The sequence below is a fragment of the Macaca fascicularis genome, chromosome 15 (genome assembly GCF_037993035.2).
Source record: "Macaca fascicularis isolate 582-1 chromosome 15, T2T-MFA8v1.1".
NCBI classification, from domain to species: Eukaryota; Metazoa; Chordata; class Mammalia; order Primates; family Cercopithecidae; genus Macaca; species Macaca fascicularis.
The window spans coordinates 82,553,585-82,697,763 of record NC_088389.1 but is presented as its reverse complement, the minus strand read 5'-3'; the positions used below and the strand labels follow the sequence as shown (position 1 = coordinate 82,697,763).

Sequence of the window (144,179 nt, the reverse complement as noted above, 5' to 3'; positions counted from 1 at the left end):
AGAAGCAGGCCTGGGTAAACATTAGAGGGTTTTTTCCCAAAAGGACTTGACATGCTGTTGTGTGCCTTTCCTTGACTTCACATCAATTGGAGTAAATTTCCTTTTGGAAAGCAAGTGAAAGTCTTGAGGGGCCCAGGTGGGGAAAAGGCGTGAGTGACCTCCGAAAACTACCTGGGAAAGCAGAGCTGGAGGGAACCTGAGATCCTGCATTTAGTTAGTACCCCTTTGCGTAGATGAGGAGGGGTTCCAGCTGACACTACATCCTGACAAACGAGCTGAATATCAAGTTAAAGTTTTTTTAAAATATCGACTTAGCTTGGTGTTGTTCAGGTAACACTAGAAGAGAAATAATTTGACCTTCTGTGAAACTCCTGAAATACCCACATTTTGGAGAAAATGATACATGAAAGGAAAAGAGGAAAAGTCGGAGAAAGGGTCAGAAAAAAAGCAAGAGGAAGAAGGAAAGGATGCGGGATGAGAGACAGAGGAGAAGGTGACAAGGAAAAGGGAGAAACTCCCATACCATACTCTTGAGTCCTCACATTGCCTGCCTCCCAAATATTACAGGGCTTTGTCCTGGCCACTGGGAAGTGGTCCCATAAACCAAGAACTGTGTGAAAGCCATCAGCCCACAGGCAAAAAATAGCTGGTGTTTTAGACCCCCTCCACATATGCTTGGCATCTCTGAGCGATACCTGATTATTTTCTCTCAGGAGGCAAAAATGCTAGGCACCCAGTTATTATGAAGGGAGAGGGAGTGGAAGTGGGATTGTAAGGAGGTGGAGAGCACGGTAGATGGAGCGTGGAAATGGGCAGAGGGCAAAGACCATGGCCACGTGGGTGGGCTGGGAGGTAGCTTGGACACTCTTATGCTCTCAGGCAAGTTCCTCGGCATCTGCAGAGGGTCCTTTCTCATGGAGTACTCATGTTAGAGGAGAAAGCAGCTGTCTTGCTCCAGAAAAACCCTGTATTTACAACAGCCGGCACCAACTGAGATTTATAAGCCTGCCCCTTAGGAGGGAAGCCCCGAGAACACAGACCAACCTTGAACTGGCGTTGGCTCTTCACACCTTATCAGCTCTTCATCAATCACAATGACATTTTTTATGGTTGTCTTCCCAGGCCAGGGTCAGGGATAGGGCAGTTGGGCTTCTCTTGTTTTCCTTTCTTCTGAGAATGTCAGGTGACCTTGCTTTGCTCTTTCCCCCCAGGCCTCCTGAAGGGCTTTTTCTGCTCATCCTGAGCTGGGCTGCTGCTGCTCAATGCCCAGTCCTGGCTAGGAGGTTGGCAACCCTCATGGGGGCTCATTGTGGCTGAGTCTCATTTGAGTTCAGCCGACCACCGTTTCCATCAGCCATGCTTTCTCCACTGAGGGCACCATCAGTGCCACTCTGGGTGGCCCCATGCCAGAGTCTGCCAGGATGAAGCAGACCTCATGGTCCAGAAAGTGACTTAAATGCAACAGGTTCGTCACCTGACATCATACTTTTTCTGTGGCATTATGACCTTCAATTTTCCTGGGGCTGAATATCCTCATCATGGATAATAATGACAATAATGAGAATAAAATAATAATAATAATAACAACAAGTGCTAATATGTATTGTGTTCTTATTATGGAAGAGATTGTTACCGCCGAAGCACTTTTCCTGAATTAATTCATCTAAATCTCTCAAGAACCCTCTCATGCAGGTGCTATTATCATCCCCATTTCACAGTTGAAGAAACTGAGGTCCAGGTTGTTTCAATGACTCACCTAAAGCCACTCAGTGGGTCAGTAGTAAGTACTGCTGGATTTTGGATCCAGGCACTGTGACTTTTGTTTAGGGTCTTAAAACAGTTTGCAAAGATTTTCACAAATGCTATTTCACCAACTTCTCCACTTAGCTCTGGAAAGAAAGCAGGATAAGAATTATTATTCCCGTTTGACAAACAAGAAAACTGAACTGCAGAGCTTAAGTGATATCCAAGCGTAGCTGGCCAGGGCAGAGTGGAGTCTGGAACCCCAGTTTCTTCTTTGGTAATTCCAGACCTCTCAGGGCTGAGCCTCTGCAAAATGAAATGCTCAGCCTGGTGATTTCTAAGCTTCCTTCAAGCCATCTCCTCTGATCATAAATGCTGACTTCATTTTTCTTTAACAGCTTTAGAATGTAGGAAGGAATTTCTTCTCATGGAGGCTGTTGTTGTATTTAGAAAAACCTTGCTAATACTTCTTTAACAAAAACATTCGGTTGGATATTTTGTTCTTCAACAGAACTCTTTAACAGAAGCCTAATATTTACTCAGGATTGCCCTATCTAAAGAATATTAATTAGGAAATGATTAAAGGATATTGAATCGTCTTCCGTTCATTGCCTCAAATATGAGGAATGCGTATTTATGGAAACGCTTATTTTGTCATCTTTGAATCTACTCTGTTAGTTTGCATACTGTGTTTAATTTTGTCAGGTTTCTCCAAAATCCAGTTGCTAATAGGACCTAAATCTATAAAATATTGACTCCAGCTTTGCCATGCAGCAACATTATTCCGTTAATAATGCAGTTCTGTTAAACATCATGGATACCGAAAGTGGAATAACGTCTCAGTTCGAGTGGCTGTGTTTCCTCTCAGGCGAGATACTAGAGAGGGGTTTTCTGACTTGATGTTAGCCAGTTTCTACTACCGTGGGGATGCTCGTGAAAGAAAAAATTGACCGAATTAAAATTGGCCTGTGGGCTTTATTTTTTATTTCCTGTAGCTAAAAGTGTATAAATTGAACTGCGCTAAATAAAACACAATAATTTGTTCTCGAAATTAGCAAACACACGTTCCACCCATAAAACTGTTGCTCTGTGATGTGAGACTGGATTTCATTTCAGTGGTCTTGATTTATTGTTTGGTTTGTTTTATTTTGAGGGGGTGGGGCTGAGACCTCTGCAGGACAAATCTATTAAAATGGTTGACCAGAGCAGATTTGTGAAGGTTTATTAATCTTTAAAAAGTCTGAGTCAGTGAATTGAAAGTTTTTAAATGTTAGAAATGATTTTTAAAGGCCTTCAAGATGAATATATGTAGCTTAAACCAAAAGATTTGTGTGAGCTCAGAGAGATCTTCCTCTATGTATTTCGCTCTTCTCTTGAAGGTCATTCTCTATGGACTTGCATTTTGTGCTTAAGGGACAGATTTTGTGTCATGCGAGTTGAGAACATAGTGAACTAGGATACCTTAGCTGGCCTGACAAGGGTCTGGATGCTGCTCAAGTAACCTCCCCTACAGCTTCCCACCAGCCCCCCTGCTCACTACATCCATGTGCATCCTCTGAAATGAGTGGGCATAGATGGGAAAGGTGAGAGGCATGTTAGTTGAAATTGGGAGCCAGGGGGTGATTTGGAGAGAGGAGATGGGTTTCCGTCGACTCCCCTGGGCTAGTTTTAACTTTCTCTAGGAAAGCAGACTAAAGGCAAAAGCCATCAGAACAGCTCAAAAGAGGCTTAGTGAGTATCGAGGTGTAGATATCTTTATGAAGTGGTGATTTCATTTCTTTTGGGTATATTCCTTTGTGTTGCTAAATCATGTGGTAGCCTTATTCACAATAGCCAAGATATGGAAGAAATCGAAGTGTCCATCAATGGACGAATTAATAAACAAATTGAGATATGTATATGTATATATATATAATTTAAGGCTAAATTATATACCTATATATAGAGATATATAATCTCTTTATACACATTATATATACATATTTTATATATATATATATATTCATATTCCATAAGGAAGAAGATCCTGCCATTTGGAACAACACAACATAAATGAACCTAGACCACATTATGCTCAATGAAATAAGTCAATCACAGAAAGAAAAATACTGTATGACTCACTTATATGTAGAATCTCAAAATAACAACAACTTAGAGAGTAGAAAGGTGGTTATCAGGAGTAAGAGAAATGGGGAGATGGAGGTCAAAATACCAAGTTGCAGTTATGTAGGATAAATGAATCTAAAGACCTAATATACAGCATGAGGACGATAGTTAGTAATATTGTACACTGGAAATTTGCTGAAAGTAGATTTTAGATAGTCTTACCACACACAAAAAAGTTAACTATGTGAGATGATGGGTATGTTAATTTGCTTGATTAGTAATCATTTCATTATGTTTATGCATATCAAAGCATCACGTTATATATCTTAAATATACACAGTAAATAATGTGCTAAGGAAAAATAGACTTGGGAAGTTGCTGGACGCAAGCATAAGTGCTTTGGGGCTCAGGATTCTTAGTTCTAGTGGCACCTAGTCTAAGGAAAAGAAAAAAAGAACTTACTGGTTCATGTGAGTGACAGGAATTACCTGGTTTTAGCTCTCAGGTTGTCCCAGGGACCCAAATGATGTCACCCTTCCCTTTCTCTTGGCTCTGTTCCCTACTAGTTGGCTTCATAACCAGACTCCATGCAGTGGCAAGATGGCTGACAACAGTTCAAGTCCAGCAGAAAGAATTCTAGCCTCTCTCCCAGCCTACCCAACAAAAATGCCTTTGCATCTTGTTGCTTCTGATGGGGCCACCTGACCGTCTCAAATCAATTGCAAGGTCCAGGGGAATGAACGCTCTGATTGGTCAGGCCTGAGTCATAGGCCCAACCATGGAGCCAGGCCCACTTCTGGCACTGGCAGAAGAGGATAGATGGTTACCCAGAGGAAAAGAAGGTGTTTGAAAAACAGGTGGCAGAAACAACAGAAAGCTGGGTGCTCTCTGCAGGGTAACAGAGAGACAGTAGAAGAGAATGAACAGGGCCAGCTCCACAGGTGGCTGCTGCTGTCACAGTTTGGGACATGAAAGGCATCCCTTTGGGAACTCCCAGAAATAGCTGAGAAACACTCTGAGGGGGCTAGTTTCTGGCAATTAAATGGACTTGGACCATTACGATTTGGGTGTAAAAACAATGTGTTGATTTTCCTTCCAAAGCAAGGCCTAGGGCATTTGATTCTACTTGGAAATCTAGTAAGACAGATGTCACTTAACAAAGTTGTATGAACATATGTCACCAAATCCCTAAAATACTCTGTTTAAACCCTTCTTATGGTTTGTTTTTGCAGTTTTTAAATGTCTCATTCTGGTAAAAATTCATTTATAGACTGATTCTGAGGACCTGGAGACAAAGAAGTCTTTATCTAAGGCAGTTATTAAGTTGAAATTTTCTGAGGCAACCTCAGCAGCTAAGAGATGTGATTGCATTTGTCTCCTAAAATGCATTCAGTCTCTTCAGTATCTGTGACTGTGCCATTTATTCTTCATTCCTCATGTTGTAGGTTTTAGTTTTCTCTCTTTATTTCTTATGCTTGCCAGGGATTGGTTAATTTTGTCTTTTCAAAGAACACACTTTGGTTTTACTAGTCACTTACACTTTGCTATTTATATTTTTCGAAAATTAGCCATAGCAATTTCTAAAATTGCTATTTCATTTTTATATAATTTATCTTCCACCTTTGTTTTAGTTGATTTTTTGCTGTCATTTTTCTATTTCCTTAAGTTACATGTTTAGTTTGCTTGTTTCCTTACATACTAAAACTATACATTTTATTTTGAATACAGCATTAGCCACTACTCATAAATTTGTATCATGTCATTTTTCTGCTAATTTTCTATGTAATTTATTATTTGATTTGATTTCTGCTTTGATTCAGGAATTGTTTAAAATTTTCCTTTGAATTACCAGATGAGTAAGTTTTGTTTGGTTACCTTTTTGTTGTGGTTATGGCTGGTTTCTAGCTTTATTTCATTATACTGAGAGAATATGACCCTTATGGACTCAACATTTTACATTTGTACAGTTTTCTTTTTGGTCAAGCACACTATCAGTTTTTTACATATATGTATATAACATAAGAAGAAAAATGAATCTTTGTAACATACATATGTGCATGTGTGTGTGTATATATACTCGCACATGTGAAATATTAGAATTTATTATTTTACTCCTTTATATCTTTTTTTGTTGCCAAAATTCACCTGTTGGAATCTCAGAGAACTGAAGTTCCCCACTATGATTATGGTTTTACCTAATTGTTTGTATATGGTTAAAATGTTTTTTATATATGACTTATTGCTACTATATTTTGCTCACTTCAACAACTCAAAATATTCCTTATTACCTAATTTCATGCTTTGGCCTCAAGTACTACTTAATCTGACATTAATATTGGTATTCTTCCTTTTGTTTGGTTTGTGTTTGGATGATATAACGGTAGCTATCATTTATTTTTAAACATTTTCATTTTGTTTTAGGTATCTATAATCTTCTAAACAGTGCCCGATTAAATTTTGTTTTTTGTTGGTTGGTTTCTTTTTCTAACCTAATCTGTGAGTCTTTGTCTATTAATCAGAAAAATAAAGCCATTCACATTAATTGTGATATCTGATATGTTTGTTCTGATGCCTTCCATGTTATATTTTCTTTAATTCTAATTTTTTCTTCTTCTTCCCTGATTTGAATATTTTTAAAATCCTCTTTTCTTCCTTTAATATGAAATTCTGCTATGTTTCTTATTTTGTTGATAAAGTTATATCTATAAAAGTCATTTTTAAACATATGTCTCTGCCACAATTAAGTAACAACTGTATGCCTGCCCCCCTCTCCTAAAAAGCACAGGGCCTTCAGCAGGGTTTTTGCCTTCTCACTCTTAATTCCTATACCTACCTCTACCCCCACTCCCAATTTTGAGTATTGTTTAATTAATATGAGATTTTAATTCAGACAATTATTAAACTTTTATTATAATACATCTCTTTTCAAACATTCTTTTTTATCATTCACATTATCATTTATACTTGCATTATTATGAGGCTATGCATGGCATTACCATATACAGAGTAAATGTGCAGGTTCTGAAATCAGTTTATCTGACTTTAGATCTTGGTTGAATGAGCTTGGACGAGTTACCAAAGGAAAAGTAATAGCAAAATGTGATATTTGCCTCTAATGTGGGGAAAGTAATAGTAAATAATAGATATAATGTACTTAGAAAAATGTTGACAGATGGTAGGTAGTCAAAATCTGTAAGGTAGTATCATCATCATTGCATTTAGATCGAATTGTAAACGTCATTGCATTGTTGCATTTGGTCTCCTCTAATTCTTACACTCCATTATCTGCTACCTTGAGATTTGCATTCTGATTTTATTTTTATGTGACTTTCACATTTTATTAAGTAATTCCTTTATAAGAGGTACAAGAGTCTTTGTTGTGTGGAAATGTCTTTCTTTGGCCATCCCAGTATCTTGGCCAGGTAGATAATTTTGAAATTATAATCCTTTTCTTACATATAAGAAAACCAATGCCTGTCTCATTCTGTTCTGTGTTAAGTAAATCATTCTCCCTCTATTGTCTGATTTCAGAAACTTTATCATCCAGTTATAGCTAGCTTTGTTTCTTTTGTCTTATTAAGTCTGCCTGGCACTAAGCAAGCATTTTTTTTATCTGAAAATGCAAGTCATTTTTTATGTAAGAGGAATTGTCTTCTAAAATGCATTTGATTGTTCTCTTCAAACTATTCCTTCCTTTCCTTGTAGACTGCTATTTTCACATTATAGATGTCCTGGATCCATCTTCCACATCTCTTATCTTTTTATTCATTATTACCATTTCTTTATATTCTCTGTCTTGTGAGATAATTTGTCCATTTAATCTTCCAAGTCACTAGTTGAGTATTCATCATGGTCCAGTTTATTGTTCAATTTTCCTATTCTAGTTTAATGTTTAGAAATTATATTTTTATTCTAGAAAGATTTATGTTCTTGGGTTGTTCCATTGCAACCTCATCTTTTATCATTTTAAGAGTTTTCATTTTAGTTTTATATTGTATTTTGTTTTATATCCTCTTTCTATCATTAAATCAGCCGCAACAGCAGCCATGTACCCTGGTTTTAGCTTGGTTTCCTTTTCTGGAGTCTACTGATTTTACTTGCAATCTTTCTATTAGTGTGAGTTGTTTGGGGATCTGTGTAGATAGGGCTACCAGTGTCTACTGGGCATGTATACATAGTGGAAGATTGACAAGTGAACAAAGGAAAAGGAGGACTATGTTTTCCACCAGTTAGTTACCAACAGATTAGCAAATTGAGTCCTGTTGTCTGGGACATGGGGAGCCCTCAAAGATCTTATTTTTCTCCATGACTGACAGGGAAGCACTGTCTTCAAGTCTATGGAAGGGAAGCTGTTCATTCCAAGATTGTTGTTCTTGAAGGCAGCCAGAACCAATGAGATGAACAGTTGTTTCCCAGGGTTGCATCCAGCAAACAGATGGGGCAGTTTCTGTGCCTGTGCCGCAGAATCCATTGACTCAGTTGGGGATCCCCCTTAGGCAGCCAGGGGAGAAGTGATCTCACCTGGTGAGCCCTTCAAAGCCAGACCACATCCTTCAGCTCTCCTCCCCACCAACCCTTAGTGTCAAAAACATGGCTCAGAAAAGCTACCCTTCATTGGCCCCTCATAGCACTTCTTCTTAAGAACCCAAAGTGTCAATTGCATGTAGATTCCCTCGAGGCTCCAACAATAGACCTCGCTCAATCTACAGGTTTTCTTCTGTGATCGTATTTGAATTGTAAGGCTTCCTATGACACCATTTAGTGCTAGACATTTCTGTTGGGAAATAAATAGTTTTCTTTCTTCTTTAAAGAAAAAACAGAATATTGTTCCTTTCATATTTGGAGAGAGAGAGAGAGAAAGAGAGAGAAAGAGAAAGAGAGAGAAAGAGAAAGAAACTGTATAGATTTCATGCGACAGTTAAACAATTTTTTTCTTCTTTGGTGCCTGAAGACAGAGGGCTCAGAGGAAGCAGGAAAGGTGAAATTTCCTAACTCTATGTTTTCCAAACTGCATGTGGCAGACATTGTTAAGTAGCCCCCACTTATCTGCTGTGATGCTTTCCATGGTTTCAGTTACCCACAGTCAACTGCCTCCGAAAATGGATGAGTACAATACAGTAAGATATTTTGAGAGAGAGAGAGAGACCGCATTCATATAACTTTTATTACCGTATATTGTTATAATTATTCTATTAGTTGCTATTAATCTTTTACTTTAATTTGTGAATTAAACTTTATCATAGGAATGCATGTGTAGGAAAAAACATAGTATATATGGCATTCTGTACTACCGGTGATTTCAGGCAACCATTGAGAGTCTTGGAACTTGTCAGCTACGGATAAAGGGAGGCCTTACATTTGTCTATCCAATAGATATTTCCTGCCTCCTTATTCCCAGTTAGCCAGTTAAATGAATCAGGATTAGTCTAAACCAGTCATGGGAATTCTATTCCACTTTGCCAGAACTTACATTCCAGCCTCCCTTGTAGCTAGAGAGAATCATAGCAAGTGTCACCCAAAGAGATTTATATGTATATATTTTGGAGGGCCTGTCCCTTACCTTTCATTCTTCTTGGAATGATAGTATGAAAAGGAATGCCTGGAGCTATGGTAACCATTTTGTGATCATGAAAAAACAAAACAAGACCATCATAGAGAGCCAACACATTGAAGATGGTGTATTAACTTAGGCTCGGAAGAGTCAGGTCACTGACGACAGAGTTGAACCACTTAAACATGTTAAGTCATAATGTAGGTACCAATGGCTTAACCCACTATGGTTGGGTATTCTGTTACCTGCAGCTGAAACCCTTTCTAATTGACACACCGATGTTTGGGTTGGTATACTGCAGTTATGCAAAGGTCAAAGATGAACATTATTTTGTTTTTAAAACAAATACCAATGTATTATAAAAAGAATTCAAAACCCACATGAATTTTTAAAATAAAACAGGAAGCATCAAAGTGAATTTCTATTTGCCAGGAAGTTCTTTGGCTTATGCCTATGGATGGTCACTCTCCTGTGCCCTTAGGAATTTGGAGGGCAAGAGTTTCAGAAAGACACTAGAGAGGCAGACCAATGTTTTTTGTTTAATAAAGATCAATAGTCATGCAGATTATTGCTGCCACTACTGCTGCTGTTATTGCTGCTGCTGTTGCTGTGATATCATTATTTTTCCACCAGTAATGGAAGAAGAACACATTGCTGACGACTGTAAGACATTGATGCCAAATATCCCAGCCTGGGAAATACCTGATTTCACCATAAAGATTCAGGGAGAATTACAAATACATTTTTCAATTGAATTAAAGTTAAATGAGGCTGTGATTCATAACAGTTAGGGGTTTGTGTTATTTATTATATTTTGAGTTGCCTCTGAGGTGAGCTGCTCTTTAAGTACTTTTTCTTTCCAAAAGGGAAAATGGGCAAAATAATAATGAATGCTACCTATTAGGTACATATCATGTGCCATTCACTGTGCTGAGCCCTTCATAGGCATCATCTCATGAAGTCCTTCCAAGAATTCTAGAACAAGCTGTCATAGTCATTGTTTTACAAATAGGCAACTCAGGGCTTAGAAGCATTGTATAACTAGTGGGAGAAATTTGTATCTGCCAAGCCCATATTCTTAATATAACACTATGCTATCTTCCATAAAGTAATTTAATGCCACTTCAAGGCCATGAAACTTACAGTTTAACATAGTGGTCTGGATCTTTTAACCAAGGTATCTATTTAATAGTGACATATTTTGAACTTCAGATTTAGTTTTTTATTACTTTACACATCTTTGAAATTGAATTGGCAGAATTACACCAACTGATTATCAACAGAATATGGCATGATTTGTTTCTTCATTATCAACCAGGGCAGTGTTTATCAATAGTCACATGTATACTTTCATTGTATTAAGTTTTTGAAAAATCAAATTCAGCACAGTACAGATAGTCCTTGAGCCATTGACTAAGTGAGAAAAAAAATCAAGGGGATAGTGAGCACATCACAGATAATTTGGACATAGAACAGTAGTTTTCTTAGTTTTCTTCATAAGACAGTGCTCAATAGTCTCTGACTATTTTTCTATATTGACAAAAAATAATTCCAATTTTCACACTGTCATGGTACAAATAGAAGTGTGACTTACATCTCACAATTTGCATAGCTGATTTCCTGTCCTTTTGACCATTCCATCATCTGTATGACAGTTACAAAATTGTTTTTCTTTGGGACATCATTGGTATATGCTTATGCTTCAAGGAGTTTCCAAATTAAGCCATGGGTTTATTACATGACACACAAGGAATCTGATCCCAAGTAGCATGATAACCAGACTCTGCAACTCAATAAATCAGGCTTCACTGATACTCAGAGCTGCAACTCCAGCCTCAGGAAGCACTTGGCTTTACTCTGGGTACCAAGCTACTCAGATAACCAGTTGTGAATAATAAATAGACTCAGCCTTCCTGAGGCCTGGAGTTAAGCAGTTCGGAATCCTATTCTCCTGATATAGAACAGCCCTGCTATATACTTAGTGTGAACACTGTAGAGATGGGGTTTCACTATGTCGGCCAGGCTGGTCTCCAACTCCTGCCCTCAGGTGACCCACCCGCCTCAGCCTCCCAAAGTGTTGGGATTACAGACGTGAGCCACTGCACCCAGCCATTTAATGGTCTTTACTTGTAAATATGGGGATAATGAAGGAAACCTGGATGACTCTCAGATGAGACCAGTCACCTGCTTTAGTCACACTTCTCACCTTGATTATGCTGGTATAGCACTAAGACTACCTGGCATGCCAATGTTCCCCTTCTTGGAGAAACTTCCCTCCCTACAGCTTCTACTTAAAAGTCTTAGGGCTGTCATCTTTGATACCATATGACTTGGACCAGGTATGGATGACTGGACCAGGGATGGGCAGTGCTCTAAGGAAGCCAAGCCAAAGACACAAGGCATGGCCTGACCCCCCAAAAGATGAGCTGAATCAACCAAGATCTTCATTTGAGCTGAGAGAATGCAATGAGGTATCATCGATGGGAGGTGAAGTAGAAAGGACATCCTGGGGTAGAATCAGGCTGGACAAGATCCTGGGGAAACAAATTCTGAGACGAGGAAGTAGATATTACAGGGACACAGGAGCTATGAGGCAGGGAAAATATGTGGTGCAAAAACGTGGTGACAGGGTGAATGTAGGCCACTGAAGGATGGAAGAGAAAGAGATGTACAGGGAGAAGCAGAGTGTGAGAGACAAGAAAGAAGAAACAAACAGATGGAGAGACAAGAGAGAACTAGTCTCTAAAACTGATGAAACTGTCTCTAATGCTAACAGTTTTCCCATTCCTGCCCATGACTGGATATTCACAATAAACCCTCCTTGTTTTGCTGGATGTTTTGCCCTGTCAGGCCATTTTCAGAGGCAGAGAGTTTGAGAGGCTTTCTCTAAAATGTGTCTTAGAAGTCTGGAAATTGAAGTTGGCTCCACTCGGTATGACCTTGACTATGACCTAAGCAGTGTTATTACTAAGAACTAACCCTTAAGAAGGGGCACGCCTAGTAACTAATTCAGATAAGCAAAGTTTGCTTGGTTGGGAATCCTCTGGACTGCCTGTGGCCTAATTCTATGAACAAAACCACAGAGAAGAGCCACTGCTTATGGCTGAGGGAGGGGTCCATTTACTTAAATAGGGTCCAACATGCTGGTAGCTTGATGCTTTGACAAGTGGGAAAGGACAAGTGGAATCATCTAAATGGCTCTGGCTATTTATCTATATATTGTAAGTGCTGTATTTCCTGGAAAGAAGCTGGGAGTTAAGAAAATAGTTTTAACCTGTTCTCTCAACTTCCTGGCTGCCGTGATACTCAGACCACATTTCAATATTCCTGGGTTTTGTCTGCCAAAGTAGAAGTGTGTGGAGGTAGAGGTGAGGAGGGGAGGAAGGAGGAGGATGTAGTGAAGATGAAATCATAAAACCGGAAGGAATTCAAAGGGTCAGACACTATAGGCCCCATCTGCAAGCGAGACTGTTCTAAATGGGGGGAGGTGCACCTCCTGTTTCAAATTGGCAACAAGGGCATTCTATGTATTTAGGCCATTTTGCTCACGCTGCCAAAAGCCTCCTTTGTCAAGGAGAGTAGACCTGATATCTGATCTATCTGAAGGAGTACCAGGTAGTTGCCCTTTTTTCCAATCTCTCTTCCATTGCTGCCTTAAAATTTTGTAAGTTAAAAGTCATCTGTTTGGGCTACCTATCTCCAGGCATTCTCTTTCTATCTTTATATAAACTTATCAAATAACATTTCTCTAGGGCAGTAGGGAATTACTGAGTGATTTTGAGATTACTGGGCGTCTATGTGGACTGTGGAAAAAAACAAAGCAAAACTATGATATGATATGGTGTGATATGATATATGAAATGATATGACACCATCAATCTGTGGTTTTTAAAATTCTTCATGTATTTATCTCATTTTTTCCCCACAACACAAAAGACAGATACTTTTATTATTCCCGTCTCTCAGATGAGAGAAACCAAGGCTTTGAGAGATTGCATGACTTTTCCAAGCTCTAGACTGAAGGGGCAGAGTCTAGGTGTGACTCGGGTCCTTGGGTTGGGTGGTTTTTTTCCTGCTCTAGGTGGGTTCTCCAGGGAACTGAAGATATTCACAAACTGTTTCAGGTTGGCTTTTTAGCCAGTGACCAGCAGCCAGCAGAATGCAGGGGTAGCAGCATGCAGTGGGCCCTCCTTTCGCCATGAGCAGACCAAGCCCTCTCCAGGAGGGGAGCCTCCGGGAGGTCATGGCACCCCCGAGGAGTAGCAGCCTGGCCAGCCCTTGGGAGAGATGACAAGAGTTGTCTCTTTACCTAGCACATAAAGTTTTGCAATAAATTACCAATCCTATTCTCTGCCTTCTCTTTCCACTCAAAGGCATGTCACTTTCAGACAGAAATCTAACTCAAAATTTACTGTCATCATCTATATTAGTTATCTATTGGTGCATAATAGCTTACCCCAACATTTAGCAGCTTAAAACAATAAACATTAATTATCTTAGTTTCTGTGGGTCAGACATTTCAGAGTAGCATAGCTTAGGAGTTCCAGCTCCAGGTCTCTCCACGGCTGCAGCCTCTCCACAGCTCTCCAAGCCATGAATGGGGCTGGAGGACCCACTTCTGAAATGGCTCACCCAATGGCTATTGGCAAGAGATTTCAGCTCCTTGTTGGCTGTTGGCAGGAAGCCTCACTTCCTTGCCACGTGGACCTGCCCCTGGGCCTGCTTGAGTGTCTTCATGACATGGCAGCGAGCTTTCCCCAGAGTGAGTAATCCAAGGTAAAGGAGGAAGTCCTGGTGCCATTTATGTTTGAATCCTGGGAGACCCACACTGCCCCTCTGGCACACTCCATTCCTTAGAACAAGTCACTAAGTACAGCTCACATTTCAGAGAGGGAATTAGGGCATACCTATTGAAGGAAATAATATCAAAGTATTTGTGGATGTTTATTATTTCTATTTTATTTTATTTTCCATTTTTTGAAACAGGGTGTCACTCTGTCACCCAGGCTAGAGTACAGTGGTGTGATCATGGCCCACTGAAAACTCAAACTTCTGCATCAGCTTCCCAAGTAGCTAGGACTACAGGTGAGCAGCACCATGCCTGGCTAACTTTTTAAGTTTTTTGTAAAGACCAGGTTTTGCAAAGATCAGCCTGACCATGTTGCTCAGGCTGATCTTGAACTCCTGGCCTCAAGCAATCCTCCCACCTCGGCCTCCCGAAATGCTGGGATTACAAGTGTGAGCCATCATGCTGGGCCTATTTGTGGATATTTAAAAACCACCATGCAGGCCCACAGGAGCACTCAGAAATGTCAACAACATTCAAGAAATGTGTGACTCTCACAATTGTCAGTTAATAAAACCAGAAGGATGAAGGTTTATCTTAGTTATGCACCTCATTAGACTAGATTATAGGATTGTTTTGATGGAGCTCTGAGAAACATTCCGAGAAGCACACAGTTCTAAATATAGCAGGCAGATGATTACAGTCCATTGCACACAGTGCACTAACCACCATGGCCAGGATGTATTGATAGTTTACTGTGTGCCCACCATTGCCAGAGAAGTTCTACTTGCATTAACTCAACCTTCACAACGACACTATGAGATAGGTACTGACATTATCCCCATTTTACTTACAGGGACAGCTCATAATTGGTAGAGCTGGGATTTAAAAAAAGGCGTGAACAGAGTGCTGGCGGAGTCCAGCGGGGAGGAGCCTCTTCCTGCCTGGGTGGGGGTGAGAGTCTGAAAGCCATTCTGAAAGAGAAGATATTTGAGATGGACTATAAAGAATGAGTAGAAGTTTTTTGAGCAGTCAAGCTAGAAGAGAACACAGTTTGGGCAGGGAATTATGACTACTGAGGTTAGGTTGTGTAGAGCTGCTGGGATTTTCTTATGTTTCTTATGAACCCCTTATGTTCAGGTAGATGCAGACAGATTTTCTGTAATGTTTGCATCTGAGTCTTACACAAGTCGTGCCCACAGTCTGATCTTGGTCCCTCCCCAAATAGAATTTCCCACACCAATAGGCCTTTGAGGAGACAGTGGTGGGTGTGGGAGAAAGAGGAAAATGTCTTCATGTTGCCTGTGTCTAGTTAGACTGGGCAGACTGGGAATGAAGTGAGTCTCTTGATTTCATTTCCCACATGGTCTGGTTTGTTTTCTTTGATGCCTGCCACAAACGGTAACCACCACTAGCTAGTTTTCCCACTGGTGTGTCTGGCTGGTCATGCTCAAGCTGGGTAAGTTCCATCCACTTTACTGGGGGTAACTGAGAAGCCTTAAAGCACACATGTTAATGACAGAAACCATACATCTACAGGAAAAGTCACATCATGGCCATAGCAAGCTCCTACTTAGCATGGCTGGGTAAGTAAAGTTGTAGTGGTTAATTGACTATTTCATTTAACTAAGGGTTACCCATACCTTACTGATTTTCAAATAGTTAGAATCCAGTTAGGCACCACTTTGGTCTGAAATAACTCTGTGCCTGATTCAATATTTCTATCAAGACTCACTATCAAGAAGGCACTGCAGATTTTGTGGGTTCTTAAAGTCCGTGTTGTAAAGATAGGTTAGGTATATGAGGTTGAGAGGGAAAAACAGGGCAAAGAATGTTTTCCTGTGGAAACCACCAAGTTTGCTCTGGGGGCTGAGTGTGGATGTCAACTTAGGAAGTCATGGGTCTTCCAGGTTATTCCTGGAATGAGAAGACCTTCAAAGAGCAACACGGGGCCATTCCAGAGGACAGATGCCACCACAGGCAGTGTCTTGGGTCTTCTCTGACCCAGAGCTAGAAAGGCATCTATGAAAAAAATTCCCTTCTAATCAAAACCAGCTGCTGAGTAGGGTCTATGTGCAGTTTTTAGGGGCATTGCTTCCTATGGGAGCACTGAAGTATCACTTAATGCTAAACCTTACTGGAAATGTAACAAGATGAGAAAAGTTGTATTCATCAAAAGTACATATGTAGATGGAATATTTCAATTAAATATTCTTTGCAGAAGGTTGGGGTTTCACAATACTTGCATGTCTTTTCATCTTCAAAGGAAATCAGGTCTCGTTTGCTGCAGAACTTTTGTTTATTTGAGTGGGATATGCAAATTTGAGGCAGAGCAGAATTGTTAGAAGAGCAAAGGAGAGGCCCATCACTTTTATCAGCTGTCCTTTTTCTCTTTCCCTTACTCCTCCACAAAAATGTTGAACAGATATTTAAAGAAAATATGGAGGCATGCTCCATTATTAGGCTTCCTACTAAGACCATCATGTCAGGGTCCGGCTTTGTTCCTAATGCATTGATTGTTTAAAGCTCACTGGCCAACTTATCTTGTGACCCTAATCACCATGTTCACTGTTAATCATACTTTCATGGCAAAACGGGAAGGATAAAAAAGAAATAAGGAAGGGAATCTAAAACATCAAGTATTCTACTTTTTGACAATTCTAACTTTTAAAAGGGGTAAAAATCAATGGAGAAGGTTCAAATGAATGTTTAAATGAGGTTTAGCACATGGAGGCCAGTTGGGGGGTGTAGGGGGCAAGGGGACGGAGAGCATTAGGACAAATAGCTAATATATGCGAGGCTTAAAACCTAGATGACACGTTGATAGGTGCAGCAAACCACCATGGCACACGTATACCTATGCAACAAACCTACACGTTTTACACTTGTATCCCAGAACTTAAAGTAAAATAAAAATGAGGTTTAAAAGTTGCCTATATCTGACTTTTAAAATCATGTACACTTAAAGGGATTTTCAAGAGGCTTTGCAGATGAGGAGGCATTGCAGATTTTCAAACTGACTGCAGGTCATGATGCTTTTTTTTTTTTTTTTTTTTTTTTTTTTTTGAGACGGAGTCTTGCTCTGTCGCCCAGGCTGGAGTGCAGTGACCGGATCTCAGCTCACTGCAAGCTCCGCCTTCCGGGTTCATGCCATTCTCCTGCCTCAGCCTCCCAAGTAGCTGGGACTACAGGCACCTGCCACCTCGCCTGGCTAGTTTTTTGTATTTTTTAGTAGAGACGGGGTTTCACTGTGTTAGCCAGGATGGTCTTGATCTCCTGACCTCGTGATCTGCCCGTCTCGGCCTCCCAAAGTGCTGGGATTACAGGCGTGAGCCACCGCGCCCGGCTTGTCATGGTGCTATTATAACGTGTAATAAAGCTAATCAATGAGGTACAGGAAAGGGTCCCTAAGATGGAAAAAGTATCAAGGATGTGTCTGTCTGGTCATCACGTCTTTTCCTTTTTCTTTCCTTTTTTTTTTTTTTTTTTTTTTTTGGAGATAGGGTCTCACTCTGTCACCCAGGCTGTAGTGCAGTGGTGCGATACTAGCTCACTGCAGCCTTGACCTCCCGGGCTCAGGTGATCCTCTTATCTCAGTCTCCTGGTAGCTGTGACTATAGGTATGCACCACCACACCTGACTGATTTTTGTATTTCTTTCTTTTTTTTTTTTTTTTAGAGACAGGGTTTCGCCGTGTTGCCCAGCCTGGTTTCCAGCACATGGGCTCAAGTGATCCACCATCTCGGCCTCCCAGAGTGCTGGGATTCCAGGTGTGAGCCACTGTGTATGGCCCTGGTCATCATTTCTTTGTGTTCTTTTCTTCCTTTTACCTAATGAGAGATAGGGGAAAAGGCCCCCAGGATTACTCAGGAAATAGCACAACCAGCCTGGGTTATGTACTTTTATTTGACAAAGATTTATATAGTGGTTATTATGTGTCAGATACTGTTCCAGCAGATTCTGAATATTAACCCATTTTATGACCATCACAACCCCATTAGGCAGGTACTGTTGTTATTTCCATTTTATAGATGAGGCAACCAAGGCACACCACCAGTCCATGACAGCACTGGGGTGCACACAGACAATCTGGCTCAGAATCCATGCTGTTAGCCAGTAAACCTGCCTGACCTCAGAGCTTTGTTCTTTAAATTTTTCCAGAAATCTTTACTGAAATCCCCTGTGATCTGCCTAAACTAATGAACGTACAGAGATGTGGTGCCAGTGGGAGCACACAGACTTTGCTATCTGGGAAGGGGTCCCTGGAAGGGCCTTCAGGATGGAACAATAGAGCAACAGGATGACTCCCAGAGGAAATTTCCCAAGTTTCACACAACTTGGGAGTAGAGGGAGGAAGGCGGGGAGGGTGAGTCTGTGGCTGGAAGATGCAGTCCATATGGGATTACATGAAGACATCTGTATATATGTGTTTGGAAGTCTGTGTACATGTGGTTCTGGTTGGGTGTCCCTGCGTGTGAAAGTGTTCATGCATTTCTGTTCTAATACCCACCATACGCGCACGTGTGTGTGTGTATGTTTGCGCGCGTGTATGTGTATGTGTATGTATATACATCCTCAGGCTTGTTAATATACACGAAAGGTGCAAGAATAGACTCCTTGTAAAGTGACTTGGTTTCTGTCTTCTTAGTGAATTCAAATTCACATCCAACAATTCTAAAATCAACAATTTTTATTTTTCCTGAAAGGGCCATTAATTGCTTAGAAGTCCATAGGATGAGCAATACATTTGGCATTTTTCTCTTATCTTTACTGAAGCTGAGGCCCAGTTGGAGATGAACACAGAGTTCCCTGGTATGCAGGCTCCCTAAGCCAGAGCCCATTCCTGTGGGCAGTCAGGACCTGTCCCTGGGGCTCGTAGGCATTAGCCACCCAGCTATCAAATAGAGATATGTAAAGACCCTCCAGGTTCTATTTCTCCAAACCTTTAAATCTTAAGATCCCATCCAAGACCAGCCCTTCTGACCCCAGCAACACTGTTTATTCAAGGGCTTTTCAGGGAGCCACTGCCTACGCTGACAGGGACAAGGAGGCAGAGCATATTGCTGTCTGTTGCTGCTGCTGCTGCAGTTTTAGCACAAACTGTGAGCACGTCTGTGGGCATTTGTCTGTCAGCAGAGAGGTCAGTCCAGACTTCTCTCACGGGAAGGTGATGGCTGAAGTGCTATTCCTAAGGAAGCAAAGAATAAGGGGTGGAGAGAGGAGTCCCCGGAATTGCATGGCTTGGGGCTTGGTCCAGACTGCGTGGCGAGGAGGGAAAGCAGGCCCAGCAGAGGGCGCCACCGCGCTGGCTCTCATCTCCCTCGCAATGCAGGCAACGGGGCGGTGTTCAGGAAGGCCAAGGAAGGATCGATTCAATACTGTACCCCCACCCCACCCGCCTCTGCCTCCCTCCTTCTCCTATCTCTTCTCTCCTCCCTGCCCCCTCCCTCCCTTCCCACCCCTCTCTCAGTCTTTCTTTCTTTCCATCTCTAGCCCCCTCATCCCCCTCCCCAACTTGAGCAGCTCACCCCAGGGAACCTCAAGTCTAGTAACTGAGTGTTAATTATGTCTGAGTGGATTCTGGAGAAAAAGAAAACCATATACTGTATCAGCAGAGAAATGGTTTCACTATGAGGAAACTAATGATGCTTTTATCAGGAACAATATAAAGATTGCTTTTTTACTAGTGTGTGTCCCATAGGGTTCAGGGCTATGAGATATTTCTGTATCTGGCTTTAGGTTCCTCTGAGCTTTTACATAATCAAATCAATAGAGCCATGATTCACCCTCTGGCAACAACTGCTCCTTGCAAGTTTGCTGTTGCTTCTTTAGTGGCGAAAGAGAAAATAAATAAATATATGGAAAGGAACTTATTATGAATCTGTAAACATTGATTTGTTTCGTCTTCAGTCTTCCTTTTTAATTGCTCTGCATACACATGTACACACACTGTGAGTGTCTAAGTTCACAGCCGGTCAGAGAATGAGGTGACTGACGATTGCCCAGGTATTTGCCATTGTCTGATGGGAAGATACGGGTTCTGTTGAGCAGAATCAGAGGTGGAGATGTGCTGCTTGCCTGTCCTCCCGTGTCCTTTTCAGACATTTTATTCATCTTCTTTCCCATCCCTGTGAATTCCCTACATTCCAGGCATGATTTTGGTTCTTCCCTTTTTTTTTGAGTTGTATTGTTTTTATCAGAAATTTCTCTCCCCTCCGCCTGGCAGAAATGATCACCCTTGGACCTACATCTGTCCCCAGCAGCATCAGTGAGGCCGCAGACTTCTCACCCTCCTCAGCCCCCATTCTAAGAACAGCTGGTTAGGACCTCAATGAGAATACAAGATGGGAGTGGGCAGGAGCAGAGAGAGCAGATCTCACCATTTACTCTGGAGACACATCTTTCCTTCTCATTTCTCCTATCCCCAAACCTCCGAGTTCATAGAAAGACAGCGCCAGTAATAACTCCTGAATTCTTTCAGGACACATGCAGTTTGCCACTCCTTTCCCTCCTTTCTTTAAGTAAATAAGCAAAGGCATCTTTCAGGCTAAAACACGGGGGAGGATTTAGTGTTGTGCTACTGTGTCATCTACTTTTCACAGGCAAATTTGGATGACCAGGGCCTCAAAATACAGGTGTTTCAGTGTCACTTGCTGCTTTGCATTGACGAAGTCAACTGATAAAATAGGTATGTTCAGCTGGGCTTGGAGAAATAAAAACAGGGCCTCACTGGCAATCCAGCTGGTCACAGGGACAGGCAATGGTTGTTTTGAATTTTCTACTCCAGTCCTCAACTTACAGGCCTTCTTCATAGATATGCTTCATTTTTCCCATCCTTCAGAAGAAGAAAAACATTAGAAGAAATAACAGAGACGAGGAAGGAAAGAAAAGCCACTTATGTAATCAGGTGTGCTGGGCCCTGGGGATGACAGTATCACAAAAATAAAATGGCTCCCTAATGATGACAGTCTTATTACCAAAGCCATGTTCCTGTGACCATGCTGCCAGGCTCCTCTGAGAGGACAGCAATGACAGAATTCTGTAAGGACCTGCCTTCTTTGGGTAAATATTTGTCCCTAAAGAACATCATCTTTCAGGACCCTCAATCCTCCTATATTCTGGGAGTTCTAGGCATTTGGACAGATGGGATCTAGCTTGGGTTTCAGGAAAGAAAGGGACTTTCACACAGCACTGGGGATTGTGATACCAGCAACACAGTGTATTAGCATACAGACAATTGCAATGGTGGCCATTTATTGAACATCTACCTTGTACCAAAGACTGTGCCAGGAGCTTTGTGCGGATTATTGCATAAGTTAACTTTAACCCTTAAGACAGTACAGCAAAGAAAGGCTTATTATTCCCATAATTGGGAATTGAGACTCAAAAAGATTACATAATTTGCTCAAGGCCACAGACCTGATACAAGATTGAGCAGGGGTTCCAACTAAGTCTCTTTGAGCCTCAAATCTCTGGTCTTCCTGCCATGCCAGCATCATAGAAAGTGTTGAAAACATGCCAAGTTAACCTTCAATGGATCCTGGACAACTTTATTTAAAAATTATGTAATTATGTACTTTAAAAAAATTCAAAATCTTATGGTTACCACATTAAATCAGGAATATTATTCTTAGAAAAAGGCTATTCTTTGGCTTACAAAAAAGGGAATCACTGTAAATCAATTAAGTAAATATATTGAGATGACAGGGAGGATAGATACAGTCAAAATCATGAAGGAGATGAACAGATGACTGGAGGTTGGGGGATGCCACAGCTGGCTGTGCTGCCTTGAAGGGCAGTGAGAATGTTGTTAGTAGCTGCTTACAATGTTGTGTAGAGAAGGAGTCTGAGGCCCCACATGTTGTCTGTTAGTGACGTCTGCCATGGCGCACGGGCAGCCCTGGGGGTTGCTGGGGGTAACAGCAACTTGTGAGGTCTCCTTGCTCTCTTGAATCAAGCCCAACATGCTCCTTTTTCAGAGGAGGAGGAAGCCCAGAGAAATTAACTGAACTCTTCAAATGTCTCAAGGCAATGATTCTATAACCAGTTGCCTCTTTATAACAGGCCCAATCATTTACTCGTGGTTCCCAGTCAATATATTTTGTCTTTTGGGGAGTGGGGATCACGGTTTTGAATAATTTCAACCAGTTTAGATTCTTTCCAGCAGAAAGGCAGACCTGGTTGAGAATCCTGCCTTATTCCACGTGTGCTACAGGAAGTAACCATATCCCTTTTAACCTCTGAAGTTTCTTCCTGTGTGTAGTGAAGAACATCATCATCACAGTGCTGCTGTGAGGGTTGAATGAAATAAACTACATACAGCACCAATTACGAAATGCAAAGTAGAAGTTCGATAAATGGTACCTAATGTTCTCTCTTTCCCTTGTCTACAAAATGGATACTTGTTAAAAACCTACCAGGTGCCTCAACCTTTAACCAGTAGGGTTTTCACTACCATGAAAGCAAGGGGCAATTCCATTTTCCAAGCATGCTCGGGAGGCTCTGCTGACTCTCCCAGGCCTTCATGGTCATCATCATTGGGCATGCAGCCCGCCACCCTCCCAGCACAGACACACAGATCCCGACCACATACTCTCAACCAGAAATATCCAAAAATACACTAAGAAAAATCTAATAATACTTACTTGAGGTTTTTAAACTCCTTGGGGGTAGGTAGATACAAGGCAGTAAACCAGCATAGGGAAAGAAAAATAGCAAAAAAAAAAAAAAAAAAAAAAAAAAAAAACCCTAATAAATCCCATAGGAAGGAAATTGAACCCCCCCACCCACCCCAAAATGGATCTAAATTGTGTGGTTGCTGGAGCTGCTTTCCTGAAAAGAGGGCCAGAAACTGAGAGCATGGAGCGCTTAGACCGGAATTGTTTTCTAAATAGATTTTTTTAGGGTATATTTTTCACATATATTACCCTTTCTCAAAACGGCCTGGCCAAAAGTAGTAAAAATGCTGTACTATTAAACTTAAATTAGGGGCCTGTGTCGGCTGAGGGACCCAGCTGGGTTTCTTCTGGCAGCTGGAGAAAGAAGGGGGCAGGAAAGTGCCACTGCACCCTGTTACCCTCAGGTGCCCATTTGGTGCCGACTGGGGGATGCTTGATTGGACTTGGCCCCCAGCTAAGAACAGTGAGGGTAGAAGTGGGGGGAAAAGTAAGAGAAAGTTTAGAAAATAATGCAGGGACATAGGTATATTGAGAAGAAAAAAAAAAGAAAAATCACGTCTGCATATTTTCTGAACCAGCAAGAGAGGCTATAATTACAGCTTCATTTTGTGTTTCTTGTTAAAAAGAGGCAGGGCTTCTTAGGACTTGGCAGAGGTGCCTAGAGGTAGGGTAAGAAGAGGGTGGAGAATGGCCCAAGTTTTATTCAAAACAGTAGGTTTTAGCTAAAGCCAAGTTGGGCAAAAGACATGTTCACAAGTCATCACCAGTTGTGGCCAAAGAAAGGTCACTTTCCATCTTGTGATTTTCCACGGTCCTTGGGGACCAAATTGAAAGCTTTAGGGCTTTGCCTTTGTCCTCATGAAAGCAAACTCAGCTTGAAGTACAAGTCCCTGGTGGCACACTGGGTCACATTGCCACAATGAAAGTCCAGCACACCCTGACTTGTTGGAGGCTACCTGAGGAAAGGTCTGTAGTGAGAGCTGAGTGAGTTTATTGATCTCATTTGAAAATGGGCATTTCAGCTTCTCTCCAAGGAACCAGCCCAGATGTGTCAGCAAAGAGTTCGTTTGGACACATCGACCCAAGCTGAAAAATGTACGAAAACACTTCATGTCTACTGATTCTGGTACTGCTAGCTATACTGTCTGATGATCCATCCAAGAAGAAAGGGAGGGACTGGGAACAGTGACTGCCTCTCTCTCAAGTCCTGTGTCTGCACCAGAGCAACCTCACAGGCCTATGGACAGGCATGGAAGCTGTCAAGGACCCACTAAGCCTTGGCACAAAGATTGTTGCAATTGGGAAGAACCTTTAGCTTACAGATGTTTTGCAGCAATGGATGGAACAAAAAAAAAAAATGTCTGTTAGTGCCACCAGGCCTTGCAGTTGGAATCTGAGTTTGGGCTGCTAGAACATGACCAAAGGAAACAAATGTTTGACCAGACATCTGAGAACATCTGTTGTGTTTTGCTTGTGTGGATGCAGACTGCTGGGCTGAGGTGTCTGCTTTTGGCTGAGATGCAACATAGAGGCCCATTGCAGACATGCGCCATGCCAAATACAGGCAAAGCCAACCTAGAGGATTGCACTGGTTTCTGTTTAAATCCCTCAGTAAGATGGGTTTCCCCCTGTTCTATTCCAAATCTAAACTTACGGTGGTTGAAGAGACGGGACAAAAAAACGGATGTGTGGTTTGAACTCTCTGGACTTTGAGCTCTTTGTGTCTCTCCTTTTCCTAACTTGGATACCAAAGAGCCTCAACTCACCACTGCTTGGACCACCCCACAATAGCCCCACTTCTTTTCTGACCAGGACAAGAAAGGGGCTCCTGAGGGAAAGGGTTTCTAATAGACCCATCCTGGGAAACCCTGGAGGCGGTAAAATAAAAGGAAAGAAAGAAAGAAAACCAATTCTGTTCTGGTGATGTTTACGTGGGCTTTTTAAGAATGTCCAGGCTCCTGTCCAGTGGTGGCTGCCGTTTCTCGGTGGCAGAGATAATGCCTGGTTTATTCTTAGTAAAGTGTTTAGGACGCTGAGCCTGAGGGGCTCTGGAATGAAAAAACAACAAAATAAACAAACCGGAGGCCTGCTCTGCCTGGCTCCCAGAGACATGCCAAGCTGGGCAAAGGAAGGAGATTGAGGTGGGACTGAGACATTGTTGCATTGTGAATGCCCCGTTTCCCCACCTCCTGCCCCCCAAATCATGATTGTTTTATGTGGTTATTTTTCCCTTTGGTGAGGAAAATGGGATGTGGTGTCAATTACTGGGAAAAATATACAAAGTCCTAATGGCTAATCTATTCTTCTAAGTATGTGGAAGGCTACTACACCTAAGAGACTTGATCTAATTGTATAATAAAACTCAAATCATTTCCAGCCAGATTGGACATGCCAGGGCCGCCGCTGCCGCCGCTGCCCTGGGCAGAAGAGAGGTGAGCTGACCCTGGAAATTGCTCGTGGGTAAAATCAGCGGAGGATCTGAAGGCAGTCGGGAATATGGCTGCAGGGAGCAATGAGGGACCATAAAGATGTTGTACCGTAAATAGTATCTTCTTGTTTTATGTGTCTCGGTGGTGGCAGTTGTTTTCTCCGCTAGAATGTCTATGTCAAGAGGCTAACCTTGGAGAGAAATCCACAATCCTGCTCCATGATGTTCTCTCCCTTCTTCCCCCTTCCCTGGACTCGTCGTTTATAGGTTGTCGTTTAAAAAACTCACAGCGCCAAGCATTTTCACATAATTTGTCTAGTTTAATTTCATCCTCCCAATGACCCTCCCAGGAAAATCCAATTATCATTTTACAGATGAAAAATCGAAGAGAGGCTAAGTTGTCCAAAGTTGAATGGCTAAAAAATGATGGTGCCAGGACTCAAACCCAAGCTTTCTAACTCATGTTGGCCTTTTCTGCTCTTCCACAGCTGTCCCAGTTTGGGGCCAGCAGGCCCTCTTTGCAAAGCCCTGTTAAGTGATTTTGGTGTCAGGGCATGGTGGAGACCTGAGGCTTGGGAGGAAGGTGTGCGCAGTGTGGAGGTGGTGGAAACACATTTTCTAAAATTAGCTTTCTCCTTTCAACTCTTTCTGATCTGATCTAAAAACATGAAAAGGCTTGCAACCACCCCCTTGCATGTAAATCCATTGACAGCGTCTTAGGCCACCACAAAAGGCAAAGCCTCTGTTTATTTAAGCATTGGGATTTACAAAAGAAAAAAAAAGAACAATACATCTGGGAGTAGAAGTCTTTGGGTTATAAATGAGCTCTCGCCCCACCAAAGAAAAAAATAATAATTATAATAAAAATAATGGCACCGTATTCTCTGATAAACCAGTGCCAGAAAAGCTCTTGGGGATCAAGTTTTGTCAGTCCCCAGCTTTTACCAATTTAAATTCTTGGCAGAGTATTAAAAAAAAAAAAAAAAGTATAAGGTATTTGAAACTCCAGTCCCTCAGGTACTAAATCTAGCGTTTCCTGGCAATAGATGAATGTTGCTGGAGTGAAAACCTAGCATCACAGGACCATATCTCCATGGCTGTTCATATTTATACTTAACAGACAAATATGTCATTCTTTCCGGATCCCTTTATGGGGCCAATTTTTTTTTCTCACGTGTTACCCACCCACTTCTGATAAAAAAGCCCAGGACACAGACTTTGAGTAAGGAGGATGCTCTGTGGTATCAAAAACCATGCTTCCCCCCAGCTGCTTAATTCCCTAAGCCACAGGTATAATAAAGTAGGAACAGGATTCTAGACACTCAAACCTCAGTGGAGATTGTGAGCGGGCGCAGGATCGATGTAGCCTGGTGACATTCACTCCTTGGTCCCTTCACATGTTCTTGTTCTTCATAGGGTGGTTGTGATCCACAGAGAGAGTTGGAGCTAAGATGATCTTGCCAGAACTTGGATTGGCAGAGGCTGTGTGACTCTTTCTGGGCAGTTAGCAAAAGGACCACTTTTCAGTGTTAAGGTCTACACTCGTTCATAAACTATGGATCATTTTCTCTATTCGGGGGTCCTGCAGTTCCACTTCATCATAAAGTGTTCTCTAGTTGCCTTTCAGAATCAGAATATCTTTTCTATTCCACTCCTTTTTTTTTTTTTTTTTTTTTTTTTTTTTTGAGATGGAGTCTGGCTCTGTCGCCCAGGCTGGAGTACAATGGCACAATCTCGCCTCACTGCAACCTCCACCTCCCGGGTTCAAGCGATTCTCCTGCCTCAGCCTCCTGAGTAGCTGCGACTGCAGGCGCCTACCACTATGCCCGGGTAATTTTTGTATCTTTAGTAGAGACAGGGTTTCACTGTCTTAGCCAGGATGGTCTCAATCTCCTGACCTCGTGATCCACCTGCCTCGGCCTCCCAAAGTGCTGGGATTACAGGCATGAGCCACCGCGCCTGGTCTATTCTCCTAATTAAGTTTCTTCTCTTTCCTCTCCTCTAACCCCTGCTAATGGCATTAAGTGTAGCCTGGAAATATCTCAGATTATTCACCTCCCTGAGTCTACAGACCGCATTTCAACCTTTATCACATAAGAAGGGAAGAGGACACACATTAATTGAACACCTACTAGCCCTTGGGCTCTGTGCTTACTCCTTACCCACCTTTAAACTTGCATGGAGAAAGGAATGGAATTAACATCTTCAGTACTTTGAGGCCCTGAGAAACACTGATAAAATATTGCAATGTGACATGTCCATTTCTTTGTCCATTCTAGAGTTTCGTATTTTTGTAAGTGGAAAATGCATCCTTTAACTTTCAGAAAAACGAGTTTTCAGTTAAAGTGTTAAGGTATCTCAACCCTCTGTGTTTCATAAAATATTTATACCATAACCTGAGGGACACAGAGATGTCTCAGCAGGAATGGAAAATAACTGGGGTGAGGATTTTCAATAAGAAGTTGCCACGGGAACTTTCCACATATTCTGTGAGTACCACTTAAGCTTTAGCCCACACGGCAGCCTTTCCTTAGCTCAGGCTGATGAGATGCTACTCAGCTGTCTAAGGCAACCTGAGAACCACAGCATCTTCTGGTAACAGCAACAAGGTCGACTTTTCTTTTCGTTCTCCTGCTCCCAAAATAAGGCAGCTGCCCAAGGCAGCCTCTTGCTCTCTGCCCTTTCTTTCTGTTCCCTTTATAGAGTTGCTCATCTATTCTCTCAATTTCAGCCATGCCCCATGCTGACCCCTCCTTAGGGTCTCAGTCCTATGTGCTTAGCTGCTTGTGGGACATTTAAACATGCTTGCCTCACTTCAAACTCAATATGCCCCGAAACAAACCCTTTTCCTCCCAGAGTTTCAAATTTGAGCCAGTTGTCCCAATTTTCTGAGTACACACATCTGAAATACCAAAACTATTCTCACTCTCCTGTCTTTCGTAATATTAACAATGGTTGCCATGTATTAATAATCATAGCTAATTTTAGATTCTTCCATATGCCATTGTCATTTTACAGATGAGGAACAAGCTCATAGATGGGAAGGGACTGGCCCAAGGTCACCTCACTGCCTGTGATGCTACAAGAGGTGGGTCTCAATTCTGATCTGGGTCTGTCCCTCCTGAGAGCCTGCACTCACAACCTCTCCACACTTTGTGGCAATCAGGCAGAGCCCCATGAGTTCTTCCCAAGAAATATCTCTTGAAGCCATAAACATTGGTCTATTCCCAGTTCAGCTTGTCCCTCACCGCCTTTCTCCTGAACTGATTTCCCCGGCACCATGATTTCCCTGGCTTCAACCTTTTTCCACCAGAAACAACATCAACAGCTCATCTTGTTAAGGTGTGCCGTGTTTACCATATTGAGCAAGAAGCAACCTCCAGTGGTTCCCAGGAGAGCAGCCTTGCCCAAACTGTTTCTGGAGTATTCCACATACATCCCCTCATTGAAGGAGTGAGAATCTGCTCTGTGCCAGGAAGTCAATGAGACAAATGAATGGAGTTTCATGGTAATAAAAAAGTAGACGTTGAATTAAAAACTGCACAGGTGATGAATGTTTCGAAGAAAAATACAGAATGCTTTTGGGGGCCCCTGAAAGGTGAGCCAATCTCACCTAGCTGGCTGGTCAGGGAGGTTTGCTGTTTGTGGGTGTATACCGGGTTGAGGAAAGCTAAAGCCATGTCTTTGTTCTAGGTCTTCTCAGAGCGTGACAATGTGCTAGAATGTAGTATGACTTTTTTGAGGTGATGACTTTGTACACAGCATCTTCCAAGTGTCCTTCATGTTGCTGCCCTCTTTTGTGAAGCATCTTAGAGGGTGGGTGTTCCATAGCATACTAGTTTAAGAAAGACTGCCCTAGAGGATAAAGTCCAAGTTTGTTATCCTGGCCTTGGTGTTCCAAACACAATGACTAACTTGACTTGAATATCGTTGCCCTGCCCTGCCCATCCACCTCACCTCCTGTTAGTGCATCCCCTTCCACAGTAGTGTAGCCATTTGCTATTAACGTGGCTCTATGCTGCTCATCAGACACACAGGCCCCACTCCCACAGAGAATACTGCCTTTTCCCCCAACCCTTGTCAAGTCGTTCTCCACTCTCCAAGGTCCAACTGGAAATTCCTACTACCACCAAGAAAACACTGTTTCCCTTTCACTTTATTAGTTCATGTGTCTCTTGCATTTTTCAGTCCTCTAACCCTTAGCTATATGATTCAATTAGATTAGGTAGCTACTGGAATCTAAAGACCTTGTTTCTAGTCTCTGCTGTGAATCCACTCTGTGCAACCCTATGCTCTTGGCCTTTCTAAGTTTCAGCTTTCTCATCAGTGAAAAAGAAGTACTGTTCCCTCAGAAGCCGAATTAGTTTTTCCTCTAACGAGTGTCTTTTTGTTGTTGTTGTTTAAAACAAAACAAAAACAAAACAAACAAACAAGAATGTGGAGAGAACACATCTTTGCAGAAACGCTGTCTCTTGGTCTTTGAGCTAGTCCATCCAGGCTCTGTGCAGAATTCTCCATGAGTTCTTTGTGAGTCCAGGCAGCACGTTTTGGTTGTTTCCCTCAACTCTGCTTCTCTGTTCCCAATACTTCTATCAAAGGAATGAATCAAAGAAGAGCAGTAATGAGTCTAGTAAAGCAGATGATTGGCGGCTAGGAGCTGTGTGATTGGCCTGCCAGTTGGGGACTGGGTGCCGTGGGAGGGCTCATGTGAATCCACGTGTGAGATTCAGCTGCGTATTGATCAAGTCCATTTGCACGGGAACCTCATCATCAGCTCCTGCTTAAGCCCTCGCTTCCCCGGTAATTGACTCTCGCATATTGATTAAGATGTTGATGTGTCCCAGGATTTCTCGGTGGTGATGCAGGCGCGCCTCCCGGCAGGCCAGGCTGGCAAAGCTCTTGCTGCACGGCTGTCACCAGGCACTCCTTAATGGATAAAGCTGTCATCTGAGAGCTGGAATGTCTTGCAGGCACAAAGACGAAATTAACTGTTCAATAATGTATGGGGCACGGAAAAAACTTTACCCAACAACTCGAATTGATTGCTGTAAGTGTTTTGACTGCACTTGCCTGCTTTGCATAAAGTCAGCGACTTTGGCAAGCCTGATGTTCACGTACATCCATTTCTCGGTTTCTTTCAGAATAAGAGTTGCGAGACTTCAGCGGCTGCCAGGAATGGGCTGTCTGGAGGGAAGGGGGAAAAGGGGTTGGGGAGTAGATGGCACCACTGACACCTCTCCCTTGAGAGCCTTCAGCAATTTCTGGGCTTTAAAACAATGTGTTACTGGCAGTTTATTGGAATCTTGCTGGAATGGATCAGCTTGGGCGAGTTGGGTGAATCACCGGGTATGGAATTCCTGGAGCTCTGTGTCCTCACTTTGCCCCTGGCTTGCCTCCTCCCCTTCCCTGTTAGGCTGGGACCTCTTGCAGAGAGAGGCTGTCAGTCAGACCTATGGGAGGAGGTCTGCTCTTGGTCACACATTTAACACCAGTTTGATAAACAATTTTCATGCATTTAAGTTGGACCCTGCTTATTATTTGGGAGTTGGTTAAACACGTGCTGTCTGACGATCCCACAGGTACTAGAAACCACTGTATGTGTCTCCTCCACTTCTCCCTCTCTCACCTGGAAAAGGAGGAAAATACCAAGGTAGCAAAGCTATACTCTACATGTTTTCTGCCAAGCTCAGCCCTTTAAAAACATAACAAGATCCTTTGAACATAGCTCTGTTTTATCACAGGATCTTTATTGAAGTTTTAATCAACACAAGCAGCTGACAAAATAGGAGACTGTAGATTCGGCTGTACATTATGTATCTTCCTTGTGAGTCTGAAAAAAAAATCATCACATTAAAAGAAGAGAAAATAAACAGCCTCGTTTAAAAAACAAACGAATCCCACCAAACCAAGGAAATCCTTTCACACCCGAAGGAAGGCCTGCCGTGTGGCGTGCCGACTGCAGCTCCAGAGTTTGGAGCCTCATGGAGATCATTACCATAAGACAAATAACCATCTCATTTTTGTCACCCACTATGAGTGAACTCAAAACCTCAGGCCCACATCCAGAGATTCCTTCTCCACAGGCCCAGCCAGCTACGCAGGGAAGGAGGGTACCAGCCCCTATATCCAAATCCGTATCCTTTTCTCGGTCCAGCCACTGTGCCATGGCTCTGGATGGTGATGCAACATTCTGGCTGGCAGAGTCCCCTCCTCACCACTGCCTCCATCTCCTTTATTTGCTTCCTTTCTTCCCAAAGGAAGGGTCTCCACTTAGTGTGTGAGGGATCACTGGACGAGAGGGAGGAGTGCTTTCCTCTTTCTATCCCAATCTCAGTTCCCTTTTTGAAGCCCTTCTGCTGTCTTGCACTCCAAGAAAGGTGTCTCCCAGGCCGACACAGTGATGTTATTTCCACAAGTGGTGTATGGAAACTATTGAAGAGATGGATCCTGGGGGCTACAGCCCAACTGATGAGACTCTTGCTTTTCTGGTCAAAGTGATGTCTCTTTTCACTGAGAAAAGAAGCTAAGTCTACGTCAAAGAGGCCTCAGGGGCGGGTGGTGCTGTGGAGTGTTGTCATGGAGAACCAGGCTCTTTAGTTGTTTAGATCTGGATTTGAATCTCAGCTCCGCCTCTCACAAAGCATGGGCCTGGCACGTGGTAAGTTTCTCGAAATATGCATTGACAGAAGGAATGCATAGGGAGGAGGAGGATGGGCAGGATGTGGTCCAGACGGGGCACCCGAGCAAGGAGAACATACAAAGTGTGAGAAAGATGAGCTGGATGTGGTCCCTCAGAAAGATTTCTTGAAATAACAGATGAATACCTATTGGCACAGAAGCATTGAAAGGTCCGAGCTAGGACTAAGCACATTGGGGATGACAGGATTGGCCTGAGCATCTTTGGGGAGTCTGGAGGGTTGTGTGGTGCCACGGGCACTGTTGGAGAGCCTCAAAGGCCAGGTGGGGCCTGGGAATGAGCATCTGATTCTGGAATAGGACAGTGGCAGGATCTGTCCTTTGGGAATGATTACTTGGCCATAGTGGAATGACGGTGAGTGGGCCAGCAGGAGCCTAGACACAGGCATTGTCCAGGATGGCCATCTTGTGTTGGATATCAAGGACCAGAGCTAAGACTGTCAGCATCAGATAAGGAAATGACATAGTCTTGGCAGGTCTTGGGGGAGATGGCTGCCCAGTCATCCTGATCCTATGAATACTGTGGTGACATTCATATCAGAGTTTCCATCTGAGAGTAAGATTTTCCAGGGAGCTTCCCTGGAAGTTCTGTTTCTGTGCATCTTATCAATTTGCAACCACATCCAGGGAACTGGGCCAGTAGGCCAAGACTTCTTCCTGTCATCCTTCCCCTCCCTTGCTTTCCTCAGATACTTGTTCCCTGTGTGCTCTGGCAGATGGTGGAGATACAATGATGAGACACATCAGGTTCCTCATTCCCAGATGTTCTCAGCCCAAAGGAGGTAGACAAACCAATACGCAGGCATGGCCAAAGTGCAGAGGAGGCCAAGAGAACAGGATGACTAACTCAAATGGGAAGCATAGTTCACAGAGACTCCTAACTCCCTATTGATCAAGAGTACAGAGGAACTTGGCCTCTCCAAAAAAGTAAGAGAGGTTCCAAACCTTACTCATTGCAGTGGGATGAAAGATTGGGAGAAAATGGAAGAAATACACAGGAGAGTATGATTGGCTCTTATCTGAGTCCATTTGTGCTGCTACAACAAAATACCTCAGACTAGGTCATTTTCAAATAATAGCAATGTGTCTCTTATAGCTCTAGAGGCAGGGAAGTCCAAGATCAAGGTGCCAGCAGGTTTGGTGTCTGGCAAGGCCTTGCCTCTGCTTCAGAGATGGCCCCTTGTGCTGAGTCCTCACATGGCAGAAGGGAGAGCAGAGGTGGGTGGGGTGAACTTATTTCCTCAAGCCCTTTTTATAAGGGTACTAATTCCATTCATGAGGGCTAATCACCTCCAAAAGGCCCCACCTCTTAATGCTATTGGATTGGGAATTAATTTTCAACATGCCTTTTGCAGGAACACAAACAGTCAAACTACAGATCTGTCCAGGTATGTGATTTGGTAGAAAACCCAGGCAAGCCCAGCCACAGCAGCTCATTTGAGCACTCGGGCCTGCAAGAGGCCACTTCGGAGTCAACACACAGGTACAGGATCCTCAGAAAAACTTTGCAATTATTCTGGCCACCTTTAACTTCTAGATTTCCCTGGGATACAGAGAGTACTTGCCCTTCAGCCTTAGGGAAGATAAGTAAATTAGGTCAGAACTGCATTTTGTCCTCATGGGTAAATGGGGGGAATTGTCGCAGAGCTTAGGTAACCAACAGCCAACTCCCCCATTCTGTCTCAAGGCAATTACAGTAAGTGATCTGAAGTGGTGAGAATGGAAATGATTTATTCTGAGAACCTTGTCAGTACTGCTGTTAAATCATTTGTATTTCATTATGGACCATGAGCGGGCTAGACTACATTCCTTTGCTTCAGGCCCCCGTGCCATTTCCACAACTGGTTATTTCAGGTGACAATTAACAGGAAATGATGCTAACAGCCCCAGGGTGGTCACTTTTCTGGGGGACTCTGTGTATTAAGTTTCAATTACTTAGAGTCTCCCATCTAAGTCTCCAAAAGGAAATGAACTGCCTTTATAGTTGTCACAGAAAATCAGTTACTTCTTCTTTTTTTTTTTTTTTTTTTTTTTTTAATCTTTCCCAGTCTCTGTTTTGTCAGTCAAGTTTCGGAAAGTTAAACTAAGAGTTAAACCCAAGGTTCTCTGGGGTCTCATCTGTAAGAAACTCATCTATTTCTTCTACAATCCAAACACCAAAGACAAAAAATGAAAAGCATACGAAGCAAATCATAATGTGGAATAAAATAGTGTTTGTCTTTTTCCCTTCGGTATTTTAATCCCATGTTATGGAGAATGCTCTCAGCAGGGAACCCAGCATTTCCTGCCCCGATGGTCTCCATGTTCTTTCCTTCTTTTCTGAGGACTTCTGCTTCAGGACCACGGAATAGGATGTGTTGGTTTCCAGTGCAGTGTAGCAAACGGAGGTCCTGCCCAGACAGGCAGGATGTGCAGCATTTTCTGCTGACCGCAGCCGTCGCAGCTGCTGTGGTGCCTTTCTGCTAAGACAGCGAGCAGTGTCTGTTTGAAGTCTGGTCTTTGGGAAGGAGACCCAAGAGAACTTGAGCTGGGCTTGTCTGGATATCAAAGTCCAAATTAAAAATTTATTCTAGTGTTTGAAAAATTCCTGGCCAAAACCTTCATATGGATTTAAAAAATACAAACTCACTGCTTTCTTCAGTGTCTCCGATTGAGGACGAGAGGATTTATTTCTATAAAGAAAAAATGAAAGTGAGTCCGAACAGTTCCATAAAAGGACTCAGGTCAGACGGCCTCTTAGCTAAATATGTAAGAAAAGTAATCTGTTAAACTACTTTGGGCAACTGGGAAGCGCTTGTATTAGTTATCATTTGTGAATCTTCGTTTTCCCCCTTTCCTATTGCATGTCGGATCACCTGGCTCTTTCTGCTGGATGTAAAGGGTGAAGAATGAGAGAGTTCCTATTCCACACCCCATACTCCTACCCCATTAGACAGAAAAGTAGAGGAGAAAGCTCTGTTTAAAAGTCGTGATATTGGGAAGGAAAAAAAAGATTGCCAAGCAGATAATGTAATAGTAATTATGAAATTATCGATAAAAAGAACATAAAAATCATTAGGCCAAAACAGAAAAAAATTAAACAAGGAAAGGGTGAACATTTAAGCAATAAAATTAAACCAAGGCCATTAACAAAATATACAGAAGAAGTAGAACTACCTGACATGGGACATTATTAGTGTAATGTGATTTTGGTGGTGGTTGTTATTACTGTTTTTGTTTGTTTGTTTGAGATGGAGTCTCTCTCTGTCACCCAGGCTGGAGTGCAATGGCGCGATCTCTGCTCACTTGCAACCTCTGCCTCCTGAACTCAAGTGATTCTCTTGCCTCAGCCTCCTGAGTAGCTGGGATTATAGGTACCCACCACCACACCCAGCTAATTTTTTTTGTATTTTTAGTAGAGACGGGGTTTCACCATGTTGGCCAGGCTAGTTTCAAACTCCTGACCTCAAATGATCCACCCGCCTTGGCCTCCCAAAGTGTTGGGATTACAGGCGTGAGCCACCACGCCCAGCCGTGAGCCAACACACCCAGCCATGAAATGTTGAAACAGAAGTTGAGAATGAGAAATTCGCTCCAAGGGCAGAACAACTCGATGAAGGATCAGGATGAATATATCAAGTTTAGATTGAAAGCAAAGTGCTGAATAAAAGAAAGTGACAGAACCATGTCAACAGACAGAAGCAATGGCAACTATGAAGGCAGACAGCCCCAGAACTACAAAGACACAAAACAGCCTGCAAAAATGAATGCTAAGCCTCAAATGAATTCATACAGATCCTCTGGTAAAGGGTTTTTGCTATTGTGGTTGTTTTGGTAAACTTCATAATTTGAAGTATATCTAAGATACCTAGCATTAGTGTATAGTTTGATTAATTTTTCAGAGTGAACACACCTACGTGACCACCATTTGGACCTGGCCATGGAATAATGCCATTTCTGTAAGGCTACCATCTTGACTCCCACTTTCCAAGAGTGACCCCTCTTTGGACAGCCATCAGTATAGATTAGTCTGTCATTGAAGGTCCATAGAGTCATACAATATCTTTTATTTCTTCCTTCACTCAACATTATAATTTTTATCCATACTGTTGCACATAGTGGTAGTTTGTGCATTCTCAGTGCTATATAGTATTCCATTGTATATATGCCATAATGAACACCTTTCTCCTGTTGATAGACATTTGTGTTGCTTCTAGGCTCTGGCTAGTAGAAATAGCACTGCTATGAATATTCTTGTGTGTGACTTTTGATGCCGTTATATGTACATCTCTTTGTGTATATATCTAGGAGAATGGTTGTCAGAGACTATGCATATGTTAGCTTCAGTAGATACCACAAAAACAATTTTTCAAAGCATGGCATCAGGTTCCATGCCTGCTAATGGCATGTAAGAATTCCCATCACTTCAGATTCTCACCAGTATTCAGCATTGTCAATTTATCTTAAATTTATATTCTGATAAGAAAGTGGCTTAATATTGAATTGTGATTCTAAGTTTGCATACTTTCATAAGTTTGTTACCAATTTAGACATCTTCTTTTGTAAAAGGACTGTTCAATAATTTTTTGTCCATTTTTAATACATTATATGCCATCTTGTTGTTATATAAGAAATATTTAAATATTCCGGATATATTTTTGGAAATACCTTCTCCCACTCTATGACTGGCCCTTTGATTCTCTTAAATGTATGTCTGTGTTTTCTTTACTTTTCTTTTTTTCATGAGAAGTTGTTAATTTTAACGAGACCAATTCATCAATCTTTAGTTTTATAGTTAGCAAATTTTATGCATTGTTTTGATTTATCTACACCAAGCTCATGAAGATATTCTCATATGTTATATTTTAGAAGCTTTATTGTTCAACCTTTTACACTTAGGCCTACGTTCCATCTGTAAGGGACTTTTGTGTGTGGTGTGAGATGGGGGTCAAATAATTTTTTTTCTTTTGGAAATCCAATTCACCCAGCCATTTATTTTCATACACTACATTGCAGTGGTGCCTGTGTTGTACATCAGGTAATTTCTATGCAGCTCTGTTTCTGGACTCTCAACTCTGTTCCATGGATCCATTTGTCTCTATTTACACCAATATCATATTGCCTTAATTATTGTGGCTTTATAAGTTTTGATATCTGGTAGTACAAGTCCTTCAGGTTTCTTCTTTTTCAATTTTGTCTTGACTATTTTTGACACTTTGTATTTCTAGGTAAATTTTGGAATTACCTTACCAATTTTAGGAAGGAAGGGAGAGAGGGAGGGAGGGTGGATGGGAGCGAAGAAGGAAGGAGAGAGAAAGAAAACCTGCTGGAATTTTGACTAGTATTGCATGGAAGCATAGGCCAATTTGCAGAGCATTAACATTTTTACAACTGTGGGTCTCCCAATCCAATTTACATGTTAAATCTCCTCATTTATTTAAGTCTTTAAAAACTATTCTCTGTAATGTTCTGCGTTTGCTATGCATTGGTCAAGTGCATATTTTGCTAAGTTTATTCCTAACAAGGTGCTTAATTTTTTAAATACTATTATAAATGGCATCGAATTTAAAGTATTATTTTCTAATATTTGTTGCAAGTATACCAAAACATAGCTGATTTTTGTATGTTGACTTTATATTAATTAGTTTAGCTAAATTTGCTGACTCATCCTAATAATTCACCTGTAGATTCTATGCATATAATCATGTCCACAGATAATATCAGGTTTGTGTCTTTTCTAATCCTTAAATTTTGAAATTTCTTTTTCTTGTCTAAACTATGCTGGCTAGAACCTCCAGTACACTGTTAGACAGAAGCGGTAAGAGCAAACATCCTTGTCTTGTTCCTGGTCTCCAGTAGGAGTGTTCCTATTTCATTATTAAGTATAGACTTTTATAGATGAAAGGGTTCCCTTCTAATCCTAATTTGATGCCAGTTATATTTTCAGTGATAAACAAATTCTGAGTTTTACCAAATGCTTTTTATTCATCTTTTGAGGTATTCATATGGTTTTTCTTCTTTATTCTGTTTCTGTGGTGAATTATATTGATTTTTAAGTGTTAAACCAACCTTGCATTTTTAAAAGAAACTATTTTGTCATGCTATCTGATACTTTAAAAATATCTCTAGATTTGGTTTGCCACTATTTTGCTCAACAGTTTTATATCTATATTACAATGAAGGATTGGCCTATAATTTTCTTCTCCTGGAATGTCCTTGACAAGTTTCAGTATCAAAGTAATGCTGGCCTCATAAAATGAGTAGCAAAGTATTTCTTCCTTTTTCCAATCCCTGGAAGAATTTGTGTAACACTCATATTTTTTCTCATATGTTTGAAATAACTCCTCACTCAAATGTCTAGGCCTCATTTCTTTGTAGGAATTTTAAATTATATATTCAATTTCTCTAGCAAATATGTGAATATTCAAATTATCCATTTTTTTCTTCTACCAATTTTTGCATTTTTCTAGGAATTTGTCCATTTCACCTGCATGTTCAGAGACATTGACATAAAATTCTTCATAATATCATCTTAATATTTTGTTTAATGTTTGTAGGGTGTGTGTTAGTAGTTTATGCTTTTGTTTTATCTAGGTTAGTCTCTCCAGGGATCTATTTATTAGGCTTTCCCTGAAAATATGGACAAATACATAGAAATTCATTATTCAATAAAAAGTTAAGAGAATGCCAACTGAAAGATATATAGTGTGTTGGTAGTTAAAAGCAAGATTTATAATTGATTGGGAAGCTCACAGGGACTTAAAGTGGGAAATAATTAAGATAAACCTTGAAGGAAAGTAGAATGTTGACAGTATTAATAGAAAAGGCGTTGTTGGCATAAGAGAAATTTGGATAATGTGTAGCAGAAAATTGGGAAAAGATGGGACGGTCTGGACAATCAAGAGATTTGAGTCATAGACAATGAGAAGACACTGAATTAATATTTTCAGTATTTTCATATGTTGACTATTTGGAAAATATGAGGAATGATGTTGAGGAAAGACACTAAGTTTTCCAGCCTAGTGACTGGGAGAAGAAAAAGAAGGCAAGAGGAAGAGCATTTCAGGGTTAGAAATGTAGACTTTGTAGGTCCTAGTCAAAAGTTGCAGGCTGGAGCCAAGACAGTGGAGGAGCTGTCAAGACAAGGAACAGCACAAGGATGTGATCAAGCTGTGTCCAGAACCATGAGCTTTCTCTCTTTACAGCATAAGAGGAGGAAGGAGTCAGTGAGCACAGACCAGAGAATGGAGCCTGGAGCCACACAAGCCAAGAAAACGGGCTTTCTAGTAGGGCAGAGTTGATTCTATCAGACTCTACAGCTCAGCCGAGGGATGAGGACCCAGAAAGCCACTGGACTCAGCATATGGGAAGTCACTGTGGGCCTTTGTGGTATATAGGGAGATAGTAAATGTCTGGCGTCAATGGGAAGAGAGAGAAGAGAGGGCTTCATTCTAAGGGGCATGCTTTTCCAAGCTGTGCAACCCACTATGTCTTCCATTCACAATTATTTGTTGGTTGCCTCCCTATTCCAGGCACAATGCTAGGTATTCGTTATATAGTAGTGAGTAAAATAGACATGATCCCTCTCCTATTGAGCTCATATCTAATGAGGAGCTAAACATCAAATAAATATAAAGAAATGATTAAAAATCATGATTAGTGCTTGGGGAGAAGGAAGAGGGAATTATGAGAGAGAATAAAAGAAGGAGGCCAATTTAGATTGCAGCGGGGATTGGGGAAGGCCTGACCATGGATTACACGTAGAAGCATGAAAGAGTTCTGACAGCATTGAAATAACAAGATGGGCTGTTCGAGTGCCTCCTTCAGGGGCCAAGTAAATTCTGGGGTTCTAGAACTTGCCGGGCATCATGACCCCACAACTTCATCTAATTCCCAAACCTCCCTCCCCATCACATGCCTGTCTTCCGGAGACAGAGAAATCAGTCAGAAAGCAGAAACCACCACAAATCAAAGGAGAAAATGTGTAGCTCAAGGCAAAATCTTCTTCCAAAGAACACAAAGAAGATGAATCTACCATTGTTGAGTTATAACGCTGGGAGATTATGAAGGCTAATATGATTAATTGTAATTATCATTTATAATGTATACTCATAATGATATTGCTTCTAGAACATCTTCATTATCTTTCACTTTTGAAATGCTTGGGCTTCCCAACAGATTTCAGAAGGGGCTTTTATTGGGCCCAGATCATCAATCCAAACCTTTTAAGGTAAGGGTGTTGCTACCTCAGAAGCCAAAGACACATTTCCTATCCTGGAAAGCACTAAGTAGTCATTAGCTTCTTCAATCTGTTTACCAGCCCGCCTGTCACTGGGGTTCGACAGGCCTCAAAATTAATACTCTGCTCTATTTGTCCATCACAGGGCTGTCCCACAGACTGCGGTTCTCAAGTGGCCTCAGGCAAGCCTTATTTCGTGCCAGAGCTGAGTTCCTGGGGAAAAACATGTCTAAATTGAATTTGGTTTATTCAGTTCCATTTGAAATGAAGCCTTGTTTAAAAGAAAGCCATACTCGATTTTTTTCCAAGCAAATCTCTTCACCATCTGACCTAATTGGTCTCAGAGACCCTAATTTGGAGAGTTTTCATGCCCTTCATTTATCATTGTGGCAATGTCAAAATCAGGATGGTTTCTTTCAACCACCTATGCTGCCTTTGTAAGAGCAAGGATGCTCCAAGCAACACTGGTCTCCCCAGGCGTCATCGAGGCCCCTCTCTCCATAATCTCTGGCCACCCTCTGTCTGTCTCAGTTTCCTCTGACTACACTGTAGGGCTCCCCAGGCCTCCTCAGTCTTGTCTCACTTGGACACCTGCTCAGTGGGAACCCACGTCCTTGACCATCTCGGCTGGCCCATGCACCTTGGCCTGTTTATATTCAGACCCTTTGGAATCCACAGGGACAACTCACCAGTGACCAGGGGCAGAGCAGCTGTATCAACTCAGCTTGGGGAAGCTCAAGTATCCAGTGATCTTGGCTGTGTGGAGTTTGAAATTAAGCCCAATGTATTACTCACAGCAAAACCAGGGGCCAGCCAAGTTAAATAGAGCACTCCCCGAAACATTCACGGACTGATTAGAGAAGGAAGCTCTGATTTGAAGAGAGGCTATTTTGTGTCTCCTTTTATTTTTTTAAACAACACACTTTCTATGAGTGAGATGGGAAAAGTAGAAACCTCAAAGAATGATATTTATTAATTTTAAAAGTTCAGGTCTGTGACCATATGCCATGTCCCTTTAACTTCATAATAATGGCCACACTTTTATTGAGGTCTTCCTTTGTCCAGAAACTGTGGTAAGCACTTTGTAAGCATGTTCTCATTTAATCTTTAGGAAAACTCTGTGATGTAGGTACCATTCTTATTCCCCTTTGCAGATGGGCAAGCCGAGGTCCAGAGAGAGTAAGCACACACACGTTTTAAGTGGTAGAGCTAAAATTTGAACCCTGGCAGTCTGCCTTCCTATTCTTGCCCACTCTTAAACAAATGCAAGTACCCAGGAGCTTTCATGAAGAGAACCCCTCAAGAGAAAGCTGTGACATCACCCCATGGGTTCATAAGTGGGCGAAAGTTTTTTTTTTTTTTTTTGAAAGATCTCTGAAGGCCAGGAATTCAATAAGGCAGAACACACCCCACTGAACCTAGCAGGGCTTGAGTTTGCAGATTATTTTCCAACCAGAAGGAGTTCACTGACTTGGAGGAAGAAAGGAGATCATTTAATGGACTTACAGAAAATATTTTTGTTTTCACCTTTTTTCTCTCGCAGAACACTTCAAATCTTCCAGGCCATGGTTCATTCCCTCTGTTGGCCTTTCTACCTGGGATTGTTATGAGAGGCCTGAAGCTAAGTCCCCATGTCCCCCACTGGCCAGGCCTGCCCTCTGGTTTGGTCAGGGCACCCACACTGCCTTTGCAGCTTCATATCCACATAGACATGTTTATTGGAGCGCTGAGAATCTCACTTCTCAAAAAGCCCCGGGAATTAGATTGTTTTCCACACTGAAAGTTTTCGTTTGAAAAATAACCCTCTTTGTTTAACTAATGAAAAGGAGGGGCTGCTGCTCGCTTCTCAGGCTGGGTAAGAATTCCATGGGCAGTAATTCTGTTTCTCAGTGGAAAATGTTTCGGTTTCTTAATGTTGTTTTGCAGACTGGTCCCTGCCCGGCCCTTGCTCCCAGGACCACACATACACACATGTGCACATTCACCCATGCACAGTGCAGCATTTTCCACCCTTCCCTGTTGGGGATGGTTGCATCCTCTTTCCAACACCTGCAGAACAAAAACTAGGTGGGTCAGTGGCTGTCACCCAGCCAGAGGCACCCCTGCATGTACGGGAACAAAACGCTTTCCCTGGCCACACTTTCAACCCCAGAGGCTGGGTGGGCCACAGAGGAAGGAAATTGGACTCCAAACTTCTCTTGTTTCTGTGCATCTCCATGTCAAGCAATTCTCTCACACCGTGGAGGGGGTGTTCTGTAACATTCCCTCCTCATTAGGTTCGTATGAAATGGCGATAAACACAGTGCTGTCATCATTGGACTTACAGTGTGGCCAGCATGGTGCTGAGTAGTCTGGACTGCACAAAACAAATCAAAACATGGCCCCAGGAGACAACTTAGTGATGGTAGAAAAAGCATGGATGCTTGCATTTAGACAGACCTGCACTGTCACTTAAACAGCTCAGCCCACGTGCAAGCAACTGCTGAACTACTCCGAGCCTTTGCATCCACAGCTACGGACAAGAGAAGTTATATAACTCACAGGCAGGTGCCGTGCCCTGGGTGGTGGTTCTCACATAGTAGATGTTCAAGGAACATCTCTCTTCTTCCCTCTCCTTTGTTCTCTGAAAACTAGCCGTCTCCCCTCTAGCTGGGGGCCAAGCCCCATTCCTGCAAAACAAGTTACAAACAATTGAGTGCAGCCACAGCAGAGCTGAGTCCAGAGCAGGGTGTCCTCACCAAGGTCCACTACAGAGTTAATGTGTACTGTCAAGGGGGTGCTGTGTGCTGTAGGGCTGGGGGATCCAACACCAGTGGGACCTGTTAGGTCTGTTATCCCGAAATTTGAAGTATTCCTTCTCTCTACAGTCTTTTTGTGAGACAGATATATCTGCCCTGAGTATGTGGCTTAAACACAGTTCTGCTTAAAGCAGGCAAAAGGACTGGGCAAAATAACCGCCACGTGAAAATAGACATTTAGGAGATCCACATGCATTAAATGTAAAGAGAAGATTAGCTGTTAGCATGGGGCAAATGAATAGCTTTAAAAGTAGACAGGGATAGTATGAAACAAGTCTGTCAGTCAGACTGCTTTTAGTTTTAAGCGATGAAAACCTTCTTCTATATTACCTCTAGCAAATAAATAAATGAGTAATTTATTGGTTCATATAACCAAGACATTCTGGGTTAGAGCTTCAGCTGGGGCTGAACACACAAAGTCATATGATGCTGGTAGGGCTGGCTGCTTTGCTGGCTCTCTTTCTCTCTCCATATTTTCATTTTGTCTAATAGCCTAATTCTCTCCTCTTTTGAATTAGCATCCTATTCTCGACTTAGTAACTCCAACAGAGAAATTCTGTCTCTTGGCATAGGTACATCAAAACCAGGGAGGATTCTAATGGACCCAACCCTGCACATATTACTGGCTAGAGGATAAGGCACTATACTTTCTCTGCTACAGAAAGTGCAGATCTAGACAGATCTGTTTAAGTGACACCCTCTCTAAGTGACAGTGCAGGTCAAAGTCTCCACTCAACCCAACGTTTTAGCGTCTACTCCGTTCCAGCTATGATCTAGCCACTGGGAACACAGCAGTGGACAGGGGAGGCGATGCCCGGCTCCCAGGCAGCTTACGGTCTTGTGAAACGCCAACACTTTAGTTGAATCCTGTTACTTCCTACTACTCTGCATCAAGAACCCAACAGAAGTACAGAGTCCTCTCAGTTCACAAAAAAAGCCAATTTCTTTATAAAATTAACAAAGTCACCAAATACAGTTCTATAAACTGAAAGTTTCCACATGTAAAGCAAGCATACATATTGTCTCACATTCCAGCCAGCAGGGCAGCCTCAGTGTGGAACCTGCCTGTTGAATGACACCTCCAGAAGGTATGCAGCAGGCAGTACTGCCAACCAGAAACAGCTGTGGCTTTCAGAAGACATCACTGCTTTGGAGCTTCTTGCAGAAAACTTTCACATTCATCTCACACACAAGGAATGCAAACTACTTCCATCACGTATATATGTATATTCCTGTGTGTGTGTGTGTATATATATATATATATATATATGTTCCCTGATCAAAAGAAAGTGGGATACTCCGTAATACTCTGTAATCAATGATATGAAATGGAATTACACCCTCAGTACACTATAACGGGCATTGTGGATTTAGGTTAGGGGAGGAAAGGCCTCCCAAAATTGCTGTATTTGGAGGGACCAGTAGACTTGTTTTTTGATGACTTGGATGTGTGATGGTATGGGAGGGCAGTCTCATCAAATATAATTTACTCAGTATTTATTGAGTGCCTACTATGTACCAATCCTCTGGTTATATAAAAACAGATAATACAGCATTTCTGCTTCATGGATAGAGTGGCTAAGTTGGTGACCTGCACATAAACCAAGCACACTACAAGTGGGTAAGTGTTCTAAGCATATGTGCACAGCAAATTACACTATGACATGTCTAAGGCATGCAGTAATCTCTTAGTGCCTATGGTGGGGATTAATGGTTTTCTCCTCATCTCTGAATGGCTGGCTGGAACCCCAGCATGGAGCCTTGGCTGGAAACTAGAGGATTCTGGACAAAGACGAGGACAGGCTTTAATGTCAGACCTTGGAACCATCTGAGGCCACTGCCTGTTAAGCACGCTTAACCTCTGTGGACCCAAGGTGGTGTGTGACAAGCATCCCCAGGGCTTTGCTGGGCAATGATTACTTTTTATTATGTTTCTTACTGTCAGGTGCTCTGAAATCCACATGGACTGCTTTTATGATTTCAGGTTATCCCAAAAGAGAAACTCAAGAATCAGTGATGAGCACAGCGGGGAGTGAGCCGGCTGCCTATCTCAAAAGGGCACATCACCATAATCACAGATATACCGTGAGCATATGCAGAAAGAATGTACCAAGGGAGTGTGTGTCAGGAGCAGCCAAGAGGATACATACACCAGGTGCCCCTCCCAGCATCCCTCTCCCCGACCAAAGCGGTGCCTTTAAAATATGTGATAGGTGCCAACATCATCTCTCTGGCCCTGCAGAACAGCCCTCCCCCAACAGCCACCTTTGCTGCTCTTCCTCTAAATCCACCTGGGTCTCCCCTGGGCTGGCTGTTGCCTTCATATTTCATGCGGAATGTGCAGCTTCCCAGGAGCCGGAGGCATGCCCTGCATTCTGATGCATCGGCTGGCTCTGACACCAGCCAGCTCCAGAGCATGCCTAATGAGGAGGCTGACACTGAGGCAGAAGAGCCAGGCCAGGCTGCGGACGGCCCGCTGCAAACATGGAGTGGGGTGACAGGAAGGCACCAAGGGTGAACCTGGGGGAAAGATGGCGGTTGCCTTTTTAAGACACTACTCTAGCATCAGATACCACAAACATGGGCCAATTTAAACCACACCAGGAATGAATCACAGCCTCGAATAAAGAGCAATTTGGATCAAGGAACATCCTTGGGGAAAGCATAAAATTAAAAGAGGAAGGAGAAGCGGCAAAGACTAAGAGAAGGCAGAAGCTTTGAAATCACTCATATTTCAGTAGGCAGAGTGGTTGCCCATTTTAGTTTTTCTTCCAGTGTAGAGCGCCTTCAAGTTTCCTTAGAGACCACTTCATTATCTAAAAGATCCTGCTGAACAGAAGTTTTTCCTTTCCTTAAAGCCTCATCTACCTTAATTTCATGCATTATTCCTCGTTTTGACTGGCTCTATCAGGATAAATTGACCCTTGCTTCCATGGTATTTCTGGCATTTATCCTTGGGGTACAGCGAGTACCTACAGTCACCATCCCAAAGCTTCGAGGATGCAATGGTAACAGGCTCATCAGCCATCTACCTAACACTTTGCCCAAGCCTGGTCCCGTTTCATCATTCCAGCAACTGGATGAGTTAGGTGCAGATGAGAAAACCAAGAATGACACAAGTTTATCCAAGGCCATACATCAGACCAAAGGTCTCAAACATGGGCCTGCCTTCAGTACTTTCAAATGAGCTGGATACCCACTAAAAAAAAAAAATCAAAATCTACCATTCCACTTGGTTCTATGTGGAATGATGTGGCAAATCATGATTTCTAATTATTTAATGTAGATAAAATGTAAGCAAATGAAACTTCACATTGACATAGGAAAGATTGTTATTTACATCATGGACTCTTAACAAAGAAATTTCCTTTAAAGCTTTTATTTTGTCATTTGTGTTTCTCTCTCTCTTTCTCTCTCTTTCTGTGTGTGTGTGTGTGTGTATGTGTGTGTGTGTGTGTGTGTAATAAGCCTTTGGTTTTGACTCTGAAGACGCTAATTTCACAATGAAATTCATAGTTCTTTATTGAATACTTAATGAAATTTGTAGTTCTTTATTGAATGCTTACCATATGTCTCACAGTTTTCATTAATTGTCTCATGTCATCCTCCTGACACTGTGAACCAGGTGATATTGTCCCACTTTGCAGATGAGGAAACTATTGTTCAGACAGGTTACACAGATGGACCAAGAACACAAAGCTCTTAAGTGACAGGACAGGAACCTGCCTGGATTAAAGCTACAGATACTGCTCATAGTAAACCACCCTGTTTTGCAGCCATGTGGTATCAAATGTATTTAATATCATTCAATGCCCTGTGTTTCCCAGCATCATTGTTCTTCTTGTACTTCCTGCCCACTGGGTTCTTGAAATATTTTCCCTGTTAATTCTTGCCCTTTTCCAGAGGAATTGAGTATCAGGATATCAAAGAGATATCTGCATTCCAGTGTCCACGACAGCATTATTCACAACAGCCAAGACATGGAAGCAACCTGAATGTTCATCAACAACTGAATAAAGAAAATGTGGTGTATACATATCACGAAATACTACTCAGCCTTAAAAAGAAGGAAATCCTGCCTTTTTTTTTTTTTTTTTTTTTTGAGATGGAGTCTTGCTCTGTCACCCAGGCTGGAGTGCAGTGATGTGATCTTGGCTCACCCCTCCGCCTCCTGGGTTCAAGCAATTCTCCTGTCTCAGCCTCCTGAGTAGCTGGGACTACAGATGCCCACCCCACCTGGCTAATTTTTGTATTTTTAGTAGAGACGAGGTTTCACCATGTTGGCCAGGCTGGTCTCAAACTCCTGACCTCATGATCTGCCTGCTGTGGCCTCCCAAAGTGCTGAGATTACAGGCATGAGCCACTGCACCTGGCCCCTGCCCTTTTTGATAGCATAGATGAACCTGGAGTCCGCTGTGCTAAGTCAAAAAAAGCCCAACACGGAAGGACAAATACTACATGGTCTCACTTATGTTAGGAATCTAAAATGGTCAAACTCAAGCAGAAAGTAGAATGGTGGTTGCCAGGGTAAGAGGGAGGGAAAAAATGAGGAGAAGTTGGACAAAGGGCATGAAGTTATGTGACACACATAAGTCCTGGAGAGCTACTACACAGTGTGGTCCCTAGAGTTAACAGTATTGTGCTGTATACCTAAAATTTTGCTAAGAGAGTAGATCTTAGGATAAGTGTAAAAGAAAACTTGCACTTTTTGGTCGGGTGCAGTGGCTCACGCCTGTAATCCCAACACTTTGGGAGGCCAAGGTGGGCGGATTACCCAAGGTCAGGAGTTTGAGACCAGCCTAGCCAATGTGGTGAAACCCCATCTCTACTAAAAATACAAAAATTATCCAGGTGTGGTGGTGCACGCCTGTAATCCCAGTTTACTCGGGAGGCTGAGGCAGGACAATTGCTTGAGCCCAGGAGGCAGAGATTGTGCCACTGCACTCCAGCCTGGCCAACAGAGTGAAACTCTATCTCAAAAAACAAAACAAAACAAAAATTTGCACCTTTTCTTGTGTAGAATTACATTTTACTGGTTCTTTTTTAATGCTTGTTTAGATTCTGTCCTTTCTAAAAACAGAACAATTCCTAATTTAAAATCTTCAGGTAATTTTTTGTTTCCAAATACTTTTGGAGTTAGAAGCATAGAATTTTATAATTGAAGGAAATCTTGGAGATTATCCATCCCCGGCTTGCGGGAATTTTCCCTATAATAGCTCCAGAAACTGGTCATCTCATCATCTCCACTTACACATCCTCAATACTACAAAGCACACTACACCAAAAGGCAGCTCAGCCCACACTCAGACCATCTGAACTGTTAGAATGCTCTTCCTTTGTGCTTTCTTCAACATACAAATCTGGGGATATAAGGAGGGGGGGATTCAAACCCTAACAGTCTCTTGTCTGCAAATCAATGCTTTAGACACACGAAGAAGTCAGTTGTGTGATCCCTGAAGCTTCTCTTTTTCTGGTTTAACAGCCTCCAACTTTTCGCCAGACTCCTCTGTCCTGGGAGTCTCTTCTGAACGCACTCTTCTCTTTGTCAGCGCCTGAAAGGGTGGCACCCTGCCAGCTGGGCTCAGAGGACCCTACTTCCCCATGTCCGCTCTGGTCGAGTTCACACACTCCGCTGCCTATGTGTGCAGAGCTAGATGTATATTGATCACAGGCTCTGCTAATTCTCTCAGGTCCTGATCACATGGATGATTCTTAAACCTGGACTCCCACATCCAGTACTATGCTATTTGATTCTCCTTCTAGAACATCAACAAAACAACCCTGGCCAAAGAGAGATCCTTTTAGTACTTTGCTGAAAACCTCTTTTCTGCGTTTGGGGCTGTGCCACGTATTTGAGGGTCTTTCCATTTCTCACTGTTGCAAACCCTATTCTAGTCTTCACATGAAATCCAACAAAGAAAGGAAGATATGTGAAGCAGTTTAAAGCCACCATATTTGCTAATTCTGAAACTCCTGAAACTGAAGTATGCAAAGAGCTGGAGTTTGTTTGGCAAACTCAGTTTTTCAGAAACATGCCATGTTAATTTCTCATTGTCCTGTTGTCTTGTACATAGTGAGGCTTTTTCTCTTAAGATTTGTTCCCTTTTCTTGCAAAACATTGAACTTCCCAGTTCTATGTTTTCCCTGGATTATTTCCAGGGAAATAATGCTTCCCTATTCTGGAAATCAGTCCCACATGTCTTCTTTTAATACTTCTGATAAATCCCCCCTTTCAGTCCTTTAACAAGTTCACTTCTTAAGCAATTGTTTTGATCAGTTTCTAATTTGGGGGCAGGGAAGGGCAATTCCTTCAAATCTACTGATCCGTATTCTCCAAGAGCACCCTATCTCTTTAGGCTTCCTTTCGAGATATCAAAGAACTAAGGTGGGGCCGTAAAGAAATCAGGAAGTGGAAAGAGGGTAAAACAAGTAGCAGGCTTACAAGAAGAAAACAGTGAAATCGGTTTTTCAAAATTCTCTTTGTGGAATATGAGGTAGGAGAACTCTAGTCCCGAGTGGAAAGTCTCGTGGAACAGGAAGGAGAAAGGTAGGGGGACGTGGGATTATAGAGGGACCTGAATTGCCATGGCATGTGAAAAAGATAACTCCACCAACCCAAGCCACATCCAGGTCATGAATTCAGGTCTGAATTCTTCCAGGACAAGTTCTGGAATTTCTAGAAAGCAGGGATGTCCTAATATATTTTACACTGGGAGCATGTCATTGTTTAACACCCTCACCTATATCACATTAATTTTTAGGAATCGGCATGTAGCATTCGATGATAAAATTTTTGTTATTTAGTTTTAAAACAATTAGCAATTTTAAAAGGAGAAATATCAACCTTAAAGATACTAGTCAAAGTCAGCAAAATATTTCATGCATGTACTAAAATTTATATTTATTAAACAAAAACATTACATCTCACAGTTTGCCCTATTTCACTGTCTTGAATTTCAAACACAAAAACTCCAAGAGGTCACATAAAATGACAACATTGATATAACCTAAGTTTTGTTTTTTCATCCTTACAATCACATACCATCACTTTAAAGAAAAAAAAAAAAAAAAAATCTGTTGTTAAGGCTGGCAAGATGGCCCAGTAGGAATAGCTCTGGTCTACAGCTCCCAGAGAGATCAACACAGAAGGCGAGTAATTCCTGCATTTCCAGCTGAGGTACCCGGTTCATCTCACTGGGACTGGTTGGACAGTGGGTGCAGCCCATGGAGGGCAAGCCAAAGCAGGCTGGGGCGTGGCCTCACCCAGGAAGTGCAAGGGGTCAGGGAATTTTCTCCCCTACCCAAGGGAAGCCATGAGGGACTGAGTCCAAGGAATTCCGGCACAGTAACTGCACTTCGCAACTGTCTTCGCAACCCACAAACCAGGAGATTCCCTTAGGTGCCTACCCTACAAGGACTGTGGGTTTCAAGCACAAAACGGGGCGGCCATTTGGGCAGACACCAAACTAGCTTCAGGAGTTCTTTTTTTCCATACCCTAGTGGTACCTGGAACACCAGCGAGACAGAACCATTCACTCCACTGGAAAGGGGTGCTGAAGCCAGGGAGCCAAGTGGCCTGGCTCTGCAGGTCCCACCCCCATGGAGCCCAGCAAACTAAGATCTACTGACTTGAAATTCTCGCTGCTGGCACAGCAGCAGTCTGAGATTCACCTGGGATGCTCGAGTTTGGTGGGGGGAGTGGGCGTCTGCCATTGCTGAAGCTTGAGTAGGCAGTTTCATGCTCATGGTCTAAACAAAGCCGCTGGGAAGTTCGAACTGGGTGGAGCCCACTGCAGCTCAGCAAGGCTGCTGTGGCCAGACTGACAGATTTCTCTTCTCTGGGCAGGGCATCTCTGAAAAAAAGGCAGCAGCCCTAGTCAGGGACATATAGATAAAACCCCCATCTCCCTGGGACAGAGCACCTGGGAGAAGGGGCGGTTGTAGGTGCAGCTTCAGCAGACTTAAACGTCCCTGCCTGACCGCTCTGAAGAGAGCAGCAGATCTCCCAGCACAGTATTTGAGCTCTGCTAAGGATTAGTCTGCCTCTTCAAGTGGGTCCCTGACCCCGTGTATCCTGACTGGGAGACACCCCCCAGTAGGGGCCAACAGACATATAGGAGAGCTCTGGCTGGCATCTGGCAGGTGCCCCTCTGGGATGAAGCTTCCAGAGGAAAGATGAGACAGCAATCTTTGCTGTTCTATAGCCTCCGTTCGTGATACCCAGTCAAACAGGGTCAGGAGTGGACCTCCAGCAAACTCCAGCAGACTGGCAGCAGAGAGCCCTGTCAGAAGGAAAGCTAACAGAAAGAAATAGCATGCCCACTCAAAGACCCCACCCAAAGGTCACCAACATCAAAGACCAAAGGCAGATAAATCCACAAGGATGAGGAGAAACCACCGCAAAAAGGCTGAAAATTCCAAAAACCAGAATGCCTCTTCTACTTCAAGGGATCACAACTCCTCACCAGTGAGGGAACAAAACTGGATGGAGAATGAGTTTGATGAAATGACAGAAGTAGGCTTCAGAAGGTGGGTAATAATAAACTCCTTCAAGCTAAAGGAGCATGTTCTAACCCAACGCAAGGAAGCTAAGAATGTTGATAAAAGGTTAGAGGAATTGCTAACTAGAATAACCAGTTTAGAGAAGCACATAAATAACCCGATGGAGCTGAAAAACACAGCACAAGAACCTCATGAAGCATACACAAGTATTAGTAGCCAAACTGATCAACCAGAAAAAAAGGATATCAGAGATTGAAGATCAACTTAATGAAATAAAGAGAGAAGACAAGATTAGAGAAAAAATTAAAAAGAATGAAAAAGCCTCTAAGAAATATGGGACTATGTGAAAAGACCAAATTTACGTTTGATTGGTGTGCCTGAAAGTGACGAGGTAAATGGAACCACGTTGGAAAACACTCTTCAGGATATTATTCAGGAGAACTTCCCCAACCCAACAAGACAGGCCAACATTCAAATTCAGGAAATACAGAGAATGCCACAAAGATACTCCTCGAGAAGAGCAACCCTAAGATACATAATCATCAGATTCACCAAGGTTGAAATGAAGGAAAAAATGTTAAGGGAAGCCAGAGAGAAAGGTCGGGTTACCTACAAAGGGAAGCCCATCAGACTAACAGTGGATCTCTTGGCAAATACCCTACAAGCCAGAACAGAGTGGGGGCCAATATTCAACATTCTTAAGGAAAAGGATTTTCAACCCAGAATTTCATATCCAGCCAAAGGAAGCTTCATAAGCAATAAAGAAATAAAATCCTTTACAGACAAGCAAATGCTGAGAGATTTTATCACCACCAGTCCTGCCTTACAAGAGCTCCTGAAGGAAGCACTAAACATGGAAAGGAACAACCAGTATCAGCCACTGCAAAAACATACCAAATTGTAAAGAACATCAAGACTCTGAAGAAACTGCATCAACTAACAGGCAAAACAACCAGCTAGCGTCACAATGACAGGATCAAATTCACACATAACAATATTAACCTTAAATGTAAACAGGCTAAATACCCCCAATTAAAAGACCCAGACTGGCAAATTGGATAGAGTCAAGACCCAACAGTGTGCTGTATTCAGGAGACCCATCTCATGTGGGAAGACACACAAAGGCTCAAAATAAAGGGATGGAGCAATATTTACCATGCAAATGGAAAGCCAAAAAAAAAAAAAAAAGAAAGAAAGAAAGAAAAAAAAAGCAGCAGTTGCAATTCTAATCTCTGATAAAACAGACTTTAAACCAACAAAGATCAAAAGAGGCAAAGAAGTACATAACATAATGGCAAAGGGATCAATGCAGCAAGAAGAGCTAACTATCCTAAATATGTATGTACCCAATACAGGAGCACCCAGATTCATAAAGCAAGTTCTTGGAGACCTACAAAAAGACTTAGACTGCCACACAATAATAGTGGGAGACTTTAACACCCCACTGTCAATATTAGACAGATCAACGAGACAGAAAATTAACAAGGATATTCAGGACTTGAACTCAGCTCTGGACCAAGCAGACCTAACTGACATCTATAGTACTCTCCATCCCAAATCAACAGAATATACATTCTTTTCAGCATCTCATCACACTTATTCTCAAATTGACCACATAATTGGAAGTAAAACACTTCTCAGCAAATGCAAGAGAACAGAAATCATAACAAAGTTTCTCAAACCACAGTGCAATCAAATTAGAGCTCAGGATTAAGAAACTCACTCAAAACTGCACAACTATATGGAAACTGAACAACCTGCTCCTGAATGACTACTGGGTAAATAACAAAATGAAGGCAGAAATAAAGATGTTTTTTGAAACCAGTGAGAATGAAGAAGACACAACATACCAGAATCTCTGGGACACAGTTAAAGCAGTGTTTAGAGGGAAATTTATAGCACTAAATACCCATGAGAGAAAGCAGGAAAGATCTAAAATTGACACCCTAACAACAATATTAAAAGAACTAGAGAAGTAACAGCAAACGAATTCAAAATCTAGCAGAAGACAAGAAATAACTAAGATCAGAGCAGAACTGAAGGACACAGATACACAAAAAACCCTTCAGAAATCAGTGAATCCAGGAGCTGCTTTTTTGAAAAGATCAACAAAATAGACCGCTAGCCAGACTAATAAAGAAGAAAAGAGAGAAGAATCAAATAGACACAACAAAAAATGATATAGGGAATATCACCAAAGATCCCACAGAAATACAAATTACCATCAGAGAATACTATAAACACCTCTATCCAAATAAACTAGAAAATATAGAAGAAATGGATATATTCCTGGACACATACACCCTCCCAAGTCTAAACCAGGAAGAAACCAAATCCCTGAATAAACCAATAACAAGTTCTGAAATTAAGACAGTAATTAATAGCCTACCAACCAAAAAAAAGCCCAAGACCAGATGGATTCACAGCCAAATTCTACTAGAGGTACAAAGAGGAGCTGGTGCCATTCCTTCTGAAAATAGTCCAAACAATAGAAAAAGAGTGACGCCTCTCTAACTCATTTTATGAGGCCAGCATCATCCTGATACCAAATCCTGGCAGAGACACAACAAAAAAAGAAAATTTCAGGCCAATATCCCTGATGAACATTGATGTGAAAATCCTCAATAAAATACTGGTAAACAGAATCCAGAAGCACAGCAAAAAGCTTATCCACCACAATCAAGTCGGCTTCATCCCTGGGATGCAAGGTTGATTCAACATACACAAATCAATAAACATAATCCATCACATAAACAGAACCAATGACAAAAACCACATAATTATCTCAATAAATGCAGAAAAGCCCTTTGACAAAATTCAACACCCCTTCATGCTAAAAACTCAACAAACTAGGTATAATGAAATGTATCTCAAAATAAGAGCTATTTATGACAAACCCACAGCCAATATCATACTGAATGGGCAAAAACTTGAAGCATTCCCTTTGAAAACTGGCACAAGACAAGGATGCCCTCTCTTATCACTCCTATTCAACATAGTACTGAAAGTTCTGGCCAGGGCAATCAGGCAAGAGAAAGCAATAAAGGGGATTCAAATAGAAAGAGAGGAAGTCAAATTGTATCTGTTTACAGATGACATGATTGTATATTTAGAAAACCCCATTGTCTCAGTCCAAAATCTCCTTAAGCTGATAAGCAACTTTAGCAAAGTCTCAGGATACAAAATCAATGTGCAAAAAATCACAAGCATTCCTATACACCAACAACAGACAAACAGAGAGCCAAATCATGAGTGAACTCCCATTCACAATTGCTACTAAGAGAATAAAATACCTAGGAATACAACTTACAAGGGATGTGAAGGACCTTTTCAAGGAGAACTACAAACCACTGCCCAAGGAAATAAGAAAGGATACAAACAAATGGAAAAACATTCCATGCTCATGGATAGGAATAATCAATATCATGAAAATGGCCATACTGCCTAAAGTAATTTATAGATTCAATGCTATCCCTATCAAGTTACCACTGCCTTTCATCACAGAATTGGAAAAAACTACTTTAAACTTCATATGGAACCAAAACAGAGCCCACATAACCAAGACAATCCTGGGCAAGAAGAACAAAGCTAGAGGCATCATGCTATCTGACTTTGAACTATACTACAAGGCTGCGGTAACCAAAACAGCATGGTACTGGTACCAAAACAGATATATAGACCAATGAAACCAAACAGAGGCTTCAGAAACAACACCACACATCTAACAACCATCTGATCTTTGACAAACCTGACACAAACAAGCAATGGGGAAAAGATTCCCTATTTAATAAATAGTGTTGGGAAAACTGGCTAGCCATATGCAGAAAACTGAATCTGGACCCCTTCCTTACACCTTATACAAAAATCAACTCAAGATGGATCAACGACTTAAACATAAGACCTAGGACCATAAAAATCCTAGAAGAAAACCTGGGCAATACCATTCAGGACATAGGCATGGCAAAGACTTCATGTCTAAAACACCAAAAGCAATGGCAACAAAAGGCAAAACTGACAAATGGGGTCTAATTAAACTAAAGAGCTTCTGCACAGCAAAAGAAACTATCAGCAGAGTGAACAGGCAACCTACAGAATGGGAGAAAATTTTTGCAATCTACTCATCTGACAAAGGGCTAATATCCAGAATCTACAAAGAACTTAAACAAATTTACAAGAAAAAAAACCCCATCAAAAAGCGGGCAAAGGATATGAACAGACACTTCTCAAAAGAAGACATTTATGTAGCCAAGAGACATATGAAAAAATGATCATCACTGGTCATTAGAGAAATGCAAATCAAAACCACAGTGAGATACCATCTCACACCAGTTAGAATGGCTGTCATTAAAAAGTCAGGAAACAACATATGCCAGAGAGGATGTGGAGAAATAGGAAAGCTTTTACACTGTTGGTGGGAGTGTAAATTAGTTCAACCATTGTGGAACACAGTGTGGTGACTCCTCAAGGATCTAGAACTAGAAATACCATTTGATCCAGCAATCCTGTTACTCGGTATATACCCAAAGGATTATAAATAATTCTTCTATAAAGACACCTGCACACCTATGTTTATTGCGGCACTATTCACAAAAGACTTGGAACCAATCCAAGTATCTATTAATAATAGACTGGATAAAGAAAATGTGGCACATATGCACCATGGAATACTATGCAGCCATAAAAAAAGATGAGTTCATGTCCTTTGCAGGGACATGGATGAAGCTGGAAACCATCATTCTCAGCAAACTAACACAAGAACAGAAAACCAAACACTGCATGTTCTCACTCACAAGTGGGAGTTGAACAATGAGAACACATGGACACAAAGGAGGGAACATCACACACAGGGGCCTGTCAGGGGGTAGGGGGCTAGGGGAGGGATAACATTTCGAGAAGTACTTAATGTAGGTGATGGGTTGATGGGTGCAGCAAACCACTCTGGCACGTGTATACCTATGTAACAAAACTGCACATTCTGCACGTGCATCCCAGGACTTAAAGTATAATAATAATAAGAAAATCTGTTGTTTAAAAGCAGGGATATGTTCTATCACAGTAGTGGAAGGCATAAACCTGGACTCCCTGCAAATACTGCACCCAAAGTGAACCCCAACAATCTGTACCTGCACAAATTTACTCTCAAAAGGAAGATAAATATCTGTGTCTATCTGTATTGAAGACCATGTAGATGAGAATTTATCAATTAACTTCCACGTGGAATACAATGTTTATTAAATTATAAACAATAAAAATGTACACATATGTAAATAACACACTATAGAAATTTTCAACAGTTGCTTAACATTATCCACCAGAGGATTTTGGGAGGTAGGGGAGGCATATTTTATCACTGACTTTTTTTTAGAATCACTGGTGTATAGTGATAATAAAGATCTGGCCAACAATACTCCAATACTGGGGCCTTTAGCTCTGGCTGCCCCATCCTTGACGTCTACATCTAAAAAGTCATGGGAATGGTGAGCAGAACTGGACACTCAGATATGCCTGGAGTACTGTTGCAGGCAACAAAAATTAGGGCTTGAAATAAGGGTCTGGGTATGGTTTGGTTATATTATACATGGTTATTTCATTTCACGAAATTATGCTTTGTCTCCTTAGCTCTATAGATATCTTCAGGGAATTGTCATCATGAGCTGTTTGAGGGCCAAAATCCTGTTTTGTGCTTCTCTGGATGGTACCCCCTCTGACTGTCTCCTCAGGTGCTTGGCACACCTGAAGTCCTCTGTAAATGTCCACTGATGGAGAGATTTCTCTGGTATCATCAACAGTTTAAAAGCAGCTCATCCTCTTTGTGCTATTCGAATTCATGAATTGCACTCTCCTCGTCTTTCATTTATTACCTACACTAGTGGGCTTGTTTTTCCCTAAGACAGTTATATAAGACTCTTGATTCTCTGCAACCCTATTAGCTCATCTTCACTTCTTTGGCTTCCACTGCCTCGGAAGACCAACACTGGGGAAGGAAGACAGGCAGGCAGGAAGCAGGAAGAAGATCCCCAAAGATTTAAGTGCGTTGGATCCGCCTGTGATGATTCAAATCCGGTTCTTAGCGCCCCAGGCCTGGTGAGGTTTCCCGATTATCTTTACAAAATGGAAGTAACATGTCCATAAAGGTGTCCCGGGATCCAGGTTGGAGTATCTAGTGGGGGCCACAAGATGTAGCCCTTAGGAAACTCTGCCTGCCCTTGTGTGCCTTCCTCAGGGAGAGATTCAGCTCTGCTAGTTGGAGCAATTCCTCCTGCCCACTTCCAGACCGCGCATTTAGCTCTTCATTAAAAGAAAGTCCATCGAGGGGCTTAAACACAAAACTCCCTATAATGGTGAATACTCAGAATTACTTTCCACCTGATACTGCTTCATTTAATTGGACTAAAGCAGGCTCCCCTGGCTCCAGGCTCCCTTGAAATCCTGCCCAAATTTGCCTGGCTCCTGCGTGGGCCTGAGTAAATATGCGGCAGGTGCGCCGAGGGGTTGCGAGCTGGGCGCCCATGAACCGTAATGGTTGCTGCATGACTGATTCCCCAGCCCCTCCGCCCTCCTGCTAAATCCCAGGACCCTCCCTGCTTATGCAAAGAGCGGGCTCCCCAGTGCTGCCTTATGAAGAAGTGGTAGAGCAATTTCATTTAATATTGCTAGTGCTTCCATTAACCTGAGTATATTGCTCTCCATCCTCAATTTAAGACTCCCTCTTTCTCTTGATTATCGCTGTATTTCAGAGCACCTGAATGTCCTCCCCAGACCTCTAAGCCAGCCTGGAATAAGTTGATGATCAAAAGCTACAGCTCCTTGAATTTTCTGGCTTTGGAGTACTGCAACCTTCCTGTGGCCCACCTGGAGGCCTTCAAAACCCGCCTGGGTTCTCCACTTTGCTCTGAATGAGGCTCCCTTTGGTTGGCTCTGGTGTTGCCTGTACTCTCCACTAGCACTTTCCTTCCTTCCTTTTTTTTTTTCTCATTCTTTTGACTGTTGATATTTGCGAGACAGGAAAGTGTTTTGAAGCTTTGCAGGGTGAGGTGCAAGTGGACACAAGTCGGCTATGGACTATTTTGAATCTACTGGGTCATTACTTGGATATGTCTATGACTCTACATGATTGATAAAATCATTAATTCAGCAACCCTGTATTAAGTGCCTACTATGTGCCAGGCACTCTTTTTGGTGCTGAGAATGAATTCTGAGCCAAACTAGTAAAAGTTTTTGCTCAGGAAGCTTAAATTCTAGTAGGGACAGATAGTAAGCAAACATGTTTCCAGCAGATGCTGATAAATGGTATGAAGAAAAATAAAATAGGGTAAGGGCTGGAGAGTGGTGCAGAGGCCACCATGAGCACTCTGGTGCACATACACCCTCCTTTGAGTGATACAGGCCTCCCTACACCTGAAGTCTACATAATCTACAATAAGAAGGATGGTGGGGGCGAGCTAAGGACACCGTTCCTAGGGAGATCAGAACTGGCAGTATACTTGAGTCAACTCCACCCATCCGCTAGCCTCCCTGTCATGGCTCGCAGGAAGCTGGGGCAGTCCCTCAGGGACACAACCCCAGGCTTTCCTCTGGAGGGTAGGCCTGGGAGGGGGAGGCATTGATATGACTATAGCATACACAGTGGTAATGCATCCTGCCCCATCCTGTCACCACCATCAGAACCACTCACTGTACCTCTATGCCCTTGCCAAGCTTTAGGGAAAGGCTATTGCTCACCCTGCCATCCCTTGACTGCTGTGGGCAACTCAAGAAGGAATTAAAGCTGGCTTTTCAAAATCTGTGATCAAGGCCAAGTGCCGTAACTCAGGCCTATAATTCCAGCACTTTGGGAGGTCAAGATGGGAGGATCACTGGAGCCCAGGAGTGTGAGACCAGCCCTGGCAACATAGTGAGACACCATCTCTACCCAAAAAAAGAAAAATTAGCCAGGTGTGGTGGTGCATGCAGGTAGTCCCAGCTACTCGGAGGTTAAGGTGGGAGGACTACTTAAGCCTGAAAGGTCAAGGCTGCAGCAAGCCTTGATTGCACCACTGCATTCCAGCCTGGGTGACAAAGGAAGATCCTGTCTCAAAAAAAAAAAAATCTGTGATCATTGGGCAACCAGATTCCTAATGCCTTCAGGGCAGTAGGCTAGGCCTGGCCTGAATCAAAGTACAGCCTTCTGAACTTGGGGGAAAAAAATGGAAATTGTGGGGTCTGTCAAATGCTCCAAGGAAAAGACAGTTTCCCAAGACAAAGATGCCAGGTCAAGGATGGGTCCCCAGGGGGAGAAAGATCATATGCCGTCCATGCAGATGAGTTTCTAGGCCACTGTGTGCAGCTAATGACTGAGGGAAAGCTCTACGGCCAGACTTGGTTTTGAATCTCGGCTGCACACATCTCTAGTTACCTGGCCTTGGATAAGTCACAAACGCTATCTGAGCCATTGGGTCCTTGTTGATAGAGTGGGCCAGTCATACCTTCTTCATAGAGCTGTTGTGATTATTAAAAGAAAAATATAAATGGACACTGCTGAGCCCAGGGCAAGAGTTGGCACTGAGTTGATGAACCTAGATGTCATTTCCAGGATTGTGCTTAAGTAGGAAGATGTCCTTATTTTGTGAATATGTGCACTAAAGAAATTAGGGGTGAAACATCATGTCCATAATTTACTTTGAAACGTTCCAAAACATATTGTGAAGTAAATATGACACCTTTCTTCCTTCCCTGGAGGACCTCTAGCCAGCACAATACTTATTCACTTGTATTCAAAATCCAGGTAACATCATTCATTGCCATGGTTTTAAAAACCATCTACTTGTCAACAACTCCAGTTTTATATCTGCAAGCCAGACCTGTTTAAGAACTCTGGACTCAAATATTTGCCTGCCAATTTGACATCTCAGTGCCAACATGTCCTAAATGGAATATTTTGTTTCTCATCCCCAAACCTACCCCAACAACCTAGTTCCCTGCCTACCCTATCCCACCTTTCCCATCTTGACAAATAGGACCACTGTTCACCGAGATGTTTGACTCAGAAGCCTGTGCAATAGTCCTGGTCCCTCATCTTTCTGATGGCAGTGGCAGCCTGTGTGCAGTGGCTGCTGAAATGACAACAATTGCAGTGGGCCACTCATGGCTGGGGCAGTGCACTCCATGGAGCTGGCGGGAGTCCTACCCCCTCTCAAGTTGGAGGGGTGGAAGCCCCACCCTCCCAGGTGTAGCTGCAGCCACCCAGCCATGGCTGCAGACCCGGGCATCCCTGTGTTCTTGGGGACCAGGGAAACCCCTCTGTCCCTGCAGGCTCAAAGTGTCTGCTCCTGCTGCCTGGCCTTTCCCCACTCACAGCACCTGCTCTGATTTCACAGCAAAGTTGTGGCTCAGCCCAGGCACTATCACGACCCGGTCTGGTGTGCACGTGCTTGGGGCAGTGCTAACATGCCAGCCCTCTGCTGCCTTGGCCCTCTCTGAACTTTAGGCACCAAAGAGCATGGGAGGGAGGCCAAGAGGAGGCTGAGGACAGCTTGCTGTGGGCCTGCAGGCACCTCTTGCCACGAACAGCCTGGGAACCATGGACACCGTAGATGACATATGGATGGCAGCAGGAGGCAGACAGGCTCTTGGGTGGAAAGGGGTAGGCCCCTGTTGAGGTCCCACCTTCAAGCCAGGGCCAGGCTGCCAGTTCTGTGGACTAGAGTGAGAATTTTTGGTGCTTTTTCTGGGCCCACCTATGGCCACCCATGGATCAGTCAGCACACACATTCTCCCCTTGGAAGCTCATAAAAACCCCAGACTCAGCCAGACTCGGGCAGAGGACAGAATGACCTGCCTATGAATAGGAACCCACTCCAGGTCTCCACTCCATTGAGGGTTGCAGATCATGGGGTGACCTGCCTGAGGATAGGAGCTACCCACCCCAGGTCTCCTCTCTACTGAGGGCTGCACAGACATTGGGGTGACCTGCCTGTGGGAGGGAGCTACCCACTTCAAGTCTCCTCACCTCTAAGAGCTGTACACTCACAGGGACAACCTGCCTGCAGGAAGGAGCTACCCACTTTGGGTCTCCTGAGGACTGTTCTGCTGCTCAATAAAGCTCTTCTCTGCCTTGCAAACCCTCCAGTTGTCCACGTCCCTCATTCTTCTTGGACACAGAATAGGACTCAGAACCCACCAAATGGTGAAACTAAGAGAGCTGTAACACAAACAGGGCTGAAACACGCCCCTGCTCCCCACACCCTGCTCACCATGTTGCAGACAACAAGGAGAGAAGAGCTCTAGCCCTTTGGGAGCCCAGACCTAGGGGCTCCCCAAGCCAGGGCTGTGACACCTTTTTAGGTTTCTGTGGTTCCTGGCATCTCCATGCTTCCAGGCAGCACTACATTCCCCTCATCCGGAAATGTGTGGCCTCAGAGGAAGCCACATATAGTATATCTGGTCCAGCTGCAACCTTGCACAGAGCCGGCACCTGGAGTTGCCTGCCCTGCCGCAACAGCCAGTGTGTCTAGCTGTGAACAGTGGCTGGACGCCATGCTTGCTTGCCCACACACCCCTCGCCACTCTGTATGTGGCTCCTGCTTGGCAGGTGTGGGATCCTGGCCAGTAGTGCAAAATAAGTAGCGCACAGCCTGCTGGGCCAAGTGGTCAGAACAACCCCAGTGGGCATGAGCAATACTCAGGCAGAAGGTGCCACCAGCCACAGAGGTTTCTGGCTGGCGCCATGACTCCTCCTCACTGCCACATCCGGTCCATCAGCATTCCCTGCTGATCTTACCCTAAAGACTGCCTGCCCTCTTCCCACCATATCCACTGTGACCCATATCTACACCACAGCAGCAGCCTACGAAGTTCACCTCCCTGCTTTGACTCTTGCTCCTTGTAATTCACCCCCTCTATGGCCAGCATGAAGGCATAAACCCAATAATTTCACTTGCCTATTAACAACTACAAGTTCCCTTGTGTATACAGTTAAATCCAAATGCCTCACCTTGGCCTGTAAAACCAGGCATGACTCCCATCTTCATCTCCACCATCTTCCTCCTCCTCTCCTGCTCTGCCTTTCACTGTACTCCAGCCACACTGGCCCCCTTTCTGTCTCTCCAACGTGCCAATCTCTTTCCCCTTCCAGGCTTTCCATTAGGCTGTTTCCTCTGGCTTGAATTCTCTCTCCCTTCCTCTTCCTGTTTCTAGCTCATTCCCATCCTTCTAGTGTCAGCTTAAATTTTATCTCTGAGTGTCCTTCTATGACACCTAAATCTCAAATAGACCCCTTGTCATTCTCATAGCTCCCTAATCTCTTAACTTTCATAAACAGAAGTATCAGCTGTTTACCACGTATATCCAGTGCTTGGCATAGGACTCATGAAGTACCTGTTCTGCAAATGAATTGAATGAATTAAACATTCTACTGCCCTTATTTCAAATTCCTATCTCTGAGCCCCACTTCTCCATTCTCAGCCCCAGGTTCCAGGCCACACCCATCTGCCAGCCACACTGTGGCCAGAGAGCCCCTCTCTGTGAGGCTCTGCAGCTCTCTCATACTTCCTACCTGCTTACCACTCTGCATCCCAGGGCTTTTGGAAGGCAGGTTGGTTGACTTGGTAGATGAAGTGGTACCTATGGTCCAACACACTGTTGAGTACACATACGTAAGTGTTAGTTCTGTGTGTTTCGTATGCAATCTTTTTGCTTGCAACAACTGCTGCCACTAGGTTGCCCGTCCAACAACTTCTGCAAAATGGGACCATGCAAACATGAACGGCAGACTACATGCCCTCATTTTCTCATGTTGGGGCTCCATCGGAGGCCTTCTCCTTGAGCCTTTTGCGGTGATTTCCTGCTATTGCTGGGGTCAGCGTTTGGACCAGCTTTGAACGTGGAAGCCTCTCCCATCCCAGGGTGACTCTGGCTTTCCTATGAGACTCTGCGCTAATGAGAAGTGAATGCTGCAATCGCAGTGCTCACTCTGAGGTCGCAATTACGTAAGGATTATTAATGAAGCAACAATGTCAAAATTGTGTGAAATCAAACTCAGATTTAAGTACTTAAAATAAACAGATATAAAGTAACAGATGTCCCGTTTTGTTCTCAGATGATTTCATCCCTTGTTAAAAATAAATGTCTGGCTTGAAAGGAGAAAAAAAATAAAAGGGACTTTACTTCCATGTTAAAAATTAATTGAATCCAGAGATTGGTAAAGCAACTAAGTGGTGTGGGTTCTTTTTTATTATTATTATTAAGGCAAAGACATATTTGTGTTGATTTTTATTTCAGCAAGTAATAAATTCATTGCATAGCCCCAACTTTCGTAGGCCTAAATCACATCCTTTGAAACCCAAAGGGAAAATTTCTCCAAAGTTATTATGTAGATAAGAATGAGGCCTCGTGTGTCTATCTGAGAAGAATTTAGTTTGACGCTAAACCCCGAAGGATGCAACAGCAGAGGCTTCGAAAATCAGGGCTCCAGAGTGTCATTTTCCGAAGCCACAAATTCCCATTGTGGAGCTCTTGCCTTGGAATTTCAGCGTGGAATTCCCAGAGACGACTCCTACTGAAATTAGTAATGGGAAAGGCAAATTAGGTCATCTGGTCCGTCCCCCTGCCAGTTTCCTACACTGTGGTTAATTTTCTCCTCCTTTGATCAGATACATTTTAAATGTTTCAAGAGATGGAAATTGCACCAGTTGTCTCTCTCCAGAGTCTTACCGTCTACTGAAGTTACAGGACTCCATTTTCCACCCGTGAGACTCAGAGGAATTTTTCCAAGAGTGGAAGGTTGTTTGTGGGCTGGAAACTGTCTTTACCTCCCCCAAATTTCTCATCATTTTCTGGTCATGGCCCAATTCATGGGGATTAGGAATCCAGAGGTATGTTCATCTGCCCCAAATCACAAAATGGCCCCCAGAACATTCAAATAAAATAATTTATTTGTAGAATCTGAGTACAAACACAAGGGGATTGATACTGATGCCCTTGAATAAAAGATGGGGCAGCTTGGCCCTGATACCAGATTTCTGTGCAAGAGAGTTACACATAACATTTATTGGAGGGGGATAAATAATCCAGATCAGAAACCACATGTTCCCAGGAAGGAACTACATGTCTTTCTAAACTGTTAGACACATCCAATAGTAAAAGCTCTTTGGGTTTTTGAATGAATTAAACATTTCACTGCCTTTATTTCCAATCTCCATCTCTGAACCCTACATCTGGAAAACCCAACATTACATTAGCAATGAAAAGCAAAATACAGAATAGTGGCAATGATTGCACAAGAAGTACATTGTAGACGCAGTCAATGCCACTGAATTCTAAACTTAGAAATGGTTAAAATGGCAAAGAAAACATGTAAAAAACCAAAGCCATTCTAACTGTACCAGAGGACAGCAGGGGGGCTTTCTGCAATGGGTAGTGTGGGTGGCCACCGGAGAAAGGGGGACCTCTTCTTCCTTGCTTTAAAGCACACCTCTTGGCTCTAGGAGATGAGACGTGGGGTGACGGAGTGGGCAGTGGGCTGAGAGGCAGAGACTGGTGTGGTTTCACACAGGTCCTTCCCTTCCCTTCTCAGCACTTCCCTCTGCACCTTTTCCATAGAGGAATCGGGTGGGACAACATGTTCTCTGAGGTCCTTTCAGCCCTAGCATGCTGCTGTTTATGGCAGACACTGTTATTGCCAATTCCCCATCCATTCTCCTTTCCACTTACTAGTAGAACCTCCTTTTTGATTTTGCATGTCACCATGCCAAATTATTTTAAATAAATAAAAATTAAAAGCTCTCTTCCACAGGCTCCCTTGCAGCTAGGGGTTGGCTATGTGACTCAGTTCTAGCCGATGAGATGTCAGCAGAAGTCACTGAGGAGGTAGTCTCTGTGTCTTCCACCTTTTTCATCCTCTTTGCCCCATCGTGGTTGCAATACTTCATGTGATCTTCTTGCAACCATGGGGATGAAGCAGGAAGAGAGAGGGAAGTTTGGCCTGTAGTGATGGAATAGAGCTGCCACATAAGCCCTGGAGAGACGAATCAACAATTTGCGTAGGTGTGGCTGTGAGTATGAATGTGTGTCTATCATAAACACCTTTACTTCTTTAAGCCACTGTAGTATGGCTTTCTGTTACAGCCAAAGGCATTCTTAACTGATATAAATTTCATGTCAATGACATTTGAAATTCCACATTCCTCCTTTGAATGAAGTGCTGAAGGTTTGTATTAAAATACAAATGCTTTTTGGAAGGGGAACATTTTAAGTTATAATAAGCCATTGATATCCTAAATTCAAGAGCATTTATCAAAATAGCTATCCGGTCCAATGGCAGGAACCTAGAGGAATAGGAGACATGGACTTGGGTGTGAGGGAGGTTCCTTTAGCAAGGTTCTGATGTAAAGGAGCTTCCTTACTGAGTCACAGTACAGATGGAGTCCTGAGGTCTGGGTCAGGGGTGCTGGGCAAGGTGGACAGAGCTTATGGAGAGATGGAGAAAGGCTGGAAAGAATAAGGAGAATGATATGGTTTGGCTGAGTCCCCACCCAAATCTCATCTTGAATTGTAACTCCCACAATTCCCCCATGTCATGGGAGGAACCTGGTGGGAAGTAATTGAATCTTTGGGGCGTATCTTTCCCATGTTGTTCTTATGATAGTGAATAAGTCTCACGAGATCTGATGGTTTTAAAAACGGGAGTCTCCATGCACAAGCTCTCTTTTTGCCTGCTGCCATCCATGTAAGATGTGACTTGATCCCTTTTGCCTTCTGCCACGGTTGTGAGGCCTCCCCAGCCATGTGGAACTGTAAGTTCATTAAACTTCTTTCTTTTGTAAATTGCGCAGTCTTGGGTATATCTTTATCAGCAGCTTGAAAATGGACTAATACAGAGAATGCCAAATTATTCCTTGGATTTGTCTCCTAGAGAGGAAGCTTCAATGCTGAATGGCACCTGTAGGCTCTCAGATGCCTCAGACATTTAACAGGGAGACAGGAAATTTTGTAGGATTTATCCTGGGAGTTTAGAATTTAGTTTGAAGATACCTCCAATTGTGCTTTCTCCTGCTTAGGTGTGTGTTCCCTCCCGTACAGCCGCTTCTTATCTTACCCCTTCCTCCAGAGGCTGTTCAAAGCCCAGAGCCTGCACTGTCTCTTTCTACCCCCTGGAACCCGCCACAGTGTGTCTGTGCTGGCTTCCCAGCTCTTCCCTCCCAGTGCAAATATGTACTGCCTCAGCCCTTTTGGCCCAGGCGTTCCCTGAGCCTGGTGTCTCCTGCAGCACCAAATGCCTCATGGCCCTTTCTTTCTTTAACCACATTGAGTACTCCCAGCCCAGCACCATTCTAAACTGTATCTATGAACCAGCTCCTTCCATCCTGGCCCTCGGCTCACCCCATCCCAGCCAGGGCCCAGGGCCCTCAGTGTTGCCCTGACAGAACAGGGGCCCCTGTCAGCTGTGTAATAACCCTAAGCCTGTTCATCCTCCTCCTCCTCCTCCCTGCAACCCTCACTTGAAGTAATCTCCTGGCTTCTCCTGCCAACAAGTGCCATGCCCTGTGCTATTTTTGCTGTTTAAAGAGGGACCAGTCCCTATAACATTTTTTATGAAGGAAATGACTGATGAGGCTCAGGGTCAGAGGCAGAAAACAAGGACCCTGGAGAAAGGGCATTCTGAAGAGGTCCCACGCAAGCCAGTCTCACACAGCACAGGCAGGAAGCTCCCATCCCTGAATACCCAAAAGGCCCTGATAAACTCACCCAGGGGCAGGGAGCAGAGGCGTTCTTGAGGGGCAGAGTTAAATGCATGGATTTAGCCATCAGACGGACCTGATTTATGTCCCCACTCTGCTACCACATAGCTGTATGACCTGGGGCAAGCCACTTAGCATCTCTTAGCCTCAGTTACCTCATCTGTGAATAGGAAGTATAGTTTTAATAGCTCATCTCTCCCAGGCTTCTATGAGAATGCAGTGAGATAAGCCACTAAAAGTAGTATCAGTCAGTGTCCTGTCAGGAAACAGAAACCACCCTGGGTATTTCAACAAAGGAAGTTTAATGCAAGTGATTGGGTATGAATGTTTTGGAAGGGCTGCTGGAGCAAAACCAGGAAGGCAGTATTGTTCAGAGATAGGTACCTACAGGAAGACCCTGCCCTCTGGGACAGAAGCCCACAGGGAGGTGGGGTTGCCCATAGCTCACAAGCTGTGCCCCATGGGGCTGCTATGGTGCCTCCGCTTCCTCTACTGTTGTTACCTTGGCTGCCATGATGAGAAAGCAAGGACCTGGGCCTTTGTGGTCACTGCAGGGGCCCAGGAGCTCAACAAACCCCAGGGCATTGTCACTCACCGGCTATGTTAGGGGCCCCATGGTCACCTGCTGCTGTTTGCTGCTGCAGCCACCAGCACAAGACACTGGATTAGTTAAAAATATCAAAATAATGACTTTTTGCTCCCATTTGCCAGTATTCTGTGAGTGCTTCCTATTGACAGAATGGAACTGAACCTGGCAAGGACGTCTGGGGGATACAGTTTTCAGGCTTCCAAGCCCTGGATACAGAACAGGAAATCACTAACACAAACAACACAACTCCTGGCAAATAGTAAGTGCTTGATTATTTTAACCCTCATCATCATCATTGTTGTTATTTGCAGCATACCTTGTTTTTTTTCTCTTCCTGCAACTGACAAGTAGTGGGGTCTCGATCAAATTATTTCACCTCTTCACTCTTTCATTTCTTTATCTTTAAAGAGAATGGATGAGTGCCGAGGCCACATGCAACAAATACTTTTCTTCTTTCCCTCATTTATCCAATCAACAAACATTGCTAAGTACCCTGTATCAGCCAGGCATGGAGCAGGCAACCATGGATATAAGATCAGCAAGATCAGGTTTGTGCTAAAGGTCGCTGTCTCTAGTGAAATGAAAAAATGTGCTTCTTAGCCATCTTGAATTCACCCTGCTAGTTAGAAGCAAAACAAATGGACTCCCAGTCCAGTGCTCTTTCCTGTATATTTTATTACCTCTCTAATTGTTCTAGCAAAGCCTATGGTCAGGGAACATTTCTTCTTCTGTTTCTGGGAGTGCACATAACCAATAGTCCCTTTCTCCAATAAGTTCCATTACCCACTGCCCTTCATCCACCCACCCCCACCCTGCCATCACCTGGGCCCCCATATCAACTTGTCAATGATGTAGCAGGGAGATGAGCTGCAGAGTGGGTCAGCAGCCTGGGGCCCTGGTCAGCACCTGCAGAGCAATCAGGGTAATAAGGAATGTAAAAATATGAATGCTCTGGGTCTCCATGATTTCCCTGTTTGCCCAATCCGTCACTCTGCTACCCATGGATTTCCCACTATTACTCATGACCCTAATGTGGAGTGGGAGACCCTGTGTATTCCATCTCTTATTCCTGCACGCTCCGAATGCATTTCAAATATTGCCGTGGAAACGTCAATTCCCCAAGCCAAGAAGACCCCCGTTTCCCAGAAGCTACTTCTACAAACTCTAGAATATAGATGAGCCTGGCCCAATCACGCGCTGCATCTGGGCCCAGCGGATTTGCAGCACACCTGCATTGGAGGTAAATCGATTGGCGCTTCTTAATCCTGGCTACTACCAGGCAGGTTCTCTCCTACTCATTGAAGCTTAGTAGCAACATGCCCTTCACTGTAAAGAGAATTTTTTGTCCTCTCACTTGGGACTAAAGGTCAAAGTTTAAATCTATATTTAATGCCATTTTCTGAAAACTGGATTTGTGATTCCCTTTATGTTGGTATTACATATCTTAAGGGATTTCAGGGGGAGAAAGCTGGGAAGCCCAGTTTCTGAGAATGACCTTTACTTTAAATGTGTAAATAGGATGGAGCTTGTGTTTCTGGTTTTTAAACTTTCTAATTGTGCTTCCAAAGACAGCTCTGGAAAGCATGGACTGTGGTGAGTGGTTACACAGAAGCCACTTTGAAAAGGAAAGACTTTGATTTTTGTCTTATACACATGAAAGGCCAGAGGCCATAAGGGCTCATGCTCTTTTGGCCTGCTAGGGACAGTTTCTTTTGAAGCTTTGTACCTCCAGCTACAGTGATCCCACATTAGAATATGCAAATAGTACGGCCTTTAAGTGTCTCGGAAAAGGGAAAGTTCAAATTTACTTAATTCTATTTTTCCTCTGAATTTTATAAAACATTATTGAAGTGGCATCAGAATATCATTCAGAATGTCAGTTTTAGAATATTTCAAATATTTACCTAAAGGTTTTTTAACAGCAGCTTTTACAGTCTGAATGTGGCACTAAAAGCAGATATAAAATCGACTTTTTTTGTACTTCATAAGCTCACACTTGCATATTTAGAAGGTAGGGATAAGGGTCTCTCAGTTTGCCAAGTATCTCCAGCCAGGATTAATGGATGGATGGCTAGATAGACAGATAGGATAGATTAGATAAAGAGAGATGAATAACTGTAATAATAAATATGCCATGATAAACTTATTTTTTAAAAAACAGATCGACCCTCATATTATTATCATATAATCCCCAGCTCTCAGACTCCTAAAATTTGGCATCTGTTATTTTGAAACAAGATATGATTTGTCCTCCCTGGCTATACGGAAAAGAAGGGTGACTATAAAATTATATTTTTGTATCACTTAACACCATCGTAAAATCTGGCTCTGGGAAATTTGCTCTCTGAGTCCTACCAGATTCTTCTGCCCTCACACCTCCCTGCCACTCCCACAGCAAAGGTACGGCCCCCTCCGCTGCCAGCCACTGTCTGGATGCTAACTCTGCACATTGATGAGAACTGTGAGGACATCACAGCCCAGGCTCAATTCAAAAGTGACAGGACCAGGTCACAATCCCCAGCCTTTCTGACCCAAAACCCACATCCTCCCTCTTTATGCCACTCGGGTGCAAAGTGAAGCTCACTGGGCCTTCAACTTGGAAAAAAAATGTCTTCTTTACAGAGCGAGCCATTTCTTGTAGCATTTAATTTTTTTACCCTCATTCACCCATGTCTATCAGATGCCTCCTCCATCAGAAAGCAAACTCCCAGAAACAGGTTGTGGTAGATTTGGGCTGGTGTTTGCAGCCACTCTAATGACCAGATTAGGTCTCTGTGTGGTAAGCACTGAGCTGGCCAGATGGACCAAAGCTGTACATGCCTGGGGCACATCTGTTCACAGTTTATAGCCACAGTGAACTTCAGTTTTTAGAGAGACATCTAAGTACCCTCTTTATGACTGCCCCAAGCTTTCCTCTGCCTCCTGTGGTCATACAGGCCTTAACTGCCACCCTCCCACCTGCAACTTCCGGCCCCCAAACACCCCCTAGGGAGGAATACAGCCCTTCTCCTGCCTGTGTCCCTCCATTGATTTCCTGGTTGGTGTTTGTTTCCTCATTCTTGCAAACTGGGCTCCTCCCACTGTCTTCCCACCTTTGTTACCTTGCCCCCGAATAGCTGTCACTGAAACCACTGTTGACCCTAGACTTTCCAGAATGCCTCCCCTCCTCCCCCTGCATCCTTTATTTAACGGTGGCTGCCTTAGGCGAAGCTGATTAATCTCACCTCCTCCACGGCCACGCTTTCTTCCCTGGGGCTCTGTACTACCTCTGCACTTTGTTTCCAGATGACCTCCTCTATTCCATCACTTTTAACTGTAGCAGACTCAGGGAATGTCTTACACACACACACACACACACACACACACACACGCGGAACTTGAATTCACCACCGTGTCTCTCCCAGCTCCTCCTTCTTTTAAGGAAAGTTGCCACCATGTCAAACTACAATCAAGTTTTACTGTCTTTGCCTGAGGCCATTTTCTTCCTCATTCTCAACTCCTCATCTTCAAGCCTAAGGTACTCATATGATTTATCATATTGAGACTCTCTTTTCCTTAGGATCTCCAGGAATCTTCCACTTCATTCTCAGCAAAAATGTCTTAATTCAGGGCCCTGTCTCTTACACCTCAGCGAATGTAATGTTTGACTTTTCGTGATGTAGCCCAAGACAAAAAACAAGACGGTCACATTTAAGGCAACCTTGAGGGGCTCATGTAGTAGTACAACACATTAGAAGCACCTTGTTCATTGTGGATATTTAATAAATTTTGAAACAGGGAGGAAATAGTTAAGAATGTGGTCCCTGGAGTCAGGCAGACCAGGGTTCAAATTCTGCCTACATCCCTTACCATCTCTGAGACCCCAGGGAAGTGACTGAATCCCTCTGAGCCTCACTTCCTCTTCCATAAAAGATAAATTATAATCAGAGTCGTTCTTTCCTGGGCTTATTGTGAAGATTAAGTGAAATAATGTGTGTGAAGGCTTAGCCCCAAGTCTGGTATAAAATATTAGTTGAAAAATATTATCTTTTATTAAATATTAGGTTGATGCAAAAGTAATAACAGTTTTTGGCATTACTTTTAATGGCAAAAAGCACAATTACTTTTGCACCAACCTAATAGCATTCAATAGACAAAGAACAAACCCTTTGGTTTAGGGCCGTAGCCTCTTACAGCTTACTTTTGAGTCTAATTTTTGTTTTAAAAAATCTCTGCTTATTTCTAGGCTTAATTGACCAAAAATGATTACCATTGCCCCCTAGGCCAATTTCTAGTTTCTTGCTTCTGCCATACATTTTGGGTCTGAAGTTCAACAGGAATCAGGCCGTCTCCCCGCTTTTTCTACCACTCTCAGAATTCACCTCTTCACTCTCTATGGCCTTCCACTGTCTGAGAGCTTGGAGGTAGCTAGGGGTCACGTTGGAGGACAAGCATATGGCTTGGAAAGCATTCTCTTTGACTCACTTTACCCCCCACCCAGCTGTATGCATTGTATAGATTTTTAAGCCAAACACATGAAAGGCATGAAATTCTTCCACGGAAGTCTCACCACCAGTTCAACTCTTGTAATTAATTGGCCAGTAAATTCAATCAAAGAAACAGGGAATTCAGTTCAGTCATAGGTTTAGATTTTGCTCCCCGCTTTTTTTTTTTTTTTTTTTTGAGACGGAGTCTCGCTGTGTCTCCCAGGCTGGAGTGCAGTGGCGTGATCTCGGCTCACTGCAAGCTCCGCCTCCCGGGTTCACGCCATTCTCCTGCCTCAGCCTCCCAAGTAGCTGAGACTACAGGCGCCCGCCACCACGCCCGGCTAGTTTTTTGTATTTTTAGTAGAGACGGGGTTTCACCATGTTAGCCAGGATAGTCTCGATCTCCTGACCTCGTGATCCACCCGCCTCGGCCTCCCAAAGTGCTGGGATTACAGGCTTGAGCCACCGCGCCCGGCGCTCCCCGCTTTTTTTTTTGGTTAGTTGTGGCTGAGCCACCACTGCAATTGAGACAAAAGAGTTGGATCTGGATTACATCAACCGCCTTTAAGCACTTTCAAGGAACTTGCCTTGGCTCCGGAGGGCTAAGAAGTAGGCATTTCACTACCTTTTCAGCAAATGGTGATTTTCCTTGTCAGCCCCATAAAGTGAAAGTTCTAGCTGTTCCTAGGAGAAAAAAGAAAAAAAAGAAAAAAGGAGCTCAGTTTCACTGTCAAGGCCAAGAACTGGAAGCCAGAACACTTAGAGCTCTTGGTTCTGTTGCATGATTAATTCTCCATGAAAGCACTTAATTTTCTCTCCCTCATCTTCTGCATCTGTAAAATAGGAGTAAGCAATACCCTAGAGTTGCCAGAGATCAATGGGCAGGGACAGGCATTAATGAGGCAGCATATGAAATATTCAGTGAGATTCTTGGATAAGGAGTTACCAATGATAACATGCTTGCTTACCAACTTCCAGATTTAGCAAATCTGTCGTGTTAGTGCATACTAAAAATTAAAGGATAGCAAGAAGTACAAATTTAATTTGTAAAAACTCTTCAATTACTGGTTTGGAAATGCCCCTTGGAGATACAGGCTTCATTCTGGCTTGCTTTTCGAACTCAGTCACTAACCACGGGGTGTGAGGGTCCCGCTCCTGCAGTCTTCAGGGCCACTGGCTCCACTCTCCACCTCCAGCTTTGTGCTATAGCTTCCAATCTGATTTCACAATAAAAGGTCACATAGCTGCCTTTGGCTGCCAAGTTTCAAATATGCCCTGATGTTAACCCTTTAGAGGCTACAGAGCAGTGGCATTTTTCTCAGTGCTGTTCCAGTATTCACATAATGGGTCATCTAAGTCCCAAGAATATGCCTCCCCTCCACTCTCCACATAGGACTCCATAAAGCCATTTCATTGAATGAAAATGTAAGATGCCTAAATGTGAGATGAGAATGTAAGATTTCCTAAATTGATTTTATTGTGAAGAAAGTTGTGTTGTACTATTCCACCCTCAGAGTGTCTTAACCAGTGAGCATCTTGTAGACAGCCCTTCCCAGACATCCTGCAACACCTTACCCCATCCCCTCCAAAGTCTCTGGGGACTGAAGAAGGCTAGAGCCTCCAGCTTTCCTCGGAGAGGGGACCTGGGCCTTGGGCTTCCTGAACCTCATTCCGACTCTCCTTCATGTTCTTCTTTATCCTGCCGCTTGAAAAAGCCAACTTGGAGCATACATGGACAAGCTCCAGAAAGCAGTGTGCTCTCATCAGTGAGCCCATCTAGTGAGGAAGCCAGACGGAGTCAGGCCTCTGGACCCCCGCGGTGGAACCAGGCCAGCAGTCAGCTTAGAATGTCTAAGGAAGGAGACTCCAGCAGCCAATCTAACCTCACAACCCCACAACTCCTCCCTGCCATGAATCACTCTTTCCTTGCTGGTCCATAGAGCTTTGGTGCAGCCCTTCAGAGACCCGGGTGCATTGCTGACGTGCCTGTCTAGCCCACTCCCCTCTGAGGCCTCGTGGGCAGTGTTATGATTTTCTCTGTGCTCCTCTGTGCCTAGCACCGTGCCTGACACTTGAGAAGCCCTAATTGTCAGATGAATCAACAAAGATAAAATATCAGTTGACAATTAACCTACTTCAAAGGATGAACAACTCTATTTCTGGAAACTGTATTGAAGTAATTGGTTCACAGATTAAATTGCTAAAGTTCTTACTGGACAAGTGAGTGAGTGACTTTTTTGGCATACTTCATAGTAAGTGACACATCTTTGACCAGTCACCAGGAATGTGAGTTTATCCACCAAGCATTTATTGAGACCCGCATACGTGCCCAGGACTGTTCCAGTACAGTGGGGGAGGGTAGCAGGGAAAGGGAAATAGAACAGAATTGTGAGTGCTGGGTCCTGTCCTCCAGCATCTTCATCCTAATGAGGAGGAACAGATCCAGAAAGCCTGTGGCAGAACACTTGGGACACTCCAAGCTGGCCCCTCAACCCTGGACAAACTTGCTGAGATGCAGACATGGCTCAGCCAGCCAGATTTGTTCCGGGCAGAGTGTCTCGGGACCACATCATGTCACAATGCAGTATGGTCACATCATTAAAACATCCAGACATGCCTTCAACCATTATGTAGCCAAACCAGTGTCTGTGGGGAGATGAGTGGTTTCAGTGAAATCACAAGTCTGAGAGCAGAAATGGCAAATGAAGAACTTCACTGAGCAAAACCCCTGGAAAAGCGAGGGGGCCGTGCCAGCCTCTTCCTTCAGAGCCCAGAGCTGTTACCGCTTCCTCCCACCTGCCTAGGTTTCCTAACTTCTCTTGAGAAGTGGGTGTGGCTAACACATTAAAAAAAAAATAACTTGGCACCTATCCAACCCCCCTTTTCTTCACCTCTGTCTGCTATAGCAGCTGGAAAATCTAAATATGGTATTTCCCAGCCTTCCTGGTGATCTCCTGGCCAACGAGACAGAAGCACAAGTCAGCTGGAGGCTTCTTAGAGAGTTTCAGCTCTCCTGACACCACCCCTACCCAAGCCCCTTTTCTGTCTTGAACACAGACATGACCGCTCAAGGTGAGGCAAGCCTCTTGTGAACACGAGAGAAAGGTTAAAATCAGCACAGAGACATTGGTCCCGACACCACGGAGGCCAAAGCAGCCTTCAGATGTCTTGTTACATCAGAAAATACAATTCTGTTTAAGTCACTGTTACATTGTCTGTTATATGCAGCTAAACATATTCCTAACTGGATTAGAGAGTTTAAAATTTCCTTTTCTTTATATGAGGAATGATCAATAAGATAGCAAAAGTGAATAACAAATAGGAAAGAGGAATATGGTAGCAGAGAAACTAGCATCCCTGGGACGTGCGATGACATTTATGGAACAGCCCATTGTGACTGGCTGTGGACACAAAGTGGGCCCTTTCCTGCCTCCCGGTTAACACAGCATAGAACCTTTTAAAATAAATAGTGTTTTTAACAATAAAACCTCAATTAGTCATCTAACTATCCTCTAACTAGAACTCTCAAGTCGTTGGACAAGCTCATATTATTCATGACCAATATTTGGACTGATGCTTTAAAGTTTTAGAAAGCACTTTTATACACATCATCTGGTATCATCTCTGCCACCTTTATCAGCCCCTTAAATACAGATAGGCACAAGAGTGCCTGCCTGGCTTTGGAGAGGCAATCCTTGAATCTTCCAGAAAATTAACTTATTAGTCATCATATGTGAAATATATTCTGGTTTTATTTTTTTAAATACGCTTTTGTTAGGCAATACAGCGTAGTTGGTTCATAGGAACATTACTCATCAGAGCCACAAAGTGGAGACAACCCAAATGTGTATCAACTAACGAATGGATAAGCAAAATGTGGTATAACTATACAATGGGATATCATTTGACCATAAAAAGGATTGACATTCTGATACATACCACACCATGGCTGAGCCTTGAAAGCATCTTGCTAAGTGAAAAACAAGCCAGACACAACGACTACGTATTATATGATTCCATTTATGTGCCACATGGAATAGGCAAACTTGTAGAGACAGAAGGTAGATTAGTGGTTACGAGGAGGGGGAAGAGGGAATGGGGAGTAATGCTAATGGATCTCAAGCTTCTTTTGGGGTGATAAAAGTGTTCTAAAATTAGATAGTGGCGATGGTTGTACAACTTTGAACATACTAAAAATTGCTGAATTATACACTTTAAAGCATTTTATGGTATGTAAATTATAACTCAATTAAGCTGATATCTTTATCATATCTCATGATGGTATAAAGCCATCTTCTTGGGTTTGAATCCCAACTCTGCCACACACTGACTGTGTGATTTTCCTTAACTTCTCTGAGCCTCAGTTTCCTCTTCTGTACAGTGGCTGTAGTAAGATACCTTATCTCATAGGACTGTTGGGAGGATTAATTAAAACATAAATTTCTCAGAATTGTATCTTTCATACAGGGAACACTGTGAAAAAGTGTCTGCTATTACTATCATCGTTATTCAAGCCTGGGATTTTTATTTGACACAAAGACCATTCTTTGTGCCCAGCTGTGGATAAATGTGTTTAGAATTATAGATGACTTTTTGGTGTGGAGTTTGTCCTTTCCTTGTCTATTTGCTATGGAAGTGGGTATCTATTTTGTGCTTGGTTGCTTGTAGGTACAAAGGTAGTAATTTGGAGCACAAACAAATACAACCCAGGTCTCACCAGCTGGTGATTATACACACACACACAACAAGCTATGATTTTGAACCCTGCATATCTCCAGAAAGGAGCTTGCACGAGTCTGCAGTTTGTTGTTGGAGCTTCAGTGGGCACCAGGTGTCCGCATTTCTTTCCTTTCCTTCCTCTATGGCTCCCATAGAGCTGCCTAAAGGAGCCCCTGCTGCCCCAGGACAGTGAGTGTCCCCAGAGCGCCATTTTCCACCCAGGCTGCCATCTGTGATGTGCCCAGAGCAGGCTGCGAATCCTTGCAGGGAAGAGGAGGATAGAAGCTTCCATGGCTACAGGATCACCTGGGCCCCAAAGCAGTGGATCCATGCCAGAATCTCGCCTTCTCAGGAGAGCAGCTCTCCTGTGCTCCGGCTCTCATTCCTCTAGGCATGGGTTCAAACCCTGTCTGCCAGACCAGACTCAAAATAGCTGTTCCTGCATGCTAGCCAGTATCTCCCTTTTCCTTCTGCCTCTTTCCCAAAGAAAATGTTACCCATGCAGTTAAAGGAACAGTCACAAACAGGTGCAAATAAGGTGTGAAAAGTGGGCCTGTCTACACTAGCAACACCTGGGACCCAGCTTGGCCAGCCAAACTCTCTATCCCAATGTGGATAGAGAACTACCATCTTGACATTACACAGGAATGAGGTGTAACAGGGCAGTCTTTCAAAGGAGCAGGCATCACTGATCATTGAATAAATAGTTATTGATCACATACTATGGCCTGGCACTAGAGTGGTGCTAGGGATATCATTATGAATAAATGTAGAACTGCCTTATTCCTCATTTGCAATGAGGAGAAACAAAAGATGAATGTTGAACACAATTTTCTTTTCCATGGAAACATCAATGGTATGCTACCACATTTGGATCAACAAGACACTTTCCCAGCCTGGCCCCTCCGATTCCCTCCTAGGAGAACCAGAAAGATAAACATTCTTTTATATGAAGTTGACATGGTTTTATTTTCATGAACTAGGAGTGGCCTTAATAGACAACAGGCCCTGCTCTCCAGTCACTGCCAGAAAGAAGAGCTACAGACCTTTTATTCTGAAACCACATCCCCAAATCCTTAACTGACTCCAGGTTCACAGTCTTATGCAACCGTTACCTTTTGGCCTATAACATGGCTAAACATATTTGATGCTTCTCATCTAAAACTCCAGGATAGCACATTAAGCATCTAGTTGCCAGGTGGTCATGCTATACTATTCCTCTAGGATAATGAAAATTCTCCTAGGACAGGTTGTGGAACCCATCTAAGAAACAGAATAAAATATTTTGGGAAGAATTTTAGTAAGCATGATTGAAACAAACATGAAAAGATCTAATTAATCCGCTGTTAGCCAGAATATTCTCTACCTCTTAGAATTCTGGTTGTTTGAAGTTTTCTTATGCCCTCAGGATTTGTCATAACCCACTCAAAGTATTGCCCAGCAGGTCTTTATGGGGGCTGCTCCAACGTTTGAGTGGTTCATACTTCCACTTCTGATATACACCCCAAAGAACTGAAGTGAGGACTGGAATGAATATACACAAGCACATGAAAAAATGCTCAGATTCACTAATCATTAGGGAAATGCAAATCAAAACCACAATGAGATACCACCTCACATCCATTAGGATGGCTACTAACAACAACAAAAAAGCCAGCTGAAAATACCAAGTGTTGGTGAGGATGTAGAGACATTGGAACCCTTCTGCACAGTTAGTGGAAATGTAAAATGGTGCAAGTGCTATGGAAAACAGTATGGAGCCTCTCCAAAAAATCAGAAATAGAATTACTGTATGATCTGGAAATTCTACTTCTTGGTATATGCTCAAAACAATTGAAGGCAGAGTCTGGAGGAAATATTTATAGACCCATGTTCATAGTAGCATTATTCACAATGACCAAAAAGTGAAAGCAACACAAGTGTTCATAGATGGCTGAATGGATAAACAAAAGATGGTATGTACCTACAACAGAATACTATGCAGGCTTAAAAAAGAATGGAATTCTGGTACATGCTACAACATGGATGAACCTTGAAGACGTTATATGAAGTGAAATAAGGCAGGCACAAAGAGAACAATATAGTGTGATTTCACTTATATGAGGTACCTGGAGTAGTTAAATTCATAGAAACAGAACGTAGAATAGAGGTTACCAGGGGCTGGAAGGATGCAGTGACCAGAGCCTGGAAGGAGTTGTTGTTGAATGAGTAGCGTTTCAGTATGGAAAGATGGAAAAGGTCTAGAGATGGATGTGGTGATGGTTGCCCAATGATGTGAATGTACTTAATGCCATTGAATTGTCCACCTAAAAATGCTAAATTTGTTATTTATATTTTACCACAGTAAAAAGAAAATTAAATAGAAAAGGAATAGGTGTACTTAGAATGCCTCTTGCATGGATATGAGAAATGATCACAGTAAACTCTTCTCTCCACAGCCTTAAGGTCTTTCCTTTTCCTGGTTGTTTATGCCTCAGAAGATGCTCAGCCCCATGGTCTCTATTCTTATCATCCAATAAGGAGTGTCTAAGTGGCACTGCTGCATCCACATGTAATTTACAAAAATAATATTTCATCCTTGCTATTGGTACTGTCTGTGGCTGCCTGCTGAATGGGAATCATTTCACAAGGTTCCAGCTGGCCTTCCTCAAAAGATAAAATCCTGTAAAGGATGATTTCTGGGATCTACTAAGAAGAGCATAATGAAGGTTGTAGAACAAACCAACTTAAAAAGGTGGTGGCAGGGGGTAGATATTGCCAACTTGCAGAAATTCCCTCTGCCCCCTTTACACCAAAGGAGCCATATCTTCATCTTGTAATAAATGCAAACTTGGAAAGGCTCACAAGCCCGCCTGCCTCTTCAGCTAATGACAGCTTCAATTATGGGGCCTAATCCTGCATTCCTGACACTCCCCTTATTCCTGCATAACTTCCAGGGGAGTCAAAGGGCCCTCTGCCCCGGCCCTGGTGAGGGAGACATTAGTTATGCAGGAGCAGTGCCTGGGGCGTGCTGGCAAATTTAAGGGTCTGTTCATATAACTGCACACACTTGGAAGCCTTAAATCCTCATACTTTGACTCTTCACCTTATACTGAAATAAAAAGCCACAGTAACTCCATTAAAAAGTGTAAAATTCCTCTACAGGAAATGAATACTAGTTTGCTTCCAACTTACATTGGTTTTAGGTTTCTTCTTCCCACCCCCTTTTTACTTTTAATGTTGGTGTTCAATTCCATGGAAAATATTTTCTATGAGGAAAAAAAACAACAAACACAAGCACCATGCAGGGTCTTTGCATTTTATTTACTAAACTAGGCAAAACGTCTTTGATTTGCTGGCTCTTACTCCCTGGTAAATCAGTGGGAATTCCTCACACATACAAGGTTGGCTTAAGTCACCCTATGGGGACACCTAATGACCTCTGGCTTATTGAGAAGTGGCCTTGTTTTATATACTAATCATCCACCCAGCTGTATTAGTAACGAGACTATAACTCATTTTCATCCTAGGCACACACTGTGCATTATCAGTCTCCTAATTAATCCCAGACAATTCAGGGGGCACGTATTCTTAGTTCTGATTTTCCTCATTGCTCCTCAAGCCAGAGAATCAGAGAGTCGGCAAACAGAGGGTCGTGCTCTGTGTCCCGGAGGCATGCCCCTATGTCCCAGCCCAGAGCCCACTTCCCCTCAACACACTCCCTCTGGACTGGGGAAGCCCTGGGAAGCAGCACACCTCTGCTGCTCTCTGAGGCAGTGGGGCTTCCTCGGGAGAGAAGGAACCTGGGGTCAGCAGACATCCTGCAAGCCCGCTTAATGGACACAGTCAACAGCAGCTTCCCCAGAGGCGGAAAATAAATTCAAAGCATTGGTAGACAGCAAGCAGGCTGGGCTCCGTGCTCTGGGCGGCTGAGACTTCCACACATTTGCCTCAAGCCCTCACTGCATTCACCTTTGTCTCCTGGGATGCAGGGGAGTGGCTCTAGCCTCCCCTCCCCACCTCTCTGAAGAGACAAAAACAGGTAACACATTGCTAGGCATCAGTTCCAAAACACTGAGCTGGTATTAGCTCCTTTTCAAAAAGGAAGACACAAGCAGTTGCACATTTTCAATCATTTAACTGCTTATTTTTAATGTCCCCAGTTAAAAGGGAAAAGCGGCACCTACAGTAGCCAAGCTCTTAGCTTGAATGCGTGATCTCATTTTATCTTCACGCAACCCCGTGAGGTAAGTGCTATGAGCCCTCTGTTACAGATGAGAAAACTTAGAAGCTACGTATCTTGCCCGGTATCACACAACTGGCAGGTAGATGAGCTAGGCTTTCAATGCGGGCCTGCCTGAGCACAAAGCCCATCTCATCCTGTACAACTCCATTTCAGGCTCTATGCCAGAGAAGAATCTGAGGGTTCATATGCTTGAAAACATGTTCATCTATGAATGTCTAGTATTGCTAAATGGAGTATAATTGCTTCTGCTTTATTTCTTTGTAAAAATCACCATAAATCATCCCCCGGCTTCCCTTTCTCCCCAGGTTCTGAAATCTGGCAAGGTGAGTATTAAACTATGAGCACTGGCATCTATAAACACCTTCAAAAGAGGACCAGTTCTTTTCACTACTGGGGCCCTCCAATGCTGGGAAACCTTCCCTTGTTGGGTTTAAAGGAGCACTAGGTTTAGGGTCAGGAGCTCTGTGTTCAATTTCTAACCTCCCCAAGCCTTGGTTTTCTTTCTTTTTTTTTTTTTTTAATACTTTAAGTTCTAGGGTACATGTACACAACATGCAGGTTCGTCACATATGTATACGTGTGCTATGTTGGTGTGCTGCACCCATTAACTCGTCATTTACATTAGGTATATCTCCTAATGCTATCCCTCCCCTCTCCCCCCACCCCACATCAGGGCCCGGTGTGTGATGTTCCCCTTCCTGTGTCCAAGTGATCTCATTATTCAATTCCCACCTATGAGTGAGAACATGTGGTGTTTGTTTTTCTGTTCTTGCGAGAGTTTGCTGAGAATGATGGTTCCAGCTGCATCCATGTCCCTACAAAAGACATTAATTCATCCTTTTTTATGGCTGCATAGTATTCTATGGTGTACATGTGCCACATTTTCGTAATCCAATCTGTCATTGATGGACATTTGGGTTGGTTCCAAGTCTTTTCCTCATCTTTATAATGGAGATCATAATACGTATATTGCTGCTGTCTTTGCAGGATGGTTGTGAAACAATAGTCCTCAGCCTCCTTTCTAAGCTTCTATTCTAATCAGTCAGTATGTTTTGGAGGGCCTCAGTAAAGCAGTCTTGAGCATCTCTCTTCTTATTCCATCTCCCTAGGCAATTCTTGTCCACCCCAATAGTGAGGATGTCAGCACTCCACCCAGCTGCCCTGGGATCTCTTTTTAGGGTTTCTGTGCCCCACCCCTCACCAGCTGTGGTGTGCTTTCAGCTGCACCTGCAGCCGTTGGAGGAGGAAGAGGTGGAGGAAGATTGCCCTCAGGGATTGCCCAGGAGTTTGCACAGCCCCTCCCAGTGAGGTTCCTTTGCAATAGTTGGGGAAGCTGTGACTTACTCACCAGAGTCCCTGAGAGATCAGGCTAAAGCCTGTCCTCTGCAGGGATCACCCCTTGATAATACCTTACCCTGAGGTAACCCCATGCTCAGCTTCTTCCCTCCCCTGCTCCACTCCCCACTCCCTGACCAGTCTCCCAGGGGAACACAGCCTTAATAAGTAACTTGTACATGACCCCTCATCTCAGGGTGTTTCTAAGGACCTCCTCCAAAAAAAATAATGGTTTCTGTTGCACCTATTCCAGGCTTCTCTGAGCTCCAGATCCAAGAACTGAAATTGTTCCTTGACATCTTTCATATTTCTCAATGGCAGCCTCAAGGTCAAACACCCAAAACAGAACTTGTGATCTTTTCATGTCCCCAGTGCCTTCCAGTGTTCCCCAGCTCAGTAACCCCTCCTTCTGTCCCCTCTCATCCATCTTTCAAGGTGGAATCCTAGGAATCTCTCAAGGCTTTCTCACCTTTCAACCTACCTTCCTCCTCCCCAATTCCATACAAACCATCTGCAAGCTCCTATCATTTTCATCCCCTAAATGTACCTAAAATCTGTAAAATTCCCTCCATCAACTTCTACCACCACCCTGTCCAAGCCACCATCAACTCTTCTCAAGATACTCATAATTCCCTCTAATAGGTTTGCATACCTCTCTTTCAGTTTCCAGTATTAGTGATCTTTCCCATCTAATCATACCACTTCCCTACACAAAGCTCTTCGGGAGATTTTTATTGTTCCTAAGCTAAGCAGAAGACTCGTGGCGAGGCTCACTAGGCCGTGCATGGCGCCAGCCTCACCTTTCTTTGCACTCCAGCCCCGGGTACTTGCCTCCTTCAGTTCTTTCGACCAGAATGCTTTCCCTCTCCTCTTCCTTTTCATTCTTCCCAGCCTTCCACTCAGCTCAAGCATCGCCTCCTCATCTCCCTGCCTAAGATGAATTCCCTATTTAAGATTCCTATAACACCACGTACACCTTCTTCTTAAGATCTGCCACTGTTGCAAGGAGTTGCAGTCAAATGATTACCAACATGCATCTGTGTGGTCACGTGGCTCAGCAACCCTGGTACAAGTGCTTTGAGAACAAGGGCTACATGAGTGGGTTTTTTTTTTTTTTTTTTTTTTTTTTTTTTTTTTTTTGCCACTTTATCCTCAGTAGCACCTAGCAGGCGCTCAGTGAACTGCATCATGACTAAGAAACTGCAGCACCACATGGAGAGGATTTTAGGAGGGGTGTTTCCCTCAATGCAAGCAGGGGCAGTGTCTCTTGTCACTGAGCTATTGCTGTTGCTGTTCTGCTTCAGGCTGGTGTGACCCAGAGAATCAGAGAAATACGCTATCAAATGATGAGTTATTCTCTCTGAAGACAGGACATGAAACACATTGTAGGCATCAGTTCCAAAACATTGAGCCAGTATTAGCTCCTTTTAAAAAAGGAAGACACAAACAATTGCACATTTTCAACCATCTAACTGCTTATTTTTCAATGACCCCAGTTAAAAGGGGAAAGGGGCAATTGTGGAGCGCCTACAACAGCCAAGCTCTCAGCCCTGAATGCATGATCTCATTTTATCATCACAGCAACTCCATGAGGTCAGTACCATGAGTCCCATGTTATAGATGAAGAAATTGAGAAGCTACGTGTCTTGCGCAGTATCACACAACTAGTGAGGAGATGAGCTAGGCTTTCAATCCGGGCCTGCCTGAGCATAAATTCCATCTTCTTGTCCTGTAGAACTCCTTTTAAGGCTCTACTCGAGACAAAAATCTGGGAGTTTGTGTGCTTGAAAACGTGTTCACCTGTGAGTATCCAGTATTCCTAAATGAAGTATAACTGCTTCTGCTTTATTTATTTGTAAAAATCATTATAAAAGCTTTTTCTCTTGATCCAATAGATACTATATTTTGAAAGAGTGTGATTCAAAGTAGAGACCACGAGTTTGTGTACAACAAGGACCAGGTAGTATTTATTTTGTGCATGCCCTGAAGCTAGTAGGTGCTCAATAAACATTTGTGAAATGAAATTCAACTTCTCTCTTATTGAACTATTGTGTTAATATGAAATGTTAGAGATTTGTGGTTCCATTTATTTTCTTCTCTCAGCATTCAAGACCAAGAGTTTGATTTGTTTTATGAAAATTAAATAATGTATTTGGAAGCACAGTAGTGACATTTTTCTCTTTAATTGCTGCATGACTCAATCACAGTATTGCAGAGTGTGGGAATGGGAAGGAATCCATTTCGAGGAAGGCTGGTGCTTTTTAGCAGGGAAGCACATCCGCGCATCTTCGTGTTTTACCCCATTCACTACACAGAATCTGTAGAGCCTGAGGTAAGCAATATACCTGAAACCGATTCTTTGTCTAGGACTTCCTGGCAGGCCACAAGCAGTGACCATAGCCTCAGTGTCCCTGTGGCAAGGGAGGCTCTATGTTTGGAAAGACAAAGGGTGTCCTTCCCAGTTCCTCCCGGAATCAGTGTTATATGTGTTGTATGCTTTATACTTCTTTTTTGCCAGCTTTGTCTTGTTGAAGTTTGCCTTGATTTGACAACCCTTACAGTCTAGTCAGATTGAAGGGGACAGAAGAGAAATATCGAATTCTCAGCCTCGGAAAAGGCTCTTGATAATGTCACTCAGAGCCAGCATTTTGGCCACACTGTGTGCTCTAAACCATACCTTTATACATTAACTTTAGGACTGAAGCCTGCTGCCCTCATTCTAGATATTCTGTCCCAGATGTTTCCTCCTCCTGGTTCAGATCTCAACTCAATGCCATTTACCCTGACCACCGGTAGGGGCAGGGCTTTGCACAGCTATGCATTTGTTCCCAAGCTCTTGTCAATCTCTGAAATTATCTTGTTTATTTTTCTGTTTATTTATCTCTTTCCCCCACACTAGAATGTCAACCATGCAAGGGCAGGGATCTGTCTTTATTACTCCTCCCTTCCTGGACCTACAACATGCCTGGCACATTAAAAGCACTCAAGACTACTTGTCATATTGGTGAATGAGTAACGATTTCATCTGAACATCATGGTCCGTTTTAGGGCAAGGGAATGCTCACCTCCGTTTTAGAGAAGAGGCACCTACATCTCTGTGACACTCAGCGATCAGCCTGAAATCACAGGTAGGTCTGTAGCAGAGTCGTGACTTGAACCCAGGTCTTCTGTCTATGATCTGGGAAGCAGAGTGAACTTTTGCCCAAAACTTAGGTCATGAAGGTACTCTTAAAAACAAGGGCCCCATCAAAGATGATCAAATGCCAGCTGCTTTGGGTATAAAGGCCTGATTCAACCCTGAATCCGTTCCCCGTACCAGAGATGAAAACTCGTCTACAAGATGAACTTGCAGGTGCAGCCAAAGACTGCTTCCTGCACCAGCTTCTGCGTTTGTGCACCAGGACCTGCACTCATCCCTCCGTGGCCTTGGCCTCGGGCCACACTGGCCTCTGGGTCCCTCATTCCAGGAGGCTCTGGCTTGACTCTAGACTTTCGGCAATTTTTCTGATGTCCTAATTTCTTGATCACCTGTGCTGACACGATCCTGATTTCCTTCAATATGTCTTTTTTCCACTCCTGGGAAATTTATGTCTGCTCCAGCATATGTCCCCATCTTCCTTTGTGAAAAGAGAGGCAAGGAGCGGGAGTGGGGGAGAGCCATTTAATATTTTTGAGCGATGTCTTCATGTTCTGTCAATAAATTGCCTCTGCCAGCTTTTAGAGGCCCTATTGGCTGTTGTACTGACCTCTTGTTCCTTCTGTACTTGAAAAATGCCTTATTATTTATCTTAGCCTCTCTTGCAATCTTTTCATTCCTCACCTTTGCTTTCCTTATCATGTTTTTGCACTTTAACTTTGTGCTATAATTTCTCTAGCTGAGTCGCTGTTTGATTTTTTTTTTCATACTTTCTCGCTTTCCTAGTTTTGATTACTTCCCCTACCACACCACATCCTCTTTAGAGCTATTTGCTTGGCCTATTCTCTACACTTCGTGTATTTGTTGCTAGGTAGCACGTATTTTCTTTGGGCAGTTTCTATTCATTTCTCTCTGATTACACTCTTCCATCGGCGGCTGTTCTTTTCAATCTCTTCGTGCCCTTGGCTTTTCTTGGTAGGAGCTGACTACTTTATTTGATCTGGGATCTCCTGCATGTCCTTCAAAGAGGGTCCTAATGCCTGCTGAGCCTTATATGGGGTGTGTATTCGTTTGCTAGGGTTGCCCTAACAAAATACCACAGACTGAGTGGTTTAAACAACTTATTTTTTCACAGTTCTGGAGTTCGGAAGTCCAAGATCCAAGGTGCCGTCAGGGCTGGTCTCCTTTGAGGTCCCTGTCCTTGGCTTGTGGAAGGTCACCCTGTTGCTGCCTCTTCACATGGACTTTTCTTTATGTGAGCATATCCCTTGTGTCTCTTTTTGTGTCCAAATTTCCTCTTCTTATAAGGACACCAGTTAGATTACATCAGGGCCCACCCTAATGGCCTCATGGCCTCATTTTCAACTTAGTCATCTCTTGAAAGGCTCTAGCTCCAAACATAGTCACATTCTGAGACACTGGGAGTTAGGACTTCAACATGTATATTTAAGGAGACATAATTCAGCCCATAACAGAATAAGCAGTAACTCCTGACATTCGACCATGGGTCAAGAGGAAGCTAGGTGCCTCAGTTTACATGTCATCCAAGTTTCCCCAAGTCAGGCTGCCTGTAGGTACAAGTGGAGTCGCCTTACAGTAATATTCTACAGATACTGGCAGGCCCTCAAGCCCTACCAAATACTTTTCTACATACTTCAGTGAATCTCAGAGAGTGAATTCCACTAACAAGACAGTCAGATGAGAATGGTATCTTCTGGACTCCTCAGCCAATATCTACCTTCTGGATGTCTCTGACCACTTGGCACTAGTGCTGATGCTGGGCACCTCTGCCACTTCTGCTGGGTATTGCCATTGGCTGGCACCACCTCCTAGGTGCTGCCAGACACCTGCAGTGCCATGGTGCAGACTGCAGTTCTTAAGATCCCAAAGCCACACCACGAAGGTGGAAGGCAGAAGCCTTTTTACCTTCCATACTATGCTTTGTCCTCAGGTGCCAAGATGGTGATGCCCTATGCCACACGTTTTCTCGATCTTTCAGTGAAGCAGCCTGATTTGTTTTAACTTCCAGCTCCCCTTTCTTAGTATTCAGGCAGGAGTCCATGCAGCTTGAGACAGGCACACTCAAACACTATCTGCTTGTCTGCCATTGAGGTGACATACATCCACCAATTTTATCATCCGTTAGAACGAGTTCTCCCACGTGTCTCCTTGGTACCTCCTGCAAGAAGACTTGGGGTAAACGCACTTAGCTATGGCTATCAGCTATGGACTCAATGTTTGTGCATCTCCCCCAAATTCATATATTGAAATCTTAACCCTCAATGTTGATGGTATCAGGAGGTGGGGCCCTTGGGAGGTAATTAATTCTTGAGGATGGAACCCTCGTAAATGGGATTAGTGCCCTTATAAAAAAAAGACATGAAAGCACTTGTTTTTCTACCTCTAGTTTCCTCTGTGTTAGGATAAATGAGAAGATGGCCATCTGCAAACCAAGAAGCAGGTCCTCACCAGACATTGGATCTGTCAGCACCTTGATTGCTCTGGAACTGTGAGAAATAAGCCACCTGGTCTATGGTACTTTTCTTAGAGCAGCCCAGACTAAGACACTATTCTATAGTGGTCACAGTTTAGGACCCTCTGCATACATATGCAATTTGGACACAAGTTGAGTCCAGTTCTGACATCTGTAAAATCTCTGTTCTCAGTCTTCCACTGAAACAGCATACTGAGTATGCCTCTCTCCCACCATGGGAAGCTGCAGGTAACAGACAATTACAGTGAATGGAAAATTGAGAATGAAGGTGATGGCAGAAACAACCGGGACAATCAAAGTTTATTGAGCCTTACAGGTGCCTGATGCTGTGCTATTTTCTGGAATTGCAATGGTAAACATGAATGCATATGATGAAAGTGTTTACCCTTATTTTAGGATTTAAATTGTGATGAAGGATAAATTAAGATAAATTTTTATAATATTTTCAGTGTTAAAGATTTGTACAATTGCAGCACAGAGAGCCAAAAGTCTACCCAAGACACTTATGGCAGATTTCCTGTGTTTCCAGAGTGCTCACATGAGTACATGCACCTTAGTAAATATGCCGGGCATCACCACCCCATCCACGCCCACTCACACCTTGACAGGTGACATTCAGCTGGGTGTGCTGGCTCATGCCTGTAATCCCAGCACTTTGGGAGGCCGAGGTGTGCACACTGCTTGAGCTCAGGAGTTCAAGACCAGCCTAAACAACATGATGAAACTCCATCTCTACAAAAAATACAAAAAATTATCCAGGCATGGCAGCAGGCAGCTGTGGTCCCAGCTACCTGGGAGGCTGAGGTGTGAGGATTACCTGAGTCTGGGAAATCAAGGCTGCAGTGAGCCAAGATCGCACCACTGCACTCCAGCCTGGGTAAGACCCTGTCTCAAAAAAAAAAGAAAGAAAAGAAAGAAAGGTGACATGATATATAACCTCACCCCTTCTGGCTCCAGGCACCAATTTACCAATCAGATATCAATGCCTTAATCAGAGCCAGCTGGGTTCTCTGTCCTCAGCAGTAGAACACTGAGGGATGGAGTCAGGTGTGCCCACAGGATGATAGGCACTTTACCTGAAAGGTTATAGGAGATTGGTCCTGAAGTTGATGCCAGTGCAAGCCAGGAATGCCTATGAGGAAAAGATATGGGATTCCTAGGCCACATGTAACCAGAGAAGAATGGACCTCAGGAAGACGGGGAGTGGACAGAGGCACAGAGCTTGGAGGTTGCAAGTCCCTGTGCCTCTGTCAGGAATTGACACTGGATCATGGTTTCCTGGGTCCAGTCCCCATGGCAACCCACAGCACTTCTTTCCTCTTACTTTCTGTTAAGATTCTCTGTTGTACTTCCATGGTAATTCTCCTCATAACTTCAGCTCGTTTAACTGAACTTTTTTGCTCTGCAACCAGAGCCTTCATTGTAATAGCCTTGTGGTTACTCAACTATAGTCTTTGGTACAATTTTTCCTTCTTTACCATGCTCAGTCTTTATTAAGCAGCCTCAGTGTCACCTCCTCTCTGAAGCATTCCCTGACAGCTCTCTCCTTTATGATCCCTCAGGATTCTGTTCATAATCATCGTATTGCAGTGTAATTTATCTGTTTATAAACATTTTACTCCCAGACCACAAGATCCTCAAAGGCAGAGCTCTGGTACCTACAAGGCACTCAGTAAATGTTTGCGGAATTGCCTTAGTGGCTCTGAGTTGGTTCTGGAAGCAGCCCGCCAGTCAGTATGCCATCCAATCTGCTGCTCAACCTTCCAGCCACTTGAGGGGCTCTGCATTTACACTGACTTCGCTGCCTCACCCCTTTACTCTCAGTTCTATCTTTTCTCAGTCCTCCTAGTGTCCAGGCTTGCTTGTTTGCTGGGTCCCCCTGCTCTGTGCAAACTTGACTACCTTTGGATCAGTGACAATTCCAAGGCGACCCCCCTGGGGCAGGGCACAATCTGTTTCCCAGGGTTCTAGAACTCTTTGCTGAGTTTTGGCTCCTCTTAACCGCTTTGTGTGGTTGCCTGGGGCCCATGCTACCTGTGTGTCTGCTCATGACAGCATCCTCCACCCGATCCAGCCATCTGTTTATTTTGGCTGCATCTCCGTCTTTATGTTCCCTCTTCTGAGAAATAGTGAATGGTAGCTACTCTCTTTAATCAGCCAGAGGCCCTCACTACCTTGTCCATCGGAGAAAAATTGACTCCAGATCTGTAGCAGCTTTCTTGCATGGGAGAAAACACCGGTGCTCATTTGCTCAGGAAAAACAACAACAACAACAAAAACCTCTTGCTCTGCTGAGACAATTTTCCTTTATGGATTGCAGGGCCCCCTAGCAAGCCCACCGGGTTTTCCTGCCAACTGCAGCTATATATCCAAGCTGCTGACTCACCCCCTGTCAGCCTGGGGCAGGGGGTGGCGACTGGAGAGTTTCACAGCCTCAGGATGTTTATTTGCTTCACTTTCTGTTCTCTGATAGGGAAGGTTTTGCAAGAGGGGTTTCTGCCAGTGCACCTACTGTGCTATCCTCAGTACTGATAGATATGTGATTGCCTGGGAGAGCAAGGGCTTAAACACACTGGGGTTCTGACACCTTTGCCCTCACCTTGGGACACCTTTCTGGCTTCTGCTTTTGGGAGGGGAAAAGAAAAGACAGACAGACAGATTCAAGTTTAGCGTTGAGAATTTCAAAATGGACTCTCTTGCCTCTCTCTCTGAACCCCACCTTTCATGTAGATAGCTTGGGCTTTTTATAGATGCTGTGACCTTCATGTTTATTGGTCTGGAAATAAATAAAAGAGTAATAAAAGAGAAAGAGTAAGAACTTCTGGCTAAAATATTGCCCGCTGGCTTCACGTGCCCAGGCTGTTTCTGGTCCCCGCAGGGGTCAATGCTGTGTGTCCGACTGGATACACGTCAACTCAGGATGGGCCAGTATCTTGAAAGGCTCCTCCTTGCTTGAGATTAAAGAAACAGCACTCCTCTGCCAGGCAATACTTCAGACTCTCCTTTCAGCCTTTGGCTGTGGGGCAGGACATGGACCGAGAAATGAAGACAGCCTCCAGCCAGGGCTGAGAGCCCTGAGTGATGAGCAGGGGAGTGGACAGGAGTGGACAGTGCCTGTCTTGACTTTCTTCCTCTCCATGGTTTGCTTCGTTCTCCATTAGGATATCTCAGCACATCAAAATATTAGCTAAGAAGATACTTTAATCTGAGGACAAAGTGATACCTATGTAAACTAACTTATCAACAAAGACAGCTAGAAGGTTTTTTGCACCTGACCATAAATGATACCCCAAAGCTTTTCTATGAAAAACTGATTTTGTGATTTGGGGCAGCCTAAAAGTATGTGTAATAAAAGAGAAAGAGCACTTAATCCGAGGCGGGAGCCTCAGTTTCTAACGCTAGACTCATTACTAACGATGCCACTTTGGGCAAATAATTCTATTTATCTGGCTTCATTAGTGACTTCAGTGGGAGCAGCTTTAGCAGAGAAACTGACATTGTAATTGCCAGATCCATAGGCTAATTTTCATTCCTCATCCTCCTTGACAACTCCACCACATTTGGCACTCTTGACTGCTCTTTTCCTTCTCGAGACCATCTCTGCTCTGGGCTCCCGGGACCCAGCCTCTGTGAATTCTTCTCCCCGCTCTCTCCCAGCCCTTCGCACCCTCCTTCTCTATGCCCCATAATCCCCCAACCCAGCACCGCCTGTCCATTGCCTGGTGGTGTTCCCCAAAGCTGTCTCTTTTCCCCTCTTCTCCTCACACATCTGTGTCATACATAATCCTGTTCACTCCCACGGATCCAGCCACCATCACTTTGCTGGTAACTGCCATATCTCTTCTTCAGAACTCTCCCCACACCTCTCCCGAATGCAGACCGGCCTTTCCAGTGGCCTGGAAGATGCCTCATCTACATTGCACGTTGAGCACTTCAAACTCAGTCAGCCCTTGACCGAGCTCATCGTCTCTGACATGTGTCCTACCCAGCCCTTAAACCTGAATCCTTGCAGGGCGGGTTGCGGGGGACCGATTCTGCCCTCTATATTTCAGTCAGTTTCAGGAGCTATACTATCTTTCAAGCTTCACTCTCCCTAACAAGATGTTGCTGCCAAGTCTACCTGAGAGCCGTTCCTCACATCTTCATGCCACTGGCTGCTGTAGTTAGGTAATCAGGGGCTGTCACCTGGATCTATGAAACAGTACCAGAAAGAGTTAAGAATAGGTTTAGCTGATATAACAGGAAGCTGAACTTGCCGTGGCTTAACCAAATAGTGATTTTTTCCTCACACAGTAAGAAATGCAGATGTAGGAGATCCAAAGTCAACATGGCCACCCCACAATGCCTCCAGGGACCCCGCATGCCTCCTATCTTTCCAGTCAGCCACTCTTGCCATATGGTTATCCTCGGTATGCTTGTCACCTCATGGTCGCAAAATGGTTACCTTCTTCTACATCCTCATTCCAGGTTAGGAGAAAGGGAAGGGCAAAGGAGAAAAAGCAACTGCCTCCTGAATCTGACCCTTTTCAAAGAGCTCTCCTGGAAGCTCCACCCAGGGAAATGTCCCTTGACATTTCATTGGCCAGAACTGTGTAGTGTGACCCCTCCCTCTGCAAGGAAGGTTGGGAATGGTAGTGGGGGTTTTGTTTCTTTTGTGTTCTTTCGCATGCAGCGCCCATTGCCTCTCTGAATATAATTGAGGTTCTGTTAGGAAGGAAGAAAATGAGAACTGATACTGAATAAGCAAATAGCTGTGTCTGCAACAGCCTGGTCTTGGTCCCCCAGCCATCAAACTCTTTCCCTACTTCTCTACCCTTCATGTCCCTAAAAAGGGATTGGACCATATTGTTCCCCATTCTAACTATCTGTGTTGATTCCTTGTTGGCTACAGAATAAAGAACAAACACCATAGCCCACAGTCTGGGTCCCATCTTCTTTTCTATGCTCTCCTCTTGCCATCACCCTCTCCCCTGAGAACACACCATAGGTCCCACAGAAATCACCATGGTTTCCTCTGCCCACAGTGCTGTGCTTTTCCACATGCTATTCTAGTGCCCTATTGCCTTTCCCATTGTTGGCCATTTATTCAGCCCTCATTGCTGGGGAGGGAAGAGGCATATATCAACTCGGATTTCTTCCTTAACCTTTAGAAGATAGACCTTCTTCACACTTCTGAGTCCTCCCCATTCACTGTGGGCTCCACTCCATGGGACAAGGTGCTCAGCCTGAGAAGACAGAGCCCAGCCTTAAGTGGGTCATGTTTCCTAGAGGGTGGGGTCACTGAGTTGAAAGAGAACACAAATCCCCAAGCATGGTGTATTCCACTTCTGGCTCTCTCAGAGAAGCCCTGGATCATCCCCATTACTATTATTTCACAGCTGCTCCCTTGAGTAAAGTGCCCTTGAGTGGGACATCCGTCATCTAGGGCAGCAGCTTGTCCTGACCAGTTCACCCCACTTCTGTAATTCATCCATGCAGTTGCTTCAGGAAGTTGGCTTAGCATCTTCTCAACAGACTTAGAAGTCTTTCTTGTCCTCTCTGTGGACAACCTGAGCATAAGGTCCCAGCACTGCTCTCATGGAAGTTAGGGTCCCCAGGCCAAAGGCATGGATGTGAGTTTTTATCAGAGCTTTGCATTGTGGTATAAGCCTTTGCCAGTCATCTAATAAAATCAATGTTGAGTTTTTCATACAGCCAGGGATTCTTGTATGCAGACAATGGTGTGCTGATCGGTGTTTAACACCTGGGTCTGGGGGCAGGGGTAGCTGTAGAAGAAGAGCTCTGGCTTGTAGAGTTTGCCAATTTCTGTGGTGTAAATACTCCCACCATGGCTAAATTCAGGCTACCAATGCGATACAACTGAAAATGCAGTAGGAAAGAGGTTGGCATGACGGGCTCCCTGGGCCAGTTTGACCTGGCTCCAATGCAACAGCAGGAGACCTCAACCGGGGAAAAGGATGTGGATTGAAGTCTAGGCACAAAAGCCATACCCAGAACTCTGCAACCACCTCCTTAGCAACATGTTCTCTAAACCTACCCCCATCCTTCAGATGGATCCCTATTTTCCCTGCGATTACACAACTCTGTGATGATTCTTCTCCCACAGCATTGTTTTAAAAAATCTTCTTTTGGGCAAATAAGTTTACTTTTCCTTGGTATATATGCCATCAATCATTGACGCCACAAAGAGGCTGTGAAAACCTTGCTCTATTGAATGATGAGCAATGCCCTGTTGAATCCTCGTCTCACTGAGGAAGCCGCCACACCTTGGGTCACCACTAGGAGTCACTCTTTAGCACCAGGAATAGACAGACTCAATAGCACTTAGCACATAGTAGGGCTAAATGCCCACGTGTTGAAGGCATGGAAGAACTACCAAATGTGGGGTAGATGCCCCCTCTTGGGGGTCCCATAAACCTTTGAAATCAGTGGACATTATCATCCTATATACCAAGATTTTGTAGTATCATGTGGTAGGGTGTCCTATGAGTAGGTATGACTGCCCCATCTCTAGGTCATTCACCTTAGTATGCGGAAACCTAGCACAGTGTCCAACATGAAGAAGCTACTCAGTAGACATCTGCAGAATGAGTGATGGAGCCGAATATGCAGTACTTTAAAATATTCCCTAAGGAGGTTTAGTTTCATTTCTTTTTTCATTTTCTTCTTTTGTTACTATTACTATTGTTTTTCCCACAAAATTCCTGCTTTCAACATGATGGTACCAAAAGAAAAAGAGAGAGAGAGAGAGAAAAAAAAGTTCAATGAATTGCAGCTCCCAGCTGGTTATTATTATTATTTAAATTTTGGCTTTAACTTTGTGGGCAGCTGAAGCCTATGATTTAAGCCATCTCTAGCTGAGCAAGGGGCTGTGCCCGCCCAACCACTCTGATTTCCAGAATGCACTTTGCTGTGTCAATATACATTACTTGTCACATTGCCATGAGTCTGAGAAGTTTGATCTCTGCTCTTAGATTGTTGTCATGTGTCAAAGCATACAGCCCAGGGGGAATGACTACATTGCGCAGGAAAAGCAGACATCGAGCCGTGGTCAGACCGCCTCAAAGATAAACACTGCTGTGTGGACCAGAAGAAGAAAGGTCGAAAAACAATCTGAAGCCTCAGACACCGTGAGGTTTTTTCACTGTCATTTTCTCGCCACTCTGAGGCTTCCATTTTATCAGCATGTGCAAATATACATTTTTCTTCCAACTGACCTTCCGACAGCCTGTCCCTCAATACGGGACTAGCTTGAGTAGGTGGCCCTGTCATTGGTGAAACGAGGTGGTGTCTATGATACCCTCAAATGGAAGCTGAGTCTGCAAGCCCCCACCCACTGTCCCCTGCAAAATGAAAGCTCAGAGAAAATGTAAAAATATAAGTAAACTCAGGGAAGAAAAGTCCACTTCAGTGAGTATGAGCTACCCAAGCAGGAAGGCTGAAATCATTGGTTGCTGCTGCTGCTGCTGCTGGTGCGTTTTCTATTTTTTGAAGTCGGCTAAAAACAAACAAACAAATGAGTACGAGTAGTTCTCATTAAAAAAGGAAAGGGCAGAAGTCAATCTCCCTGTTTAAAGACGCCCACACACTTGAAATAGTTTCCTAGAAAGGCAGATAGAATTTAACTGGGTGTAGCTTAGCACACTCACGGAGCATTTTTACAACACCTCCCGAATCCTCAATGGCTGATCCCGTGGTATGACAGCAGCATGCCACATTCATTGCACCAGACAAGGATTAGGGAGTAAAATTTGTCATGTATGTAAATTGTAATCACAGTGGATGGTTGTATGTGCTCATTTAGGCATTTTAACAGTGTGTGATGCTATCCTCTCCGCAGGACTAATAAGCATTAGCCATAATGAGGTCAGTCAGTCAGGCATTATCAGGGGATTTAATTGGGACATGGGTCTCTGCTGAAGTGAAAATTAATAACTTTTGTCAATGTTCTGGTGAAATGTTCTGTCTTATTAAACTATGAGGGTCAATTAGAAAGCATTATGTAATAAAGTCCCCAGCAGCAGAACTCAAATTGAGTTATACCACAGTCATTATTCCAGGGCGAATGCATTTGAAAATGGAAAACCAGAGTGCCATATGGAGGATTTGGGTCAGATTTACAAGCATTGCATGTTAAGGCTTCCACAAGAAGGAAACAATTAAACGTAATACCGAAATAAATCAGCGCGCCGAGTGGGCTGTGCAGGGCCAGGAGCCTGGGGCGGGCCATGGCCCTGGAGTTGTGACACTGCAAAATGGCATTGTCAGGAGCCTTCCATGGGCTGCGTCAGGCAGCGCCAGCCTACAAATCGCTCGGAGTGCTTAAAATCTGGGGCACACCTGGAAGGCTCAGGCCTGCACATTGACTCATATAAATAACTCTTTATTGTGTAGCTATTAAGACGAGAGATTGCTTTTATTAAAGTGCAAGTTATTGTGGCACAGCAAATTAAAGAATTTTAAAGCATACTAAACAGCCACTGCTATTCCCCATCGGTCATGTTTTACGGTTCTTTAAATGGGCAGTATATTGTTAGGGAGATATAAACTCTGTGCCAAGACTGGGATCTGACACAATGGTTCAGGCACTTTTTCTGGCCAGGAAGGATTGGGAGGGGTGGAGCAGTACTGGTGAGGACACTGTCCTGGGCCTGGATGTGTGTGTAGAGGTGGAGGTTGGTGTGTGGTAGGGGGTTGGATGTCACCTCTCTTCTGGAAGACTGGGGAGGTGGCTTTTGTCTGCTCCATTCTGGTAGAGAAGGTTATCTTCAAACTGAGCAGAGTTTTAGAGATGGTCTTCAGATAAGGTAGTTAGAAGATGGAAGAAAGGGAGAAAGGGAGAGAGGGAGGGAAGGAGGCGTACGTATGTGCAGAGGGTCTGTAGTGCCCATTACTAAAGAATCACAGCTTCCTCCAACTGTCTTATCTTGACCAACCCCATTTTCTCTGAACCTTCTCTTCTCTAGTGAATTGAGCTTGGGTCTGATTATTTCCCCATTGACCCCCAACGTTGATTATGTTTCTAATTAAAAATACATGGCAGCAATGCCTCTCCTTGGCTCCACATCATCCTGGGACCTAGCCCATCCCCTCCCTCTCACCTCCATGACTGCTGCTTCACGCTGAGCTCTATCACCTCCCGTGAGGCCCGACAGTTGCAGTTTTCGCTTTAGCCCCCTCCTACCTATTCTCTTCACAGCAGTCATAGTAATCTTTAAAAAACACAGATCTAACCATATCACTCCCCTACTGAAAAATCCTTTAACACCTTCCGTTTGCACATAGGATAAAACTCAAATCCTTTTGCTGGCCCACAGAGCCCATCCCTGAAGTGTCAGGGCTCACCCGGAGGCATGCTTCCCTCTCACGTAATTCCCCCAAGTTCTAGAACATATGAAGCTCTTGTTCTACCCAGAGGTTTTGCCCCATGCAATTCTCTGAGACTGGAATCCTCTTCCTCCTGACCATGTGTGGCTGGTGCCTCTCAAGCTTCGATATTCATTCTCTGGGAGGCCTTTCCTGACCATTCTACCTAAAATAGATCCATCCAGAGCTCTGTATCCTCACCCGATGGGTGTTTCTACAATAGTACTTACAGTTTCTAATTTAAAAACAAACCAGACAACAACAACAAGAACAAAAAACTTTTTAGTGGCCTACTCCTTTTTTCTCTGACATCTTCCGTGGTCTGAAATTCTGTGATGGCCAAGACTGTACCTGTTTTGTTTTCCACTGAATCTAGCAATGGGGGCAAATTGCAGGTGTTCATCATGTGTTCAGTGAGTGAACAACTGATTGAGTTCGAAGGTTGCCTTAGAAGAGAATCTGAAGCTTATCCAACTCAGCTTCTTTACTTTACTGAAAAAGTGTTTCTGAGAATGGTGAGATAACATGTACAAGGAAGACGATTAGGAGAGTTGGGAGCTAGGGCCTGGTTTACCTCCAAAATGTTACTTTCTGGCACAGCGCACAGTGGCTCATACCTGTAATCTGAGCACTTTGGGAGGCCGAAGCGGGCGGATCACCTGAGGTCAGGAGTTTGAGACCAGCCTGGCCAAAATGGTGAAACTCCATCTCTACTATTACTTAAAATACCAAAAACAACAACAACAAAAACTAGCCAGGCATGGTGGTGCATGCCTGTAATCCCAGCTACTCAAGAGGCTAAGGCAGGACCATCTCTTGAAGCCGGGAGGCAGAGGTTACAGTGAGCTAAGGTCGCTGTACTGCACTCCAGCCTGGGCGACAGAGTGACTCCATCTCAAAAAAAAAAAAGTTTCTTACTTCCTTTGCCCAATCACCTAGTCCTATTTAACCACACTTTGGCTTTACCTCTACTGGAATAAACACTACTGTAATGGACTGAATGTTTTTGCCCTTGAAATTCATATGCCGAAATACTAACCCTCAACATGATGGCATCAGGAGGTGGGGCCTTCAGGAGGTGATTAGGTCTGAGCAGGGAGCCCTCGTGAGTAGGATTAATGCCCTCAGAAAAGGGAGCCCAGGAATTCACTCACCCCCTTTCTGCCACGTGAGGACACACGGAGAAGTCAGCAGTCTGCAAATGGAAGAGGGGCCTCACCAGAACCTGGCCGTGCCAACACCCCCCTCAGACCTGCAGCCTCCAAAACTGCAAGAAATATGTTTCTGTGGTATAAACCAAAGATTATGTCTTTGGTATTTTGTTACAGCAGCCTGAACTAAGACAAGTACCCTAAATCCTACAGTGAAAGCGTGTTTAAAATAAATGCAAAGACTAAAGCTGCACTATCAAGAAGAGAAGAGACGACTGATTTCTGGTATATTCATAAATGGAATACAATGGAATGAGAATGAATGAACCAAACCTAGAGGCATAAAAACTGTCAAATCACAAACACATAGCATTGACTAAAAAGAGCAAGTCTCAAAAGAATACATACCTGGTGATGGCATTTATATGGAGTTTAAAAGATAAGCAAGACTAAGTGATATATGGTTAGTGGATATATGGTCAAACTATGCTACAAAATAGGAATAAAGAATATTGTTTTAAAAAATAAAAACACCATTCAGATAGTAGTTCCTTGCCATGTATTCCGATGATGGGAAGGAACGGGCCAAGTGTGAGGAAGAAACCCCGGGATGGAGTGGAGGGTGACAGTGTTATTTATCATTAATAGGGTGGAAGTTTCATGGCTCTTCATTTATTTCTCATGCTTCATAGTTTGTAAGTTTATATTTAGAAAATAATTGATACGTTGAAAAAAAACTAAAATCAACATGATTTCACCTTTGCCCAGATATACCTCGTCTCGGGAAGAAGAGCTTCTTCCCCCTTCTTCAGGGAGCCCTCAAAGAGCTTCACCCCAGCTGCCCATTCACTTTTCTTGTTTCTGCTGAGGGAAGACCAATACTTATTTTCATCTTCAGGTCTACCAAATGAGAAACTGAGGCATAGTACGAGGTGAGTCTCTGGAACCCAGAACAACACTCAAGGGACAAATGCTCCCCATCTCAGTGGAGTTGCTCATGACATTTACATACAATGACTACCTGCAGAAAAGGCCTAATGAAATAGTGTCAGTTTCTAAGGCAGGCGACCATGTCAAAAGTCAGATCATCTTTGCATCCAGGCTTTTGTTCTCTGACTGTGCTGGGGACAACCACATAAGCCACGTATCCTAATACTACTCTGCATGTGTTCACTTCTGAGTCTCTTATGAGACTCTGTCACATACATGACCTCATTTGATTCCCCCCATGACACGGCATGGAAGACGCACAGTAGATACTTTAGTTCTCATTTCAAGAATGCTGTTTCCTGTATATGTTGATGCCTTTCTTCCAGCTGTTAACGCCCATTTAATGCTGACAGAATAGAATCCCTGCAGCCCGTTCCTGAAACAGGTCAACACTGTATAAAAAACAGTATTTGGAAGATGACTTTGGAGGCAGACATTGGGCAGGGGCCCCAAGCAAAAGTAACCTCCTTACTGGTCCTTCCACTATTAGCAAACTATTCTTTGCTATCTTCAAGGCCTTTTCACTTTTTACAATCCCTTATTAAAATGCAAATACTCCTGAGAGTATCCACATTAAAAAAAAAAAAAAAGAAAACCATTAATGATCTTCATTAACTGAAAATGGACGGGAGATGGAAGCCGGCACCAGGGCAGGAGTGGGCACCAGTGAAGGGAAGGGGAATGAATGAAGAAGGAAGAGAAGGAGACAAGGAAGCCCAAAGGCAAATCGTGCCAACATCACCCTTTGGTACAGGGAAGCCTTGCCCTATTTTTCTGCACAACCTCATTTACTTCACGCTCTCACTTGACTGGAGCCCCTAGACTTGCTACTGGCACAGGATGGCCTGAGATGGCCAGTCGATGTCCCTCTGATAGTTTGCCACATGCTGTCGTCCCCATCCTTGAGCAATTCTGTTCTGTTAGTGGAGGGAGTTCCCACAATAAGGGTTTCTGGATCATTTGTGCTGCTGGTCTCCCTGGGTCACACTTCTGTTTCGGGAGAGAGTTTTCGCATTGGGCTCTTTCTGACGCGTCAGGCTGAAAAGTGAATTTGAGCCAAGAGTTCTGTTGTTTCATTTCAGTTATTTATGAGAAGCTGGTATTTTCTGCTCACGAAGACAATATGAAATTTCAAAACCTAAACATTATCAAGCTATTGGGATACTGATGAGAAAAATAGAAATTGCAAAGTATTTCTCAAACAGTCTGAGTAATTTTCCTTCGCTATTTTGTCCCCGGGAGTAATAACAAATAGAAATGCTACTTGTCTTTTGCAATCTTTTTTGCTGAAAAGTATGAAGTGATTCTAGAGATATTCTGAACAGAGGGACCCCATCAGCATGCGGTCCTATAGGAAAATGCAATCTGTCTGCACCTTCTTCCCAAGGGGGCCAGTGAATGAATGAACGAAAGAATAAATGAATGAACAAACCATTCAGCTACACACACTTAATTTTACAGAGCAAATGCCTGCTAGTCATGCATTACTATCCCAGCTTGACACCCAATTATTTCTTTATCTAAATAATGTGGGTGTTTTCTTTGATCATAAATGTAATATGTGCTCATTATAAAACGCTTAGAAGATATAGAAAAGTATAAAGAAGACAATAAAAGTTATCCATAATCATACCCCACAGAAAAGTCTTATTAATATTGAGGTTTATATCATACATGTGTTCTTCTGAGCTCATAAACAATACATGGCTGAGATCTTGCTGCATATATACGACTGGTATCTGTGTTAGACAGAATTCTAAGATGATCCCGGAATCCACAGGCCTTTATATAATCCCTTCCCCCTTGAATGTGGGCAGGTGGGACCTGTGACTATTCTGGGCCATCACTCCCATGATTTGGTTATGTTCCATGGCATGACTTTAAGGGTGGGAGATGATCCTGGGTTGGTCTGGCCTGTTCAGGTGAGTCTTGACAGAGATTGGGCTTTTCCTGGAGACAGATATGAAGCATGAGAGGGACTTAAAACAAGGGAGTGTCTCCTTTGGTGACTTTGAAGATAGAGAGCCCAACATGGCAAAGAATGCTAGAAGCCTCCAGGACCTGAGAGCAATCCCCAGTTGACACCCAGCAAGGAAAATAGGGACCTTGGGCCTGCAACCACAGGAACTCAATTCTACCAAAAATCTGAATGAGCTTGAAAGAAGATCCCAGCTCTAGATGAGAACACAGCCTGACCAACACCTTAATTTTGGTCTTATGAGACCCTGGGCAGAAAACCCAAACAAGACTGCTGGGGTTTTTAACCTACAGAACCATGAGATAGTAAATGCGTATTGCTGTAAGTGGCTAAACTTACGATTTGTTATGCAGCAGTAGAAAATAATATAACGTTCTATTTTTTCACTTCACATTACAACTTGAACTTTGTCTCCTACTAATGTTAACTGACAATTTAATGTCTATGTCTAATGTATGTATTTGGATTATAATCAATGTAATGAGTCTGAATGATTCGGCGTTTAAATGTAGCCAATATTTGTATTAGGTATTTGTTATTTGGAAGTTGTGTTGTTTTGTTATTTGTGTTTGTTTTGACTCCTGCGGTCACAGGAGAGAAAGATGAAACATCTTTCTCAACAACTGCTGTGCTATAACCCTGACAGAGAGAGAGAGAAAATGTACTTCTGAAAGGTTATTTTGCTTATTTAAAGGAGACTGTGAGAGGGCTTTGAGAAAGGGCTTTGTGTTTCAAAGACAGAGGCCCTTGACACCTGTAGACTACATCGTCCAAGGAAGAGGATTAAGGATGTGGGCTGCAGACGTTCAACAGATGGGCTCCTCCCTGGCTGCATGACTCCCCAGGACTGGGAAAAGAAATAAGACTTGAAATGTGACCTATGGTGGAGATACGGCCCTATCTGAGCCCGATGCTCTGGGTGACCTCAGGTGGGCACTGCTACATGGCTGTCTATGTGGCTGACACCGCACACTATGGCTAGAGAGGTTCTGCCGACCCAGCTGGGGTGAAGGAATTCAGCGCTCTTCTCACCACCCTTGACTGGTATCGACTTCTATCAGATTTTATTTCACTTTAGAAAATATAGAAACGTGGCATTTCATACAGTCCTGGGATGTAGGACATTCCTACCTGTTCCATAAACAGTACTATGATATATAATTCTACAGAAATGTGTCACCATTTTTATCATTAATAGATTTCTAGCAATAGGTCAAAAGATATACACATTTTAAGGTTCTTTATATAAATGATAAAATTGGCAGATTCCTAGACTTGTAAGCGAAAGTATATATAAGACGCTAGATTCATCATAAAGTCTCCCTTTGGCCTCTGCCCCAAACCATCCCAACATACAACTCCTAAACATCCAAGGCCCGCAGGAGCACATCCAGGCACTGGCTGGGCACTCATCCAGGAAACCAGCAGTGTGCAGGCTACACTGCATAACCGCGGGGACAGGCAGGGCCTGGGTACATACACACCAGCTCCACCACCCACAGGCTGGGTGAGCTTGTGTAGTTACATCCTGGGGCTCCTGTATAAAGTACCATGGGCTAGGTGGCTTCAACAACAAACATACACTGTCTCATGATTCTGGAAGCTAGGTGTCTGCTATCAGGGTGTTGGTAGGGTTGGCTCTCTCTGAGGACTGTAAGGGAAGGATCTCGTCTAGGTCTCCCTCCTAGCAATCACTGGTATTCCTCAGCTTACAGTTGGCTGTCCTTCCTCTTCTCCCTGAGTCTTCACATGGTCTTCCCTCTGTGTCCAAATCTCCCTGGTTTTTCTATCAGTCATATTGGATCAGGACCCATCCTAATGACCCCTTCCTAACTTGATCATCCACAAAGACCCTTTTTCCAAATAATGTCACATTCACGGGTGGGCAAGGCTAGGATTTCGACACATTTCTTGGGGTCAGGGACACAATTCAATCTGTAATACCTTGGCAAATCTCATATACTCTCTAATGCACTGTTTCCAGATCACGTCGACAGGGATGACACTGCCTTCCCCACTGTGAGGATTCAATTTAGATGACAAGTGAAAAGAGAGGTAAATGATAGGTAGAGCATTTACCCAGTGTCTGGCCCATGGTTGTTGCTCAACAAATATTGGCTAAGTTATCAATGAAAATTCTTGCTATAAGTATCTCATGACACACACATGCTCAACTGGGCAGGGATGTGCGTTTATGTGGCCCCCCAGTGTCCCTAGAGAAGATTCTCTCTTACTTTTCAAGTGTCTTTGGCCTTTTTCTCTTCCAGCCTCTACAAGCAGGTTGTTTGCCCAGACACAGACCTCTCTCCCACAAAGACCACTTTGGAGATCGGCGCCCGCCTTCTGCTGCTAGTTAGTTGTTTGAAAAGTGCTGACGCTTCTCTTCATCCACTGTGCCAGGACTCTGTGCCAAAGCTGCCCACACAAGCAAGGCTCGCCCTGCATGCCAGGGTTTCAGAAAGTGGACCTGGCACCAACCAAGCGTAGGAAGAGAGTCCCTTGTGGTACGGCCCCCCGACACACTCACACACACACATACACCAGCCGGAGACCAGAGACCCCAATCAGTACTTTTAAAAGGAATAAAAATTGCTCAATCTCTTTGATGATATTCAAAGAGTCTTTTTTAATATATGAAAAAGCACATTCTGAATTCTTAACACATCTGGTGTCACCCGCTCTTTTCCCCCTCTAAACTCTCTTAATTCCATAATTTAGAAGGTCTTAAGATACCGAAGGATCTCGCTGAGGCATAATTGGGTATCTTTTGCGCTCCAAGTTGCATCTGATGCCCCACCTCACCCCGGAAACTTTTCCACTGAGTTGGAGAGAAAAGGTTTGGGGGCTGGGGGAGCAAGGACAGTGCCCTACCTGCTCAAGTGGCCTTTGACAGGAGAGCTGAACTGCCTGCAAGAAAATGTTTGCTATTCATTTTGCCCTGACACTCCAGGAGAGGAGCACAATTTCTTTTGTGATTGGAGGTAATGTAATCTACAGGAAAATCAATGTGGGCTGACAGGAGACTCGCCCAGCTGATCTGCAGACCAGAGACACTGAATCACAGCAGCTGAAGCCGGCATGGCCGTGAGGCCGTTCCCGCAGCCTCCGGGAGAAAGTGGTCTTGGAAACCTCACACCCTGGGGTGCTCCTAACCTCAAAGGAGCCCATGGACCCAGGTGCCCAAGCCACCAAGAGTTAAGTGGCAAAGGGCTCAGTTGTGGGGACAGTGCTGGGGGTACAGAGGACCACAACATGCTCTGCTGGGTCACTGAGAACAGAGAGATACAGAAGAAAGAAGACAGACGGAGGACCTTAGATTGTAAGATACAGACAGAAAGAGATAGGGAGGAAGCAAGAAATAGACAGACAGACAGACAGACACACACACATACACACACACAAACAGGGACCTCTGTTTCAAATTGTCTCCTACTACAAATTGTCCTTTACTACTTTTTAAATTAAAAATTCAGACCATGTCTCCACCATCCCCAAACAGCAATTACTTTAGTAATCAGCAAAGAAAATGTTGCAAAAATAAATAAATAACATAGACTTAACAAAAAATAACTCTCGCCACCCCAAAAACGTCTGCGCATCTGCTGGCCCCTTACTGGCCTGGTTCAGCTGACTTCAGCACTCACAGCAGCAACGGCAGCGGCAGCACCAGCAGCAAAGTTAGCAGGTGTCACCCCAATATGGCTGCGAACTGCTTCTCAGGATTCAGAGACATAAATCAGAACAACAGGCCCATACTACCCCCTTCCCATATGTCCCATGTACCTAAGCCACAACCACTCACAGCCTTCTGGTCCCTGGATGCTTGCTTTAAGGCATTACAAACACTCACCCCCCAACTTTGGAGGTGAGGGTGCTTTTCTAGAATCTGTGTAACCTTTCTGTGTAGTCAAAACACCAGGTCATTTATTATTCATACCTGAAGCATGTGGAAAATTGCATTTGGGAAAGGAGTGTGATAACTAACAAGCAGAGCCCGGACCTGGAGTGCTGGGAGAGAGGCTGGTGGTTCCCACTGGTACCCGTCAATGCCCACTGCTAATCTCTGACATGAGGAGGCCGGAGAGGCCCAGGGTGGGGTGGGGCAAAGAATTGCCAACACATGCAGGCCTCTTGGTGGCCCCTCCCTCCTGCCTATAAGGAAAATCCTTGCCCATCTCTCCTCCTGCCTGCAGTGTGTAACAGGCCTCTTCTATCCCCTCACAAACTTCCTGGCAGAGGCTTCCTATTTCACCTATTACGTTCCTGGCAGAAACTTTTAAGGCCACCGAGGCAGCAGTCTCAAACACAGTCTTTTCAAAGACTTGGGGGCAATTCCGAGCCTGAATTGGCTCCGTTTTCTTCCCCTGTACAGTCCCCGCTCTGCAGTGGAGCTGACAAGGGCTCTGGACAGCGGGACAGCGGGATCCAATAAATCTGAGGCCTGTCTAGGTGCTTCATTTATCAAGAGGCCTAATTTACCCAGGCCCTTTAGACTAATTGCAGATTTGCAAAAACTGCTGAGAGTGTAGAACCGTGTATTGTGAGTGTCCCTTGCCATATTTCTGCTAATGTGTTTCATCTGGAGTACATAAAGAGGCAGGGATGCTGATTTTAGACACAGCACTTTGGGGCTAATCCAGCTAAATGATTAGCCCTAAAATTCTGCAGTGATGTCATTTTCCCTACAGTGCTCTGCCAGTCGGGTTGTTTGCTTTATAGTGAGAAATATGTACTTGCAGACACAGGCTCGCTCTCTCAGCATCACAGGGAACTCTGCCCTTCGTGGATGACTGCGGGGAATCAGCACCCTGCCCACGGTCTCTGGGTCTCCTCTGAAGATGACAAGGGCTGCCAGCAGGAAAACAATCATGGGAAAATATCCCTTCTTTAAGGGACCCAGATAAGAATCACTCTCCGCTAGCACGCACACGCATCCGTGACTGGGTTACAGGAGAATTCACCCAGGTTCTGGGCAAGGAGCAGGTCTAAGCTGTGTGGGCATGTGTGGGTTACTTGACCTCTCTGAGCCTCAGTTTTCTTCTCTACAAAAGAGAGACACGAACACCTGTCTTGCTGAATGCCTCAGGACAGCTGACAAGGTGATTACCATGGAGTTTAGAGTGAGAGGGTTCAAGTCCCAGCTCTCTCACTTCTGAGCTCTGGTTACTCATCTCCTCTGAGCCCTGGGCTCCTCCAGCATAGATATGAATAATAAAAGTAGCCTTCTGAGGCTATTGGACTGAGCGCTTACCCAGCATCCGGCTCTGCACGCCACACAGTGTAGTTGCTCCAAAAGTAGCAACTCTGACTCGGGTTCATTGGGCCCATGTATTTGTTTCAGAAGGAGGAGTTGAGCTGCAGTTGATGGTTTTTAAAATACCTCTGGCACCCTAGAAAGTTATTTTCCCAGTAAGTGCAAGTAGGGTTTGCACTTGGTACAATGTCAGAATTTACAGATCCAAGTTCCTGAGGCTTTCCACATTTCTTTGATATACAGTCGACCCTTGAACACCACAGAGGTTAGCAATGCCAACACCCCGCACAACCGAAAATTCACATGTTACTTTTGACTGCCCCAAAACTTAGCTTCTAATCGCCTACTAATGACTGGAAGCCTTATCAATAACATAAACAGTCAATTAACACATATTTTTATATGTTATGTGTATCATATACTATATTCTTACAATAAAGTAAGCTAGAGAAAAAGGAAGTGTTAAGAAAAGCATAAGGAAGAAAAAATATATTTACTGTTTATTAAGTGGAAGTAGATCATCATAAAGGTCTTCATCCCCCTCATCTTAGGTTGAGTAGGCTGAGGAGGAGGAGGAGGAGGAGGAGGTGGAGGAGGAGGAGGAGGAGGACGTTGGTTTTGCTGTCTCATGGGTGGCAGAGGCAGAAGAAAATCCACTTATAAGTGGATCAACACAGTTCAAACCCATGCTGTTCAAAGGTCAACTGTATTGTGGATAAGGGGCAGAAATATCACCTTTCCATGTAGCCAAAGCCTTCACAGATTCCAAAGTACATATCCTATCTAATATTTATAACCTTTACTAGGTGCCTGGTTATGCCAAGCAATGTAACATAAGCATTTTACATACAACTGCCCATCCAATCTTAACCCTAGCTCTCCAAAGGAAGAACTATTTTTATGTCTATCTTACTGATGAGGAAAGTGATGCTTCATGAGATTAAATAATTCATCCATGATTGCACAGCTGGAAAGAGGTACAGTAGAAACTGTAACCTTAGTCCAGCTGCCCCGATGTGGGTCCTTTTAGCCAGGACATTACACAGAAGCAAAACCATAGAAAGGGACAGCGCCAAACCTAGGACACAACCCAGCAATGTTTTACTGAGGGTCAAGTACTTTGCTGCGTACTGTCCACGCAGGGTCTCTAGTCTTCCAAATCATGCTGCAAAGTAGGAATTTCTACTGTTACCCCCATGGTACAGATGAAGAAAGTAAGACTTGTGTATTCTCACAAGTTACTCAACTTACAACTGGAGGAGTTGGGAGAGGAAGTGAAGGCCAGTTGCCCCTTGAGGCTGCCTCTTAATCTCTGTTCTGCTGGGAGGAAGATCAGCCCTTCAAATGGGCTTGTAAAGTAGATGCCCGTGATGGGATTGCTGGGCCCATCACCTTTTGACACTGGCTCTGGTCCTCTTGTAAGCATGATCTTCACAACTCGTCCAGAGTAAATGAGGTTATGCTTTAGACACCTCACAAAGGCCTATGCTTTCCTAAAAACTCTAGGACACGATCTTTTAGCCTAGAGAATTGTTGAAGAACAGCCCAGGAGAAGCTGAGGGCAAAGTACTCCATGTTCTGAGAGGCTGGGTGTTAAGCCATCTTATTAATTGGCCTTCCTAGTGGGAGTGTTTGTCCTGATAGGTCAAAGCTTGAAACAGACAGCACCCAAAGCCTGGAGATAACATTTGTCTTACATCCCCCATCTCTGGTTAAGCAGCTGGGGGCATGGGCCAAATTGCATGATGGATTCCTCACACATCGTACCATAAATTTACCCCTGAGAGCCGGGTGCTGTGGGTCCCACCTGTGTCAGCACGCTAACACGCAGCCTCAGAACCATAACATAGTGTTCTTGGGGGAGGCTGAAATTAATGAAACTCTAGCTGACATTTTGAGCACGCACACACATATCTCAAGATTATCCCACAAGTATATTTCTTGTGGAGAGAGTAGTTTTTCCATATTAAAAGATGGCATTAACCTTCAATAGTCCATCACTTGCTTTAATCCTTTCCACCTGTAAATATTTCAGATAAAAATATCACAGCGGCTGTGCCTGCATCTTACAAATGTGGCTTAGATCCGGGCTTAGGGGGAGATGACAGGTTGAACTTTTTCACTTTCAAATATCCACCAAAACTAGAGTCAATGGGTGGTAGTGGAGGAAGCATGGAATTTGGAGTCTGAAAAGCCTGGGTTCAAATCCCTGCTTCTTCACTGCTAGCCCAGGGAGTTTGGAAAAGTTGCTTGCCATTTACCACCATCAGCTGTAGAGTTTCTGCCCTGACAAAGAGAGCTTTGTACAGTTTGTCTGTTCAGAGGAGGTATATTTTCCAAAGTCATCGGCCTGAGGATGTAGCTTTTAATTTCAGTCACCATAAGCATGAATTGCAGCCCTCTTCTTGGCTTCTTCAAGGCTTATCAACCACATCTGTAAAATCAAGACCATTCCTTCTTTTCCAAGCCTTGAGCTTGAGAGGTGCTGTGTGCAAAATCCAAGCACCACACTCCTATCACGGAAGGCAGGCCCAGGGCAGTCCTGGGTAACTGCTCACGGGTCTGAAACTAGGGTTGCAAAATGGCAGCCTGTGGGTGCCATTCCAGCTATGTGTTTTATTTGACTTGCACAAAAATCAGGAAATTGTCCCACAAAACCCCGTATTTCCGGTTCCTCTAGATGAAGCCAAATATCTGGACACACAGGACAGTATTTCCACAGATCAATAGCCAGCAAGACCTGCAAGGACGAGGAGCTGCTTCCTCTAGACAGGCAAGCTCACTCCAGGTCCCACAGACCCCAGCTGTCAGCCAGCACATGCGCCTACACCCGCCATCTCACTTACATCCACTCTGGCTTCTGCGGCCCCTGCAGTCTGAGATGTCCAGAGCCTTGCTTCTCAAAGTGTGGTTTCTGCCCCAGCGGCACCTGGGAGTGTGTTCAAAATGCAGAATCTCAGGTCCCGGCCCAGGATCTACATTTTAGCAAGATCCTGAAGTGATCAGTGTGCGCATGAAGCTTTTGAGAAGCTCTGATCTAGAATAGGGGCAGCGATCTGTGGCCAAATCCAGCCAGCAACTTGCTTTAGTAAATTAAGTTTTCTTGGAACACAGCCATGCCCATTTGTTTATGAGTTGTATGTTGCTGCTTTCACTTACAATGGCAGAGTTGAGTAGTTGCAACAGGGCTCAAAGACTAAAATATTTATTCTCTGGCTCTTTACAGAAAGAGTTTGCTGACCCCTGGTCTAGAAGAATGCTCTAAAAAATAGATTTTATAGTCTGTTTAATTGGACATTCCAAGTACTACAGATACCACAAAGAATAAACATTCAGGAGAGTTTCTGCGGTCTAACCTGCTAACTTTCCCATCCCCAATTTTTTCTTTATTTGGGGATTTTAGCTGTCAGCCCTTAGAGAGCCCACAAAGCCATGAAGGCTAGCCAAAGAGATCTTCACCCTGGACATCCCATCTCCTCTTCGCCCCTCTCTCTCAGCCTTCCAGCCTTTTCCTCTCTTTTTTGTCTTTTCTTCAGGGTTCTTCCTCTTCTCTTGCTTGGTCTTTCAGCTTAGTCTAGTGTCCTGGGTGACTTGGGAAAGTAGAATACTGGGCAGGAGGTGGAAGACAGGAGGGTACTCTCTCAGACTGGTTTCTGCAATACGAGCAGGCCTTCCACCCTGCCCAGATCCACAGCGCTTCTACACCAGGATTTTGCCTAAAAAAAAAAAAAAAAAAAGAAAAGTCTCCGCTGATATCCCAGCCTTGTGTCTACAGACTGCAAGAGGCAAAAAGGGAGAAGGAGACTAGAACTGTCCTAAAACATACGTCAAGCACCTGGCCCATAGAAGGCGCTCAGCAGGTGACAGTGGGTCTTCCGCACCTAAGGCATCTCGTGCTTCTTGACTTATCCTGAGGTAGAAAACCCTGTGACATACTGCAACACAAAATCATTTTGAGCCCCAAAACTGTCTAGAATGATACTGAACTTCCATATGTGGTATGATGAGTTTTTAACTGACCAGTCAACAAAGACCGTTCATCTTCAAAGTGGAATGCAGCATTTCAGAAGGCGTGGCAGCCAGCAACGTGTTCACCACACGGGGCGTCCCGCAAACATCCACAGTGACTGGAAATTTCAGGTGGGCCTTAGGACTCACTGAGTCTCTGGAGGCGCAGTCCCACACCTCTCCCTTACAGAGGAGGAGGCTGGGGCCACAGAGGCACATGGCGGCAGGCAGTTTTTCATCTAGTCCTGCCTTCCCACCCCACTGCCTGCTGCGGACTCTTGGCCTGCTCAAATGTGATTCCAGTGGGGAGGATTTCCAGAGACCGGCATGTAAGTCTGCAGTCCTTTTGAGCCTGTTGTGGAACTCATACCCAGTCTGTTGGGAAGTGATCCTTAAAGCAGAGCTGATTCCCTCTTGCCACACTCTCCGCTTTCCGTTTATTTCATCTTTTCCAGAGAAGCACCAGTTGCCGTTTTCTCCTTAATAATCTTTTCATCTCAGAGAATGGCTCCCCATCCCCTCAGTCATCTCCTCTCCAAGTTAATAATTGTAGTTCTTTTCCTCTTTCCCCATTAGTCCTGTTTTTCAACTCTTAAAATCACTACCTTCAAACCATTTCTGAATTCCCTGCATCCCTATGAACCTGCTTTGTATTTTAAAAATTATATAGAAATGTACTGAGTAAGCATATGGACAGGGCGGCTGTGTAGGTACTAATACACTCCATCATGTCACGGACTTCGCCAAGATTTCTTCTGAAGGAAATGTTCAAAAATGGAGAGTAGTGAAAACAGAAAATGCTACCTGCATTTTCTCATTTATTTGCTATTTTGGAGTCAGGGGATGAGGGAGATGGTTAACAAAAACCTACTAATAAATCATAATGGTAAAATTAATAATGATAATAGTATTTGATATGCATGATGTTCAGGGCACCAGCTAAGATTTACACATATTATCTCACTCAATCCTCCTGATAAACCTGTGAGAAAGTACCATTATCATGCCCATTTTGAAAACAAAGGAATTCAAGATTAAGTAACATATTGAAAGGTATCCTCTGGTAACATAAGGTGATCTCCCAAAAATGATTCCATCTTACTCCCAAGGATATAGAATTTTCCACAGAAGCAAGAGAGAATTTGAGAAGCCTATTCAGAGAAGCTTTATTCCCACTGATCCCCTAGCCTCCAGCAACGTGCCTGGCACACAGTAGGTGCTCAGCAAATGTTTAGAATAAATGGATAAACCTTACTGCCCACTTTGAACGTGATGTAAGGGATCAATGGACAACTTAAGCTGAGATTCAGGTGATAGCACTTAATTCAGAAGACCATCACATGACTGATACGGTTTGGCTGTGTCCCCACCCAAATCTCATCTTTAATTGTAGCTCCCATAATCCCCACATGTTGTGGGAGGGACACAGTGCGAGATAATTGAATCACAGGGGCAGGTTTTACCCATGCTGTTCTAGTGATAGGGAATAAGTCTCATGAGATCTGATGGTTTTATAAAGGGCAGTTGCCCTGTACACGTTCTCTTGACTACCACCATGTAAGACATGCCTTTACGCTCTATTTGCCTTCCGCCACGATTCTGAGTCCTCCCCAGCCATGTGAAACTGTGAGTCCGTTAATCCTCCTTTCCTTTATAAATTACTCAGTCTCAGGTATGTCTTTATAGCAGCATGAGAACGGACTAATTATGATGACTTAGGAAGGCATTTTCCATTCTGGCTGGGCCATAGAACCACCCAGAGAGCTCTGGAAGGGTACAGCTTCTCTGGGCCCATCCCAGACATCCTAAATTGGAAACTTCCAGGGGCAGCCTGGGAATTTGTATTTGTTACCAAACCTCTCCAGGTGACTGTGAGGCACAGCTGCATTCAGTGTGACCTTCCCCCACCCTCTTTGTGCCCAAGGAATGAAAACTTTATAGGCCACACTCAGATGTGCTCCACTGCTCTCTGGCTTTGGATTAGGTTCAGCCACAGTGAGGCACTAGCAGATCAGAAGCTGGGAGAAGAGTGGAGTGGGGTGTTCATGCCCCAACTTCCTCCAACCAAGCCACAGGGTGACCATGGCTGGTTCTTCTCCCAGAGTTCTTCAGGTGGCCCTCCCTCAGCCACGGCTGCCTCTCCAGGTTCACTCACTGCTCCTCCCCCCACCCCATCAGCCCTCCTGGTACTTGGCTGTGCTCAGCGTGGGTGCTTCTCCAGGACCTTTTAGACTTCCCTTACCACTGCCCACACCTCTGAAAACAGTCCCTTCACTAACCTCCTTTCAATCCCCCTGTTGTAATGTGCTGTCAGCTTCCCACTGAGACCCTGACTGAATATCAATGAAATTATCCTGAAACTGGGTTTTTACAAATCCATGGGACAGGGTATAAAGGGGGCCGTCATGGACACCTTTCTAGGAGCTTGCTCATGGGACCGCCCTAAGCCCTCTATCGCTCTGTCCTACTGCTGGGACCCAGAGGCTAACAGCAGACAAGGTCTTCCCTGGCCCTGACTGACCGGGGCAGCCCAGGTGATAGTTGTCATATTTTGTTCAAAGGAAGAAGGGAGATCCAAATAATATCTTTTGGAGTCACTGAGCTGTGCCATCAGAAGCTTGACTTTAAAGGCCATATTAAAAAGAAAGCCATTTTCTTCTGCGGTTTCCATGTACAAATTATTGAAAAGCCAATCTGTTTGAGGTAGCTCTCTTCACTTACGCCCTGCATCTTAGAAGGCCGGGGCGGTGGGTGAAAAAAATATATGAGCGTTATGGGAATGAGGCTGGGGAGAGAGGCCAGAATTCCCTCCAGAAGGTGGAACTCAGGTTTCAATCACTTCCCCCAAAACCTCAAAGTGAAAACTACTCATAGCCCCAGGCTTTGCCTGTTTTTTGCCCAAGCCCAGTAAATCAGCCCATTCACATACCACCCCGACCAGCCTCTGCTGAAACAGACTCAGCCCCTGAAGAAACCCAAGCTGAGAAAGCTCTCTGCAAACCCAGCCTAGAGCTTGCGAACCTTGGCCAACCTTTCCCAAGTCCTTGGCCCAGCATGCGGGTCTGTGCCTGGTTTAGGGTTTCATAGTGGCAGTTTCAAAGCCGTCTCATTATTACTGATGACCGGGTCTTGCTGAGCGCAATTGTGTTTTATAGCCCACTGAGCAGAGGGCCCCAGGAGCTGTGGAGGACTTGCTGCCTCTGAACTTGTACAAAGCACTGATTTCGAAGGTGGGTGGAGGCCACATGCTTAGCTGAAGCTGTTCTAAGTGAACATTGCAAAAGCAGACACCCAGCATCCATGCACCCATGCAGCAGCCTAAAGATGGGGCAGGCACATCCAGGTGTGGCACCCCCTCATCTGCAGCCTTCCCCACTGCCTGAAAAAACTCAAGGAACTTGTGTGTAACTGCCAGAGATTTGGGGCATGTTTTAGTCACTCGGGACATTATCCGATGCCCTTAGGATAACTCCCGTTTCAAATTGGATGTATTTTTCAACCTATTGCCTGGGCCATTTGAGTTGGACTGAAACCTGAGCTTCCATTATTTACCAAGCCCAATTTCCTTATTATCACCATTCATACCTCATTTTCTGGGGTTACAGAAGTTCTGAGAAAAAGTAGAGTTGGAGGTTTGGGGAGCATAAGGAATAATATTTATCAAGGTGCCAGACAGATTTCATCCTTGGACACATTTAACCTTCATTACAACATAAGAGGTAGCGGCTATAATTACTTTGATTCTATGGCTAAGAAGACTGCTCAGATTTCTATGCAAGTCTTACAGGTAGAAAAGAGAGGCCAGGTTTGTGTGATCCAGAGTCAGGGTAAACCACATGCACGGCCCTACTGCGTAGGGTGCAGACAGGGAGATTTATCTGCAGCCCACACTTAATTTTATATTCTACTTTTTATTTGCAAAATACGAGAAATGACAAAAGAGAAAATAAAATTTATAGACAGTCTCATCAGCTTTTAAGATACAAATAAATTAGGAAGTGGAAGTCATTCAGCTCCTGAAATCCCAAACCCTCATTAGTATAACAGTTGGGAGGCCTCTGGCAAATGGAAGAGAACACACAGAGCTTCTGTTAATACAGGCAATAGGACATTGACTATTTTACATAATAGGAAGTCACGAAGCAGCATGGTTCCAGTGTTGGTTAACTCAGTAACTCACATCAATGAGAACACAGGTTTCTTTTATCTTTCCTCTCTGCTATTCTCCACGTATGGACTTGGTCCCCAGGTTAGCTCTCCTCATGGTTCCCAAATGGCCATAGTGATTCCAAGTGTCACATTCAAACAAGACAACTTCAGCAGAAGGCATGACTCCATTTTTTTAAGACAGGGAGACCTTTCCCAGAAGCCCAACAGTAGATCCCCATCGCCTTTCATTGGCCAAGACCAAGTCACACACCCGTTCCTAACCAATCACCAGGAAGGAAACAGGACTACTAGGACTGGTGTAGACTCATCAGGATTTACCCAGAGCTGGGAATACTATCTCTTTCCCTGTGGCGTGGATACCTAAAGTTAGGGTTCTGTTAGGAAGTAAGAATGAGGCAGTGGACCCTGGGTAGGCAGTCAATAATAATTGCCAAACACACACACATTTACACATACAACCACAGGTTACACCTCTTAATAGTTTGTTCATTATTCCTCAAAATTTTCACCATGCAAAAAATGTGTGTGTCATTGCTTTCTTATTAAGAGTGCACTATTGTATTTTTCACTAAATGAGGTTTTTTTCGTGGTAGAACACATAGATTTTATTTATTTTTCCTCCATGGGAAAATAGCTCTAATTGAAGAGGCAACCCATTTTTACTAACCATTCCCCTATTAATGGATATCCATGTCATTTCTAGCTTCACGGTACTATAAACAGAACTTTAATTAAACACCCTTGCATGTGCACTTTGACCATTGCATCTCATTATTTCCATAGGACAGCTGCCTCGGGTACTTTTTCAAAAAATTTTAATAATTTGTACCAATTTACACTTGCATTAGTACTGTTCTAGAGTACCTTTGCCAGCAATTACAATTATCATTTTAATTTTTATCAATACACCAGATTTTAAAAACTGATTTTTTATAAAAAATATTTCTGGAGTAAGCTATATGGTTTTTCATTGTTTATTGGGCATTTGTATTTCAACTGTGAATTGCCTTTTAACTCCTTGCCCACTTTTTCCCATTGGACCATTTCTTCTGGACCCCAGGTCCACTGCGGGGCTCAGATCTGGTTCCATTGTTGCTGTACCACCATCACAGTTCGCTGTGGTTGGAGTTGCCCCAGGCAAGCTCCACTCCCAGTGAACACTGTAATTCCTTTTTCTCCAAAGGAAAGATATTTTTACCTTGAGTAGAAGCCTTAGATTTAAACTATGGACCAACCAGAGCCAACTTTATTCTGCCAGCTTCATGGATGTGAAGTGTGAAATGTCCATGTTTCCTCCCACGATGTTCTTAGGATGCAACTTTTTGGATAGTCACAGCTTCTTTAACAGAGTCTAATACAGATCGTCCAGTTGGTAATAGTGAACCCCAGGATGGTGGTGATAGTGGACACCTCCACAAGGAAGCAACAGGGACCAGGGAGACCTCCCATCACTCCTCCCTATGTGAGACTGTCCCTTCCTTGAAAAGTCAGACAGGTCTTGATCATGGCAGGGCAGCCAGCAGGTTTCCTCGTACCAGCCCTTGTGGTGCTTGATGCCTCCATGAGCATCAGATCTGAAGGTGAAACTGAGCTTGAAGATGGAGTTCACGCCTCCTGGCTTTACCCTATCCTACCTGCCTTTGCCCCTTTCCATCATGATTGAACCCTGGATGGTTTAGAGAAGGGACTCTATGTGACTTAGGGCAAATTGGTTCTCTTTCCTCCGTTTCCTTATCTGAAAAATAGGGATAATAATAACAAAACCTACCTCACAGGTTTGTGAGCTATCAGACATAAAGCACTCAGGACAAAGCCTCATGTATGGCAAGCCCTCTGTAAGTGTTTGATGCTGAAATTTATTATTATTATTCATCAACACACCTTGTTGAGTACTCTCAAGTATAGGCACTGGGAAGATCAAGATGAATTAGTAACTATCCTTGCCCTTAAGCAGTGCACACTCTAAGAGGGAAGGCAGAGAAGTGAAGACATAAGTAGGGTGAAGTGCTGCAGGTGTTGTGAAAGCTCTCTGCAGAGCACCTAGGGGACAAGAGAGGGGTGGCGTTTTACATACCTCCCTTCACTGTTTTGCCCCCTGCTAGTCCCGAGTCAGCATTATACTAAACTGAAAATTCATTAGGAGCTGACTCTGAAGACGAGCTTCCTCCATAGCAGAGTTTGAGCTGACTTAAGCTGTCCCAGGTGAGCAAGGGGGATCAGAGTGAAGAACAACCTAGAACATTCTGAGGACGACAAGTTCAGTGTAGCTGATCCCTAGGGAGGGGCCCCAGAGAAGGCTGAATGGGGAGGTAGGAAGGATGAATAACAAAACTGGAAGTAGGAAAAGCAGTTAGAGAACTTTGTGGTGATCCAGGGGAGAGCTACTGAGGAGCAGAACCGAAGCTGAGCCAGTGAAGAGGGCTAGGGGAGCTAGACAGGTGCATCATTAAGGAGGTAACCCTGACAGTATGTCAGGTGTGAGCTGACCCAGACCTGCCTTCAGATCCTGGAGTCCCAGGAGACACGCAGATTAAACCCACTGGGACCCTCATCTATAGGGAAGAAAAGGTTTTGCTCAAGAAAAGCAACACTGTCTATCCTACTGGTAAGTTTGCAGGATGCTTTGTTCTTTTATCAGATGTTTTCTTCAAGGAAAAAGAAGTCATTTTATTTTGTGTGTGGAAACGGGATGAGTGTTCACAGTCAGGACTTCCGAGATGTTCTCCGGCCCCAAGGCTGCCTCTCACAGTCAGACCCCACTCTCCCCCTACTGGAGGTGTGAACAAAAACTTATGGCTGCAGGCAAAGCAATGTAGCCCACGAAGTCAGATGTGACTCCATGATCTCAGAACTCATGCTTTTCTAAACTTCCCCTCTGTGTGAGAAGCATCTCAGGGTTTCAAAACAAACCCATGCTTCCCCAGCATTGCTTCTGGTGCACTGCAGGAGGCAAAGGAGACATGCCCGGTGGCCTGTTTGAGGACTCCCACCTGTGAGTCCTCCACCCCATCCAATAGCAGTGACATCAGGAAGCACGGAGCAGAAAGCCTGCACGGGGAGCTCACTTTGGCTCCACCGTGATCGGAAGCATCTTGTTCTAAGAGCCTGCAAACATCTCTTTCTGTTTCAAATGTCAAAATTCCCTTCCTCGAAAAATGAAAAACAAGTCCAAATGTATCTCAGTGTATCATCTATCTTTACAAATGAACAAAGAAGGGAGAGTATTGGATATTAGCAAGTGTATTTTTTCCATTTTCATTTGGTTATGAATTTTTAATTCATAAAGCATTTCACCATTGTTAACAATTTTAAATAAACCATTAAACTGTTCTGGCACTGCCATCATTGGAATATTTTTAAGGCAAATATATTATTGACAGCACTTTTATCATATGTTCCATCCATTCAATTGCCTTCCTAACTGAAATGTCTTTCAAGAAGCACATGTTGTCAAGGTTGCCTGTCTTCTGTCCTGTTCCTATATGTTTGATGGCAAAATACACTGGCATTTGTCAAAAGAAACAGTAATGAGGCTGTCCAACAGCCAGGCTTAGCCTGCTTTATGCAATACATATGCTCCTACAAAGTTGTGGCAACATTTTTGGTAAGTTGTTTCATATTCTGTGTCCTCTTAGGAAATAAAAAGCAGTACTAACCTCTTTTTTATGTATGAATTGAGATTCTGCATGCCAAGTTTCTTTAAATTGAAGTTTACCTGTACGAACCATTTTTTAAATTAGGTAAACATTTATTTATTAGGTTATTCAACATACATTTATTGAGTACCCACTGTGTACCAGACAAGGCTCTGAGAAGCTGGGAGCTACAGTAAATGAGCCAAAGTCCCTGCCTTCATGGTGACTGTAGTACTGTGGGACAGTCGGACTAAACAAGTAAATAATTGCATAATATACGTTCAGATAGCAAAAGAATGCTATAAAGAAAAATAATGCAGGCAAAAGGGATAGAAACTTGTCAAGGGAAGTATTTTAGATCGTGTACTCATTTTCTATTGTTGCCTAACAAATGACCACAAACTTAGTGGCTGACAAGGAGATACACAGGAATCAAGGCCTGAGTTACCTGGGTTCCCTGGTTAGGTCTCCCAAGGCTGTAATCACAGGGTCAGCCAGAGCTGGGGTCTCATCCAAGGCTTGAGGTTCTCTTCCAAACTCATGGGCTTGTTGGAAGAATTTATTTCCTTGCAGCTGGAGGACTCATGGAGGCTGTGCTGTCAAAGGCAGGAGGAGAATGTCTGTTACTGCTTCTTTCTCATCTAAGGGCTCACCAGATTGGGTCAGGCCCATTCAGGATAATCTTTCTTTTCACTGAGTCAAAGTCAAGTGAATAGTAACCTCATGACAGGGGTTATATCCCCTTGAATCATAGTTTCCACCTGCACGAGGACATTACACCAGTGGGTAGGGATGGGCCATCTTAGAATATTGCCTACCACAGCCAGGGTGGTCAGGGACAGCTTTTTTTATGGAGATGACATTTGAACAAAGATCTGAAAAAAGGCAGAGACTGAGCTACCTAAAACTTTGGCACAAAAGCATTACTGGCTTGTGCAAAGGCCCTGTGGCAGAAATTGGTGCATTCAAGAAATGCAAAGAGGCCAATGGAGTTGGAGGCTAGTGAATGTTGGGAGACAGCATGGAGTGAGATCAGAGAGGAAGGCAGGCCACAGAACCTTACAGGTCATGGTGATGTATATGGAAGGCTCTTGCTGGGGGGTGGCAGAATCTGGTTTGTATTTCAGAAGCCCTCTCTGACTTCTTCGTGAAGAAGGAATTGCAGGGGAAATCTAGAATGAAAGCAAAGAGACTATTAACAAGCCTGTTGCTAAAGTCCAGGCATAAAGTAAAGGTAGTTTGAACTATATGGTAGTTATTGAGTTGGATAAAACAAATTCAAGGCAGATTTTGAAGGGTAGGGTCAATTAGACATACTTAAAATGGAACAATTTAGGAGTATAGGCCCTGGGAACAAACTTCCTAAGTTCAAATCTTTCATCTACCACATGCTAGCCATATGAGCTTGAGCAAGTTATTAAACTTCTCTGAACCTTAATGTCCTCATCTGAAAATTAAGACTTAGTACCTATCTCACAGGGTTTTGTGAGCATTAAATGAGATAATAAAGGCAAAGCACTTAACACAGTAGTTGGGCACATAATAACCGATATTTATGTAAATGGCATTTATGTATACATAAATGGCTATTGTTATTATAGCTATTGATGACAGATTGAACATGTGATATTTTCTCATATCAAGAAATTAAGGACATTCTCAAGGGCTTTGGCTCGTGTAACTGGGAGCATAGTGGAATGAGGACAGATGAAGGATGCTTTGGTATCAGCTTTTCTAATAGTCTAAAGATCAGAATAGACAATGCATGCATGGGATGTTAGGAGAAAGGTGGGCTTTACAGATTAGGATCTGAAACCCAGCTTTGCCACAAACTCACTATAAGACCCTGACTAATAAACTAAACATCTATGAACGTGCTTCCTCATCTGAAAAAGTAATGGATTTGCAGAATAGAATGAGGTAAAGCCCATGGGAGCCCCGGGCACCCAGTAGGGCCTCAGAAAATGTGTGCATTATGGTTTGAATGTTTATGCCTCCCAAAATTCATATGTTGAAATCCTAACCCCCAATGTGATGGTGTTAAGAGGTGGGGCCTTGGGGAGATACTTAAGTCATGAAGGTGGAGCCCTCATAAACGGGATTAGTGCCCTTACAAGGAGAGGCATAAGAGCTCTCTCACCCTCCCTCCACCATGTGAGAATCAAATGAGAAGTCCACAGTCTGCAACCCAAAAGAGGGCTCTCACCAGAACCCAATCATGCTGGCACCCTCATCTCAAACTTACAGACCCAGAACTTTGAGAAATAAAATTCAGTTGTTTATAAGCCATCCAGTCTATTGCACTTTATTATAGCAGTCCAAAGGGACTGAGGCAGTGAGGATCTCATGCCCCTAGAAAGCAGACGGATAGGAGAGAAGGAGTTTTTCAATTCTTGTTTTAGACTCTGATGTACAAGCTGTCGCCTGTGCACTCACTTAGCCAGGGGGTCATTCTGTAGTGCGCAGTGCTTTGGCACTCACTTAAAACAGCCTGTGAAAGTTTTGGGGGCTGTCACCAGAAAGCCACTAAATAGAAAAGACTTTGGCTTCCACTGTCCATTTGGCTATCTGGGATTCTAGCTATGGTCTGACAGAAAGCAGAAGTAATTGACTCTCTCACCCGGAATGATGTGGCGAAGTGTTCCGCCCCTCAATCACCTCAGGACTCTGTCAGCAATGCTGGGATCCTCCCAAATTCACACACTCACACTCTGGGACACAGAAAAGAGCAATTGTGCCCAAAGAATCAAGAAGGAATGAATTTTCTCATTGCTAACCTAGTCCAGTTATTCCTAATTCTTAAGATAAAATGTTAATTTCTCTTTAATAGTTTTAGAATCAAGTAATTCTCACAGAACGTAAAAACTGGAAAGAACCTTGGATTTACTGTCTAGTTGGCCATTGTTTCTCCTTTAAGACCTCAGATTCAAGTTTGAGGGATCATGGTGGACAGGAAACAGGACTAGATTGCAGCTCCAGGAAGAGCAGCATCTGAGGCTTGCGTCATGAATTTTACCTCCAGGTTGAATACAAGAACAAAACAGCAATCCCAAGAGGACCCACAAACCCTCTGAAAGAAGCAGACTGCTCCTGCAGGACCTGGGAGATCCCCCAAACACTGTGAGTGCCCCAACTGCAGAAGTGGGAAAGGGAGAGCCTCCTCCCCTGAACACACATCCCACTGGAAAAGCTGAAGGTCTGTTTGCAGGAGAAACTTCCAACTTTACCTGGAGCTGAGCCAAGTTAGAGAGCCGAGTGAGATACAGGGGTAGAGGAAGCAGCAGAAAGGCCCTGGGAGGCCCGCTGGGTGCCCAAGCAGCCCATTCCTGCCTGGCACCAAAGGAATCCACTGGGAGGGTGGCCAGAGGAGGGGCGGGGGGCAGTGAAACTCCACAGGGAGAAGGAATTCTCTAGTCAAACTTTGTAACAACTTGTATGGGGCAAGAAGCCTCCTGGCCAGAACTCTAGGGGAAGAACTAAAGCCCTTTCCTTTTTTTCTTTCCCAGCTGAAAGGCAGATTGCCTTGGGCAAGTTTTCAAGCCCCTCTCACCCTCCACCTGGAAACGGATTCAGGGCTGTTGGTGGGGCACGGTGGGAGTGAGACCAGCCCTTTGGTTTGTGTGGGAGCTGGGTGGGGCCTGGGACTGCCGGCTTACCCCCACTTCCCTGACAACCTGCATGACTCAGCAGAGGGAGCCGTAATCACAGGTACACAACTCCAGTGACCTGGGAGTCTCACCCCCATCCCCCATGGCAGCTGCAGCATGATTCGCCCAAGGAGAGTCTGAACTCACACAGACCTAGCCCTGTCCCCACTCGATGGTCCTCCCCTACCCACCCAGGTAGCAAAAGACAAAGAACACATAATCTTGGGAGTTCTAGGGCCCCGCCCACCACTGATCCCTCTCCACACTACTACAGCTGATGCTTTCTGGAAAGTGCCACCTCCTGGCAGGAGGCCAACCGGCACAAAAATAGATCCTTAAACTGCCAAAGCTAAGAACCCTCATGTAGTCAGTCCACTGCACCCTCCGCCACCTCCACCAGAACAGGTGCTGGCATCCATGGCTGAGAGACCCAGAGACAGTTCACATCACAGGACTCTGTGCACACAGCCCCCAGTACCAGCCCAGAACCAGGTAGACTCGCTGGGTGGCTAGACCCAGAAGAGAGACAACAATCACTGCAGTTCAGCTCACAGGAAGCCACATGCATAGGAAAAAGGGGAGAGTACTACATCAAGGAATGCCCCGTGGGACAAAAGAATCTGAACAACAGCCTTCAGCTCTAGACCCTCCCTCTGACAGAGCCTGCTCAAATGAGAAGGCACCAGAAAACCAACCCTGGTAATATGACAAAACAAGACTCTTCGGCATCCCCAAAAAATCACACTAGTTCACCAGCAAGGGATCCAAACCAATAAAAAATTCCTGATTTACCTGAAAAAGAACTCAGGAAATTAGTTATTAAGCTAATCAGGGAGGCACCAGAGAAAGGCGAAGCCCAATGCAAGGAAATCCAAAACATGATACAAGAAGTAAAGGGAGAAATATTCAATGAAGTAGATAGCTTAAAGAAAAAACAATAAGAAATTCAGGAAACTTTGGACACACTTTTAGATATGCAAAATGCTCTGGAAAGTCTCAGCAAAAGAACTGAACAAGTAGAAGAAATTCAGAGCTCGAAGACAAGGTCTTTGAATTAACCCAATCCAACAAAGACAAAGAGAAAAGAATAAGAAAATATGGACAAGGCCTCCAAGAAGTCTGGGATTATGTTAAATGACCAAACCTAAGAATAATTGGTGTTCCTGAGGAAGAAGACAATTCTAAAAGCTTGGAAAACATATTTGGGGGAATAATCAAGGAAAACTTCTCCAGCCTAGCTAGAGACCTAGACATAAAAATACAAGAAGCACAAAGAACACCTGGGAAATTCATTCAAAAAGATCTTCACCTAGGCACATTGTCATCAGGTTATCCAAAGTTAAGACAAAAGAAAGAATCTTAAGAACTGTGAGACAGAAGCATCAGGTAACCTATAATGGAAAACCTATAGATTAACAGCATATTTCTCAGCAGAAACCCTACAATCTAGAAAGGATTGGGGCCCTATCTTCAGCCTCCTCAAACAAAACAATTATCAGCGAAGAATTTTGTATCCAGCCAAACTAAGCATCATATATGAAGGAAAGATATAGTTGTTTCCCAACAAACAAATGCTGAGATAATTCGCCATTACCAAGCCACCACCATAAGATGGACTGCTAAAAGGAGCTCTAAATCTTGAAACGAATCCTGGCAACATGTCAAAACAGAACCCTTTTAAAGCATAAATCACACGAGACCTATAAAACAAAAATACAAGCTAAAAAGCAAAAGCAAAAAACCAAAAAAATACCAAAGTACACAAGCAACAAAGAGCACGATGAATGCAATGATACCTCACCTTTCAGTACAAACGTTGAATGTAAATGGCCTAAATGCTCCACTTAAAAGATACAAAAATGCAGAATGGATAAGAACTCACCAACCATCCGCCGTCTTCAGGAGACTCACCTAACACATAAGGATTCACATAAAGTAAAGGGGTAGAAAAAGGCATTTCATGCAAGTGGACACCAAAAGTGAGCAGGGGTAGCTATTCTTATACAAGACAAAACAAACTTTAAAGCAACAGCAATTAAAAGAGACAAAGAGAGGCAGTATATAATGGTAAAACGCCTTGTCCAACAGGAAAATATCACAATAATAAAAACATATATGCACCTAACACTGGAGCTCCCAATTTATTTATAAAACAATTACTGGCCGGGCGCGGTGGCTCAAGCCTGTAATCCCAGCACTTTGGGAGGCCGAGACGGGTGGATCACGAGGTCAGGCGATCGAGACCATCCTGGCTAATACGGTGAAACCCCGTCTCTACTAAAAAATACAAAAAACTAGCCGGGCGAGGTGGCGGGCGCCTGTAGTCCCAGCTACTCGGGAGGCTGAGGCAGGAGAATGGCGGGAACCCGGGAGGCGGAGCTTGCAGTGAGCTGAGATCCGGCCACTGCACTCCAGCCGGGGTGACAGAGCGAGACTCTGTCTCAAAAAAAAAAAAAAAAAAACAAAAAAAACAATTACTAATAGACCCAAGAAATGAGATAGACAGCAACACAATAATAGTGGGGGACTTCAATACTCCACTGACAACACTAGACGGGTCATCAAGACAGAAAATCAACAAAGAAACAATGGATTTAAACTGTACCTTGGAACAAATGGACTTAACAGATATATACAGAACATTTCATCCAACAACCACAGAAACACATTCTATTCAACAGCACATGGAACTGTCTCCAAGATAGACCATATGATAGGTCATAAAACGAGCCTCAATAAATTTAAGAAAATTGAAATTCTATCAAGCACTCTTTCAGACCACAATGGAATAAAACTGGAAATCAACTCCAAAAGGAACCTTCAAAGCCATGCAAATGCATGGCAATTAAATAACCTGCTCATGAATGAGCATTGGATCAAAAACAAAATCAAGATGGAAATTTAAACATTATTTGAACTGAATGACAATAATGATACAACCTATCAAAACCTCTGGGATACAGCAAAGGTGATGCTAAAAGGAAAGTTCATAGCCCTAAATGCCTGCATCAAAAGGTCTGAAAGAACCCAAATAGACAATCTAAGGTTACACCTTAAGGAACTAGAGAAACAAGAACAAACCAAACCCAAACCCAGAAGAAGAAAGGAAATAACCAAGATCAGAGCAGAACTAAATACAATTGAAACAAACAAAAAATACAAAAGATAAATGAAACAAAAAGCTGGTTCTTTGAAAAGACAAATAAAATTGACAGACCATTAGCAAGATCAATCAAGAAAAGAAGAGAGAAAATCCAAATAACCTCACTAAGAAACAAAATAGGAGATATTATAACTGACACCACTGAAATAGAAAAGATCGTTCAAAGCTACTATGAACACCGTTACATACATAAACTAGAAAACCTAGAAGAGATGAATAAATTCCTAGAAAAATACAACCCTCTTAGCTTAAATCAGGAAGAATTAGATACCCTGAACAAACCAATAACAGGCAAGATTGAAATGGTAATTTAAAAATTACCAACAAAAAAAATCCAGGACCAGACAGATTCACAGCAGAATTCTACCAGACTTTCAAAGAAGAATTGGTACCCATCCTTTTGACCCTGTTCCACAAGATAAAGAAGGAACCCTCCCTAACTCATTCTATGAAGCCAACATCACCCTAATGCCAAAACCAGGAAAGGACACAACCAAAAAAGAAAACTACAGATGGATATCCTTGATGAACATAAATGTGAAAATTCTTAATAAAATATTAGCTAATCGAATCTAACAACATATAAAAAAGATATTCCACCATGATCAAGTGGGTTTCATACCAGGGATGCAAGGATGGTTTAACATAGGCAAGTCGATAAATGTGAAACACCACATAAACAGAATTAAAAACAAAAATCACATGATCACCCCAATAGATGCAGAAAAAGCATCAACAAAATCCAGCATCACTTTATGATTAAAACTCTTGGCAAAATTGGCATACAAGGGACATACCTCAATGTAATAAAAGTCATCTATGACAAACCCACAGCCAACATAATACTGAATGGGGAAAAGTTGAAAGCATTCCCTCTGAGAACTGGAACAAGGCAAAGATGCCCGCTCTCACCTCTCCTCTTCAACATAATACTGGAGGTCCTAGCCAGAGCAATCAGGCAAGACAAAGAAATAAAGGGCATCCAAACTGGTAAAGAGGAAGTCAGATTGTCACTGTTTGCTGACGATATGATCATTTATCTTGAAAACCCTAAGGACTCTTCTAGAAAGCTCCTAGAACTGATAAAAGTATTCAGTTCTTTTATCAGTTAAAAGTTTCCGGATATGAGATTAATGTACACAAATCAGTAGCTCTTCTATACACCAACAGCGACCAAGTGGAGAATCAAAAAACTCAATCCCTTTTACAATACCTACCCAAAAAAAAAAAAAAAAAAAAAAAAAAAAACTTAGGAATATACCTAACAAAGGAGTTGAAAGACCTCTACAAGGAAAACTACAGAACGCTGCTGAAAGAAATCATAGATGACACAAACAAAAGGAAACACATCCCATGCTCATGGATGGGTAGAATCAATATTGTGAAAATGACCATACCGCCAAAAGCAATCTACAAATTCAATGCAATCCCCATTAAGATACCACCATCATTCTCCATAGAATTAGAGAAAAACAATTCTAAAATTCATATGAAGCCAAAAAAGAGTCCACATAGACAAAGCAAGACTAAGCCAAAAGAACAAATCTGGAGGCATCACGTTACCTGATTTCAAACTATACTATAAGGTCACTGCCACCAAAACAGTGTGGTACTGGTATAAAAATAGACACATAGACCAATGGAACAGAATGGAAAACCCATAAATAAACCCAAGTACTTACAGCCAACTGATCTTCAACAAAGCAAACAAAAACAAAGTGGAGAAAGGACACCCCTTTCAACAAATGGTGCTGGGCTAATTGGCTAGCCACATGTAGGAGAATGAAACTGGATCCTCATCTCTCACGTTATACAAAAATCAACTCAAGATCGGTTAAAGACCTAAACCTAAGACCTGAAACTATAAAAATTCTAGAAGAAAACATCGGAAAAACCTTTCTAGACATTGGCTTAGGCAAGGATTTCATAACCAAGAACCCAAAAGCAAATGCAATAAAAACAAATATAAATAGCTGGGACCTGATTAAACTAAAGAGCTTTTGCACCACAAAAGGAACAGTCAGCAGAGTACATAGACAACCCACAAAGTGGGAGAAAATCTTCGCAATCTATACATCTGACAAAGGACTAATATCCAGAATCTACAATGAACTCAAATCAATAAGGAAAAAACAATCCCATCAAAAAGTGGGCTAAGGACATGAATAGACAATTCTCAAAAGAAGATATACAAATGGCCAAGGAACATATGAAAAATGCTCAACATCAAAAATAATCAGGGAAATGCAAATCAAAATCACAATGTGATACCACCTTACTCCTGCAAGAATAACCATAATCAAAAACTCAAAAAACAGTAGATGTTGGCATGGATGCAGCAAACAGGGAACAATACTTCTACATTGCTACTGGAAATGTAAACTAGTACAGCCACTATGGAAAACAGTGTGGAGATGCCTTAAAGAACTAAAAGTAGAACTACCATTTGATCAAGCAATCCCACTACTGGGTATCTACCCAGGGGAAGAGAAATCATCATTTGAAAAAGACACTTGCAGACATATATTTATAGCAGCACAATTCACAATTGCAAAATTGTGGAACCAATGTAAATGCCCATCAATCAAAGAGTGGATAAAGAAACTGGGGTATATATATATACCACGGCATTTCCAGTGACCTGGACAGGATTGAAGACTATTATTCTAAGTGAAGTAACTCAGGAGTGGAAAACCAAACATTGCATGTTCTCACTGATATATGGGAGCTAAGCTATGAGGACACAAAGGCATCAGAATGATACAGTGGACTTTGGGGACTTGGGGGGAAGAATGACAGGGAGGCAAGAGATAAGAGACTACAAATATGGTGCAGTGTATAATGCTTGGGTGATGGGTGCACCAAAATCTCACAAATCACCACTAAAGAACTTACTCATGTAACCAAATACCACCTCTACCCCAATAGCTTATGGAAAAATGAAATTAAAATAAATCAATTTTTTAAAAAATCCTCAGATTCCTAAGATCAGCTCTCCATGGAAACGTACCCTAACCCCCTAGACTAGTTCAGGACTTCTTGTATAATCTCAGGGCTCCCTGTAATGTGTCTTCATGGTCCTCACAGTTCATAATTATTGCTTAAAGTCTCTGTCCCCTCCTAATCTATAAGCTTTGTGTAGACAGAGACAATATCAGTTTTGCTCACCACCATATCACTAGTGCCTTACTGTCTTGGTCCATTTGTGCTGCTGTAACAAAATATCTTAGACTGGGTAATTTACAAACAACAGAAATGTGTTGCTCACAGTTCTAGAAGTTGGGAGGTCCAAGATCAAAGTGGCAGCAGATTCAGTGTCTGATAAGGGCCTGTTTCTCATAAATGGCAGCTTCTACGTGTCTACACGTGACTGAAGGAATAGGCAATACCAACTGTTTCGCAGGTCCTGGGCAAGGCAGTGGGAATATGATGGTTTGCAAGATATGATCCTTGTCATTTAGGGTTTTACAAGCAATGTGATTGTTAGCACTTGCACCAATGGTGAACTGAGGTGGGATACTGGTGGAAGGGAATGTGCTGGTATTTTCATATCTCAGACATTTAAGAGGTTTTGAGGAAATATAAGGATTACAGAATTGGATGGCTGTTGCTGGAAGTTATTGACACCTTGCTTCCCAGCAAGAGTCCCATTAAACTTGAAGCTACAAGAACCTCCTAGTCACTTCAGGCTTCTGGAGACAAGAGGCCTTCAGGCAAGAAGGGAAGTAACCTATCTTAACAGGGGTAAATGGCCCTAATCAGGCCCATATGAGGCAGGGCTGCTGTCACATAATATCTTTTAACTTGGGTTTTGTAAGTGAAGTCTGATAGGACCATGCAGCACACATGTGAGCAGAGGAGACAGGCACAGTACGAGTATCTGCTGTCCCTTGCCATCCCCTTCACATAGAGCATTTGCCCCGTGGCAGAGAATGTCAGAAACCCATGGACAAGACTCAAAGTGAGTACAAGGTAAGTGTGTTATGTCTACAAATAAAGTGAATAGGCTGGGGGTGGTGGGAAAGGGGCTGTGCTGAGACCCCTGAGAGACTTCGTCCTCATTTGAACTAGAATTTGCTTCAAACACAGAAAGAGGGCAATGGCATTCTAGGAAATATAAACATCCTTTCTTGCTGTTATGACTTCCCTTTATTAGCCAGCCACTTACACTGAAAATAAGGGAACAGAAGAGATAGGACAGCCCACAGCTCCTTTTCCTTAATCAGCAGTTAGCTGAAGGTAGAGTGTTGGTAGAATGCATGCGTATCAAGAACCGAAATAAAACAGTTGGGTTAGTTTTGTGGAGTGTTTCCGCCATTCTAGCAACAATGAGATACGTGTGCAAGCTACGAAATACAAATTGTGTAATTTTGATGACTCCACATCAGTTAAATGCTGTAATAAAAGTGGCCTTTTGCAATATAAAGCTGAATGTAAATGTATGCTAATAATTCAAGATTTTTCATTTTTTCATGTAAATGGCATTAAAAAGCAAATTTTAAAACCCATGGTAAGACTAGAGAGAGACTACAGAGGAAAGGAAAAAGCTTTCTATTTCTATAGCATTAGTGGCATTTTTTTCTGCTTTCTAAAAAAGGGACCTGCATTTTTGTTTTGCACTGGGCCCCGCAAATGTAGGTAGACTTGGAAAGGAAGTTGTAGAGCTGGTGCTATTAGGTGCTATATCATATTGCATCCACAAGGTAAGTCCCATTCTCATAAGCACTGATGTACAATGGTAAGAAGGGCTGTGTGGACCACCATTATGCTATATCCTGTCTGCCACATAGTCCTCTGGCCATGGCCTTGAACTTCAATTTCAAGCCTCAGTTTCTTCAGCGGCAGTGTGGGGGCAGTGCAGGCATCTATGAGAATTAAGTGGTGTAGAGTATGTGAACATGTTGAGCAACTGTTATCAATACTCATGTAAAGACTTGTGATTTTTATTGCATATATGCTCCCAACGAAGGGCAAGACTGTCATTGCAGGCCAGGTGGAACCAAACTTACGGGAGGAGTCAAGGGACAGGGCTGGTGATTTGTTGATGAGTAGAGATTAGCTGTTTTCCAACATTTCTAAGATTAGCAAGTTTTCTAACCTGAAGCACCTCATGGAGATGACATACTTTCCACTGAGTTTTGTGAAGGAAAAGTGGCTTTTTGTCACATCCAAAGAATGAGGATGAAAGCACTCCCTGAAACATTTGGGAAGAGTGACAATGTCAGCAGTGTTTGAACAACAGTGACTCCCTCTTGAATAGGGGCTGGGTAAAATTAGTCTGAGACCAACTTGGCTGCATTACCAGGAGGTTAGGCATTCTTAGTCACAGGATGAGATAGGAGGTTGGCACAAGGTACATGTCACAAAGACCTTACTTATAAAACAGGTTATGGTAAAGAAGCCAGCCAAAACCCACCAAAATCAAGATGGCCATGAAAGTGACCCCTGGTCCTCCTCACTACTCATTATACACTAACTATAACACATTAGCGGGCTAAAAGACACCCCCACAAGCGCCATGGCAGTTTACAAATGCCATGGCAATGTCAGGAAGTTACCCTATATGGTCTAAAAAGGGGAAGGACCCTCAGCTCTGGGAATTGCCCACCCCTTTCCCAGAAAACTCATGAATAATCCACCCTGTGTTTCGCATATAATCAAGAAATAACCATAAAAATGGCCCTGCCTATACAGTGGCCATTTCTTCTATTCCTTTACTTTCCTAATAAACTTGCTTTCACTTTACTCTATGGATTTGCCTTGAATTCTTTCTTGTGCAAGATCCAAGAACCCTCTCTTGAGGTCTGGATCGGGACCCCTTTCCGGTAACAACAAGACACCAGAAACTCAATATCATACTAAGCATCACTGAGTCAAAATCCTCTGCCCCGAAACTCAAGTGAATCCACGATGAACCCCTGGCCAAACTCAGCAGTTGAAAAGTTCATGTGAACTTTGGGGTTTTGTGCAAAACGAGTAATCAGGCCAGGTTTCAGGTTCCATAACAAAAGTTCTTCCCAGACTGGTGACCGCAAACCAGTCTGACATTTGTAAGTGCATTTCCATGGAAAAAGAAGGCGCTGCTTAATTGCGTTAGGAGAATAGTACCCCATTCCGTGGGAGAACACTGACATGCTTTGACAAGCATAAGGAAAACATACTCCTCTCTGTGCTGTGTCCATTTTCTTTGGGGTCATGGCCGTTATCGTGGAGATGGCATGCAAAGAAGAACTAGAGTTTATTCCCCGAATGAAAACCAAACTGGCAGTTCTTCCTTAGTAATGACCACAGCAAACACCCAGCATACTGCTCCCAAACCATCCTACTTTCTTCCAGCCACAAGGATTGTAATTCTGTTCTCCACAATGCCCTCCTGGCTTAAGAGCTCCTCCAAATGAAAAGGGTGCTAAATGAGGAGACAGTCTCCGGTTGCAGAGAAAGAGCAAATAGGTAGATTTAACACATATTGCTGATTCCGTGTTGTTTGTCAGCCAGAAAAATAGAGAAAGGATGTGGAATGAAATCCTTCAAAGACAGTCTTTCAAAGAACATACGACTCTGGGGAAAGTGTTTTAGGAAGGAAGTCGAAAATTATAGATGCTTCCAACAGGAAAATTGTATAAATGGACATTTCCTAGAAGGGGAGTGTTTAACGGTGCTTCATGAAAGCTAAGAACCATATTTCTGTAACAAGGATAATATTTTGCAAATATTACACTTCTAACTTTTCAGTTTCCTCTTAAATCACCTTCCCCTGCCGTCTTCCACCTCCAAGGCTGAGGCACGAGGCTTATGGCCCCAGGGATACTGCCTAGAACAAAGAGGCCATTGATCAGTTTGAATCTCAAAGCTGACTTTCTTGACCTCTTAAGCAAGAAAATAGTCTTCAAAGCCAGGCATTGTTGAGAAGGAAAGGGATTTTCTAAATTCCTTTAGCTCCCATTAGTGTATCAAGAGCCATACCTGGTGGAATAGATCATAGAGATTTACTGTATGCCATCAGGATAGGCTGTGGAGGAGTGGAAAGCTGGCTGCTTTCAGCCTGAGGGATTGGATGATGAAGGCAGAGGACAGGGCAGTCAAGGGAAGCCAGTTAGGTCCCCAATTCTTCTTTCCAGTCCTGTGTCCTAGAAACAGGGGGCATGTTAGATAGACAGAGGGGAAGGCTGCAAATGTCAGGAGAGTGGTGAAGCACTTCTTGTCACTCATATCTGGGGATTCTAGTGGAAAGCTACAAGCCTTAAGGAGAAGTTCTGTGAGTGGTCACTGCCAGAATGGTGCAAGGCAATGGGGCAACAATGGAGGCAGAAAGTAATCAGCAAATGAGCCCAGAACAATGCTCCTAGGTCCCTACTGCCCTAGGGATGGCACACTGGGGAACTAGAGTATAGAGACGTGAAGGTGCTAAAAAGACTGGTGGGATAGATGAAAACCATGGTCAAAATGAAGAGGCCAGAAGCAGCCCTGAGATCCGAAAACACGGTCAGAAGTGGGTGCCAGCATGTTATCCCAGAATTCCAGGTAGACAGTGATTACCAGTACAGGAAGCAGGTTCCACCGGCCACTTTGCAGCAAAGACCAGCAAGAATCTGAAGGATCTCACATGATCCCCTTTCTCCTCTCCACCAAATAACAGGTGAGCCTCCTTAACCACCCTGAAATCACCTTGGGATGGAGAATGAGCTTTACCTAAAGAGGAGGAGATTTCTAAAAGGGAACATTTAAACCAGCCTTGGGAAAGGATTGAACATCTGATAAACAAACTATTTAAATTAAAATAAGAACATTTAACTTGGAGGAGACTGCTACAGTGTTAATTGGCAAATAGGGGAGTATCTAAAGATTAGCTCAGCTTTAGGAAACACAGAAACTATACAATATTGCACGTCTGAGTGAGTGTGAGTGAATTTGCAACTCTGCTACATCTTTATTCCTCACTGCTCCTTACCATTCTATTGCATGTGCACGTGTCAACTTTCTTTAAGTCAAAGCAAATTTGGTGTTTGGAAGTGTCCTCCGGGAAGCCTAGGGGCACAAGAAACTTGCTTTAAAGTCCCAAAAAGGCAAGAGCAATTTGAAGTTTGCAAGATATCCTCTTGAGAAGTCCTCGATGCTCACATCACTAGAATTAAAATCAAAGCTGCAGGAAGACTTGCTGAACCCCAGTGTGTTCCATGTGAAACTGGAGGTCAGCATTCTTCTGGGGGGAAAATAGTGTTGCCAACTGTTGGGAGGAAATGGAAGACGTGGACCGAAAATCACAAGAGCTTATCTCCTTTATAGTCTCCATTGAACCTACGATGTGGTGAAGCAAACTAGGCAAACTCAAGTTTGCACAAGAAGAAAGAATAAAATTAGTGGGGAGAGGTAACTAGCAACAGCTGGTGAACAGGGCTCCATCTAAATCCACATCTATCTATTCTACCGCCTTCACCCCCTAGATGTGCAGGGCACTGCTTAGTAGACACATACATATGTGACCCAGGCATAGCCCAAGAACCCTTTCAAGGACATCAGAAAGCTACACTTCAAGAGCAAAGCTGCAGGCTGGGCAACAGAGTGAGACTGTGTCTCAAAAAAAAAAAAAAAAAAAAGGAGAAAAGCTGAATATGGGGGACAGAGTCAGAAAAACAGTCATATGACTTAAGTCAGCTCCAGGGTGCTAAACTGCTGTTGAAAGCCTACTTTATTGTCACCGACTGTTTTTATGGAGCTACCCATACTCAGAAGCTGCTCTACCCTGGCTTTGCCAACCCTCATTGATTTTCAGCAGTTTCTGAAAATCATGCCCAGTGCAGGAGGAGCTCAACTTCTTACAAAAAAACACGGAGCATCGGAAAAGTTCATACTCAAGGTGACTGGCTGACTTGAGCATTGAGGATTAAAGTATGACCCGGTCTGCTTTATCGCTGAACACTAGGTGTTCCACAGCACAGAAACATTCAGAATAACGGTTCTCTTGCTTTTCAGCAGTGTGCCACCACCTTTCAGGCTTAGTGTAAAATTGATTCCTGGTAAAACAGGGATACATTCTCTTCAGGTGATGTCTGTCAGGGAGAGGTAAGCTGAGCCAGCCCTGCAATTTGCAATCCCAAAAATTGCTCTTGCCTTTTTGGGACTTTAAAGCAAGTTTCTTGTGAGGGTGGAGTGGGGTCTCCTGCATGTGAGGATGTGTAAGAGGTGAGGCTGAAGAGAAGCTGGTGTCCGGGGCACGGGGTGTTCACTGGGACATGAGCTACCCCTCCTCAGGAAAGTAGAACAGTGTGTGACCCAGGCAGTCAACAAGTCTATTCCAAGGCAATTCAGCACTGTAGGGCAGGCAAGTGAATAGTCAAATGTCTGTGGATATAACTTAACTCCATCACATGTGCCACCAAAAATTCAGGTTCAAAGAGCACAGACAACAAAAGAGAGAGAACCAGAGGTTCAGTAAAATACATTCCTGAGGAAGAAAGTCATGCATCAAGAAAGCCGTGCCACATATACATTATTGGCGTAGGCTGACATACATTAATTCAACTCCTACCTTTGTGCTGGAAGGCATATCAAAAGTCATCTAGTTCCATCCATTCATGCTTCCATACACTGATCTTGTATACACGGACTATGCCAAAATAAGATGTAATCCCTGGCTTCAATGCACTTTCACTTAAGATGATATTGTATATTCTATGTCACAGAATTATAGATTCTCTCATTGGAAAGGGCTAAAATATTCACCACATCCAATTCCCCACATCTGATAAAATAACTCCAACCAAAACATTCTCATCAAGTGGTCCTTCAACACTTGTAACTTAAGCACATCCAGTGACCAGAAACCTACTACCTCCTAAGGCAGCCCACCCTACCTTTGAAATTGTGGCTATAAATTACTAAATTACTCTTGGAAATTTCTCATGCTTTGTTTTTGGTTAATTATCTGTCATTAGCCAACCCTGGACATTAGTTTTCTATGTTTAAACTCTTCTCTGCAAGATATTACATGTGCATATGTAAATGCACACACTTAAACACAGAATCAGCTACTGTAGTACTTCCCAAATTAATAGGATTAATCAGAAATAGATTGCACTTTTGTGTGTTCACACACACACACACACACAAGCACACACATGCACATATATTGTCACTCCAGTGCTTAAATTGTCAGCAAGAATGGTTTATTTATTCAACCATTCACTGTTTTTTGGAAATTATTAACAGACCTGAAAAAGATTAAAAAAAAAAAAAAGCTCCCCAATTTGCCTTGAGGCAGAAAAAAATAAGTGCAATTTATCATTTTGCCAAAGTAAGTAAACCTTGATGAGGTGATCACCCATCAATTTCATAAATAAGTCAATAATGGGGATGTCAGCATCGGAACCACCCATTCATTGTCTGGATATCACACAGGTAAACACAGCCAGTTTACAGACTCTCGCCTCAGCGTATATCCAAATCATTTTTACAAGTTAGACTGCAGAAATAATGATTACAAGTCTCATTGTCATTTTTTAAATATTAAATACTTTTTTTTCCTACTGTATTTCCTTGTTGCACACACTCTAAGACATACCATGTTAACACCACCTTTTGGTGGGCACTGATACATCTAATGCACATGTCAACTATAAGATGTCTCAATTTCAGAAATGGTGAGGAGTGGGTGGGGAGCATCCATTAGAGTTACAGAAATGCCTTGTTTTTGTTTTTGTTTTGAAATGAAGTCTTACTCTGTGGCCCAGACTGGAGTGCAATGGCGCGATATTGGCTCACTGCAACCTCCACCTCCAGGTTCAAGTGATTCTCCTGCCTCAGCCTCCTGAGTAGCTGGGATTACAGGTGGCTGTCACCATGACTGGCTAATTTTTGTATTTTTGGTAGACACGGGGTTTCACCATGTTGGCCAGGTTTGTCTCAAACTCCTGACCTCAGGTGATCCATCTGTATCGGCCTTCTGAAGTGCTGGGATTACGGGTTTGAGCCACCACACCCAGCCCAGAAATGCATTGTTTACTTGCCTGAGCATCACAGAAATAATATGTAAGGGGTCTGTTCAACTGAACCACTGCAAAGAGGGATGTGCTTGGGTTTGTTAGGTGTGTCTGTGTCCTGTAACTTAACCCATCCCCTCCAGTTATGGTCTGGGTTCCCCCCTGTTTTCAGGAAGGCTGTACGTTCACTTCTGTTAGCATCTTCTCCTGGACACATTCACTTCTTCAGCTTTGATGTTTGGCAGTGGTGCTGAGTTTTTTTCTAGCCAACTGAAAAAACCAGGGCCAGCTCTAATCTGAAGGCATCTAGTTTTTTGTTTTGTTTTGTTTTGTTTTGTTTTTTAAGCTCCAAGGCTGGTACATCCCAAAACCAGTTGCATCATGAGAAAGCCAGTCTATGAAATATGGACATAAATAGTATTGGGGAAGATTGACCTTCACACAGACAGATAAATAAGTGATAACTGTGAGACAAACAAGAGCATGTAGATAAATAAGTGATAATCTCAAGAAAACTTTTCTTCTCTCTAAATTAGCAACCCCCAAACTTGGGAGTTCTTCCTTTCATTTACCAGAGAGCTGTGCGTAATTCCTCCGTAGATCATCGTGTACCCCAGCTGCTGGTCCCTAATGAAACCGAGGCCACCATGTCACATTCCCCAAGCTTCTTTTGTGCACATTGGCACAGTTTGTGAAGAGTGATGAGCACACTTTTTCTCTTTATGGAAAAGCGTCGTGGGCTGAGCCTGGGGATGGGGAGAGGCACTGGGGATTGGGAAGAGGTCCCTTTTCCCCCGGAATAAGCTTTGCAAGACGTCAGCTTAAATGCTGGGAAGAAATTAAGGGCAGGTCAGAAGCTCTTCGGGTCACTGTTTGCCCATTCACTGGCAGTCCCTTCCTCAGCTTTGTTCAGCTAATTAATCCCCCCACTTACATTCACCACATGCAAATTATCACAGAAGGGCGCTTTTTTTTCCCCTGCTATTTTTTTCCAAACATTCACTTGAATTATACTCTTCTGACATCAGCTTCCAGCCCCACTGAGGGGTTTCCAACAGCCTAATAACAAACAGATTAGAGGCCAGAGGAGCGTGTACTCCTCGAGTCCCCCTCTGGCTCCAGCTGCGAGCTGCAAGACTGCGCCACGATTACCGGCAAAGGCAGCCCAGGCCGCGGCTCCAACTCTGATGTTCAAATGGAAACTCGGTGTGAAGGCCTCTGGGGGATTCGAGAACACTAACTTTGTTGCCCATCAGAAATGGATAATATTCCCTGTTCTGTTCCTGCTGGGATCAGTTCCAAGTTGGAAAGCGGCCTCTTCTCCTAATTCAAGCTGGGGCCAGAGTGGAGCAAGCCTTCTCAGATATTATAAGCCAGTGTGAGCTCAAAAAGGAATTCACCGCTCAAGGCCAAATAGCTTCAAAGCTAATAATCCTCCAGAGTCGGCGTGAGAGTGCTACAACTGTCAATGTCAACTCACACCATGCGCGGTGAGAGCGCAACTTCAATAATGACATCATGGAGGAGAGGGCAGAGGGCAGCCGCTGCACAGCGAAGTGCCCGGGCCCTTCAGATCTTTGAAAACCTGCAAGGATTTATCTGGACTAACATGTCTCCATGTAGTCATCGCAGTTTTAGGCTACTCTGATTAAGGATTTAGTGTATTCAAAGGGTTTCGGCGGTGCAAGATGACACGTTTTCAGGAGCGCTATTGGATTCCATTATCATCTCCTCTCTTCTCCGAATGTATCCCCTCCCCAGCTAGGGCCCCCTCTTCCCTGTCACGTCCCCTACCAGGCTTCCAGACAGGCCTCCTCACACAAGCCACTGGCTCAGCCTGGGGTCCCTACTGCTCCCCAGTGCCTCCTCCCTCTTGTTCATGCCTGGGTTTGATTGTCAAACAGGCTCGGCCGCACTTATGCACTTGAGTGTCAGGATGCAGACCCCAGCAGACTTGAACAAATTCCTCCAGGACTCCCCTGGGCCCTGCATAACTTCTTTTTAGCCAGCTCAGTGGTGGAAGGAACACAGGTTCCTGTTAGAAGACACCCAGAGATATATACAGTCACGGTCACAGTTCAAAAGAATAAACTTTACAGAATCCTAGGGGAGGGAAGAGAGGGAGAACGTACAGCTCAGGGCAGGAGTAGAAGGTCAGGGAGGAATTTTCCCCCCACCGCGAAAGCCCATGAGGACAAGGCAATTCAACTTTGCAGTTGGTTGCAGTCCATGAATGATGCTAACAAGAACTCGTCACACAGTGTGAGTCTATCTGCCAGACACCGTGGTGACTGCAGAGAAGCCTGAGCTACAGAGGGCTCCTCCGGGATGGGAAGCTGCCCTGAAGATGCTGGCAGCAGAGCAGACAATGTGTACTCCGCAGCAGCAGGCATGTCTTGTGCCCTTCCACGGCAGAAGGAGGGGTCAGCCTGGCCCAGGGTAGGAAGCCCTGGAGTGCAGTGACAAGAACACAGCAACCTAATCCGACATACTTGAACATCAGTGCTGGTCTGACCAGCTGTGTGCTCTTGACAAGAGTTTTCACCTCTCCAAACCACCATCGTTTTCTAAAAAACGGAGACAATGCCTCACAGGGTCAGGGTTATGTGAAGATAACATAAAACAATGCAGGTAAATTACAGAACAAAGTATCTGGCCCCAGTATGTGTTCAATAAACGTTCACTGTTATTATCATCACTATCATTGTAATTCAAACAGCAGTTTTTACCTACTCCTGAAGCAGTTAAAAACATTGGAACTTCAGAGACACATAAAAACACTTTAGAGGGAAGAAATATAAACTTCTGTGGGTTCAAACATGCAGAGTTCCCCATAATGGTTAATGTAAATGCACTTCCAGATTGAACACTGCAAGTGTGGTCTTCAGGCACGACTCTGGAATGTTGTTGATGGGGTTCCACTCAGGAATAACCACAAAAAGCCTGGGACATATTATTGAATTAATCAATATCTGTCCTGGTCCTAACCCTTGGGTTTTTTCCTCTTTTGTTTCAAACTTTGGTTTCATATCAAACTCATTAAAGTGTAATTTACACACAATAAAGTGCACACATTTTAGGTATACAGTTTTGATGAGTTTTGGCCAATATGTTAACCCATGTAGCCACCAGGGCAATCAATCTAATGAATATTATCTGCACACCAAAAAGTTCCCTTGTAGCCCTTCTCAGTCAATACTTGCCTCACACTCCGCCCTAGGCAACCATTGTTCTGCTTTCTGTCACTATACATTAGATTTGCCTGTTCTTGGTCTTCAGATAAATGGAATCAAACAGTGTGATTTCTTCTGTGTCTGGCTTCTTTTGCTCAGCATAATGTTATTAATATTTGTTACTGGTTGCGAGCATTGGGCTTTATTCTTTTTCAGTTGCTGAGTGCCGTTTCATTGTATGGATATACCACATGTTGTTTATTCATTCACCTATTGATGAACATTTAGATTGTTTCCATTTGGGGATTATTATAAATAAAGCTTCTATAAACATGCATTTCATGTGTTTTCATTTCTCTTGGGTAAATATGTAGAAGTGCAATTTCTACAATTTTAAAAGAAACTGCCAAATAATTCTCCGAGGTGGCTGTACTACATCTCACACACACACACATATCCCGCTGGGATGTGGCTCTACATCCTGGCCAAGAGAAGTGGGGTGCCAAGGGAGGGGGCTGTGGGAGAGGTCTGCCCTAGTTGGGGAGGAATATCTTATCACTGACATTGTTTAGAATTGCCGATGCATGGTGATAATAAAAAGCAGATTGTCTTTGCAGTTTTACTATTGTTTGAAAATTCTCTACAGAGAACGCACCCCCTTATTCAGCCTGCTTGCCCCACCCTGGGCACACCACTGCTCACCCACGGTTGGTCGACAGCCTTACACATTAGCTACCTTAGTGTCTGCATGGTGCTATTTTACTGTGGCTTGAATTTGCCTTTCCCTGGCAACTGAAGTTGGACTTATTGGCCACTTGCATATCTTCTTCTGTGACGTGTCTACTCAAATCTTTTTCCTATTTCTTATTGGGCTATTTGTCGTCTTTTTTGTGTGTGTTGTAAGAGTTCTGCATGTATCCTGGATATGAGTGCTTCATCAGGTGTGTGTGTCGCAAGGATTGTCTCTCTGCGCAGTACCTAGCTCTTGACACTTTGCCCCCTAGCATCCTGCTCATCCAACCTTATGGGCCTGAATGGACCCTGGAGTTATGCCTCAACTACAACAGTTCACTAAATATGTTTGATTGCAGCTTCATGAGCTGCAGGAGTCACGGGTTCCATGATGCCCCTCATTGAAGGAGGCACTGTTCTTTGTTCTTCCTACGGCGGTTCTTGTTGCTGCTGTTATTGCTCCATTTCTAGACTCCATTTTGAAGCAGGAAGCTCTGTCGCCTGGTCCGCACGCTGCCAGGAATCATTCCCCCACTTCCAGTCCTTCCCACCACAACCCCATGCCACCTGAGCACCTCAGACGGTGTTTCCCAGGGTTTCGCTGCTGAACATTCCACTCTGGCCCTTCACCCTCCTTCATAGGAAAGGGCCCAGAGCTGGGCTTTATCCTTTTTGAGCACATTTCACCAATTTTTCTATTTCACAACTCCCACCCCATGGATTTACTTGTCTACTTCTTCATATCTGTCCATGAAACCTGGAACCTGGGTTGCGCCATTTGGAAGCCACCATACCCCTTCCCCATGGATCCATCAGGGGCTGGTCTTTCCAAAGATCTGAGGACTTCAGCACCTTCTAACATAAGGCTGTGAGAGGCAGGGTACAGGGATGCAGTTCAGCAACAGGCTACCAGCTGGCAAGAGAAGGTAGAGTGGATGGGAGGCAGGAGAGACCAAGATCTGTTAAAATTGGCCCATGTGCCACCATAGGAAATATTAGTATCTAACTCCTGGGGAGACTGTGAGGATTAAAAGAGCTGCTACATAAAAGGCACTTAAGCGTAGCATCTCGCACCGAATAATTGCTCAATAACTGTTAGCTATTAGATCAGGGCCCCTTTTATCTGATGCAATGTGGACTGCTATTGGTCAGCTAATGGAAAAAGTTGTTCAAAAAGAGAAATCCAAGAAAATTATATGACACACCTTCGACATTTTAACTTAAAACACAAATGTACATCCTTTCACAGTCCTTAGATGTACGCACAACACCTTTCCTTTGAGTATGGGTCCCTGGATGGGCATGTCCAGCTGTCTTTCCTGAGCAAACCATCCCTGGCATTTCCAGCTTCCATTTCCTTAAAGTGATACAAAAATTTACACTTGCCAAGTAATCTGAATGAAGAATCATTTTTGATGTCTTCATTTTTCCCCAATCTTTTTCAGATTTGATTTTAATTGACAAATAATAATGTGTATATTTATGGGGTACAGTGTGAAGTTTTGATCCTAAGGTGAAGGAATGCCTACTAAGACTCTGTGGATCTTTGTTCCTTTTGCAAAAATAAGCCTATTGCAATAAGTAATTTAAGAAAATGTTCACAAACAGATGACACAATGAGAACAAAGAGGAAATGTTACTCCTATGAAAACTAAGTCAAATAGTGTGAGATCAAATGACCATGCGTCACTAGAAAGCATTGCTTTCTGTTATGTATAAATCTTTCTGTAATGTATACATTACATACATTACATACATATATATGGAACTTGCATGCTAGTTGTTGTTGAACTTTGCCCTGACCTGTAGGATTACTTCACACACCTCTGGGAAAGTCAGCAGGATGACCCTTGGGAGTTAGAAAACCTGGGTTCTAGTCCTGGTTGTCACTCACATACCTGGTGACCTTGGTAGACCCTCATCCCATTCACTAGAAGGAAAGCCTGATGCTTTGGTTAGTGAGAAATCTGCCCACATCACCCTTGAGGACTCTAATGAGATGGAGTGAGCAAAGCCCTGTCCACTTTAGGATGGGCTTCAGTCCGAGCAGCTTCTCTTGTCATGTTACCAGTTCCCAAAACCCAGATGCCAAAGGTCGGGCCATGTCACATTTAGGGGTTTTCAAATTCCAGGCCCCTGTCACTCAAGAGAAGAAAGGGCAAAGGTATGCTTCTGCTGTCAGTTCCCCTCAGCATCTGGCCTGAGCCTTCCCTCTGCCCTTTCACTGCTGCCAGAGCGCTGTTATCAGGCAGAGCCCCTCCAACCCTGGCTCTGGGCACCTCCGGGGTGGCAGCTGCCAAACTAGACCATCCTCAGCCAGGTCAGTAGGTCTAGTCCCTGCAAATGCCGTTAGCCACGGCCGGATCCATGCTCATTCTCAATGTGCCTCTACTCGGAGGGTGGGAATGTTGCTTGGAATGTGAAGAAGAAATGCATGTTAAATAATCCTAGCTACTGGGGAGGCTGAGGCAGGAGAATCACTTGAACCTGGGCAGCAGAGGTTGCAGTGAGCCAAGATCGCGCCACTGAACTCCAGCCTGGGCGACAGAGACTTCATCTCAAAAAAAAAAAAAAGCAAGACAAGACCTTATCCTCAGAGCAGGCCTTTGAGGTGAGCAGGAGTCAGCAGCCCTCAACTTAGGGTGACTTCTGCACCCCCCGCCTCAGTGCTTCTGAGGCATGAGACTCCACACTTTCATAGCCGTTTGTCCCTGAAAATGCAAAACCTCCAGGAAGGGGTCACTTTATCTCAGTCCTTTTCCCTTTGGAGTAAATGAGTGAGAATCTTTCTGCAAAGCTAGTTTTTGTTGGGAGAGGGAGAGGAGAACTTGAGGACTTGAGAGAACATAGAGGAAAAGGAGAGGTAGCAGGAAAGAACAAAAAGCAAGAGGTTCAGGAGAGGCCTGAGGACAGGAATAGAAGAAAAGCCTGAAAGCTAGCCTACACCTCTGCAATGTTCTCCAGCGAGCACCTTCATTTCCTGGAAATAGCTCAAGGAAGCACAACATGAGAACCAAACAATCATTTTCTGTACGTGTGTGTGTGCGTGTGTGTGTGTTGCCACACAAATCCTAAAATGATTTGTTAATTGTTTTAAGTTTTTCATCCAGGATGAACATATTGGCATTCTGAGAATGTTTTTCCCCTATCTAAACCAAGCCCTGATTTTCCTCTCTCCATCTGTGTTTCTTTGGCAGAAACTTGTACGAAAAGAATGAAGGAGTGAACGGTCATTCTGGGAAGGATGGATGGGATGCAGGCCAAGCCGGGAATCCTCCCCGCAGTAATGCACTTCTGCCTCGGGGCCCTGCCACCGGCCACCCTGGGAAATGGACTGGTGAAGGAGTTTCAGAGCCCGGAGAGAAGACTGATCTGAAGATCCGTTTCTCACATGCTTGCTTTTACACCAGGTTCACAGCAGCTCCACATCAGGATTTTTTCAGTTTTATTTTTGTAAAAAAAATCTCCAGCCACGCTGTCCATACCACATGCTCTATGCAGGGGAGTCAGATGAGCTTCTGGAAAATTTGGAGCTGGAATTTCAACCCTGGGGTCTGTTCCCTGGAGGGAAGCAGTGTCCCCATACATCTGGAGGCAGAGGGATAAATCCTACATGTTTACTTTTAACCACTGAGTGCCTGGATGGGCCCTGAAGAGGTGGTCCCTGTGACCTCCAGACAGCGAATCCTGATTGTTCCGCTCTGATGTGGCCCTTCTGGAAGGAACTGTCTCCCATAAGGGGCACAGCTC

General features: G+C 43.6%; 1 long non-coding RNA gene across 1 annotated transcript; it reads right to left on the bottom strand.

Moving 5' to 3' along the window:
* Window positions 1–31,018: 31,018 nt before the first annotated feature.
* On the bottom strand, window positions 31,019–103,987 carry LOC102133593 (uncharacterized). Its single transcript, XR_010581738.1, has 4 exons — window positions 103,906–103,987; window positions 42,748–42,875; window positions 42,192–42,255; window positions 31,019–31,122 (listed from the first exon to the last, which is right to left on the bottom strand). It is a non-coding gene; the product is annotated as an uncharacterized lncRNA (long non-coding RNA).
* Window positions 103,988–144,179: the final 40,192 nt, after the last annotated feature.